The following is a 144,179-nucleotide window of genomic DNA, read 5'->3' as shown; positions in this document are numbered from 1 at the left end:
GACCAAGCTTTGCTTGGCTGTAAGAAATTGTACATGAAAATTGCAATATTGCATCTAGGTGCATTTAGAGTTTATACACATTTTAATTGTTAATTGAATATTTCAGCTAATTTGATATTGTATTTATTGTACTTTATTTTGTAATCAACAAATGAACATAATATATTCTTGAATGCATCTACCTTTATATGCACTATGATAAATGTAAGAATTACTTTAATAATGCAATTATTATGATATTTCTGTTTAGGAAATTTAGCAATTGTTTTATTTTAAAGACCAAATACTAAGGATGAGAAAGTCATAATCTTTCTTTTCAATCCAAATCTTCTCTCAGACAAGGAGTACTTACATAGGTTTATATACGTGGCAACATCAACTTCGAGGATGACATGGGATGAGTTTGTCATAGAGAAGCATATACTAGAATTATCATTTATGTGACAGGTACAGAGTAGTAGTAGTTTAGTTTAGCAGGTGGAGGGTTGATTAAGAGATGAGATCATCCATTGTGATTTCTTCAACTTTCTTTTTTGTTCCATCAAACTTAGGTGAAAGTTGCTACATAAAAAAAAAAAAAAAAGGGTGGTACTTTGACTTCCTCTAATACTCGACGAAAAATAGTTACGTGGACCCTAGTTAGATTGCTTTCATTTTATATTTTCATAACATCAAAAATTTATATAATTGCTACAATTGATGATTAGATATGTAATATCGATGATTGTTACGTGAAATTGATGAAATAAAGGAAGTTTGAACTCCAACGTTATTGAAATTGGAGATAAAATCATAAAACAAAGGAGCAATTAGTAAATTTGAGATCGAGGAATCAGGGTATACATCCTACGCCAAGGTTAAAAGTTAAGACTCACATTTCCAAATTTACACTTTGTATTTTCAAGCATCCAAGCCAGCAATTATTGGATTCAGGCCTTCTAAAGCTAATGATACAATTGGATACAAGGCTTACATTTGCAGAAACCAAAAACATAATGAGATCCACAAAAGAATGTATAGTCCAGCTACTTTCTTAGCATGCCATGAGATGGGCACTATGATTTTGACGTACCAAATACACCATAAAATGCTGAGAATTATATTATAAAGCTAATACAATATTGATGTGTTTCGAATGTTCAAATCAGCATTCATTTCTAAAACTCATGTCCTTTTGTACATTCGTGTTCACTAGCAACAAAATTACGCTCCTAAAACAGCAGGAAAGAACGCTCATTTCTGTTCTCGAGCATCAGTATGACAAAATGACACAGACCTATACAGTACAAGTGTACTACTACCATTAGAGGATTTATGGGATAGAAAGTCGAACTCACAGAATAGCTCTGTATCAATCAGGGACTTCACGGGTTTTACAAATATACAGTAGGATCTGATCAATTCCAAATGCCACTCAATATGCTATGTATATCCCGTAGTATCTATTAACAACCTGCAGTATCTTCTGAAGAGGGCTTCCCAGATATTGCCCAAGAAAAAATTGGTAATCACTAGTCATATGGCTGTGTTTAAATTCGATACTCTCAGGTGTTAGAGCAGCCGAGATGAAATCGTCGAACCTTCATTCTTCCATCCAATCCAAGAGCAAGCACATCGAGTTCCTCTACATACCACAGTTCAGAAACGACAGCCTACAATGATTCACAAGTAAAAGAAAATAGATATAAGCAGGTCGAAATTTGATGTATGTCAGATTGTCAGATGAAAACAATGGGATTAATAATTTGTCTATTGACACCACACAAGTTCCTTCACGAAGCTAAATAGAGTTAGTTTATATACAAATATTCACACTTCAAACCTAGAAAAGGACGATAGTACGCAGGGGGTTAGGACATTCCTGTTCCATAACTAATTTGAAATAATTTGGATACGTTTCTTAGTCTAATATAATATTTTTCTATCAAAAAATTTGACCAAGCCCCATTTTTCGACAAAAAAAAAAATGCTTAAATTGAATTTCTCAATTGAAGCGTACAAAGCATGAACAATCAAGCACAAAAGTATTATGTGATGCTAGGTCAATTTGATAAATTTTGAAATTTATACGAAGGCCTTGTAACTTCAGGTAAACTGAGTTCAAATTGCTTCCACAACAAATCTGATTCTTAGAACTTTTAAAACCGATCTCATTGAAAAATCAAATGTCCCGCCTGATAGGTTTCGAAAGGTTTTCATAACAGAATATCATTTTTTGTGGGAAGCACCTTACAAAGACAATCCTGTGGCACTAAACAAAATTCAGATCTCTGGCTGACCAAGTCAACTTTCAGTCGTAGATGATTACTACCCTCGCTTATGTTATTGGTCAATATCATTCTGGATTGAAGTGAGTTCTAGTGAATTTTGCCTTCGGTTTTGAATTTTAACAGACTAGCTACAGATCTACAGAGATGCATAGAAATTCCGAACAATAAGACGTACAATCACTTACCTGAAACCCACTAATTTGATTGTTGAGGTGAGCCACCAGCCTATGAAGCAATTGAATGTTGTCTGAAGTTTTACCTGCCTCCTGCACATGACATTTAAACAATACTCAGAAAAGGCAAGAAAAGGAATATTAAATGAAGGAATAAATGCACAGAAAGACCAATATGAATATGTAAAATCATGAGAATCTATCAGTACATTGTGCCATAAACATATATGGGTGTTTATGAACTGCAATTTGAGCAGAAAAATTGAAGAGGAAGATAAACATGTGCAATTAAGGCTGAAAATTACAGAAAATACATATTAAGAGAATATTCAAGGTTTGTAGAAGCTTGATTCTCTCCCAAATACAAACTGAAACTAAACAGAAGTAAGGAGAACTCAGCAATTTTCCACTAACTGAATCCTTCCTCTAGCTGGTTTCCATTTGCTTTGCTCAAGCTAGCTCTAACACTTTGTTTGGATAGAAAGAAAAGAAGGGAAGAGAAAGGGAGGTGCGCAATTTCTCTTACTTGGGTAAAGGATAGGGAGAAGGAAGGGGAAGGAAAGGGAGGGATCCATTTTCCCTTTCTCTTTAATAAGCAGTATCCATCCAAAATTGGAGAGATTTGGAAGGAAAATTGCACTCAACTTTACCTTCCCTCCCCCTTCCCCCTTCTTTCCCTCTCCTGACTTTCCTTATTTACTATATCCAAACAAAGCATGGCTGAAGTATAATGACAACTACTAATGTCCCTGTCCCCTATACCCGATGCATTAAACTATTAAAGGGTGGCTGTTTCCCCTGTTTGCATCCTATGCAAGCTTGCTAACCAAATTTTTTTTAATGAGGATGAACTCCTCACCACAGACTGAATTCATATCATGACTCGCTTTTCTCAGGAAACTAAGGCCTGCATTTATAAGAACTGATTCTGCGCTTGGGTATTTTTTTCTTGGATCTATGATAGGAGTGCTTGTGCTTCTTAGATTTAAGAACTTGAATATTTAACTTTATCAAGCATGAAGGAAAAACGATAGGTTGATAAGGCTGAAGTTGCTATCATGTGCCTCCAAGAGACAAGATGGACAGGAGAAGGAGCTCGAGGCTTGGTTTTGGGGTATAAGGTATGGTATGTTGGGCAAGAAACGAGCCACAGAACAAGGAATGGTGGAGCCAGGAACGGAGTTGGTGTGGTTCTCGATGAGAGGTTGGCAAAAGAGGTGATCGAGGTCTATCGGAAGAACGATAGGTTGATAAGGCTGAAGTTGCTATGTGGCAAGGAGATTGTGAATGTTATCAGTGCTTATGCTCCCCAAGTGGGTTTAGATGCAGAAGAGAAACGACAATTTTGGGAGGACCTAGACGAGGTGGTGCAGGGTGTCCACCACTCAGAGAAGTTATATATTGGAGGGGATCTAAATGGGCACGTTGGGGCGAGCCGAGATGGCTATGAGAGTGTCCATGGAGGCTTTGGGTATGGGCAGAGGGACGCCGGTGGTGAAGCTATTATGGATTTTGCCCAATCATATGATTTAATTTTGGCTAATACTTGGTTTAAGAAGAGGGATTCACACTTGATAACTTTTCGGAATGGAGCAAATGCAACTCAAATAGACTTCCTGCTCACAAGGAGCATAGATAGACAAAGTTGCATAAACTGTAAGGTTATCCCAGGGGAGAGTGTGGTCACCCAACACCGGCTATTGGTAATGACTATTCGTCTGAAAGAGAAGGCGAAGAAAAAAGTTAGACAAGAAGAACCAAGGATAAGATGGTGGACCCTAAGGGATGCAAAAGCTAAGGTTTTTACAGAAAAGGTAATTGAAGAAGCGGATTGGGATGGAGAGGTGGATCCGGACATGACCTGGTTACGAATGAAGAACTGTTTCCTAAGAGTGGCCAAAGAGGTCTTAGGGGAAGTAAGGGGAAGAACTTCGGTACAGAGAGATACTTCGTGGTGGAATGAAGAGGTGAAAGCAGTAATTAAGCAAAAAAGGGAATGCTATCAAGCCTTAGGAAAATGTAGGAGTGATGAAACCTTTGCAGCGTATAAGGAGGCTAAGAGTAAGGCAAAGGCAGCTGTTCGCCAAGCAAAAGAAAAGGCATATCAGGAGGTTTATGAAAAGCTTGATTCCAAGGAGGGAGAAAGGATCATTTATAAGATGGCAAAGAGAAGACAAGAGGCAAGGAAGGATATTGGCATGGTGAAGTGTGTCAAAGATAAGAACCAAATGGTCCTAGTGCAAGAGGAGGGCATCAAGGACAGGTGGAAGGGGTACTTCGATGAATTATTTAATGGAAGTAATGGAGTTGTGATAGGAGATACCTCTATGAGTGATGAAGAAATCAACATGGAGTATGTGCGAAGGATTAGGAGAGTAGAGGTGGAGATTGCACTGAGGAAGATGAAACCTAAGAAGGCGGTTGGCCCTGATGGGGTACCGATAGAGGTGTGGAGGTGTTTGGGTAAGATTGGTATTGATTGGTTAACAAACCTTTTCAACAAGATATGGACGGCTACAAGGATCCCACAAGATTGGAGGAAGAGCACCTTGGTCCCGGTTTATAAAAACAAAGGAGACGCTCAAGATTGTTCTAACTATCGAGGAATTAAGCTTATGAGCCATACTATGAAGTTGTGGGAAAGGGTGATTGAACAAAGGTTGAGGGCATGCACAAGCATTTCAGATAACCAATTTGGTTTTATGCCTGGGAGATCTACTATGGAGGCAATCCATTTGATAAGACAAATGATGGAGTTTTATAGGGTAAAGAAGAAAGATCTTCATATGGTCTTTATTGATTTAGAGAAGGCATATGACAAGGTGCCAAGAGAGATACTTTGGTGGGCAATGTTGAAGAAAGGTATCCCACGAAGGTATGTAGACCTAGTTAAGGATATGTATCGGGATGTGTCAACAAATGTGAGGACATGCGGAGGGTTGACAAAAGATTTCCCTATTACAATCGGATTGCATCAAGGGTCTGCATTAAGCCCTTTTCTTTTTGCAACGGTTCTAGACGAATTAACTAGACCAATTCAAGATGAGGTTCCATGGTGTATGCTGTTCGCAGATGATATCGTTTTGGTGGATGAGACTAAGGATGGGGTTAATGTCAAGTTGGAGCAATGGAGGCAAAGGTTGGAATCTAGAGGGTTTAAGCTAAGTCGGAGTAAGACTGAATATTTGGTATGTCGTTTTGGCACTCAGAGGGGGACAAGCAATGAAGTGGTGAGTTTGGATGGAAAGGATTTGACCATGAGTGAATGTTTTAAGTACCTAGGGTCGATCATCCAGAAGAATGGTGACATTGATCAAGACGTGACCCACAGGATTAAGTCAGGGTGGCTTAAATGGAGAGCGGCCACGGGAGTGCTATGCGACCGCAGCATTCCCTTAAAGTTGAAGGGAAAATTCTACAGGACTGCCATAAGACCAGTGTTGCTCTATGGTACAGAATGTTGGGCTTCTAAGAAAGAGCATATTAAAAAGATGGAGGTTACGGAAATGCGCATGTTAAGGTGGATGTGTGGAAACACTTTAAGAGATAGAATCAGAAATGAGGTTATTCGCAAGAAAGTAGGTGTGGCGGGCATTGTAGATAAATTAAGGGAAAATCGTCTGCGTTGGTTTGGACATGTAAGACGGAGACCCGAGGGTGCACCGGTGCGAAGAGTGGAAGAGTGGGACCATGGAGGGATTAAACGAGGAAGAGGGAGACCAAAGATGACTTGGTTGGAAGGAGTGAGGAAGGATATGAAGTGCATGGATTTACGTGAGGATGAAGTTTTGGATCGTAAGGGATGGAGGAGAAAGATTTATGTTGATGACTACACGGAATAATCAAATTTGGTTCATGTTAGCCGACCCCACTTTTGGGATTAAGGCTTTGATTGATTGATTGATTGATTGAAGCATGAAGGAAAAAACAGATTATGTAACTCCAGAAGTAAGTTAGTTAGACAGTATAGGCATCCCTCGTGTGTCAACTTCAGATAACTAACACCACTAGTAAGCTCAGAATACCAAGATTTTCACAGAATCGCATGGAGCTCAATTTTAAAGAATCAGGGACCACATTGTAGTATTGTAATCTGGCCGCTATAATAGTCACATCAAAATTTCGGTTAAGTGTAAAGAAATACATATAGGTTCTGTAAATGGATTAGGTTGATTAAGCTTAAAAAGGATTCCTAACCCATGTCATTGGGCTCCTCGCTATTTTAGAAAGTGACAATGGTTACAAAATGATCTAGATTAGAAATATAGAATTAAGATACTTTAATATTTGCTCATAAATCTTCCTTAGCAAGTTAGAAGATATGGAGTATCACTTATCATGTGGAATAATATCTCTATTATATAGGCCAACTCTTGAGGTGTTTGGTGTCCACCTATTATACATATGTATTCTTCAATATATTCAATGCTAATATAATATGAGTTCTTGTGTATTTTTTTTCGAAATGTGAAGTAAGCTTCATGTGCATTTAGATCTAGTTTAATCAATCTAATCCCATCACCAAAAACAAAAAGAAAAAAAAATATTGTTAAGTAATTTTTCTTCAGCATTTTCCACAGCAGTTGCTCATTCAAAAAAGTGTCTGCATGCTATGTTGGAAACCTAGAGGACCACTGTAACCCACATTTTGCTTTTACATTTTAGAACCAATTGGAACTCAAAACTACAGGCTACTAATGTACTAGAAGGCTAGAAGCAGAATACATAGATTTTCCCTTAATTGGCTACCCACTAATAAACCCAGTTCAAAAGGTTGACCCAAGTAACTTGAATACAACGGTTACTCTCCTTAGCTTGTGGGTGGGTGCACAGCAGGTACCAAATAAGGATCTATAATCCTGAAATTGGTGGAAAGTATTAGGGGAAAAGAAGTGGTGATCTCATCATGCACACACATTAAACACAACAGTTCAAGAGACTCACATTTCCATCCTACCCACCCCTTCATTCCTTTCACCTCAACCTTGAAAAGTACCAGCTTCGGCAACAAACCCCAAACTCAGGCTAAACAGGATGGAAGAAGCATATTCTCACAGAAAGTAAAGCAAATTAAATTGGAAAAAAAAAAAATCGCCATAATAAGAAAGTGAGCATGCAACACTTGATACTAAGTTACTAACCTTGTCTAGAATTCTTGGAGGACCCAATAGCCTTGCAAATGAAGTATGAAGTATAGCATCATCATACTGCAGCAAGTTAGACAAGATGCATGCTTAGTTGATGAATTGTGAAGCAAGCACTTGGAGTTCCATCATATAAATGACAAAATTGAACAAGAAGATGGAAAATGACCGGAATAACAACATCAAGCCATAATTGGATAACTATTGAAGGTAGCCATATAAGAGAGGTAGAGTTATTGATAGAGCCATATAGTTCATTGCATATTCATATTATCATGCATCCGTGTGGCATTCACAGGAGACGACCACATGAATATATGATGCTATTATTCCTCACTATCAGCTTTTTTTTTCAGTTACCATACCATGAACTGATGGACACCATAATATGTACTTTAAACTTGCAAAATATTGGCCTGTGTGGATTTTCATATTTAAATGGAAAATTTCATGAACCAAAAGCCAATCTGTGGGGGCTTAGAAACATCTTCATACATCCAAGGCCAAAAATAAGACCTAAAATTTGAAAATATTATCATAGTTGTATTGCCTGTATATGTAAATATGCAACGTTTTGGAATTCTCTTACAAGCTGCTTTTCCGGTGCACGTGGAAGGGCTGTCCTCAGCTTAGCGCGTACAGTAGTGGGATCAGTACCAGAAGTTACCTATACAAAAAAGAGTTATTGATGTTAAGAATAAGATTTATCAAAAGCCTCATACAGACTACATACATTGGAGGCTGGTCCACAATGCCACGGATCTATCATCTTTTCTCTTAAAATTGTTTTTAGTTTGCTAGAATCACTAAGCTTATTAGTAGTAACTAGTAAGACTAGAGTGAGAAACAGGCAAAGCGCAAAGGGATTCAAGGTCTTAATTGTGTATATGGTCACAATTATAATCAGAGTGTCCTAAGACAATTAAGCAATTCCAACATCATCTGAACTGTCAAATCGCTTATTAGTCATTTCCCAAAAGACTCTTATATATTTAATTTAAGGAACAATCTCGGAAATTGCAGCCCATGCACAGAATTCAGCTGAATAACAGAAGATAACAGCAATAACAGATTTTGGCTTACAAAACATTAAGAGAAGCACTAATCGCATGACACTTATTCTAGGTTTAATATCATGGTACTGAATTTCTATTGCCAGCAGACAATTGCTGTTGGATGGTAAGAGATGTAATGAACGAATTTTCTGGCTTAATATTCTGATTTAATAATGCAACAATAAAGATGAAAGCTTTAAGATTGATTGATAATGATGAAAGGATTACAAAAGATAGGTTAATAGCTTAAGGCCATTAATCTCCAATAGTGAGTTTAGCTCACAACTCTCCAACAATGGCTTTAGGCGATGATTCTCTAAGGTTTCCCTCAATACAAATTTCTGCCAACTTTCTCATTATCCCTCTTCCCTTTTTATAATTACATTCTCCCTCTCCCTAGGATGATTCTAGACTAATTTCTTTCGTCTCATGTGCACAGGTGGCATCTCTTACTGCATTGCCTATTTACCCTTCTCATGTACTACATTTGATCACTATTAACAAACTAAACAACCCATAATACCCTTCCCTTAAGACAGTTCATTACAAAAGAACTATGAAAGCATTTACTCAAGCAAAAACAACCACTACTCATCACAAAAGTAAATTTCATGACATTGTTTCCCATTCATGGACAAAAAGTTTCTCAAGTTCTTAGCAAGCTTTGTGGTCTACAACGCGTGTGTTTGAAACTAAAATGAAACACTTCCAACCCTTCAAGATTTAGAAACTTCTGCTAGTTCCGCATCAAAGTTCCATAAATTGAGAAAAAAAGTGGTTCAACAAAAACTTCACTAAACAAGCACCATAAAGGGAAGCACAAATTTCATATATTATCCATGTATTTCCAGAAAGTCGGAAGAGTTATTAACGGCACCTGCCAACACCCGAGAAGAACACCATTTGAAGTCAAAACCACCCGATCTAGAACGATTTTCAATGGGCAAAGCGATTCAGCAACATTTTTAACTGCCTTTGCTTCGGCTTCAACCTAATGTATAGATACAATGTTACTTGCCAAGAAAAGCTACAAGTTACAACTGCAGAGAATAAACAGAATTTAAAAAATGATTAATAAAGCCTTACTTCATCATGAGTAGCAGGAACAGGTTGAATATGATGCGACGCGTGGAACATACTAAAGTGGTACAAGCTTGAATTCTGAAACCAGATTGCTATTCAAAGCATAAATGAGGAACATGGAACAATATATAGAAACAAACAAGAAAGAGTCAGACTGTCAGGTGTACTCTACGTCATGTATACATCGTAAGACAAAAAAGCAAAAGGTTGAATGTTCAAGCCTGTATGAACCAAAGTTACCAAACAATATGAACATTAAGAAATTCATTAGAAAAGGGCAATTTATGTTTACAGAATAAAAGCTGCCTAAGTTCTACTCAATAATTGAACTACTCAATGACAGTAGATATGATTTGTTAAAGTTTCAAACAAACAGATGTCAAATACAGCAAATGACAGAATTGTTACCTTTGTCAAAGTAAGGTGAAAACACCAGTTTTACAGCATTTCTGCAAAAGGTAACGCCGGAATAAATAATATGAACATCACAGTTTGAAAAGAGAAAGAAAACACTGCACAATGAAATTAACTTACGATATGGGAATTGAATAATCAGTACTCAAATACAAAACGTTTGCTCGTACAGGAGGATTAGCTGCCTGCAAACAGCATCAAGTCAATGGTATGCATGCCAAGAAAGGAAGAGCTCAAGATCCTTTCCTATTAATAAGAACGGCAGAACATCCTAAATATTTCACCTTGGGATTAGGTATTACAGCACCATCTTTTACGCTAAACAAATCAGAAATTGACAATGACTGGGAAGTTTCTCCATTTTTAAGGAAAGCTGGCCCATTTTCATCCAAATTCCTTGCCATTTTCTCATATAATCTCGCTCTCTTCTCCATGTTTGAAATTGGAACACCTATAAACAAGAATCAGTGTTAGTACCACTCTCAAAATAATCATACATAGCAAATGTCCCATCCATGATTGGACTCCTTCATTCCCAAAATCCCTATGACCCTATAAAAGCATCACATCTAGAAATATCTGTTGACTTTGAACTATGGATTTTCATCTCTGATCCATAAACATATGTATAGGAGCTTTATGTAGGTTGGTTATAATATTATGTATATGATTATTGTTGGAGAGTTAGATATTGTGAGAAAACGATAGTGGATAAAAAGCTTATTCAAAACTAAAAGATATTAGGGGAAACAATGATAAAGAACGTAGTAGGGATCACGAGGAGAGAGAAAAAATTAAACATGTAGAGACCGAAGAGGAGAGAAATATAATTAAAAATATAAGTAGAAATTTTCCAATTTTCGATAGTGTCACTTACAAAAAACGGTTGCTTTAGAAAAGTGTTTAAAAAACACACACACACACACCTATGGAGTATTAAGAAAAATTTTAGAATAAAGTGTTATTTTGAAAATATACATTAAGTTTAAACCAACAATCAAATTATTGACACTTATTTTTACATATCCATAATAAAATGTGGTCAAGATTAGTAGATAGATGTATAGTGCAAAAAGCTACAAAATTGTATGTATTGATGAATGAGAAAGTAATTAAAACAGCTCTATAGTCCTTAAAAGTGTAAATTTTTTCATAATGTTTGTCTAAGAGAGGATTAGTTGTGCACACACAATTTGAAAATTAGAATGAGAAGTTGACCTGGTGAAGATAATGATGAGCACTAAAAATTTATGTTTGTGTACTTATGGCGGTATGGCCCGTGCCTTTGTGGATATGGGCACATCTTACAACCTTGTAACATGACTAACGTAATAAAATTGGGATTGGAACTCACACAATAAGGTGACTAAAACAGTTCACCCAACCCCCAAAGCTATACCAATTACCAAGTGAAGAAAAGTTGGGAATTGGAGAGACAAGCTAGATCAATGTCGTCCCTATGGACAGCTTCAGCTAATTTATGCTAGTAGGACAGCATTGATGCTCCACTTCAACTCCTTGTTCAAATTAGTCCACTCCTAGTCTCATCACAGTTCCAACCGAGTACTTATCTATCCTTCGAGTACAGTTGGAGCTTGGAAGAATGACAAAGGAGAAACGCTCCTTACTCTAAGGATTCAAAGGAGAAAGGACTACTATTGTGGATAAAATTTTGGTAGTTTTGGGGTGTATCTAGATAGCATGTGTTTGATTCCTTATCATAATTTTGCTACCTAATTTATATCTAGTTTATGGTAATTAGGTTCTTATGTTTAGCTTAAGCTCCAAGTCATAAACACTACAGCTGTAAAAACTCCCCGCATGGTATCTAGTCAGTCAACATTATATTTCTAGAATTTATCAAGTACAAAACATGCATCCTTAAAGAAGCACGGAGAGACAGTGAATAGATGGGCAATTGGGGCATGAATACCATCACGAACTATAAGATGAAGGAAACTTTGGGAAAAGCGGAAATTTATGTAGTGGAGCTAAAATGATGAGATTGCTGTAGTATACTAAAAGATGGCTGTAACTCACAGCATACTTCCCTTCGCCTTAATTCGGGAACTTGTGTGGAAGATAAAAACAGACCAGACCAGATGCTTTACCTTAAACTAATCACCCAAGATTCAAATCAGACAAAAAAATTTAGATTAGACAAAATTTCAGACCGGACAAAACTAGACCATATTTTTATAACTTTTTGACTAAAACCTTATAGCAGCAAAGGAGAAGAGAACAAAGCCACCTCAGCAGATTTCAAAGATAGAGGTGGCAAATTAAGTAAATTGAGACAATCCATTAGGCTCGTGGCTTCAAAAGACACCGGCATGACATTCATTTTCGGATCCAAATTTTCCACCTCAAATGCAATATAAAACCGTACAAATTTTGGAATTAATTTAAAAGAAGTGTTAAATAAAAAGGTTCACCCATATACTTTCTCTTCTATTAAGCATACCAAATATAACTGATATATTACATTGTGTATCTCAAATATGATATAACCTTGTGATTGTGCAACATAATTACTAATTCTTGAATCTCCCCCAAGTACCCGAAACTCTACACATGGTTGTTAGTTCAAATAGGAACACCATCACACACCAATTCATCAGCCTTTATAGGCTGCCCATTTTCTGTCCTGCAAGGTTCATGAAAACACGAAAATCCAACTACCTAACTTATTTCCGTGAGTGTAGTTCTATTGTACTCTTTGATCTCATTATAATTGTCTCAAAATCATCATTTCTAGGTAGTTCACCTGGATTTCTTTCCTAATTAATAAGTAACAATCTTTTTCCTAATTACAATTACTAACTCCGATTTTTTTAGTTGTAACTTTGGAAATAATATCTCACATATACTACCCCAAAGTTGCAACCAATAAAAATCGGAGGTAGTACAACTCATTATAGAAAAGTTTGAGTTAAATGCAACCTTAGCACCATGATTACATATAACTAACAATCTTTTTCCTAGTTTATTGTACTCTTGCAATTCAACAAGGTTACATCCACGCCTCACCGTCTCGGCAAAAGTTTGAGTTAAATGCAACCTTAGCACCATGATTACAGAAACCCAGTTCATAAATCATAATAGCATCACCTATGAATCGAATTTCACATAACAATCTCACAAATTTCCAAAACATAACCACTCACTATCATCAATTGCATACCACCAAAAGAAATGCAAAACCCAGAAATCAAAATCACCATAAACTCACACCCATCTTCCCAATTCCATATATAACGCCGATGATCACAAAATCAAACTACCCCAGATCAAAAAAATTGACACATAATCATATATTAATATTATACATAAAATTATCAATAATGATGATAAAGATTATACCTGAAGAAGAAGAAGATAATGATGATGTAGAAGTATGAAGTGAGGGATTCTTGAGGATCATCTTGAATGCACAAAAGAAGAGGAAAATACAGAAAACCCAGATCAAAATGACGCGTTTTGGGAACATGCAACAATTACTAGACCTTGCCATTACCCAATTTAGGCGTTAGCCAAGATCATTGAAGTGCATAAATTTCGGTTTTTCTTCTTCTTTGAATTTGTGGACATGGGTTTATTTAGCTATTCTGTTCAGTCTTCCTACAGTGTGTTTCACACTCAATTGCTCAAGTTGTGAGAATGTTTGTTTCAACTTTTAACATTCAACGTTCAAGTTTTTCTTTGTTGGTCCATAATCTATTCGTGACGTGCCCGTCGGGTAATTTTGGGGTCAAATTCGTGTATGTGGTATGTTCATATGTTGGATAGTTTAGTTAATTAGCGGCTTTAGCGCAATATTTAAGATCATTATTTAACTATATCAATTTTTAAAAAAAAAATATTATTAATACAAAGAATACATTTTTAGGCGTGACATATGTTACGATGACGTTGATAATGATAAGTGGATAAGGAGAGAAATATTTTGTAATGCAAATATACGATCCTTTCCAATTGGAACAAGTTTAAGTATTACTCTATTAGTCTAAGTTCGAGTATTCGACGCTATGGTACTAAAGTAACTCATTAGTAATAGGATTTGGAATCAGAATCGTATTTACCATTAGCGATTAATGGGTGACTATAGTAATATGGATATAGTTTTCTTGTCTCATCTACTCATTGCAACCATTTATATATTGGACAAATCATAATTGAAACCATATTAAAAAGGTGCAATGAACAATATAAGTATATAACGAAGAAATGTAGATGCCAACTAATTTTATTTCTTAAAAATACACTAAGGTTAAGGGAGTCTTCTTTTAAGAGTTTAACAATGAATTCTACCTTAGGATTTCAATATGAGTTTCAATATTAAAGGTTTTGTATTCTCATCAAAAGTGGCCATAAAATTTAGACAGGTAAAGATAATATCTAAATAAGTGAGTGAATAATGACATCCCATTAAAGGTCATCATCAATTACCTCGCCAAATCTATTCATAAAAAAAGAAAAACTACGTGGCCAAATTCATTTGAATTAGTAGATACAAAGTATAGTTAAATTTGTGTTACTTTCTTCGCATCCCTTCCCTTATTTACCAACCCTTGAACCCTTGAATTCATTTGAAAAGGAATTCATTCTAACTTTTGCACTATTTATATACACTATTTTGACCAATGTTTATGCTTTATAGACAAAATTGAATATAGTCAGGTGTGTAACTTACTATTAGATTCATTTTAATGTATATTTTTCAAATATCAAATTGTTATACTCCAATATATACTTATTGTTAATTAGAGATACTATTATTAGTCATATTAACGCATTGACAAATGTACAGTTAAAATGGAGCTCTTATTTAAAAAACAAAGGGAGTACTCACATTTTACTACGGAGTAATTCCTCCATTTCTTTTTAGTTGAGACGTTTTGAATTTTTCACGTTTGCGAATGCAAAATTTCAACCATTATATCTTTAATTACTAATAAGCAGAATTATGATATTTTGAAAATATATTGTAACGAATAATCTAACAAAATTTTACAATTAGTTAGCCATCGGAGAGGGGTTCCTCGAAACAACCCCGAGGGCAGTTTACGTTCTTCCTCTTACAGGTCCTCCAATGACGCTGCCGATGACTCCAATTGTGCAACCCGAGATCCCAGCAAGCAGCTCGAGGCCTCAACAGTGCAATCAATGATTCAAATATTTTCACCAAAGTATACTCGAAACAACTATATTTTTCAATACGTATTAAGCACAAAATATAGTTAAAGAAAAAGTATATGAATAATGTTAAATTCAAAACGTGTCAATCAAAAAAATGAAAGGCTAAGCGCCTAAAGAGGGCATACTAATTAGTAATAGTTGTACAAGTGTATACAACGTGAGAGGCTAGAGTGTCGTACAAAGACATAGACGCTGAACTGGGTCCAAATTTAGAAATGGTCCGAAAGTTGAATCTTCACTTGCCGACGACTTAGTTGGACCATAGGCCCACTTTCTGCGTTGCAACTATTTTAGGTCCATAGACTATAATACTCACACCTATCATTGTTTTTATGTTAAGACTATTCTACATGTACTTTTGAAAGTGAACTACCCTTTACTTGTCTAGGGAGGAGGGGGAAAATTCAATATTTTTAACAACGCGTTTGGTATGTGAGAATGAAGTTTATTTAGGGATCAAAATATGAGGAGAGTGATTACTAATAAAGGATTTTCAAGAATATCGATATTCTCGATCTTATATAATACATTGATACTTTGTATATGTGCTCAAATCATGAAATTTTCATCTAAATTATTCTTATTAACTCATTATTTATCTTTTTGTTTATAGAAAATCCGTCTTTTTTATTCAATTTTTGTTCGAGTGGATGAAATGAGAGGAGCTAACATTCATTTGCTTCATTATCTCTTGTATCATGTCTTATAAGTTTTAACACAAATTTCTATGTAATTTAAATTAGTTTACTCCGTAATAGGTTATGGATGAGTACTAGTCATTCAAGTTTAATAATTAGAACTTATTAAATCTAATTAGAAATTTTCAAATTTTCTATTATTAATTGTAACCTAAACTTGGGTAGTCCTAGCTAATAACTCTAATTAGAATTTATTTTTTTTCCCTAAATCAAATATTTTTTTACCTATCCCAATACCGATTAAAATTAAATTGATTTTATACATTTTCACCTGATAAAAAAAAAAGGTATTGTTTTACTCACACTCATTTTCTATGCCAATTTAACTAACAATTTCTAAATCAAAATTTGAGAGATTTAAGTGCTAAATATAATTAACAAGAATAAAGCCAATAATGATTACGATATGTCCAATTAACTGTTGGAAGTTCTTGATATAATGCTAGAGTGTTAGGAAAAAATAAGAGAGAGAGAGAGAGAAAAACAATGGAAGGGGAAAAGTCCCACATTGATTGGGGAGGAAGGTTTTTCCTTGTTTTTATAATGTAGTGCTTTAGCACTACTTAGTTGAGTAAGTTGGAGGTGTGTGTTACTCCACACACACACACGCGCGCGCGCGCGCCGAGCCGAGCCGAGCCGGGCCGGGTCGGGTCGGGCTCGGGCCTCGGGACTTGGGGTCTTGGGGAATGCGATGCGCGGGCGTGGGTCCTTGTTATCTTTTTGGAGAAATTTTATTTCCTTTTTCTTGTTAACAGAATATTCCAAGTATCCGTTTTTGACTGTTGGGATTTTCTGACTGTTGTGGGAATTAATCAGCCATTAATCCCTTGATTTTAGCTGATTAATTCACTCCCTTGTTTCTTGCCTCGTTTGTTGACTGACTAGATTAATCTGGTCATCTTCTTGGCCAGGTTCTTCCCACCTTTTATGCTTCCCGTTTTTCCTCTTCACCCTATAAATATTCAGTGGTTTTCTCAGCCAAAAGAAAACACACAATCAGTCTTCTCTCTTCTCTAAAATTATTTAAACACATGTTCTTCCTGTTCTGTTTTCTGGGCAAGTATTCTGAGTTCCAGTCGGGTTTGTGAGTGCACATAAACTCCGGCGCCGTGCTTATCCTGGAGGGCGACCGCAATTGTCTACTGCACCGGGAGGTAGCGCGGAATCGTCTTTTAGGTCAGTGGTTCTCCACGACGCGGCTATTGTCAGTTTGGTTCACGCATCAAGAGATAAGTTATTTCTGTTTATTGCTTATTAGTATAACAATCTAAAAGACGATCATGGCTTCCAAATTCCTTGTTCCTGATATGTCTAAACTAGAACCTCTTGATGGAAAGAATTATAAACGTTGGGCTGTTAGGATGTGTTTTTATTTGGAGCAGATTGATGTTGCATATGTTCTTGATGATATTGTTGAACCTGTTGATAAAGATGATTTGTCTGAATATGAGATTAAGTTTTTTAAGGATGATAGAACTTGTAAGGGCATGTTGTTGCATTATATGTCGAATAGTCTGTTGGATATTTATATGGGTTTTCATCATGCTAAGGATATTTGGGATGCTTTAGAGAAAAAATATGGAACTGATGATGCTGGTACTAAACGTTATTGTGTTAGTAAGTGGTTAAGTTTTCAAGTTGTTGATGATAAGCCTATTATTGATCAGATTCATGCCTATGAGATTGTTTGTATTAATATGGCTGCTGAAGGTCTGTCTATTTGTGATACTACCCTTGCTATTGTTCTGATTGAGAAACTCCCTCCCTCTTGGAAGGATTTTCGTAACCAACTCATGCACAAAAAGAAAGACCTAACCTTAGAGGAACTTGCTGCCCACCTCAAAATTGAGGAGGAAAACCGTATCAAAGACAAAGCCCCTTCTGTTTTCCCTTCCTCTTCTTCTGCCAAAGCCAACCTTGTTGAACCCAAATCAAACAACCAGTCCAAAGCCAAAAACAGTAACCTTAAGCCTAATGGGAAAATTCAGAAGTACAAGTTTAAGGGGATCTGTTATGAGTGTGGTATGACTGGTCACAGGGCTAGAGATTGCAGGGTCAAGAAGAAGAATGGGCAAAGTCAAGCAAACCTTATTGAAGATTCTGACGTTATTGTTGCTGTTGTTTTAGAAGCTAACTTTACAGGGAATGCTGCTGAGTGGATTGTTGACACTGGAGCTACCAGACACATCTGCGCCAACAAGGACATGTTCACTACCTATGACAAGGTTGAAGGTGAAAATGTCTTCATGGGCAACTCAGCCTCTGCATCTATCCAAGGCAAAGGGAAGATCGTTCTCACTCTCACTTCTGGAAAATTGCTTACTCTCACTAATGTTTTGCATGTTCCAGAAATGCGCAGGAATTTAATTTCTGGCAGTTTGCTCATGAAAGCTGGACTGAAGCTCTCCTTTGATTCTGATAGATTAGTTCTTACTCGCAATGGGGAATTTGTGGGGAAGGGCTTTTGTAATGGGGGGCTTTTTACTCTTGATGTTAAAATTGACACTATGAATAAGAATGCTAGTACTTCTTCTGCTTATATTGCTGAGTCTATTGATTTATGGCATGCTAGATTAGGCCACGTTAATTTTGATTCTGTTAAAAGGCTTAAACACTTAAATTTGATTCCAAGTTTTTCTAAAACTGATTTTTCGAAATGTCAAGTTTGTGTTGAAGCCAAATTTACTAAAAAGCCATTTAAATCAGTAGATAGACAGACTGAAGTACTGGAACTTGTTCATAGTGACTTAGGTGATTTTAATAATCACGAAAGTAGAGGGGGTAAAAAGTATTATATTACTTTTGTTGATGATTGTTCACGCTTTTGCATGGTTTATCTTCTCAGGTCTAAGGACGAAGCTGAGGAAATGTTCCTCAAATATAAAGCTGAGGTAGAAAACCAGTTAGACAAAAAGATCAAGAGAGTTAGGAGTGACAGGGGTGGTGAGTACAGCCCTGACACTCTTAAGGCATTTTGTGAGCAACTTGGCATTGTTCATGAGACGACGGCTCCCTATTCACCCGAACAAAACGGTATAGCTGAAAGGAAAAATAGAACTTTAAAGAATATGATGAATTCTATGCTTATTAGTTCTGGGCTTCCTAATAACATGTGGGGGGAGGCTATTCTTTCTGCTTGTCATGTTTTGAACAGGGTTCCTCACAAGAAGCTTGACAAGACTCCATACGAAATATGGAAAGGTCGAGCGCCAAACCTGAAATACTTGAAAGTGTGGGGGTGCCTAGCAAAAGTAGGCATACCTAGTTTCAAGAGGGATAAAATTGGTCCCAAAACTGTTGATGCTATTTTTATTGGCTATGCTTATCAAAGTGCAGCTTATCGTTTCTTTGTTAAAGGTGCTAACAACTCTTATGCAGGTGGTCATATCATTGAAGCAAGAGATGCTGAGTTCTTTGAGAACATTTTTCCTTTGAAAATGTCTCCTTCTAATGATAGTGAATTGCATGCTAGTAGTTCTGTTAGTTTACCTATTGCTAATGCTCCTATTACTAACGATGATTCTGTTTTGGAGCCAAGGAGAAGCAAAAGGGCAAGAAAGGAAAATAGTTTTGGTCCTGATTTTATTACTTCTTATTTATCTGAATCTTCCTTAATTGATGATGATTTTGTGCATATTTTTGTTTTGGAAGATGATCCAAGAACCTATGATGAGGCAATGAGGTCAGTTGATGCTGTTTTTTGGAAAGAAGCAATTGATAGTGAATTACAATCAATTCTCAATAATAACACTTGGGAATTGGTTGAACTTCCTAGAGGTTGTAAGCCCATTACTTGTAAATGGATCTTTCGGAAAAAATTAAAGGCCGATGGATCCATAGACAAGTATAAGGCAAGGATAGTGGTAAGGGGTTTTACTCAAAAGTTTGGCATTGATTATTTTGATACTTACTCCCCTGTTACTAAAATTGCAACCATTAGGACTTTAATTGCTCTTGCTTGCATTTTTGGTCTTGTTGTTCATCAAATGGATGTCAAAACTGCTTTTTTGAATGGTGACTTGGATGAGGAGATTTACATGGTCCAACCTGAAGGGTTCGTTGTTCCAGGACAAGAGGAGAAGGTTTGTAAGTTAGTCAAGGCATTGTATGGGCTTAAACAAGCTCCAAAGCAATGGCATGACAAATTCGATAAGACTATGACTGGTAATGGTTTTCATGTTAATGAAGGTGACTCTTGTGTTTATTTTAAGCATGATAGTCATGGTTGTGTAATTATTTGTCTTTATGTGGATGATATGTTGATTTTTGGGACTGACTTGGATCGTGTAAATGAGACAAAACAGTTTTTGAGTTCGAACTTTGAAATGAAAGACATGGGTGAGGCAGATGTGATTTTGGGAGTAAAAATCAAAAGGACTCCAAATGGCATCTGTCTTAATCAGTCACACTATGTTGAAAAAATTCTTAAAAAGTTTGACTCATTTAATGTCGATCCAGTTAAGACTCCCTATGACCCAAGTTTCCACTTAAAGAAAAATAATGGTAATCCAGTTAATCAGTCTGAATATGCTAGAATTATTGGTAGTGTTATGTTTCTTATGAACTACACTAGACCTGACATTGCTTATTCTGTTAGTAGGTTGAGCAGGTACACTCATAATCCAAGCAGTGATCATTGGATTGCTCTAAGGAGGTTGCTTAGGTACCTTAAGGGTACTATGGATTGGGGTTTGCACTACTCCAAATTTCCTGGAGTTTTGGAGGGTTTTTGTGATGCCAACTGGGTATCCGATAATGATGAAGTTAACTCCACTAGTGGCTATGTCTTCACCCTTGGGGGTGGAGCCGTATCCTGGAAATCTTGTAAGCAATCTTGTACTGCTATGTCTACTATGGAATCTGAGTTTATTGCTCTTGAATTGGCAGGTCATGAGGCAGAATGGTTGAGGAACATGCTTGCAGATATTCCACTGTGGGGGAAGCCAGCTCCTTCAGTTGCACTTCATTGTGATTCGCAAGCTGCTATTGCTGTTGCACACAACCATGCCTATAATGGGAAGAAGAGACACATCCGTCTGAGGCATAAAGCCGTCAGAAATTTGTTGTCTGAAGGGGTGATATCACTGGACTATGTAAAGTCCGAAAAGAACATTGCGGATCCGTTAACTAAAGGCCTATGTAAAAAACTAGTTTTGGAAACATCGGAAGAGATGGGGCTAAAGCCCGTTGTATGAATTGTGAAATAATGAACTCCTACTCACTATGAGTTCAAAGGGGAACGTTATGTAATAATTCGGAAGCACATTCTTATATTATTTGTCCATCTCTAGATGTTTGTTTTGTGCTTAGCTACATATGAGAAAGAGGATGAGCATACGGCTCTTAATGAACCCATATCCATATTTTTGGAGGTGTGTTGTAGCTCACACTTGATGGAGTTCACCTACTTAGGTGTGGAAGTGTGGCCGCTTCCTATGAGTATTTCGTGGGCTTATACTCTAGAGCACCTATGAGCATCCAGGCTGGACGTATGGCCAGTATAATGCGTCACCTTTATTCGCGGAATTTCAGAATATTATACATGTTCAATTGTGTGGCTCAAAGTGACGGGTCCCTAACTCCCTATTGAGTTCAAGACGAAGGTCACTTGGTAGGTGAGGGATCATAGCTTGATGTCCACTATGTGTTAATTCAAGTCGCGAGACATTGACACTTATGCAATTGTTTTGTTTTGCCCAGAATTCATTTTTTTTTCTTTCATTCTTTTCATATCTTCGAACCTGTGGGGGATTGTTGGAAGTTCTTGATATAATGCTAGAGTGTTAGGAAAAAATAAGAGAGAGAGAGAGAGAAAAACAATGGAAGGGGAAAAGTCCCACATTGATTGGGGAGGAAGGTTTTTCCTTGTTTTTATAATGTAGTGCTTTAGCACTACTTAGTTGAGTAAGTTGGAGGTGTGTGTTACTCCACACACACACACGCGCGCGCGCGCGCCGAGCCGAGCCGGGTCGGGTCGGGTCGGGTCGGGCTCGGGCCTCGGGACTTGGGGTCTTGGGGAATGCGATGCGCGGGCGTGGGTCCTTGTTATCTTTTTGGAGAAATTTTATTTCCTTTTTCTTGTTAACAGAATATTCCAAGTATCCGTTTTTGACTGTTGGGATTTTCTGACTGTTGTGGGAATTAATCAGCCATTAATCCCTTGATTTTAGCTGATTAATTCACTCCCTTGTTTCTTGCCTCGTTTGTTGACTGACTAGATTAATCTGGTCATCTTCTTGGCCAGGTTCTTCCCACCTTTTATGCTTCCCGTTTTTCCTCTTCACCCTATAAATATTCAGTGGTTTTCTCAGCCAAAAGAAAACACACAATCAGTCTTCTCTCTTCTCTAAAATTATTTAAACACATGTTCTTCCTGTTCTGTTTTCTGGGCAAGTATTCTGAGTTCCAGTCGGGTTTGTGAGTGCACATAAACTCCGGCGCCGTGCTTATCCTGGAGGGCGACCGCAATTGTCTACTGCACCGGGAGGTAGCGCGGAATCGTCTTTTAGGTCAGTGGTTCTCCACGACGCGGCTATTGTCAGTTTGGTTCACGCATCAAGAGATAAGTTATTTCTGTTTATTGCTTATTAGTATAACATTAACAACCAACAACAACAATTTGCATAAAATCAATTATAAAACACACGACAATTTGCGTAGTGATTAACGATAACCAACAAATCAAGGAATAATCTAAGGGTGGGTCAATGATTAATCACTATTAATTAATTACGACGTACAAATTTGTATGTTATAATAACATCTTAAGAATCAACAAAAATGTCTTTTTTCCCAAAAACTAATCAGCCAAATGTGGACGTGAACAAGCAATGATTTGAGTAGCAAAAACAAAGTCCCACTTAAACACAATTAGCTGTAGTACTTATGTTGTGATTTTATTAAATTAAATATTAATCCACGCTCAAATCCTAATAAAAAGGTTCTCAAAAGTTTGGACAAATTAAATTAAAGTTGATTAATCACTAATTAACATAACATCTTAATTCAACAATTAAGTGTATGTACAGTGTAAAGTTGTAAACTGACTGACCTCCATAATTGGGTCAACAAAGAGCGTCAGCTTAAGTGGGTCCAATTATCCAATTTGTTTAGTTAGTGCTACTCCATGATGCATGATCGATCCGATATATTGTTGTGTTACTTCACTTACTTGTGTATGTTGGAAGATGCTTCATGTTTTTGGAATTTGGATATGTATTTTGGGTCTTATTTTACTCGCAACGTTTTGACTTATCAAATGATGATATACTTCATAGTTTATAATACCTCCGTTAATTATTACACATAATAATTAACAGATGTAGTATTATTTTATCAATATACCGTTATTTCACCATTATAAAGTTGTATACATTGAACAATAATGCATGCGTGATGTATCATTTTAAAGTTATGTTATAAAGATACCATAGTAAAACACTAAAACTAAACTTCTTAGCAGTTATGAAAGTTACTAAACATTAACTCGTAAAAGCAAAGTAATTACACATCAGTGATCATGCATGCATCCATAAATATAGATCGACTATGATCGATTTATAATTTGCAATCGCACAAACTATGACTATGCTAGACACTTTTTTTTATTTATGTTTATTTTTTATTATTATTTTTTTTTTTGACAAATGCTAGACACTTTAGATAGAGGAAGTTAAGTCTAAACTACAACGATAATAGAGATCGAGGGAAATTGAACCTAGATTCTTATTTATGTCAAAAGATAAAAGTGTAAAATTTGTGTAACAAACATAGACTAGCTATATATATATATCTCACCAAATAAGCTAAGGGCTGTCTCGCATAATTATATATACTAGCTAGCTCCATTAATTAAACTAGACCTTTATTTTCTCATTGTTAAGTCTAAACTAGTGTGTTGCCTGATCGTTTTCATCGGGTTAATGCTTTAAAACATAACCATAGTTAAAAAAAAAAAATAATAATAATAATAAAAAAAAAAAAAGATTTAAAGAGAATTATTTTTCATTGTATTGGAATAGCTGAGAATATTCCTCTTAATTTATTTACTTTTCCAAGTTACATGACTATTTATTTTTGTTAATATTTTTGTCCTTAAAAAATACAAGTATATTAATTTATGTGTGTATAGTGACGATAACGAAATACTAAAGGCGGCTAAGATGGTAACGAGTGTGATCTTATGTCTTTAATTTGGCTCAATTTGAGTCGACAAAAGAGGATTTACGTGGCACGTAAATATTTTTAGGAACGCGATTTAATATATAAGTATATATTCTGCTTACAACATCCAATTGACCAGATTAGTAAAAAAAAAAATTAAAAAAAAAAAAAAGAATCTCTAGTGACAATTTGGTAAAAAAAAACTTACTCCGGTGATTATTTGATAAAAAAAAAAAAAAAAAAAAAGTGAATAAATAAATAAAATACTTACCATATGCAACAGTTTGATAGAAACAATAAACTCGGCCGACAATGACGAAAATTGCTATTTTTTCTAAAAAATACTTTAATAATACCCCTATTTTATTTTATTTTTTGTGTTTTTTAATTAATTTTTCCAATAAAATTTTGCTAAATTCCGATACTAAATTTATTTTCAACCCACTTTTTTTTTTTATAAAAAAAAATATATTTATAAGGTGTAGGAAAATTAAGTTAAAATTAATATTAAAAAAATTTTATTCTTCAAATCGTAATTTCCTTAAAAATGGTTGGAAAATTAGGTGGAAAAGTTATTTTTATTTTAGAAAAAACCATGGAAAACAAACTAAATTAAGCATTTACGAGTAAGGGCCTGTTCATATTTACTGAACTGAACTGAGCTGAATTGAACTGAACTGAACTGAACTGATTGGAGCTGAACTGAACTGATTGGAACTGAACTGAACTAAATTGAACTGAACTAAGCTGAAATGAATATTTTATGAGAGAGGGAAATTAAGACCTGAATTGAACTAATTGGAGCTGAACTGAACTGAACTGATTGGAGTTAAACTGAACTGAACTGAAAATAAGTAAATATGAACAGGCCCTAAGTTGTCGGAAATTTATGTGTATATACAATGGGTTAATTGTCACCTGAGATCATTTTTTTAAACCAAATTATCGTCATTAAGGATCTATATTATTTATAATTTACTAATCTGGTCAATTGGTCTGCTTACCTCGACGTACATCACCAAATGATTATTCATACTATATGACATTTTTCTACATGGTGTCATGGTGATTAATGCTTATTGTACACTTGTACTACGTAAATTATTGGTGGAGTCCACCGTACATGTCAATATGTCATGATAATAGATTAATAGTATTTCACAACAAAACAATATTGGACATTAAAGTTTACAATGCACTCGTATCATGCAATTTTTCTATCACATACCCAAACCCCAAACCCCAAACCCTTATAAATTTTGACATCAGAACCTCTATTAATTTTATTTTGGTTGCATCACTTCATTTTCATCGTTGGACAATATGTAGTATGATATACTTGTATATGATACAACCATTTCAAATTTGGAAATTTTAGTGCTAAAACCCTTCTCCAATCAGTCTTCTCTTTTAAAACTTATTAAATTGTGTCACTGCGATAGGTTGCAAAGTTACAACTACAATGAGTCAAAAGGAAGTTAACTTAGACTTATCAAATTGCTACCAGTTCAATTAATAAATTAACCAAATTAAAAGTGTTTTTGTTTAATATAATTTTACCCCTTGATCAATAACACTCCACCAAATTGGAAAACAACAACCTTTTAAATTAATTTGTGTTTCAATTCAGATATCTATTATAAACCTAGCCGCATGTGTTATGATATTATTTCTTTTTTAAGGAAAATGTTACTCCATAGGTAGACATTTTATAAATCAAATTTTCGCTAAATAAGTACAAGACTATGCGGGAACGAAACCATACAGATAAATTTTAAGTAACCGCTAGTATTCCATCTTGCCACAAGGTGGGCTACCGTGTTACCTATCCTTTGAACATGAGAATAAATAAAGTATTAAAAAACTTAAATAACATGCTAATATCATCATGTTAACCTAAGCGACCTCTAGGACTGTTGTTGATTGCACCATACACTAAAGAAAAATCACCTTCCGGCCATATATACCTGCTTCACACCTAGATGCCTAGCAATCCAGTATATTCATAATTCAATAGGCTAGGTCAAATGAAATAAATCAAAGAATTAATAGAAGGATTAAAGAATAATTGTACAAACCTTAAATTAGCATCTAAAATCTCATGAGAATAAACTTTACAACATCCAAAATTTGCCAAAATGGGGATGCCGACCTAGTTTGTTGAGTTGAGTGTAAAGAAAGTGAGTGAATGACCCAAATGAATAAGATGGTTTTTAGGGTCGGGCCGGGTAAGTCTTGTCAAATTGTAAGGTACCATTTTTAGGATACAAAGGATGGACCACATTTTTGTATCCTTATCAAATTACTTGCATGTGCAATTTGTGTACGATAGAGACCACTTTCTATTCCACAATTATGGTTTTGTCACCCTTTTTTTACTACATGCTAACCTAATAAACACCATACATACATGTTATTAATGTATATTGCTCTCAATATGAAAATGAACCCTTCATCTTTACAAAAACATGTCTACAATTTCACATATGGGTTGTTTGATTGGATATCTCGCTTACAGTATCAGAATCTTAATTTGTGTGGTACCTTTAATTTCGTTTTTTGTTGAAATATATTTGTAGCTATTCATTATGATTTTTTCATTTGTATTGATTGTTTTAGTTACACGGCAGTGAACCAAAAAATTATTTGGCTAATACACAATTTTATACATGGAGATCAATTACATGAACTTATGTGATTGTAAATGAGATCCGATCTCAATTTTTGATACTAGCTAAAATTGCAAGTAATCATGCTTGCTTGGATCTACAATTGACTTGTTACTTTGTTAGTAGACAAAGGTTAGCATGGAATCACAAAGAATTAATATAGGAAAGGTAAATATTAGATGAATTCCCATTGTTATATACTTGTGTTCCTAAGAAAAAGTAGTGTCTAAAGTCCCCAAAAAACAGGAAGCAAAAGTAATGTCTAAATTTCCAACTATTGGGTTAGTTGTCCTTATTTCTCATGATGATGTTCTCCTTATTGAATGCTATTTTTGAAAACTTAATTTAACAGAAATTACATACGAAAAACATTTATCGGAAACTAATGATTAAAAAAGCATGACAACTAGCTCTAGAGTAGGAAGTTAAATAAAAATGTTTCATGATTCATCATTATAAATTATGATCTTCCCTAAATTAAGGTTGTTAAAAATACTGATTAAATAGTGTGAATGTCCAAAAAAAAAAATTAATAATCTTATACAAAGATTTTTTTAAATATCAAATGCGGAAAATTACACAAATTATAGGTGTGTTAGATTTTTCCATTATAAAGATCTTCCAACTAGTAAAGCAAGCTAAGTTAGGTGTCCCAATGGCCAATGATAAAATGTCATTCCAAATTTCCAACTAATGGTGTAATATATATAGCTCACTTTTTGTGCAACATGAACACAATATAAAGGTTGTTAATTATAAGATTTGGAAAGGTGTCAAACTAAAAGTGAAAAAAGTGCTAAATATTGTTTTAAAAATATTTTTTTAAAATAAATAAATCATACTCCCTCCATTAAGATTTTATAATCCTAAATATGTTGTATTATGGATGTAGGATTTTTTTTTTTTTTTTTTTTTTTTGAAAACAAGATTTACATTATTTTAGAATGCCCAGGAAAAAGAATGTCTTCGTTTGCACCAAAAAAAAAAGGGGGCTTTGCCTTCGTTTGCACCAAAAAAAAAAAAGAATGCCCTAGAAAAACTTTCACTTTTCCTATCGAAATAATTGTGATGGGCTTTCCTAAAATACTTCCATTAGGGTTGAGTGGTAAAAATGTAAGTACCAGCATGACTGAACAACACAAAAATTAAAATTAAAAAAAAAATTATAATTTGTCATATCGATCCTTTAATAAGTATGACTATTAAATTGCTTCCTGATATAATACGTAATTTTAAGCCGTATTGAGTCATTCACTTATAACAATTGACAATGGAATTTATAATTATAATATTTTGTATCAATCCATCCTTTGATTGATATGACAATTACTTTCCATTATAAGCTGTAGTTTTAAGCCGTATTAAGTCATTCATTTAGGGCCTGTTCACATTAGCTGAACTGAACTGAAATAATTGGAGCTGAATTGAACTGAAGTGAACTGAGCTGAACTAAATATTTTATGAGAGAGGAAAATTAGGAGCTGAACTGAACTGAACTGATTGGAGCGGAGCTGAACTGAACTGAAATTATGTAAAATATGAACAGGCCCTTACAATAATTGACAAGGGTCAACAAGGATTTATTTTGTTTCTATTTTAGGCTTTATATTATAAAATTGCTTACTGTATTTGAGTCCACAAGTTAAGCTAGAGGTGGAGATAAATGTAGTAATCCAAATAAGTAAGCACCTCACAATTGATCATATCATAAAATAAAATTCCAAAGACAACCCATTAGTTCATGTTTTCAAGATTATAAAAGAGACTCTCCAACCAATCAAAAGGACTTTTTTTTTCTGGAATCTTATCAATTTCATCATTACATATTTGTGCGTTACTTTTTAAGGGTAGTGCTATATATATATATATATATATACACGATATTCTCTCAAAATTGTACAATGGAATTTTCATTATTCTACATCATATTTATGCTAAGAAAAAATTGAACGTACGTACACTTTTCTAGGGGTGTCAAAAACTCACCCGACCCGAAAGGTTCATCTAAAATCGAACTGTTTTCGAACTGGTTTAACCTGCGAATTTTTTATCCGAATTCGATCTGGAGTCAACCCGAAGTTAACTCATAACCGACTTCACCTGGTAATATATGGTCCAAACCCAACTTGGAATCGACTCATAGTTAATCCGAAACTATTAAGACCCGATAATTCAAGATCCGAATTCGATCTAATCCGAAACAAAATCTACCCGAAACCATTTTGACCCTAAAAGTATCTCTTTTTACCTAATCTATGTATTACCCGACCTCTATTTACCCGACTTGAAACATCCTTTGACCCAACTTAACCCGACCCAAAACTACTCATGAGTAATTTTTACCCGACCCTTTTAATTAACTTAATCCAAAATTTTTCATGACCATCCTCTCCAACCATTTTAAGTTGTGGGGTTCAAGCTTAGTTATAATTAGGAAAAGTGAGACATACACTATCACATTTACTTATATATCCTTTGCATTCGTCTAACTAAGCTAACAAACTATAATTACATCCAAGAGCCCATGATTTCACACATCTAAATATTCTACATTTCTACAACATTGCAAACTAAAAGCTCATGGATGACCAAAAATGGAGTGGAAATAAATTGATATATTGTTAATATAAGGAAAACTGTGCCGCAAAGAAATGGCAATGTTGAATGGAGTCAACATATTAGGGACAATACAAATGTACAAATTGTCATTGATTGATATTAGTGCATGGATTAGGGACGGTACAATGATCATTGATTGATATATTTAGACAATTAGTCTATGATTTTGCACTCTAAAGTCAAACAATCCAATATTATCATTATACCATGAAATATACTTCCTAAAATGTATAAAATTTGAAGTTTATGACATTAAATATGTATATATGTTATATTAATGTGATTAGGTGTATTATATTCACGATTTTGATGAATCTGAATTTATCTGAATTTATTTCAACTTAATTGAACTTATCTGAATTTATTTCAACTTAATTGAACTTATCTGAATTTATTTCAACATATGTTACATATATGGATTTATCTGAATGTATCTGAAATAATCTGAATTTAATTATTTGAATTTATCTTAACTAATCTTAATATATCAAAACTTATCTAAACTTATATGATATTATCTGAACTTATTACACAAAGTCTTATATGTGGCTGGTCACATCGTGTGGCTGAGGTTACTTTATTAGTGTAATCGCGGTTACTTGATCAGTGTTAAAGGGGTTACTTGATCAGTGTTAAAGAGGTTACTTGATCAGTGTTAAAGGGGTTACTTCGTCAGTGCTATAGGGTTACTCAGTGTTATAGGGGTTACTAAGTTTGTATTACAGGGGTTACTTGGTCAGTTCATTTTATATGGGTTCCTTTTTTTTTAAATAAGTGGTTACTTGGTGTGGCTGGCCACACACAAGACGGGCTGCTAAACTTATAGTCTTGTAATAAGAGAAAATAATAAGGCGAGTTGAACCCTTATCTGAACGGACTCTAACATATTAGGGCTTATTTAGCTTATTTTAGTTATAATTTATTTGAATTTGGATATTAGACAGTGTACTGTGTTTATTTCATCTGATTGTCACTAATCTTATCTTATTGCCATATTGGCCTAGTTTAGGGTTTGCATTGCATAAAGTTGTAAGAAAATTACAAGGTATGGTCCAAATTGAGAATTTTATAATATAAAGTGTAGTTAGTGGAAATATAATTAATTGTTAATATGAGTAAGAAATAATAAAATATTTTTGTTAGTAGGATTAATGAGGAGAAGTAATAAAATATTCGTAGTAACGTGTCCTTACTAAATAAGATGTTAGAATTATTATGAAACCAACGTAAAATAAATATGTGTTGCGATTATTACAAAATGGAGGGGTATAACTTCATTAACAATAACAAAATCAAACGTTACTAAAATATGAAAAATCTTGTATTCTTAATCACGAGTTAGTTGCTAATATACAATAGACAATCTTGATACTTCTAATAATCGAGTAGCCAATGAATTGGCGATGATAAATAGCCACAAAGACGATGATAAACCAAAACGTAAGGAAACATTTTATAATATGTGATAATCACCTGATCAAGGAGATAAATAATCATTTTAATTTCTTTAATAACTTGAGTTGTCAATCTTATATCAATTCTTATAAGCCAATACAAAAACTTAAACGAAACCCAAAAAATGATCTGAACTATATATGAATAAAATCTCCAACAACAAAAATGACATGACTATTCTAATATAGCTAAAAGCCGAGTTGAACCGAGATTGACCCGAATTCAAATTATTCGACCCAAAAGAATGAGCTAACTATCGAAGTAACGAGATTCAATTTTTTGCCGGAAATGAATTGATTTGAACCGAGATCTAATCGAATACGAAATGACCCGACCCAAAGTTAAATAAATCCATTTTAACCCAAATAAACCCGATAAAATCCGGACCCGAGTTCTTCTGAACTCGGTATGACTCGACCCGAATTTGATTTGGGCCAAGTTTGATTTGTATCCGACCATGCTTGAACTCAACTTTAACCCGAATCTGAATAAGCTCAACCTGATTTGATTTGGTTTGTTAAGTTAAAATGACCCATCATTACCCGATCCAAACATCCCGACCCGTCGTGGGTCAACCCAAACTCCATCTGGGTACCCGATTTGACACCTCTACACTTTTCTGTACTGTATTAATATCCTTTAACCCTTTTTAAATGTTTTTACGTGATCAAGTTTCAATTCGTGCCAACTAAGAGTCAAAGAGATTAGTATTATACTATTACAAGTAAAAATTAAAGATTCCTTCATGAACATTCAATTGTTGTCACTGATACTATTCTTTCTTGAAAAGTAAGTCCTATAAGTTTTGTGATCAAATTATATAATTTTGACCATTATTTTTTCAATATATCATAGTATTAATTTTAAATTTCGTATCTACAATGAACATATTCTAATAATCTAAAATTATAATTATAGTTAATAAAAAAAGTTATAACTATAATTATAGTTAATAAAAAAATATATAATTTTAATTATAGTTTAAATGCCTTAGATTAATTATAGTTAATCTAAAATTATATTATTCTAATAAAAAAATAGATTTATTATCTTTAAAGTATATTGCGATATTCCTTAAAAAAAGCAAGTATATGTATTGCGATATTATTATATACTATATTTGTCGTTTAATCTAAAATTTTCAAGTATGGAAAATATTGTTAAAAGATCATTTCAACCAAAAGGTTAAACTGATGATTGAGGTTTACGAATATGTTGTATACATTATCATATGTTTTGTTCATTAGTATTACACATAATCTACTCTGATCCGTACGTAATATGGCTTAGAAATGAATCTCATGCATGTAATAGTACGTATTTAAGACATTGATTCGCACATGTGAAAGAAGTAAGGGGTAGGAAGAAAATTCAAGCCAAATTAATACTACGTAGATGAAGTTGTTTGGTTAGATCTATTAAGCCATTGTAAGCTTAATACGTAGATCCTTTTTTGTGCTTGAAAATTATCCAACAATACCCTTTAGGTGCATTATGTTATGTTTGCCTTGAAGATTGTTTCAAGCAAGGTGTAATTATGTCTTCCATTATTGGTTCTAAGCTTATAGCTTTCACTCTCTCTGATCTTAAGGGTATCATTTATTTGTAACGCTTCCCTTTATGATTTTGTTAGCTATGAATACTATACTCGATCTTTAAATATCAATAAAAGCATGCTAAATTATAATAATTCTTTGTAAGTTAAGGGATTACAAAAATGCGTAGTATATAGAATTTTTCAGCACAAAATGTCCGGAATGAAACCAGGGGTTTACAAATAAATTTTACGTTCAAAATTATTTTCAACTTCACTACGGAGTAATATTCACGATCTTCTAAAACTATTACGCAAAATAACATTAAAAACGATGCATAGTTGGTCACTTTTTACACTAGAGGACGCCAAAAAAATCTAGCTAGTGTCTTTGAGACGAAGGTTGTTACCATTATTAGACCACCCATGAAAACGAACTACCAAACAATATGTAGGTGTTGCCTTCAATTAGTCAACCTCGAGTCTTATCAGATCTACTTCCTAATCCAACGAGTACAGTATAAATGGTCCTAACTTTAATATATTTTGACACGTAAAACTTTCATAAAATGATGTTCAAAAGATTTTTGTAAATTTTGTGATAAAATCCAACTATCTTTTGACCAATTATAACTCCTTTAACCAAACACGACCAATCATGTTAGTAGTATTACATACCCAACGAAATCTTAAAACTTAAGAATTTTTCGAGTTGTAATGCCGTAAAAGTGGCAAACATATCAAGAATTTAAAAAAAAGTTAGTTTTACAGCTTTACAACTACACAATTAATCAATAATATTATGCAAAAGCAAAATTAATCATACGATGGTGCTTAATAGCTAATTAAGAAGTGTTTTAAGTATGAAACAAAAAGCCTCAAACTAAAGTTTCATCTTGTTAAGTGATGCAACAGGCCTCACCAAAAAGCAAAAATCATATTGCCCACCACAATATAAGTTGAGAATTTAAGATACTACCTCCGTTAATTGTTATGTGCAACTTTGGGGTATTATTTGTGAGACATAAAATATTCCAAAGTTTCACATAACATTTAACAGAAGAAGTACATCATAATTTAGGAATTATATAAGTACGTCTCTTTACAATTTTATTTTTTTTTAAAAAAAAACCCTCTTAATTAGACCTTATTAATTATTATTATTGATGATTCTTAATAAGTTCAAGTCAATTAATCAGGTTTGGTCCACATGTTAATAAAGGACTAACCATGTCTTACATTTTATATGCTTAATAATTAGATACATGGTCCCCTAGGCCCTAGGTCATTAAGTTAGCTTAAGTGTAATCCGATCCGAGCTAGAGTGGCAAACTAAAATAAGTGATACGTGCAACAGTGTTACGCAGTTGTCAATGATAGCTCGTTTATTATTTTGGATAATGAATTTTGGAGTACAATAATAATTTTATACATTACTTTTAATATTTATAGCACATCGATTTCTAATAAACCTAATCAATCCGTATTAATATTACAATTCATCGTTATAAAAGTTTATTAGCAAAATGAATACATTGACATGGACTAGGCCCTAGGGCATTACTCGGACCAAGAACTAATTTATACAAAGTACTTCAATTCCTCCGTTAAATATTAATTGTAATTTGCAACAAAGGGGTATTATTTGTAAGACATAAAATATTTCTTCTTTACGATTAATAATTAACCGAGAAATTATATATTGAGTATTAGCTAATACACCTTTTGAGAAACGAACCTTTATAACCTAACCAAGTAAAGTTACTATTAATTAAGTTATATTTAGAGATTTAAAATAATAATGAAGTACTCCGTATATTCTTAACTTAGGGTTATTTTTTTTAAATAATAATAATAATAATAATAATAATAATAATAATAATAATAATAATAATTCTAAGTCTCTTTCTTTTACATTCCAATATACTACAGTATATAATATATATCTTGTAAATTTTATCATCATTATGCAAACCGCTAAATTTTGATTTAAATATAACAAATTTCTGGTTATAAAGTATTTGCCTTAGCTAAGTTAGCTTGAGTGTTTTGCCTACTTCTGCATCATCTGCAGATTAGAATTTCAACGTCAAAAATTAGAGTATGTTCATATTTACTGAACTGAGTTGAACTAAACTGATTGGAGCAACTGAACTGAACTGAAATGATTGGAGCTTAACTGAAATGATATTTTATGAGAGAGGCAAATTAGGAGCTGAAATGATTAGAGCTAAAGTGAACTGAACTGAAATTGAGTAAATGTGAATATGCCTTTATGCTGACTGGTTGATAGTTGATTTTTCACATAACATTTATTTTTATATATTTTTTTATTAATAATTAGCTCCGCAGGTCAACACTTGAGAGTTGAGGGGAGATAAGGTATCCCTCTACTCCCAAACATTTTCTAGTTAGCGGAGTTTGAACTCGTGACTCATGACCTTTCACAATGTGAATATTCTTGAAGTAAGAGAATGCCCTACTCCTAAGCTTTCCTTGATTAAAGTACTAATAAAAATTTATTTAAAAGTAAATTTCAGTTTAGTAACACAATATTGGAATATGATATTGGAAATTTACTAAACTGAAATTTAATTCAATCATTAATGATATAAAGTAGTGACCACTATTAGTTTTTCATTTCAATTCAGTTCAGTCCAGTTCAGTTTCTAATTTCTTTCTCTTATAAACAATTCATTTTAGCTCGGTTCACTTCAATTTCAATCAGTTCAGCTCATTTGTTTTCCGTACGTAAATCGGAACATGCCCCAAGTACCTATAAGGCTATAACTAAGTTAATGGTTAGGAGATTATCACCTTTGATGTAAATATTATTCTTGATCCCTTTCTCAAGAAGACTGTGTACAAAAAGTAGTATTTACGTATACCGGTAAACGTAAATAAAGAATATGTTAAAAGGGTAGTGTTCAAATAAACTCCAAATTGAACTATATTATTGTACTTGACTTGAATTTATATACTTGGTATTCATTAAAAATCATAACTTCCTTTTAACAAAATCAACTTCTAAATAGGAATGATCACTGGGCCAGATGATTAAACTAGCTCAATTTGATTTAATGTTACCAACTTTGAGCTTGAGCTTGAGCTTGCCTAAGCTAGCTTGATCTTTAATAATAATGTTCTATTTAAACTTAGCTTAATAAGAATTATTTTTGCTCAAACTGAATTCTAAGCTAGATCGATTCAATAATAAAACAAGTTGAAATTGCACAATAAAATTATGTTGTTACTTGGCTTAATTAATTAACTGTATTGTTATTATTCAACTTGGCAAGTTGTGTTAAAGATTCTCATTTCATTTAGGTTTTTGGGTAATGTAAGATTCTTCTAAGAATAGGTATTTTTCTTTACCAAACAAGAGTTGTATATAAAAATTGAGATAGAATTTGATTTAATTGATAGTCGAACCATAGTTTAAACGCAAACCAACTTATCAATAAAAAATGAACCAAGATCAAACTATATTTTGACCAGACCAACTCAAAATTGGTTATTAGACGTACGTTTTGCTCATGTCCATTGATTTTTACGTCTAATAACTTCTTTCACACGTACTTCATAATACCAAAAAATAACTATGTTAGTAATGTCACATAAACGCTATACTATTTAATTATTATACATGCAGAAAATTCCGAAAAATTATTACTCCGTATATAAACTCTCTCGTAAAATTGTAATACTATAGTTTGAGACTTTGAGTACATAACATCACTTATATGCATCACTTACATCAAGCTCAAGGACACCAAAAAACTACAACCTACATGTGGACTCTACATAACATAAATGAGCACACCCTATAATTGGTGAAGGACATGAAGACAACTATATTTTTATCATTTAGCATTTGTTTTAACATTATTATTTCTCAAAAATTATCATACAAGATAAAATAATTCAAACCCACAATACATGTGTTATTTTTTTATATTTCCAAAAGAAAATAAATAATAAAAATTTATGAGTTGGCTTTCTATCTGCATCAGATAGATTTCAAACCCAATAATGCAATTTTTCTCTGTAAAGGATAACACTCAAGTTGCCAACTTCATACAAAAACAATAAAGTGAAATTGTAATAGTGTTACATTGTTATGAAATATATAGAAATTAGAGGATTAAGAGAAGAAGGTAATAAGAGAAGTATTACTACTTTTATGTATTACTCTTGGTAATATTTTTGTGCATCATACAAGTGAAATTACATGGCTATTTATAGTAGTAAGAACCACTATTACATTGTGGGCTATAACCTTAGAGGGTGGCAATTAGGGTTGGCTACTACATTAAATGCAATGAAGAATTGGAGTGTGGACATTCACACCTTGACTAATTTAATTAACTCTTAACACTCCCCCTTGAATGTCCATACAGAATAGGGTATATGTTGCCTCGTTAAAACCTTGCTAGGTAAAACCCTTTAGGATAAAAGCCATAGCTAAGGGAAAAGAGTACAACAATACATTACTATATGCTTTAGTGTACTGCCTCATTAAAAACCTTGTCAGGAAAAACCCATTGGGATAAAAACCTGATCGAAGGGAAAAAAGAGTGCAGTGCATATAATGCTCCCCCTGATTTTAACATAGTTTATGAAGACGACGCATCCCAATCTTGTGGACCAACCGCTCAACACTCTTCGAAGGTAGGGACTTTGTAAACAAGTCTGCAAGATTATCAGATGATTGGATCTGTTGGACATTTATCTTCCCTTCCTTCTGCAAATCGTGTGTAAAGAACAGTTTTGGGGATATATGTTTAGTCCTATCACCTTTAATATATCCTTCAGTTACTTGTGCGATACATGCAGTATTATCTTCGTAAATGATGGTTGGACTTTCAGTTACTTCTTTCATCCCACATTCTTCTTGGATATTGCCGATCATTGACCTTAGCCATACACACTCACGTCCTGCTTCATAAAGGGCAATCAACTCAGCATGATTTGATGATGTCGCAGTTAAGGTTTGCTTTGTTGATTTCCAAGAAATTGCAGTTCCACCATAGGTGAACAGATATCCAGTTTGTGACTTGGCGTTTTGTGGGTCTGATAGATATCCAGCATCTGCATATCCGATGAGGGTGACATCTTGCCTTGATTGATAAAACAAACCAAGATCTTTAGTTCCTCGTAGATATCGTAGTAAGTGTCTTACTCCTTTCCAGTGTCTCTTCGTTGGTGCGTTGCTAAACCTGGCTAACAAATTTACAGAAAAAGCTATGTCTGGTCTAGTATTGTTAGCTAGATACATTAGAGCCCCAATTGCACTTAGATATGGTACTTCAGGACCAAGGACATCCTCGTTTTCCTCTCGAGGTCTAAATGGATCATATTTCATAGTCAAAGATCGAACAATCATCGGGGTGTTTGTTGGGGTCGCTTTGTCCATGAAAAAACGTTTTAACACTCTTTCGGTGTAGTTAGACTGATGGACGAAAATACCATTATTTAAGTGCTCAATTTGCAATCCAAGGCAAAATTTAGTTTGTCCAAGGTCTTTCATCTCAAATTCTTTCATCAAGTATTTTGCAGTTCTTTCAAGTTCATTTGGGGTTCCAATGATATTCAAGTCATCGACATAAACTGCAACAATTGCAAACCCTGATTGTGATCTCTTAATGAAAACACAAGGAATGATTTGATTATTCTTGAACCCTTCTTTCATAAGGTATTCACTAAGACGATTATACCACATCCTCCCAGACTGTTTCAATCCATAAAGTGACCTTTTCAATTTTATGGAAAGTAAATGTCTAGGCTTGTGGTTTTCTGGTAATTTTAGTCCATCTGGGACTTTCATATAAATATCTGTATCGAGTGACCCATATAAATATGCGGTTACTACATCCATTAATCGCATCTTTAGTCCTTCTGAGACTGTCAAGCTTACCAGAAATCTTAACGTAGTTGCATCAACTACGGGAGAATATGTCTCCTCATAATCAATCCCTGGAATTTGAGAAAAACCTTGGGCTACAAGTCTTGCCTTGTATCTAACAATTTCATTTTTCTCATTTCGTTTTCTCACAAATACCCACTTGTATCCAACTGGCTTTACACCTTCTGGTGTAAGGGTTATTTTTCCAAACACTTCTCGTTTTTCGAGTGACTTTAACTCTGTCTGCATTGCCTCTTTCCATTTTGGCCAATCATGCCTGCAACGACATTCTTCCACTGTTCTTGGTTCACTATCATTTTCGTCAGATGCCATTTCAATTGCAATGGAATATGCAAATATTTAATTTACGATAACATCATTTCTATTCCAATAATTCCTGGTAGAAACAAAATTTATTGAAGTTTCATTGTTATCGATGTTATGGTCATCTTGTTCATCCCCTTTCGGATTATCATCTTTTTCTCTATTCTTATCTGTACTTTGTCTTTCTTGACCTTCTGTAAGGGGAATATTGTTGATCTCATCAGGTCTTTTTAATTTTCTTGGTTTAGAGTCTTTTGAACCAAGTGGTCTTCCACGCTTTCGGCGTGCTAGAGATTCATTTTCAGTGATCTTATCACCAGATGGAATTTCAATTCGTGCAGGGGCATTTTCAGCTGGTATATGTGATTTTGTCACTTTCTTTGCATCTATAAATGCATCAGGCAGCTGATTTGCAATGCTTTGTAAATGAACAATTTTCTGAACTTCTTGTTCACACATATTTGTTCGTGGATCAAACATTGACAATTGTGTTGCATTCCAAATGATTTCTATTTCTTTCTTTCGTGGGTCCACTTTCTCTCCCCCTAAGGCTGGGAATACTGTCTCATTGAAATGACAGTCGGCAAATCTGGCCGTAAATAAATCACCGGTCATTGGTTCAAGATATTTAATTATGGAGGGTGATTCAAACCCAACATAAATTCCCAGCCTTCTTTGTGGACCCATCTTTGTTCGTTGGGGTGGAGCAATAGGAACATACACCGCACAACCAAAAATTTTTAGATGTGAGATATTAGGTTCTCGACCAAAAACTAATTGTAATGGTGAGAACTTATGATAAGCAGTTGGTCTCAACCTAATTAGAGTTGCCGCATGTATTATGGCATGACCCCAAGCAGATGAAGGCAATTTTGATCTCATCAATAATGGCCTTGCAATCAATTGTAGTCTCTTAATTAATGACTCAGCAAGTCCATTTTGTGTATGAACATGAGCTACAGGATGTTCTACAACAATTCCAATCGACATACAATAATCATTAAATGTTTGGGATGTAAATTCCCCTGCATTGTCAAGCCTTATTCTTTTTATTGTATGGTCTGGAAATTGTGCTCTTAGTTTAATAATTTGAGCAAGGAGTTTTGCAAAAGCAACATTTCTACTGGATAAGAGACTTACATGTGACCATCGAGTTGAGGCATCAATTAATACCATAAAATATCGGAATGGTCCACATGCAGGATTAATTGGTCCACAAATGTCTCCTTGAATCCTCTCTAAAAATGTTGGAGATTCAGTAGCAATTTTGTTCATAGATGGCCTTATTATTAATTTGCCAAGTGAACATGCAGAGCATGTTAATTCATCTGATCGAGGGATTTTAACATTCCTAATTGAATGTCCTACTGAATTTGCTATAATCTTGTGCATCATTCCTGTACCAGGATGACCCAAACGATCATGCCATAAATTTAGCAGATTCTTATTATCTAACTTCTGGTTAGATATCGAATTTATTTCAACTGGTCGTATATCTATATGATATAACCCTGAAGAATATGCTGGCAATTTCTCATACACATGTTTCTTGCCATGTTTTTCTGCCGTGAGGCATAAATATTCCTTTTGATCCACTATCATTGTTTCTAAATGAAAACCATTTTGACGCACATCTTTAAAACTTATAAGATTTCTTCGAGATTTACTCGAATATAAAGCGTCAATAATGATTAATTTTGTTCCATTTGGGAGTATTATGCAAGCTTTTCCAGAACCTTCTATTAGCTTGGCTGACCCAGAAATGGTATTAACATTTGCTTGAAATAATTTTAACTTTAAAAAATATTTTCTATCCTTCAGAATAGTGTGTGTTGTTCCACTATCCAAAAGGCATTGAAATTTGGAACCAACTTCGGGCAGATCCATATCTTCATAAAATAATAAGTATAAGATTAGTTTAAGATAATTTAACTGGACTTACTTTATTAATGATGAAAAATTAAGAGTACATAACTTGAACATGAAAAAAAAAAACATACAAGAAAAGTACATAATGAAAACATAATACATATCATAGTAATTGATGAATTATCTAAACATGATTATTCTCTCCAAAGATAAATTCACCACCAGCTTCACCATTGTCTATGTGGAAATCAGACACATCAAGGCTAATTCCAGGGACATTTTCTTCATTAACATAATTTGTTTCGGCATGTTTTTCTTTCCCTTTAATGGAAGCCTGGTATAGTTCTACCAGATGTTTGGCCGTACGACAAGTACGTCCCCAATGTCCAGTCATGCCACATCTATAACATGTGTCTTTTCCTTTTGTGGTGGCTTGATTTTTGTTTCCTTGTTGATGCCCCCTTTGAGTGTTGTTTCTAGGGGGAAATTGGCCTCTACCACGGCCATAACCACGTCCACGGCCACGTCCGCGGAAATTTCCACGACCTCTGCCACGATTATTATATTTTCCACGTCCACCTCTATGAGCAACATTTGTCTCGGGTGGATTTGAGCTTTCTACAGCATTTGTTTCATTGAATGCTTGAGACCCAGTTGGTCTTAGGTTGTGATTCTTCAACAGAAGATCATTATTCTTTTCAGCAACCAATAATGTAGAAATAAGCTCAGAATATTTTGCAAAGCCTCTTTCACGGTATTGCTGTTGCAATACAATGTTGTTAGCATGGAATGTAGAGAGTGTTTTCTCTATCATTTGTACTTCAGTGACTGGTTGATCACAATATCTCAATATTGATACGATTTTATATAATGATGAATTATAATCACTGACAGATTTAAAGTCCTGAAATCTCAGGTTTGTCCACTCAAATTGTGCTGAAGGAAGGAGTACCCTTTTATGGTGGTCATATCTTCCTTTCAAGCTATCCCATAGTTCTCTGGGATTTTCCACCATTAAATACTCAGTTTTCAAACTGTTATGTAAATGATGCCTTAAGAGAACTATAGCTTTTGCTTTCTCTTGATCAGTTGGAACTTTAACTTGAGCAGGGGCATCTTTTTCGTTTCCTGGGATGGTAATTTCTTTGATTGTATGTTCCAATCCCTGAGCCTTCAAATTCATTTGGGCATCAACTGTCCATTCAAGATAATTATGTCCAGACAAGTCTAATACGTCAAATTGTCTTTTCATCAAGTCTCCCATTTTAACTACAATCAAATAGGTAATTATTATTAAGCCAATTAAGCAAGTGATAATTAAAGTAATCAAATTGTAATCATAATAATAATCCATTTAAAACATATTTGCTTCTCCCCCTTGGGTTATTATTATGATTTACATAAAGTTAAGCTAAAATTAAACATGATAATTACGTTAGTTAAACAATGACAACAACAATAATAACAATAACAATGATAATAATAACAATAACAATAAATACTACTACTATTACTACATCACCGACAACGACAACAACAACAACAATAATAATAATAATAATAATAATAATAATAATATTAATGACATACATTAATGATAAGACAAAAGAAACATTTATTATAACAAAATGCACTTATAATCTACCTAGAAGACAAAAAAAAACTTGAAGTACTACGGAGATTACATGCATGAATTCCCTTTGTCGAAAAACCGAGCGCTACTTATGTAAAATGATGAAAATCATCATTGCCATTAATAAAACTACTAGGGCCATAATTAAAACTAAATATAGTTTTAATTTCCTTAAATCTTCTTCAAAGGTAAAGGGGTGTGGTGGTTGTCGGTTGTCGACGGGGAACATGGTGTGTGACCGGTGTAGATGGAGGAAGAAGAAGAGGAGATAATTTGGGTAAAGTTTAAGGAGGGGATAAGGTTTGTATGGTGAAATAAGGGGGTGTAATCCGCCTTTTATAGGGGGGTAAATTATCCGTTTCAGCTTTACACTACTGTAAAAGTATCATACAATGTTCTAGTAGACTGGTAAAATAATCGTAATCAAACTATTAATATTTACAAACGTAAATAAGTATCACACTGGGATGCAAGCCGTAGTGGTCCGAGAACCCTAATCTATTCATGAGGTCAAGGGTTCGAAAACTGAAAGAAACATAAAAGTGTGTAATCTAAAAAATTAAATAAATATAAAGGCTGCATCATTTTTTTTTCATTTTAGTAATTATGCACAAGTAAGTAAGTATAAACATGATTTGTGTGACCATGAAATTTACTCTATTAACATGCATACAACAAATATTTCCACATGCAAAAGTAATTATATATTACTTTCTATAACCATGCATGAGAGTTACCAAACTAAGTATCATAAATAAGGTATGTATTGATATCCTCATTTTTAATCAACATGGCTAATAATGTGGAGTAATTTTGTGGAGAAATATATTGTGAGTTTCTGGTATAGAGGATCCCATATGGGCAACTATAGAGCATACTCCTCAAAATATATTTTGTGAAGGAAATTGAATCTTTGTAAAAATTGGATAATCGGTATAAGTATACCTGATTGAAGATGGTGCTGATAACGTGTTATGAAATATATAGAAATTAGAGGATTAAGAGAAGAAGGTAATAAGAGAAGTATTACTACTTTTATGTATTACTCTTGGTAATATTTTTGTGCATCATACAAGTGAAATTACATGGCTATTTATAGTAGTAAGAACCACTATTACATTGTGGGCTATAACCTTAGAGGGTGGCAATTAGGGTTGGCTACTACATTAAATGCAATGAAGAATTGGAGTGTGGACATTCACACCTTGACTAATTTAATTAACTCTTAACATACATAACTTTATCTTATTTTACTATTTGATATTTTAAGGGAGCTTTAGATTATGTTAACATAAAATGCAGTAGTATTTTACCAGAGTGACCCCAACCCAATCATTCAGTGAGCCCATCAATACATGGCCCACAAAATTGATGGTATAGATAGATCAATGTATAATGGGCCCATTATGGGCCCACCAAAGTAGGGTCATTTATAAACCCACCATTGATATCTAATTGTGCCAGCAAAACCCAAATCATAAAATATTCAATTTTTTATTTTTCAAAAAATAACCAAAAAGTAAATTTCTTTTCCTTTTTTTAACCATTTTTTAATAATTTATATTTTTAAAAAAGGTGAAGGAATTAATAAAAGGGGTGAAAGAATGATCCACCTGTTTGTCAGTGACAATGTACATTGGTTTAGGCAATGACCAGCAAGCTGGGTCTCACCACCTGAGCAATACCTGGAACTGATAAGGTTGTGGGCCCCACCTTTTCTCTCTTTTTTTACCTTTTTTTCTCTCTCATTTTCATCATAGACTAGCTGTAATTGTAAACGTGTGATTCATTTTAACTGTAAATTCACTAAATATCACACATGATTTTTAGAGCATGCAGTAATTTTTGACAACGATAAGTTACTGTTCATGATTTGTTTTACCTTAATAATACTCCCTATAAGGGGGTTCATAATGGGGCAAGTTTCTCTTCTCTGATCTACTGAGCTATCCATTGCGTGTACCGTACATTCAAGACTATACAAGATTATACATAAGTATATTTTAAAGAGAATACAAGACTCATAACATTTATATTTGTTCGAGTCTCACTGAATGCATAAATTTTTTACCAGAAGACTCACTCATCTTAAGCTAGGTGTGTAATAATCCCGAGTCAAATTCTGATGTAGCAGAAGTTAAAATCTGGTGAATTGAGTGGGGCAAACTAAAAAAAAACATTCATATTTGTTCAAAAGGATCGGAGGTTGTTAATACACAACTTTTTGTAGACTATTGGTCAAACTTTTTTTTATCAACCAATATGTATAGGAAGAATTGTAGACTTGGTACAACTTTACAATGTATCAAAACTACTTTTTATTCTAAACTTGTACATCTTCATAAATGTATTAATGTAGACGGTGGAATTAATAGGAAAGGTTATTATCATACTACGGAAAAGTTTAAATTTTGAATTATTAAATGTAGAAAGTGACATGCTTTGTAATATTTTAGAATACAAAAAATTAACGCTCATTGTGTTTCTTCTTAGAAGTAACATTTTTGTTTGGTAATTTAAAAAAACTTATAAATTGAAATATGCTAGTTAATGCATTAATGTCTAAAACTAACAAAGTAACATGTACTAGTACATTTATGATAATTATTTTCGATCAACCAAATAAAGAATTCAACAATAGTAATGTAACGCAACGTAAAAAGCTAGTTAAATGATAGGATAACATAGAACAATATATGATACTTTAAGTCAAATAATTGATACGTAAATACGCAATACTAAATTCTTTTTTGGAGCAAGAAAGGGGTACTTTGGGGACTGTAAATTTATTGATAAATTTAAGGGTTCTTGAATTGGAATTAGCTCTATTCAGCAAATGGAATACTAACCCTAGCTTGGAAAGAGGCATAATTGGAGATATGTCATCTTCATCAAATTAATAAAAAGCCAAAAATTACAAAATTTTCCTTTAGAAAGAATTGCACAAACAATGATGACTATTTTGGTTATGGAGGGACCAAAAGGAAAAAAAAATTAAAAATAAAACATAAATTAAGGGGAGATAGATGATTAATTTTTCCCTTGGGCAAAATATAAAAATTATAATTTAATTACTAAAAAAAATTAAAGCATAATCACTCACAACCAAGGGAAAAAAAATAAAAATTAAAAGGCCAAATGTAAAATATTGTGCCTTCTTATCAAACCCTAATTAAACCTCTCATCATATTAATCACACTTAAAAAAAATAAAAAATCAAAACCTCAAATTAATTTCAAAAAAAAAAAAACAAAAAAAAAACAAAAATCATACCTCACGTGTGCTACACATCAAATTAATAGCTACACAAATTCTTCTTCTTCCCGGCGATGGTTGTTGTTGTATGGATACGATGGTGCTTGAAATGTAGTAGTAGTGATAATAAAGTGGTAGTGACTAAAAATGTTGATATACTTAGAGCTGTTTATCATCACAAAAAAAAATAAAAAAAAAATAGTATGGTCCCTTAATTCTCAAGAATGATGACTATGACTGGTTGTATCGTGTCGGTCGTCGCCATGATGGGAGTGGGACCCGCTCGCTTGTGAGTCGGAGATCCCTCCTCCTCCTTGTACGTTCCGATAAGGGTTAAGTCCGGTGAGCAGACCCAGATGATGAGCTTGCTCACCAGGACTCATATTATTATGACCACTTCCATCACCACCACTGTTATTATTATTACCGGCCCCCGAACCCATTTGGGGGCCCAGTTGTTGACTAGGCAATAGTGCCATAGGAGTAGCAAAATTCATGAAATGTAACCCACTTGGAACACTCCCTCTATATAACCCTGCACTATTATTCACTGATGGAATTGTCCATATTGGATCACCACTCATTACAGCTGCTGCTGCTGCGGCACCTTGATTACCACCATTTGTTACCATCCAAAAATTCGGTATTTGACCATACCCTCCTGCCCCAGCCGCTGCCGCCGCTCCGTATTCGCCTTCTAACCTCCTCTTTCTACCTCCCCCGCCTTCGTCGGACGCCTCCGAAAGATCAAGCTGATTATTGTTATTATTATTACTATTATTCTGACTGTTGTTGTTATTACTGCTTGGACTACCAGCGTTGTTGTTGTTATGATGTGGATGGTGATGGCTCGAACTCGTAGTAGTCGTACATTCCTGCTTAGCTTGGAGCAATCCCGGATTTAAGTTCAAAGTAGCGGTTTGAAAATTGAGGAGTGCGGAGGAGGGTGACGTGTCGGAAGATAAACCAATGCCGGCAAAAAAGTTACGGCGAGAAGCCGAAGCCGCGGTTGTGAAATTGGGGCTGAAGTAAGATGATGAGGATCGAAGTTGCGAAGGTACGGAAAGAGAGGACCCAGAACTTCGGAGGGAAATGTTAAGAGAAGTAAAATTGGCGGGGATAGTACCAGTACCAGTAGCAGCAATAACAGCTGGTTCAGCTTGTTGTAGAAGCCATTCGATTGTTTCGCCATCAGATTTATGCCCTAGCTCCCTCGTAAGCTGAAAAACCCGGGCAGCGCAAAGCGCTGGCATCCGGATTCTACGGCCCCGCCCGTCTACTTTCGTGTGACGATCCTTGGTGGAGGTTCGTTTCGGGGCCGCTTTTTTAGAGTTCGGCCCCGAAGACGATTCCCCACCTCCAACAGGGGGCTGGGCCTGGGGAGGCCCAGCTGAAGTAGACGGGCCGGGGCCTGAACCACCCGAGGGAGATATGGCTAAAGAAGGGTTAAATGGGGTTGAACTCGAACACGCTTCTTCCTCCTTCTTTTCTAATAACTGGAACGGGAAATTTGGCCGGTGGTGGTTGTGGAATTCGTGATGATGGTGGTGTTGATGCGGATGATGATGATCTCCATCCATTATATTTTTTTTCTTTTGTTGATGTATAAATGAAGATAAGTAGTAGTAATACTACTGATTATCTCCAACTTCACACACACTTTTTTTTTTTTTTTGGTGGTAATACCCTAATAAGAAGAGAAGGGGTTATAGTATAATTCCTATACAAATGGTGGGACTAATGGGATCTCTTAGATTATAAATATAAAAAATATTATATTTATTCATATATCTATATCTTTCTCTTTCTATGTCATAATACAAGTGGTTTTGTTTGAGAATTGGAGGTGATGAGTGAGTGAGGTAAGGTAGGAGGGAATTGAAGAAGAATTGAAGAGATAGAAAGAGAGAGAGAGAGAGAAAGAGGAGATAAGGAAGGGAGGAAGCTTTAAGGAGCAAAGATAATGAGTGGGAATTATGGAGGGTGAGCTTTAAAAAGCAAAAATTTTTAGAAAGGAAATTGCTTTATTTGTTGTTGGGTATGGAGTTATATAATTCCCTTCAATTAATTCAATTTCTATTAAATCAATTTTTTGAAAAAAATAACTTACCTTACTGTATATCAATAAAATCGAACAAATTACCTGAATTGGCCCGTACTCGTGTTGAGAAATTCATGAAAATATATTTCCGGATAAAATATAATGACTTCAAGACAGTAAGAATGAATGAGACCAATCATAGAATTTTATTTTATTAATATGAAATTTTATTTTATTTTTTACAAAATTAAATTTTTTTTAAAAAAAATTTCCTGAAATTGAAAAAAAATGAAATAGAGAGGGGGTGGTAATCAGGGAGGTATCCTTTAAATTGTGGTTGGACAGGCCCTTTGGTTCAGAATCCACGTGAGGTGCTCTTTTTATCATTCAATCCATAAAGACAATGGTGGCCGGGTAAGGGAAGGGTAATGGGCCCCATTTCCCAAGTCAAGTAATTTAATTTTTCAAATTTATTAAAAATATATTTTTATAAATAAATAAATTTGGAAAGATTATTAGGTGGGCCCAATCTCCATTCAAGTAATCATTTCAATCTACCTTTGGCCCTTTCTCCTTTGTTCTGCACTTCTGCACCTTTGTTAGGGTAGGACCTTTTGTGAATTGTGTGATTCCTCTCTTTCTCTCTCTAGAAATCAACTTTCTCTCTCTAGACCCCCTCCAATTTTCTGGGCCTTTATTGGGCCTCCACTCTCAGGTGATTTTAAGGGAAGTTGCCCATATTTTTTGGGATACTCTAGTTTAGATTTGCTTACTCTTATTAAGTCTTAAGCTATACCCTACTTAATTGATTGATTATTAGCAAAAACAAAAACCTAACATTACATTAGATGGATGTTAACCTTTCACTAATTCTCTTCTTCTTCAAAAAAAGTTATCATTTTGGCCTTTCTTATTGATCAACTAAAGGACATGACTAGCTTGATTGCTAGTACTAATTGTGATTCTCTTTTTGTACCTTTTTTCTTGGGATACTTTAACTATGCTTTGACTATAGATTACAACTTTTTTATTTTTTTGTTTTTAAGAGAGAGGGTGGGGGTGGTTAGGTTGTATTAATCTCCCTAGATTAAGCTTTGATGTTCATTAATCATTATTATTGGTTGGTGTCGTACATACACGTCATGCTATATATGTACGCCGACCACTGTCAAAGCCTAGGCCAACTATTCTCAATCTTTCTCGGAGTTCTCTGTCAATTATCTATACTATTATTAGGTAATTGACAAGAGGCGAAGTATAAATAGTCACTACACGTAATTTACTGTTTAATCTCTCATTAACGAAATTCAACATTTTTTTATTAATTAATTGTGGGTCATGTCGTCATGTCCATGTATTAGCTTAGTTCTCCTACAACATGGGAATTATAAGATTACTAAGGAGAAAACAAATTAGTATATGTATAGTACAAGGTTAGTATTTAAAATTTGTATTAATTATATGACTTATATCATTGTCAAATAAAAGGACAAATATAGTAAAAATTATATTATATTAAATTAAATCCCAAAAATTAAAAATGAAAAAGAAAGGTGGGCATGAGAATGAGAAATAAAGTGGAGTGGTCATAGATGACAGCAAAGACAATAGTATAAATTGCATGTTGGATCAAGTGAAAAGGTGATTAAATTCATCTGAAAACTTTGCCAGGTTTCAACTGTTTACTCCCACATGCTAAATATTATTTATACTCCGTTCAATACAAAAATTAATCCTACATACCAACAATATATACAGTAGTATGTACTCCAGATAATTATTAATAATAGTATACTATAATAATTAATAACCCAAAGTTTTAGGTGATGAAATGAGAAAAAGGGTTAGTTTGTAGATTATGCAAGTAGTATATTTTAGATTATTATAATTTTTATAAAATACATACTTGTATAATATATACCGGCATCCAGGTATAAATATTTAAGGGAGGATCTTAAATTAGTTAAAACTTGGGTATATTATTATGCATGGTTTTTGTTTGCAGATAGATGAGATATTCCTTAAGTAGGGCCGTTTTTTTTTTAACATGCATGGCGGCTGGCCCCCTTAATCTGACCACCTCAACCGTCGTAGCTACTTCAACCTTTGCCTACTAAGAGTCTAAGACATGCATTTTTTTTTAATTGAAATTTCTAATGTTCATAAACAAAAATGTTACAATCAATAATGTTTATTTCACATTTTATGATTGAATTTTCTAATATACCACTAGTACTACAATGTATGTATGAATTAAGTACATATTAAATCACATTTATAGTATAGAGAATATGTTTAAAAGTACAAGGATTTGAGCGTGGTTCATTCAGATCACAAGTTTTCCAATAGACTACCTTATTACGGAGTACTGTGTACATTGCAACCGATACAACTAATATAGGATTGAATTTGTCTTACTTCTTATATTGGTTTAGCTAACAATCAATTACTTATACTTGCATGATATTTTTATAAAAATAAAAATAAATTTAAAATTTTAAGTTGATAATATATTGATGAATAAGGAGGGAAAGAGGGAGCACAAATCAATCAAGAACAACTTTATTGAGTAGGAGGAGGTGGGGTGAATTGCTTTTTGTAGTGTCTAGAATGGATTGAAATAATTTAATTATTTGCAGTACAGATGGGTATCCCATGGGATCCAATAAGTGCACTTTTGTACCAGAAAGAAAGCATAACAATGTAAATTTATAAAATAAAATAAAAAAAAGTTAATGGTAGATTTCATCATATTTATAATTTAGTTAACTTGGTTCATCATGATCATGCATACTCTAGGGAGGCCAAAAGGGGCCAGCCTACTTGTTATATATTTGCACGGTGTAATTTTTTATTTTTTTGAAGATTTTAAGGTTTATATTTCTTTGATGTGCTACTTTACCTCTCTTGTCCTTTTGCACTAACTTCTATCTACTCATACAGGAATTAATACTCACTTGCATGCATAATTAACTTGTTAATCTTGTTAGGAATGAAACACCAAACCCTACTTCAGTACTTCTGATCTCCCACCCTTTGAATTGAAGAAAATGAGTTGTAAATTCAATTACATATAAAGTATTATACTATCAAGACATAATTAACTATTGAAACTATCTACGGTATAAGCTCGTAGTTGATTAAACATTAAAAACGTATGCACATATATATACAAGTAAACATTACAAAAATTGAACCGCTAATTGAAATGACATAATCAGTAGAGGCCATGATAATATAATTAAAAAGTAGGATGTATGGTAAAATTTGTCAAATGATTTTATAACACCCTCTATATATATATATATATATATATATATATATATATATATATATATATATATATATATATATATATATATAAATAAAAACTAAATTAAACAAATCATATGAAAACAAAATGCGTACATAAGTCCAATTTGAGTGAAACCGTCAATCACTATTACTTCTAGCTAGTTTGAATTGCCCTAATATGATGTTCATTGTTCAATTATGATTCTTGATATATGATGAATACTTCCTTACCTTTAATTGTATGATAGTGACATTATGTGTCTTTATTCTAAGCATATACTTCGTATTAATCATCTAATACAATTATCTATAAATCTTGATTGCACTTTTTTTTTTTTTTTTTTTTTTAATTATTGTATATCCTAATTAGTGTCTTATTATTGTATCAATCCATTAAATCCAAAAATTAAAATTAAAAAAGAAGAATAGCCGTAAGTCTTTCATACATTAATGTGAGGTGACAAACTACAAAAATTAAATGGTGCGACTTGTCATCTATGGTACCACAAACATTAAGCCTGTAGATATATTGAAAAAATAATATACTAGTAACTTTTTCATTTTGTTGAAATGTCTTACTTGGTGAAAGAATTAAACATCCCTTTAAAAATTGGGACCATTTAGGGTAACAGGCCCAAATAAATAGGGCACTATCACTTTCAACACTGAATTTTTCTGATATTTTTCTAACCATGACTTGTGTGAATTGTAACTTCTCTTAGCCTCAAATAATTCTCCTTCTGCCTTGCCCTCTTAATTCCTCGTGTGTTTATCAGAGCTACTTCTGTCAATTGAAAGCATATTTCATAATCCCTAACTTACTATGAACTGCATATATGATATAGTACTTGCAAATTTTTTTTTACCGTAAATATTAGAGAATCTGTTGTGTCGGTGTGTGAGCTTCGCTTGATTTATATAATTCGAATTTATTTATTATTGTGTTGTAACAGATGTAAGAATGATAAATTATTTATGAGAGTATAGCTTGAATTGTATTGATGATCTTGGCTAATATTTATAGCCTACATAAGATAACCTACACAATATAAACTCTATCATATAAAATCTATCTTAGAATATCACTAAGATATATTATTATCCTAAATATAATATCATAAGATATATATGGAAAATATATCACAATAATATATTTTCCTATATTCCTAACACCCTCCCGCAATCGTAACGGCAGTAACACGAACGTTATGATTGGAAATTCGCACTTTGTTGAAGTCGATCAAGTTGCACCTCTCTATTGATGTCACCTTCAATTTTTTTTTATTTATAAAAAAAACGAACTTTTGCTACCACAGCCCTTTGCTGGTGTCCATGGTCTTTTGTCACGGCCCTTTGCTGGTGTCCGTGATCTTCTTTGCCACGGCCCTTTGCTGGTGTCCGTAATCTTCTTTGCCACGACCCTAACAAAGAAAGATTAAAAAAAAAAAAATAACATTAGAAACAAACATTAATGTATGTAGCTTATTATAATTATATTATTAGCTACGCATGCATGCATGTAAGAGGTTAAGAATTTGATTCGTATGACTTTTAAGTCTCCTTAAACCAAAAAATAATTTAATTACATACTCACCGAAATCGGATGTCAAGGTACGTGGTCCATAACGTTGAATACTCTCACATATATAAGATTGGTATAATAATGGTATGAAAATCAAATGTCTCCTAAATGTAAACTTAAACTCGTCAACTCTATGTTAATGAGGTTACACACTTAATAAGGTATCACCAAAATTAACAACATTTGTAGGCATTAGCTGCAAAAATGTTGATGCAGTCTGGGATCTAATTATTTGTAGGCCCTAATAAAATGGTGGCCTTTGTGCTCCAGATTATAAAACATAGAACATGGTTGTTGTTGACATGTTTGGAACTGTGTTTACAGCATATATGATATTTTTTGAGTAAGATGGGTTAACCACATTTGTTTATTTCAAGGGTACGTAAGAACGAGTGGATCGGATTGGAATTATAGTAACCTACAGATTTGTCCTCTTCATCTGAATATAAGGGCTCGTTATTATGTATTAGGGTATATATGATTATATATTATTGTTTGGTTTAAATCATTTTCATTTGATCTGGTTTGATGTTCGGGTCTAATTAAACTTAAAGCTTAATATTAGTTGAGATCTTGTTTGATTTGTTTCAATGAATGATTATAGTTATTTTCATTAGGTTGGCGACCATGGATCACATCATCATCAGAAGTGTACATATTGTATATAACTTAATTAGATTACGTTCTCATTAACTGAAAGAAACTTACTTTGGCCCCAACTAAACATAGACAACACATTATGGAGACATTTGTGATGCTCTTTGCTTAGCTGCTTAGCGAATCCCCTTGCTTTTATGAAAATTTAGTGTTACATGTCATGCAATTGGCCAAACGATTGACAAGATAACAACTATTGTGATTAGTTTATTAATGTTGCCATTTTGATATGGAATGCATCCATTTAAATGAATTAACATGTAAGTTCCGTTAAATACTTATTAATCATGTTGTCATTATTTATCAACTAGAAGAGACATTTTTTAAGATTAAAGGGAATTAATAATTAGTCTTTTTCATCCATGCTTAAGGTTGGAAATATGAGAATTTATGTTGACATTAAAAATTCATTTGCTGTCTAATGATGAGTTACCCCATAGAGCAAATTAACATCATGTTGCAACATTTTTCACCTCATGCATTCGATATACTCCGTATTTTTAAAAAGTTAACATGATTCTATTTTGAAGTAAGAATCTTCATCAGACAACAACAAATGTTATAATATACTACCTCTGTTACAGGTTATGTACAACGATTTGACATAAAACAGAGAGGGAAAATGTCTAACCGTTGTACATAACCTATAACGGAGGTAGTAGATAGAAAAAAACACATTTGAACAAGAATTATACATTGTTTTACTAGTACAGAGTATAACTTAGGTCCTGTTTTTTTTAGTTGCTCTGCTCTGCTAAAATTTGCTTAACTTTGCTCTGCTCTGCAGTGTGTGGAAGCTCTACCTGTTCTGCTGAAATCTGCCTTGTTTGATCTATCCTGTCCAAAAGCTCAAAAAAAACAAAATTGTAGTCTTATTTTTTCTAAGCACATTAAGCTACAATGAAGTAGGATAATAAATCAAACTTATCATAAATGAACCGAATTGAACTAAACTGAAATTACGTCGAAATGAAAAACGTTGAATTTTCCACAAGTAGAAAAATACGTGTGATGTATAGTTGTATGAAAGAGAGTGTAGTGATACAAAAAAAAAAAGACGGGTGAGTGAGTGAGTATCCTAAAGCAGTAGGACTGAAACCCACGTGAGTGGTAACATTCTTGACTTATTGGCCAGTAATGGGTGTGGGCCCCACTTTTTAAGAGGAGGATAAGCTATTGATGGGCCCCCACTCCCCAACTCCTTACTGGCAATCTGGCATACTGCTACCTTTTAAGAAACCACAGTGATAGAGAATGAATTTTAGAGGACTCATTTTTTTCTATTTTTTATTTTTTATTTCTTTTATGAATGCGACGGCTTACCTCACTGAATTTCCCAATCAAAATTATTTGTACTTCCTCCCGTTTCTTTTTTTGATTTACACTTTGATTGATACAAAATTTTAGATAATTTAATTGACTTAATATAAAAAGATGTGAATCTATGAGTGAAATAATCCGTAATTAATATGTGAAAAAAATACTTAATATAAAAATAGTTGAATAACATAGTATATTATTGAAAAATATAAAATGTTATCGAGATCTGAGTATGAGAGAAAAAGAAATCCGTGGCACAAAAAATTCATAGCGAGTATGAGTGGGATCATGAGAAGTCTAATATCACAAAGATGTACTCCAAATTTGTTAAAAAGTTAATACTTTTTTAAAAAATCATTATATTTTATAAGTGTAACACTTTAAAATATGGAGGATTTGAAAATTTTGAACTGTCAATTTAAAATTATTTTTTGTGACCCGCTAACATAACCCGGCCCAGATTTTCATTGGGGGTCCAATTGGTGAGTGTGTGTCGTTTTCATTAGCGGGGTTGGCTTGGTCTCTTTCTTGTTTTTTCTACTTTCTATTTGATGACAACTCCTCTTGGGTGTTTTGGTACTTGGGAGGCAGCATCTCCTCTTGTTTCTCAGATCCAGATTTGTATTCGGGTTTGCGTGTCATACATTGGGTCACATTTATGCTACCGGCTTATGAATATACTCGAAATTTTGAGCTTGTCCAGATTAATCTCCGTGATTAACCTTTATGTTTATCTTCTCTCACAGGTTAATACATTTGTTTTTGTGTTTCTTTATAAGAAAAGTTTTTATTACTTTAAAAATACAAGAAAATTACTAAATTGTGAGAGGAGATATGTTTGTAGGTTCATCTCAGAGATAAACTTGGATTTTCTCCAAATCTAATATATATTTTTTTAAAAATTCAAACAAACCGTGCATCGCACGGGCTTCATCTAGTATTTGTCAATTTTGAGTATTATAAGTAAATACACTCTATCCTTCACTTAAAAATTGGAACATTTGAAATTTTGCACTATTACACTTCTTTTTACTTATTTTGTGATTTGTTATACTATACTCAATTGTTTACACACACTTATTTCTACTGTGTTTTAAATAAATAAGAACAAATCTAATACGAGTACCAAATAAGTAGGTAAATTAAGAAAAATAAATAAAAGAAAAATTAAAAAATATTGTTAAAGTAAATCATATAAATAATATAAAATTCAATATAAAAAAATACTCAATCAAATACAATATTTGTTACAGTGTTACAAGGACTATGTTAATTTCAACTCTTATTTTTGGGAGCTACAAATACAAATACAAACTAAATACAATTGAGAAATAAGAACGTATAAAGCAAGTTTGGAGAATTGTTAACAACCGTCATGCTTATTTCTAAAATCTTTATTGCTCATGCTAAATACTTATCCTACGCCCCATCCTGCTCGACGCTACTCGGGCTGAAACTCTTATGGCCTTCGCGAGCAGCTTTGCGCAGACAAACTTTTGTCAAAAGGGCACAGCTAGAAAGTTGGCAATGGAAAATCCATACTTGCAAGGAACTCTAATTAGGTTAACAATATTACTCCTGAATTTAAACCAGGAATCCTTTTAGACACTTCGAAGGATTGGAATGTAAATTTCTTTATTCATCCGCAAACTCTCACCTGGGATGTTGAAAAAGTACAATAGTGGGTTCATTCCATAGACGCTTCCACAATCCTTGCTATGGAATATCCTGCTATACATGAGGCTGACTTTTGGCGAATTATTCGATCAAGACGAGCAATAATGCTTATACAATCGTTTACTCCTCAAAATTTTAGTCCTTGTTGGAAAATCCTATGTGTAGACACCCATTTGTGTCTCCCCAAAACCAAACCCAGTGATGAGTACCTTTCACGTCGAATCATAATCGAATGAAGTGAAAGTGTGGAAAGTTTAGTGTTGCGGATAGTTTTAATTTCTTTTCTCTTCTCTCTGTTCTTGAAAACTTATTTTAAGAAAACAACCAATCCAGTTTGGTTGGTCCATGATATGGGTCCAATAGTGGTGTAGTTGGATGGGGCTTGACAAGAGCTTTCCAACGATATATTATAAGCCCAATTCCGATGAGTATTGAGAAAGTTATGGCCAATTTACTAAACTGGGCCCGTTTTGAGCCTTATATGCGGCCCAATGATCTAGGGGAGGGCCTAATATGATTTATCATTCCTAATGCAATTAGGAATGGTTTTAGTCTTCTAGATTCTTCTAGAAGGTTCTTTTCATTCCTAATTCAATTAGCATTGATAAATTGACTTTTGTTGACTTTTCAGAGTTTTAATTAAAATCAAAGAGCATTTTTGAGGAAAAATACGATTTTATCCGCCTGTACGGCAATTTTTATCTGATTTTAAGAAAATGCGTGGATTTCCAGATCAGCGCCAAACGCCAGCTGTAGCGCCTGGCGCTAGCATTGGCGCCTGGCGCCAATAGCCAGCGTTGGCGCTAATTAGTTTTTACGTGCGCCAGAACTCTGTTTTGATATTTTATCTTTTTGGCTGATTTTCTTTATAAATAACGTGCTAAAAACTCCGTTTTCATTAACCAATTTTCACCTACAATCATCAATTCTCTCTCATTCTCTTCAATAATTATCTACCAACTCTCATCAAGATTCTCTTGATTACTCTTTCTCTCTTTTCTAAACTAGCCTTTTCTCAAATACAAAATTCCGCATTCATTAGATCTAGAAACACCTAGCCATATTCGAAGTTGCCTTCGCCCTAGACGTGAAAGGTTTAATTTCTGAGGGTTATCTCTATTTCAATTATTTAATTTAATTGTTTTGTTTATTATTTTCCTTGAAGTTACTAACATGTGTATTTTGTTATTAGAAAGAGGTACGAGGCATCAAAGTAAGTACTTTAATGGTTTTCTATTAAAAAAAAAGTACTTTAATGGTTTTTATTAATGTTATGATATAGAGTTCATTCTTAGGTTGTTATTTTGATTCTTAGTTGTAGGGAATAATTTCAAGCGTTAACCCCCTAGTTTGAACCCCACTGTGATCATACACTAAAGTACGGTGGCGTCCAAAAGGGAAGAAGATAGAACAAAAGAGTCGCAAACAAGTTTTTTAGGAACTTGTAACCCGTTCACGAGGTGAAGGTTACACCCCTTAACGATCCAAGAGATCGTCAACTCTATAAGGTCTTGAACCAAATAGGGTTCGGGGATGAAGGTACAAACCGGGCCCAGTTTAGGAATGATAAATCTATATTAGGCCCTCCTCTAGATCATTGGGCCGCATATAAGGCTCAAACCGGGCCCAGATTAGTAAATTGGCCATAACTTCCTCAATATTCATCGGAATTGGGCTTATTATATATCGTTGGAAAGCTCTTGTCAAGCCCCATCCAACTACACTACTATTGGACCCATATCATGGACCAACCAAACTGGATTGACTGTTTTCTTAAAATAAGTTTTCAAAAACAAATAGAAGAGAAAAGAAATTAAAACGATTCGCAACACTAAACTTTCCACACTTTCACTTCATTCGATTATGATTCGACGCGAAAGGTACTCATCACTGGGTTTGGTTTTTGGGAGACGCAAATGGGTGTATACACTAGTATCATGTCTAGGGTAAATTTAATACTAAATATGATCGTTATGATGCCTTTTATGTTCTTCCTAATATTTATGATTGTTAGTATCATGTTAGGGTTAAAACTTTGATTTTTAATGTTTAGTGACATGCTAGGGTTTGTTATTAATCTTGTTAGTATCATGCCTAGGATCTTGCTATTATTATGCTTTAACATGATTACAATTATTTTAATTATTATTATTATAATGATGATTATTATTATTATTGATTATTATTATATATTATGTTGCTTGATATTTATTCTTATTGCTTGATCACACCTTTTATGCATGTTTAAAGGGAATTGGTACTTGTAATCACGCTTAATAAGATAATTAATAATCTTGTTAGGGTTAATTTGATTATAATTCAAGTGATCGCCAATAATAGTTTATTTGTACATTAATATTCAACCAACATAGATAAACAGGTTTAGGGTTAATCCTATTGATTGTATGTTAATCAGAAAGCGCACATGAATACGATCTGAATAAAGTAGAGGCTTATTATTAGGGCAGGTTCAATCTCTTTTAGGTTGGATTTGTACCTTCATCCCCGAACCCTATTTGGTTCAAGACCTTATGGAGTTGACGATCTCTTGGATCGTTAAGGGGTGTAACCTTCACCTCGTGAACGGTTTACAAGTTCCTAAAAAACTTGTTGGCGACTCTTTTGCTCTATCTTCTTTCCCTTTGGACGCCACCGTACTTTAGTGTATGATCACAGTGGGTTCAAGCTAGGGGGTTAACGCTTGAAATATTCCCTACACTATGGTCCCTTCATTTACAGCCAAAGTGGAACTATTCTTATGGAAGTTATTCCATAACGATTTAATGGTAAAAGGTGAACTTCATTGCAGGATGGTTCTACTATAGGATGTGTCATGTGATCTTTGTATTACGCAATTATAAGATTTTTACTATCTTTTTAGGGATTGCAATATTGCAAGAGAAACATGGAAAGGTCGTTGTTTGAGCATCCACTCAGAAGTACATAGACACCTTTCTTACTCAGATTGGATCCAAGATTATATCCGACTTTTCAATAGTCGGGACGGGATTTTGAGCCCCAAAATTAGCACCTTCATTGGTACGCTTTGGGTGTTCACTCCCGATACATACGTATGCCTATTACAACACCAATTGAATATTAAATTTTGGATATCCTACACTCATACTATCTTTATGGATGAGGAAGTTGGTTTGGAGACTTCTCCCTCTTATACTATTCAAGTTGGTTTACCCCTGCCTAGGTTTAATGTAGCCCATTTAGGGAAAAATCATACAGGCTGGAACTTGGTTAAGATTTAGATCGACGAATAGTAATTCGAAGATACAAGATGAACTGGAATGGCTGGGTTGATGTCTCGATAATATAGATCCTCTAAATGCGAGGATTATTGATTTATTGGTGGGAGTAATTTTGGGTTTTGCACTTCACCTCTTCATTCAGAAGCCTTACCTTGTTTGTATGGCTTATAATGGGCTTCGAATGCTAACATTCAATTGCTTGTACTGTAATATTTACGGATTCTTATAATCTAGCCACTCTTCTGCGAGGCCGAACGATGGTCATGGGGATATTCGTTATCATTGGTTGGTGCAGTAGATACAACTTTTAGGGTCCATTTTTCAGCACTGCATTATTTACAGGACAAATAGAGAGTATGTTTACAGGGCTCACCAAATTGCAAGCTAAGAGACGGTATCGTCCATTTAATTTGCTTTAGAAGTCATTTTTTTTATTATTTTATTATTATTTTTTTATAGTAGAAGTAATGTGTATTAGTGTTGTTTAATTCTTGTTAACCTTTGTCAAAAAATAAAAAATACAAAAAAGAAATAAGACCTTATTAATGTCCAGGGAGTAAAGTTAGTATAAAACGAATTATATCCACATATGTTTCAATGATAGTGTCACAGTCTATGTCCAATTAAGTTTCTATCACATTATTTTTGGATTGAAATTTATGTCACTATGTCTGTTTAAACTTCAATGAAATTAATTAATAATTCAAGAGACATTTCATAGTTAAACAGTGCGAATAACATCAATTTAAGAGTGCTTTGAAAATTCGAACCTTAATGACAAAAAAAGAAATTGACAAATCTATATTACATTATTACCTCTCTTAAAAATAATAATAAATAATTAATATAAAAACACCAAAAACAAGACAAATCTATTGTTGGTCGCTAGAGGAGATTTTTGGTGTCTTGAATTTTAATGAGAAGAAAGGAACGTTGCCTAGAGAAGTTATTAAATGATGATTATATAAACATGAAAAGTTCACATGAGTGAAGAACTATCATCATCGATACGGTTCGAACAACACTAATAATAGATTCATGGACAAAATACATGTTGATGTATCATACTTCATATTTTTGTGAAGGGAATTGTAGATGTCAAGTTGTTGTTTATTCATTTACAACCCTTTGAAATTCGAATTATTATTATATGAATAAACAACCTCTTGAACTTCGAATTATTATTATGTTATAGTAATAATGCTGATGTACAACTCTATTAACCTTTTATCTATAGTTCCTTTCTTGTTGTAAGTTATAAACAAATAAATAAATAAATAATTAAATAAATAAAAAGGTTGATGCTATAGGACTGCATGTAATTAAGAAATTATTTTGTAAAAGAAAGGATTGATAATATGAATTGAAGCATTAGTTTAACTCACTACATTAAATAAATTCAATACATTTATGTTTTTTGTCATAAATTCTTTAGTGAGTATTTGAGTAAGGAAGGATTGGAGCTTTAGTCGGATTCAAATTCAATGTTGCAGGATAAGTCGATCATAAGTACTCTCAAGTTAAATGGAAGTGTGTTGCCAAATGCCGCTCTATATTGATTAGTTTATACATTTGCACTACACAATACTGCTTTTTCAAATGGAAAACTTGTTGCCAAATACCGCTCTAAATTGATTACTCCCTCCGTTTTTAAATACCTGCTTTATTTCTATTTTTTACACTATTCATTTGTCTTACTTTTATTAATGTTTGTGATTTATACATAATAAAAAATACAGTCTTGTGGATACTTGTTAGAATCACCTCAATGAATAGATTATTAATTTTCAATTGTTACAATTTATACTTATTGATAATTAAAAATATTAGTGATCAAAGATTAACATCGACATGCGTGTCCAAGAGAAATGGAGCAAGTATTTAAAATTGGAGGTAGTAATTTATTTGCGCTAAACAATTCCACTTTTTGGATCGGATTAGAAAGCTCGTTGCTATATACCGCTATAAAATTGTTTTCAAAAAAAAAAAAAAAAAAATACCGCTATAAATTGATTGCCTTATTTGTATTTAACCATATTAGTTAGAAGGCAAAAAAAAAAAAAAAAACAAAGAAAAAAAAAAAACAAACACGTAATTAATTCAATTTAACGACTTATAAAAGATCGCACAATGTGTTACATAATTAACCCAAGAAAATCCCTTCAATATCGAAGTTAGTTGGTGGAATGGTGGATAATCAATGTAAAAGGTATACGTGTTTACCCTAACAAAGTGATCATTCATACATGAAACTATAAAATGAAGGTATTTACATAGGCCATTATTGGAGTATGTAGCATAGTATGTGTTAAATATCTTTTTTTATTGAGCTTGTTTTTGGTGACCGTAAGATAATTGATTCACGATATTATCAATTACAACTTAAGAATACATTAATATAGATTTTAATTCCTTTAATGAATCGCACTTAATTGGAATTGCACTACTATTTATATTTATAAAATTGAATTTGAATTAAATATACTAGTACAAGATTTTGTTTAATTATAAATTATAATTGAAAATTATTTTATTCTTTTTTTTTTTTTTTTTTGAAAATTATTTTATTCTTGATTAGTTTCAACTTGAATTGAGCTTTATTTGCTCTTCATATGTTCATTTAGGGGTTTTGGGTAGCTAAATATTAATACACCAATAACTTTTCTGTGTGTCTAATCACACCGTGACACCGTGTGATAGGGGTTATTTGTATGAGTTTCTTATTTAGAATTACTTATTTAGAGATTACTTGTAGTGGTTACTTACTCAGGAGAGGGGTTACTTGCAGGAGTAACTTACTCAGTCGGTTAACGAGTTTTCTGTGTGAGAGTATCCCATGGTTGATTGAGTAACCCATGAATAAGTAACCCTTAACCATAACCCTTAACCGTAAGTATTGCCTACAAATAACCGCTAATCATAAAAGTAACCTCTGCCACATATAAATTTTTTTTGTTAATACACTCATCTATCACTCGGAACGAGTTGAATATTTGGGTGTATTATAGACAGAATAGAAAACAACTTTGATGGAATACAGGGTGATTCAAAAGAAGTGGGCATACGCGTAAATAGTAATAGTGGCAAATGTGACATAAGTCATTTTCGTTGCCTTTTCTTTCCAATAAAACTTAGCCTTGAGATTTTGAGAATCAAAATTGCACCATCAAGATTAGAGACCACGTCAGAGTATCTTATCCTAACAACACCCATTGTTTTCCAATCAAAGTGCTCCATGTAGATCTCTTAAACAATGTAGGATAGACAGGATACATCTATATCCTAACTGCTACCAACACTAACACTTTCCCGTTCCGTTTCTAAAAAACGTGCAACATTTTAATCAACACCGTTGTCAATATACAACTACGTATATAATTAACAAAATTAATAAAAGTCAATATTATAAAACCATAATGAAACAACTTTTACAACATGCATGCCCCCCCCCCTTTTTTAATACTGTATTACCCATGTTAATGTTCGAGAGTAGAAGAGGAAGATAAGATAACTCCTTCTTCGATCTAAACATATAGCAAGGCGAATTTTCCACCATCTTTACTTGTCGACTAAACATACTTGGTTATACTACTCGTAAGTCGTAACATACAATATGTGTTGGACATAAAATTTAGTTGATCATATGACCAAGCGGGTCCGAAATCAGGCTAAAAGCGGGCCATTTAGGTCATATTTGGTGGTGGATATTTCCAAAAATGTTGGTTTACACCTTTGTGTTCCATCTGGTAGATTGTGATAAATTATGGGAATACTATTGAAGGTATTGATGTGCTCCAACATAATTTTGTAAATAAGTCTCTTGTCTATGCTCCAAGTAAGCGAACATGATCTCAAACAAGTGTTTTTATCCAAATACTTAATTTCTACAATTGGCATGCATAAAGGCTGTTGAAGAGAAAAATTGACCACTTTATATATGCACATATGGTAATGGTCAAAATAAGAACATAATATTTCATAATCCGTATTTTTTATGTCACTAAGTTAATGATATTATTTATCATTAAAATTAAGCAGCTCATTGCTTTTTCGATAGATGATTGAAAAATTAAATGGCTCTTTGCTAAGAATAGTTACTGAAAATTACCGTCCGCGGCACAAGACCAAACCTAGTTCATTATATTTTTGAGTGTAGTTCAAGTACTATTTCGAATCATTCATGTTTAACTTAGGTTGAATTTCAAATGACCTAGTCTATCTTTAAGAGTATGATTGGTTGATTAACGCCATACTCCAATCAAAGCAATCCTTTCAATTAACCTCAAATTGCTTAAAATAACTTTTATTTAAGGCAAAAGGGGTTTATATCTAGGCACATTATTGCAACCATGGGATAACTAGAGATTAAAGCACTAACAAAGAAACAAAAATCAAGTGATAAATCTCATGATAGTAGGGCATGAAAGAAAACAACACTAGATAGAGTTAGGTAAGAAACTAAGAATACTACAAAAACAATGATAATTTGTGGAAATCTCTTTTTGATTAGCATCCCAATTAAGATTAGACTAAGAAAGAAGATAATATAAAATAAAAATAAAAAATTAAAAAAAGAGCAAAAGAAATGAGTTGGTTAAGACCAAAAAGTAGTGAACAAGAAGAAAAGTTGTCAAAGTTAAGTATAATTATTTAGAAATGAAAATCCTTTAAGCGCACTATCACTAGTAAGACTTTAAAAGATGAAGATCTTGTGTTTCTCTTTTTGGGGAAATTACGCTTCATTCCAGATTGAGACCCTAGAAAGTGACTTCTCTCTTTAAATTGAATGTTATTATAATTATTAATTATTTCAATTATTTTATTAATTATTAATAATCTTGGTGGAACATCTGGATATACTTGCGGGAAAAATCATTACTTTTTTTTTTTTTTTTTTTTTTTTTGAGGCCGGGAAAAATCATTACTAGGCAACCTATAAATGGTTGTTCAACTTGCACCAAAAAACTAAATTAATGAATGCGATGTTTATTTTGCTAAAAAAATTATGAAGGAAAGTAGAAGAGAATTAACTTAATCGAGTATATGTCAAGAATATGTCATGTATGATCGAGTGAGCCTTATAATGTTAAGAAAAAACCTATTTAATAATCGAACGCTTGAGTTAATATGAAGTATGAGGTAAACAAAGGATTAAATTTATTATGATTCAAGACCTCAAAAATTAGGTTATTGTTGAGTGTTTGTAAGAATTGACAATGTAATATGTTTTATAGGGATGATTTAGGTGGGTTGTCTTGAGATTTAGTCAAAGATTGACATTAGGGTATTTTAGTGTTTCCACCAAGGACAATATGACAAATTTACCTTATGCAAATCCTATTTACAATACCATATCTTCTATTTTTACTCAATTAAGTTACGTTGTTATTTTTTCGTATTACAATCTCATTATCTTAGAGCACGATCAATGGATGACCAAATTAAAACGCTTAGGTCATAAATATATAGCTCAAGATAATATAGGATTCTCAAGCTTGGGGTTTTGCAAAGGATCTTGACTTTTGCTTTAATAAGGTAGCAGCACACATATAGTTTATTGACCTCTAACACTTGCTTAGTTAAGAATGCCAAGCATCACTTTACGTTTATTCTCATATCAAAAGAGGTGCAATTGTGGCATACATGTTGCAATGGTGATGTTAGGGAGCAAGGTGAAATCAAGGAACTGAGGATCGCCTGAGTATGGCGTAGGAAAGATGGTCATATATTGCTCAAGCCTTAATTTAAGTCGTAGAATGCTGAAAATAATACTTTCTCCGTTACAAATTACTTGCAACAAAGGGGTATTTTTTGTGAGACATAAAATATTCCTTTGTTACGAGTAATATGCGACGGAGGGAGTAATTTGATAAGGTAGCACAAATACAAGATGAAGGATTGAAGGGCATTTTAGTTGCATTGTGTATGCAATTATATTTTCTTCAGGGGAAATGTTAGGTTGGAAGAGAAAGGCATCAAATTGTGCTTACGTATTAGAAGCAAGTTTAGTACTTCATTTTACGAGGTAAACATTATATGACTTTAACACATGGAAAATGTAAAAACACAAATTCTTTGTTATTTGTTATTGTCTCTATTGCCTATTTGTCCTATCAATTGAGTATGATGCAGTGATGCTTGCCACCTTTGGACATTGGTCACCTGGTATCGGATCGTCAAGAAGAATTCCGGCTTAAAATTCTTAGTTATTTCCGAGTACACAAAGAGCTAAGCATACCCAAGGAAAAAAAATCATACTATTCATCTGGTTTGAATGAGCAGCAGAATAGGCCCAAATGAGCAACTTATACAACAGGTAAACTTTTCAAGTCATTCTTCATTCTCATCCATTCTTCTCGATGGCAATGGAGTCTGTTTCATGGCAAATTCTACAGACTGTTTTGGTCCAAACTTGTGGGTGAAATCGTTTGTTTACTTCAAGTGAAGCATATATATGTTCAATACTCAAATTTAAGTTATAATTTGCTTACTTTTTTAAGTTCAAAACTTAAAATTACACCATCAGCCTAGTTCATATAAGTACACTCAAATATCTCACCAAATGAACATCGATTTCGTGGTTACCGTGTTACCTGGAGAGTAGAATAGATAGCTATAGAGCACTTAAAAAATAATATCACAAGCTTTAATCTCACAAGTCGGGTGATTAGAGAGCTAGAGAACTATCACCTACACGGCTAGACCTGCGCTCCAATAATCGCCACGCCAAAAAGAACACACCATTCTTGCACTCATCGTCATCATATCCTTTTTCATTCATGAAGTATGCTGAATAGCCTGTATGCAGAGACATACAGACATACAGTTCAGTCCTGCTAGCACAGTTACAAAGACATCTAAGGAAATTACCAAAAAAAATAAAAGAGCACAGAAAAAATATATCAGCATCAGAAGCTTGCATATATATTATCGAGATAGCAGACAAGACTAGTAACCCCGATATGTTACTGTAGAAGGCGGATACCTATTTAAATTAAGCAGAGCTAACACTGAAATAAAAGCCACAATTTGTCATTTCCCAACCTATTAATTCATCATTATCATCCCAACTAATAACCCACTTTACAAAAAAAGCTATAGTAATCCGAAAAGCAAAGCAAAGCAAAATCTGCAATAGCATCTTCAAATCGAAGGCCCATCCACCACCAGCTACATTTATTATTCTTCATCCTCGTCATCATCTTGCTCATCATCGTCGTCATCAGAGCCTTCTTTACCCTATCACATTTAAGAAAAAAAGTCAATTTCACAACATTGTCTAGATTTTCACAGTATGCATTATATTATTGATTGTACCCTGCTGTGTAATTCTTTACCCTTCACCCTCTAAAGCCAAGAACACTTAGCATATTAATGTCTATCCATCGCAGTATATACACACACGGAGAGAGAGGGGAGTGGGGGAGGCAGCCCTGTATAAGTGAGACAAAAGCTTTGTAGGTGTGATTCCAATATTAGGCTTTTGAGATAGAATTCGATCACGGTGGTCAAGGGTTCTATATCTGAAACCAGAGTACACACTCCACAATAGTACAAATTCAACCCTTTTCAGTTTACGACTGGGTTAGAACTTACGAAGTAGAAGGTATATTTAAGTGATTAGTGTGAGAGGAAGGTGAAAGATGGTTAAAGTGGATAGAGTACATAAATGACAAGGGTTGACAGTAATCAACTAATCATGGAGATGTTGACTTGTATTAAGGGGATTCTTATGTCTTGGTAAATAAATAAGTGAGAAACTAATTTGGGGTAAATCAATCAGTGAGAAACAATTTAGGGATTTAGAGTAAAATAATCAGTGAGACAATTTAGGAATTTAAGGTAAATTATTTTTTGAGAGGAAGGTGGAAGATGGTTACGGTGAATCGAGCACAAACATTATAGGGTTGACAGTATAATCAGGGAGTTCCGGAGTTGTCGACTTGTTATTAAGGGGATTCTTATTTCTTGGTAAATTAATCATTAAGAAAGAATTAAGGAATTCAAGGTATTTATTTGTCTTCTTCTCTTTTATCCCTTTCCTATTGACAATAGTCACCAAACATGTACATTGGTGAATCTAATTTGTCAACAAAATATTAGTCCCCTGATTCATCACCCAAATTTCTTGCTTCTAAATGATGTAACTAAACATAGAATGCACAGCCAAAAGTAACATAATTAACAACTCATGGCATGTAAGCTCTGGAATAATAAATGACAAAACCACACTATGTTTGGTTTGATTATGGAATAGAGGATTTTTTTTCCTTTTATTTGATTTGATTTGATACCTAAATATACTGGTATGAGCCAAACACCCCCCCCCCAAGGTTTCTAAAGAGGTATGGGTTGAAAAAATTATAAAATAAAATTAAGTATGGGTTTGAAACTCTTAAAATCACCACACAATTTATGGTATGAGTTTAAACCATTCTAAACCCATACTTCTTCATACCTAAATCCTATGAACCAAACACCCTCTCAATGAATGATAATAAAGAAGATAGCTTTGGCTGGGTCAAGTACGATATGGAATGTGAACAATTTTGGGTCTAGGAGTAAGATAGGCGCGCTTTGGGTGCGCTTCTTTGACGTGAGGCATACAATATAAAACAAGTTAAAAAATCTGTCTATGTGCGCCTCAGGTGCACCTCATGCGCCTCGCCTAAAGCAAAAAAGGTGTTCTACCCTAATTGCCTAGAGTCTAAGCGGCTAGGCACGCCATTTTATACACTGAATATTGTACACCTTATCACGCTCATGCAACCATCATAAGCTATATTTCTACAGCTGAGCAAGAATTCAATGAAGAAGATGAATAAAATTAAATGTCATAAATTTACCTCTTCGTCATCATCTTCAGCCTCAAAATCTTCTTCATCAGCCTCCTATAGTATAAATCAAATCGCACATTTTAAGTCATGATATGTACAAACATCATCAAATTTAGCCTAAAAATAACAAAACTAAAACATAATGAAGGTTAAAATATTACATTGTTGAAGTACGTGAGAGGGTTAGGCCATAGGTCCTCCTTGATGATTTCAGCGACCTGCATATGTACCATCTAACTATCATAAGTTGCCAGTTCCAAAAGAGAGAAGCTACTGATATATTTCAATTATTCTGGGCAAACTGATAAAAAAAGGCCACCAAAATAACCCCGTTACCTCGTCATGGATGTCATCATCAGTTTGCTGAGTTTCACTGAACCAGCTGAAGAAGCTGCAAAGGTATGAAAAAAAATCAAAGTGAACTTTTAAAAACATAGTTTCATCAAGGCCAATTTAGTGATCATACACTGATACACCCAAGACTAAACAGTTATTATAAAGCACCAAAAGGAGTGTGAATCCCTCCCAACTAAATAGCCAAGGAAGCATCAAACTAGACCCATCAATCAAAACACAATCAAGTTCAAATAGGGGTATAGAAAATTAATATTGCCTCATGAAGAATGGGGATCAAACCATAAAAAGATCAGCTTATTGAGCCGAGCCAAGCCAAGCCAAGCAGACTGCTTGAGTGACTTGGGTAGACCACTTCTCAAAGCAAAAAATTCCTCCTTGACCTTAATCCACCATCTTGATCATAAATGTTTCATCAATGGGATTTTTCCATTTACCAAGTCAAGACTCTATCATTGCACTTAAGACCATCCACACAGTCACACAGATGCTTAGACACATAGACATCACTTAAGAGACTAATCCCCCAAACCACGTCTACCACTCTTAATGGCTCAACCAGTAACAATCTAAGAAAACCAGAAAGCTGGAGTAGTAAAGCCACAAGTGTCCTGCTCAACAGAAAAAACAGGCAGAATACAACTAAAAGGCTAGTTTAAGAGTACAGCTGAAGGTCATATAACGAAAATCTACCTTTCCTCAATATGGGCTCTTTTGTTCCCTTTCTTGTCATTGTCTACACCATTTGGGATTCCCTGCACACATTTTTCACAACAAAGTTAATTATCAAGTCAGAGGCATACTAAGCAGTGAAGCGCCTTTAGAAGAAAGATGAAAAAAGGACATTACCATGCCTTCTTTCCACTTAATGGAAGTTGCAGTCACTTTAGTAGTCCCTTCATCAAGAAATGTGAATGTTTTGGTAAGCTTTGTATCTTCAAAATAAGGATTGGGGCTGAAATTCTGGATGCAACACAGAAGATATTACAGATGTTAGTTACTTTCCATAAGAGATGAGATTTATGGATATAATCTAGAAGTCAGACATTATGCAATCAACGCCACATTTAATACATGATTCACAAGTACTTACAAAGGTGATGGAGTATCCTGATTTCACATCTTTAGAATCTTCTACATCGATAGAAGTTAGATGCTTGAAAACCTATCAGCAGAATGAAGTTAATTGAAATGAACAACTCTACAAAATTTCTAAAAAGAAACTGAGATCCTTAAGAGACCTCAATGATCCTCATCTTTTTATTTGCCTTTGAAGTATCTAAACATGTTAAAATTTCCAGAAAGTTATATGATAATAGGTACCTTGTGATCTTCTTCAGTCACTAGCTCACTTAGAGCTGGATGACTAAGAAACTGCACCAGCATATAAAATAAGTTAGCATTAGATATAAATTATAAAGTAATGATTAGAAAGGGTTTTTTCAAGGCAAAATTCTGGAAATTATACAAAAAATAAATAAATTAGAGGTCTAAAAAAGACTTTAAAAGGTAGAGTACTTACAGCAGTCAACCAAAAGTCTGGAATGGACTTTATGATTTCATTTCTCTTATCATAAACTGGCTTTCGAACCTCATTGTACCTCTTCTCCACTTCTAATACTTCATCACTAGCTTTCTCATTGATCTGGAAAAATAAATACAAGCATCTTTCTTTATAAGGTTTCCATAACACCACTCATATCAATCAATAACATCAAAAACGACAATTTTTTTTTAACTGTTGCTGGCGTAGGCCACGTGATGGCTAATGCTCACATATGACCAAATTGTTATTGTGAGTTAATAAATGCATATTCAATCATGTAGATTTCTCTACTCACGCTTTAGTAACATTAATTTAGCAGTATACTCTGCAAACTAACTATGTAGCACTTGTTCAAATCTTACTATCTGAGATTCTGAGGAAAGTATGTGAGGAATTAGCTTCTTGTTTTGAGACCATATTGATGGAATACATATCTCTGAAAAGACCACAGTATTCGCTGCTGCTCCGAGATCACAGCCAAAAGTTTTAAATTTACCAACTACAAAGCACCAGTTCAGAATATAGAACCTCAATTGGTGGGTGCTTAGAAAGGTAGCGTGTAGCCTACCTCACTAGTCAGTGATCTACACTAAAATGGGATTCTTTCACTGTTACACATCGGAACAATGATCGAAGACATCGAAACAGAACATTTTCCTATAAGTTAAAAGAGCATTAAAAAGACATATATCTATTATTACAAAACCGAATAAAAAGGATACAAAAGTATAAATATATTGACCCCTCCAGCTTGACACATTTATGACTCTTTGGAATATCATAGTATCCCAATAACTCAAATATTAATCATGAACATAAAATAAATGAATGCATGCTTCCATGAAACAAAGATAACAATTCAGAATATTAATTCATGGTCATCCTACTCATATAGTCCCCCAATCCAACCCAATTCAAATTCACTAACTAATTAATCAATCATAATCAATTAATCAATTGATTCACAAATTTTCTTAAAAAATAAATAAATCAATCAAAATTCCAACCCTGTCACGAATCGAATCATTTCCTATGTGTATAAATTCAAATCCCACATAAACATCATTAAACAAATTGTCCTGTTTAAGCAAACAAAACGATTATACAGATAATAAGTAGTTAATTTGCGCACAAATTCCACATAAATCAAGCCAATTAAACTTCCAAACAATTCACATGCACACAAAAATCAGCTAATCATAAATACCCATCAACAGAAAACAAAACCCCATCAAAATTCCAAGCAAAAACCAGAACAAAAACACATATTTAAACAAAAATGACATAATTAATTAATTACACAAAACCCACATCAAAAACCCCTCATAAACCCTTAAAAAAAAAAAAACCAAATTAGGGACATAAAAATCGAACCTTTTCAAGATCATCTTGAATTTCCTGAAGCTTTTCAATGGAAAGTACAAGTTCGCTGTCGATCTGTTCAGCATTCTCCTCATCATTCTTGTCAGTAGCCTTCAATTTCTTCCCTTTGTCGGCCACCATTTTTTGTTGTTGATGCTGCAGCTGCTCACTTTCTCTCTCCTTCGAAAAACCCTAAAACTGGAAATCCTAAAACCCTAAAAACGGTTTATGCAGAGGCCCCCTCTTCAAAGAAAAGAACAGAACAGAGGAGAGAGAAACTGGGCAACAAAGTTAGAAATTAGGGTTTTTGTGCTCTGTTTAGCTTGAACCCTACCTAATGAAAAACTGACACGTGGTTAATCAAGGTTGTTTTTGTCATTTTGAAATGTTTTGGAGGTGATTTTGGGTAATTAAAAAAGAGTTTAGTTGCTAAAAAATTTTAGCCGTTGGGTGATTTATGGAAATTATTTGACAAATTTTTTATTTTTTTTTTTTTAAGACCACCACAGGAAACTTAATTTATTAAATCAAGGTCCGTGTAAGCTTTTCCTCAAAGAGTTCGTACAAATAAATTCATCACTAGAACCCGTATCCCACCTAGCGGTTAGATGAGCAACCGTGTAATTCTTATTAATGCCTACACCCCTTTAGACAAAATTACCTACACCCCCTCAACTAAATAACCATAGCCTTGTTTTTAAAAAAAATAAAAAAATAAATTAAAAATAACCATATAGCCTTTACCCCCACAGCCCCACTAAAAGATAAATTACAACCCACCCCCCCCCCCACTAATCGCACAGTAATTACCCACTAACCATGGTAACTTCAATTAACCACCCGTACGGCCTTACCCTACATATATATACATACAAAAAAAAAAAAAAACTATGTCAAATCATTTTCTCTTTCTACAACATTCTTTTTCATCAATTTTCTACACTTTCTCTCTCATCAAAACCAAAAAATCCGATTCGAATAATATCACTCTAAAATTACTCCAACTTACTTCAAAATACTTTAAATGTCTGACATTCGCGAAGAAATTCTTCAATTGCAACAACATTCCAAGAAAGAGTAAGTATTTTGTTCACAATTTTGTTATGTAAAAAAAAATACAATTTTGTGTATAAACCTTAGCTTTTCAATTTTTATTTGATATTATATGTTCTGAAACATAATATGCTATTATTACAGTTACTTTTATGCAAAAATGATTAAAATCTACTATGTTTTGTGCTATTTTTGAAAATTTTAGTTAATTTTATTATAGAATTTACAAATTTTGTATTACACATGTAAAAATCATAAGGAATTATGAAATTGTTCACCAATGAAAATTAAGTATAGAGTATAATTGTCCTAATTTTCTAAATTAGTTGAGTTTTCGTAGATTTACTGAGATTTAAATTAGTTTATATTGAAAATGACTTTTCGGTATATGTTCATTTTCATGTTGATAAATGTTCATTATGATGTTAGTATGTGATCATTTACATTCGTACCTTAGATCTACTATAGGGTTTAGTCTTGAGATAAGATTACTCTAGTTTTGTTTATGATCATTCGCATAATGATGAATGTTTACTAGTATTTAAACAAATGTTATTTAAATTTAAATAGTTACATATTCATTGTCATATTGAATATATATATATATATATATATATATATATATATATATATATATATATATATATATATATATATATATATATATATATATATATATATAATAGTTACATATTCATTCTCATTCTTGGTATTTCACTACTAGAAAATCCGTCCTTTTTAGACGCTTTTCAAGCTATTTTTCGACGCTAAAAAGCGTCGAAAATATATTTCTTGACGCTTCAAAAAAGCGTCGAATATACGTGAGTCGAGAAAACTGGACGTCATAAAAAAGCGTCGCAAATCTCGACGCTATAAGACGTCCAAATTTTTATACGAAGCGTCGAAATTTGCAGTTTTGGCGCACTTTCTCAAGTTATCGACACTTTTTTTTGTCTAAAACTTTAAATTTGGCGACGCTTTATTGTGTCCATATTCTTATATATTAGATGTTTAATATTTTGGCGACGCTTATTTCTATCTATATTCTCATTGTTTGTGACTTTTTTTGTCAGGAATCTTTACAAATATCTAGAATATAATTACCTAAAAAATTATTTCACACTAAAAATTTACTACTATGCTAGTATTAACAATATATACACAACAAAATTAAGCCAATTTTTTTTATTGCATATAAATATAGTACATGTACAATATCTCATTGTAATGAATTTTCTATTAGGTAGTACAAGAAATATAATTCCAACCTATACTTCATTCATGACTAGTACATAGTGGTAAAAATCTGCTCATTTCTTCACAAAAAAAAACATCAATCGATCTCCAATTAGCTGCTCCTTAATATGCTTGCAAGGGGCGTAAAACAAAGTTCATATTGTTTCGAATCATTGTTGGCCTTGAATTCACAGCACACCTTTTGATGTTTGTAGATCCTTCGGTAGGAACTAAGTGATTTAGTGTGGACTAGGAAGACAAACAACAACATCATCATGGACCAACAGCATCAGCAACAATATTGTGGAGCAACAACACAAGGTGGAGCGACAACAGTGTGATCAGCATCCTGCAACAACAACATCAATCTTTCTACAATTTATTGTTCTAATTTGGTGCTATAGGTGTTAAGAAGGAACAAGGATATTGAGAAATATCGATGAGAAATATAGTTGAATAGTGGAGATGCATTACCAAGACAATACATGGGATATTCCACTCAGATATCCCCACACAACCAATTATATCTCACACTCATCGGCTCAAATTGAGTCTTTAACTCATTAGTATGCAGAACGCAACTCTAGAAGATAAAATACCGGGAAAAAAGAGCTAGATAGCCAAAATGATAACATGTACAACTTTTAAATAGTTACAGCACAATATTACTAAAATTACTATATGCAAAATATCACATTTTCAGCAAACTCAAATGAATAACATCAAGGCTAAGCCTAGTACTTAAAACTTGTTTGATAAATTCACTACTATCATGCCTATAAAAGAAGAAGCCTTTATAGTTGACAGTTGCACATTAATAGAAAAAAAAAATTAAAAACCAAAGGTCTAAACAACAAATTACATGTTATCTTATCAGGAAGGATCCCCCTCTTGAATCATTAGGCAAATATCTATGTTAGAAATCAACCTTGAACTGAAGAAGCACCAAAAGTGATGGTATTGGGAGCATCACATCAGTTTTGAGTAGTAATTTAGTCATTTGAACTGAAGATAGAAATTAAAATAGTAATACAAATATGCATTAATACTATAAGGCAATAACAAGCCACCCTCTTGTTTCAGAATAAGGGTATTCAAGCATAAGAAACTAGCAATTAAACTCTGATGATAGAAATTTAAATAGTAATAGAAATACCAATTACTAAAAGAAACGACACCAAGTACTATAAGGCAATAACTAGAAGCCACCCTCTTTTTTTTAGAATAAGGGTATTCAAGCATAAGAAACTAGCAAAAGCAAAACACAACCACAAATTAATAAAAACTCAGAGCAATAGGAACATATGAGTGGAAACAATTGGACCAAACAAGCATTCAAAACAAGCTACATAGCTAACAAAAGCAATGCACATCAATATCACCAAAATTATTAAGCTGAGTATTTTAGAATATAACATTAAATCTGAATAATTTTGCAATATTTAAAAGAGAGAGAGAGAGAGAGAACTAACATCAACTCATCAAGAACTCTTCATACCAAGAAAAATGAGTTTATCTCAGCTAAGTTGAGAATGCACCAATTGTGGTATGACTGTTTATCAATATAAGTTTATTGTGTTATGATTAGGATAGCTAGTTTACTTTTAAGAGCATAATTAACTTAAGAAGTTCAAATCAAATATTAGTAGAAAAGAGAATTGGAGTTCGCATAGAAAAAAAAAATTAACCATGGAGGATTTCTTAACTAACAAAATATAGTTAAAAGAGATTCCAGTTGTATATGAGATTAAGAATGTAGCTTGTAGATTCTATAAGCACCTAAAATCGATATATACAATCTTGTCAGTATAAGCTTGCAAAGTATAACTTGTAGATTCTATACGCACTCAAAATTTTAAATAAAATTCACATATTAGAATAGCATTTATACTAGTGCCTAGAAAGAAATATACTTCGTATTTATATAGGAGAATCCTAATCAATCTTAAGAAATAGGACACAATCAAATAAATGAAAAAAAAAACAACTTGTCAAGAAACACGCTAAATCAAACTCATTTTACAACAACCGAATGACAAATCCTAAACAAATTAATTCACTACACCATAACAAAACATGGAAGAAGGATCAGACAAACAAAAAAATTAGAGGGAAGGACAAACTCAAATAAAAACATGATGACCAAATTATTAAGTATTATTGTTTCATGTTTGTCCCAAATATTAACACTACTTTGCAACTAATTAAACGCTAGATTCCTAAAACTGCAAAGTAAGGAATTAGGAAACTGGGGAAATTGACACACTATAAAGCACATCTACATGATATATATTACACATAAAATTAATAATAATTGGCAACAGTATCACGCTAACAGAAATCACAAATAAATCCCCTGAATTAGTCAATTCAAATTTCATGCACAATTCTTCATATGTCAACTTAAATTTTATGCAAGAAAACCCTTAAATTTGTCAATTCGTATAGCTGAAAAAATCGAATTACAAAAATTTTCACAATTCAGATAAATTGGAGACAAGTTGTTGATTTGATTATTATAATAGAAATTTACAGAAAAACTTACAGATTAATGGTGTTGCAATGAGAACAGCTTCTGCTTCTTCGTCTGCGATTTTAAAGATTCAGGTATGCATTAGATTAAACAAGGAACGAATAGCGAATTACCCTCCTCTATCACATTTTTTTAATTGAGCAGCCACATATATATTATACGATTTATACCCCAACATAAAGAACTGCAACGAAGGCTATCAAAATACCAAATTAATTAATTACACCATAAAACAAATCAAAACGTGTAAAAAAAGAGTAAACAACCGAAAATTGAAGACCCAAAATAATTGTATTGTCGATTAACTTCAATTATGCTTGAAAAACGAGATCTAGAAAAGAAAAAATTGAACCTGCGATAAATACCTGACTAGAGAATTTCTGATCTTGTGAGGACAGAAAATGGAAGAAAAAAAAGAAATTTGAGTAATTTAATGGACATATAATGGGAGCAAAGACTGGAATTTCAGTAATTTAGTAAGAAGATGAGATTGTTTCAAAAAAAAGGGAGAGAGAAGATGAGACTATGAGAGGGTGGCGGTTGAAAATGAAGCTTGAAAGAAGATAACCCTAACATGCTAACTACAATACTATCACGTGCAGGGCAAGTGACTATAAATGCTGCTCGACGCGGAAAATTGACGAGAAAGTCAAAGGACGCTTAAAGCGTCGACAAAACACGGAAAACTTAATTTATCTATGACGGTCATTCTCAGCGTCGAGGACAATGCGTCGAGAATATAAGCATTTTGTAGTAGTGTTTTACTGCCGTTTATGCTAGTCCGGATCCGACCAAAAGAACTGATCTTTGAAGAGAATTAAAAGACTTTGCGGCTACTCATAATAAACCTTGGATGTTAGCCGGGGATTTTAATGATACTCGTTTTAGTCACGAGAGAAGCTCTAGTTGTCCTGAAACCTCGAGGCGTGCGGCTAGATTTAATGAATGGGTTGAAGATATGGGCCTCTAGAAATTGAATTCAGTGGCCCTAGTCACACGTGGGCAAGGGGAAATTCTGTTGATACTCGTACCAGTGCCAGACTTGACAGGGCATTATGTAATGGTGAGTGGAGTCTAAGGTTCGCAAATGCAGCAGCGAAAAATCTTCCAGCAGTCCAATCTGACCATTGTCCCCTATTGATTTCCCCGAATGGCTTTGATCCTATTTCCTCTATTAATAAGCCATTCAAGTTCCAGGAAGCTTGGCTTACTCATGAGCAGTTTCGGCCTTTTCTTGAGGAGAAGTGGGATAAGTCGGGGCCTCTTATTCCACAATTAAAAAGAGTAGCTTCGGATTTGCAGGAATGGAATAAAAACGTGTTCCATAATATTTTTAAGAAGAAACGAAATCTGCTAGCTCGAATTTCAGGGGTGCAAAAAAGTTTGGCAGAGCAAAAATCTCGTGACTTAATAAAACTTGAAGCCAAATTGCGTAAGGAGCTTGATGAGGTACTCGAGCAAGAAGAATTACTTTGGTACCAAAAATCGAGGGTGGAATGGATTAGAGATGGGGATCGTAACACATCCTACTTCCATCTTAACACTATTGCAAGGAGATGGAGAAATAATATTACTGCTATTAAGGAGCATGCGAATGGAGATTGACTTTATGAGAAGGAACAAATTCAAGATAATATTGTTTCTTATTTTAAAAATCTGTTTGCTGAAGAAGAATATCCCGTACACCTCCCTATGCTTACGGATATTTTTCCTGAGTTCACAAATAGAGATTGGGACATGCTCTCGCGGCCGTTTGCTAGATGTGAGGTAGAAAAAGTGGTTTTCGAGATGGGTGCTATGAAGGCTCCGGGACCGGATGGTTTTCAAGCTCTATTTTTTCAAAAACATTGGGACCTAGTGGCAGAAAATGTGTATAAGGTCGTTTTGGATGCTTTGAATGGAAAGGGCCTATCGGAAAATTTGAATGATACCTTCATTGTTCTTATCCCTAAAGTTGATACTCCGGAGTTGGCTAATCAATTTCGCCCTATTAGTCTTTGTAATGTGGCATACAAAATTATTACGAAGAATATAGTGAACCGAATCAAACCAATGATGCCTCATCTCACTTCTTGCACACAAACTAGTTTTGTTCCCAGAAGACAAATAACGGACAATATTGTCATTGTTCAAGAGGTCATACATACTATGCGGAATAAGCTAAGTGGAAAAGGTTTAATGCCTATTAAAATCGACTTCGAGAAAGCTTATGGTCGATTGAAGTGGGATTTTATCCGTGATACTTTGTATGAAATCCGGTCCCCCCCTCTTATTACTGAGCTTATTATGGAGTGTATTACCACCTCTTCTATGCAAGTCTTATGGAATGGTGAGCCAACAAGTTCCTTCAAACCGGAAAGAGGAATTCGTCAAGGTAATCCTCTCTCACCTTACATTTTTGTGTTATGTATGGAACGGTTAAATCAATTGATTGAAGAATCTATCATTGGGAATTTTTGGAAGCCGATTTATGCAAGTAGAAATGGCCCAAAATTATCAAATTTGTGTTTTGCTGACGACATCATTCTCTTTGCTGAAGCCTCTTTCGATCAAGCTGTCATAATACAAGAGGTATTAGCTCGGTTTTGCAGTGCCTCGGGACAAAAGGTTAGCTACCCCAAGTCCCGAGTATATTTTTCAAAGAATATGGATTCTGATGAAATTGTTGGTATTTGTCACGCGTTAGGCATCGATGAAACACTTGACTTGGGTACTTATTTGGGGATGCCGACCCTTACAAGTAGAGTGACTAGAGACACTTTCTCTTATTTATGTGAAAAGATTGATCGGAGGCTTGCGGGATGGAAATCGAAGTATGTTTCTCTAGCAGGGCGTATTACTTTGGCCAAAACAACTCTAACTACTATGAGTTCTTACGCTATGCAAACGGCTAAGATACCTCGTACTATTTGTGATGATATTGATAAGCGAACTAGAAGGTTCATTTGGGGAGGAGATGAAGAAAAAAGAAGAATTCACTTACTCTCTTGGGAAGTTTTGCAACAGCCGAAAGATCAAGGTGGCCTTGCTATTCGATCTGCAAGACAAATAAATGCTGCTTTTTTGACAAAATTGGGATGGAGAGTCTTAACTGGGCCTAATGCTCTTTGGTCTCGTGTCTTAAGGGCGAAGTACTGCAAAGGTCGATGTGATATCGACATGTTTGAACCTAAATCAAACATGTCGAATGTTTGGAGAGGAATCTCTGAAAATGCAAAATTTATTTCCCAAGGTTTAAGGGTGGCAGTAAACAATGGAGCTACAACATTATTCTTGGATCATAATTGGGTAATTGCTGGTCCTCTCCGTGCTGCTGCTATTAGTAATATACCTGATCAAATTGATGGTGCTATCGTTGAGGAGCTCTGGGATGAGGAAAGTGGCTGGAAGTGGGAGGTCTTCGCTGACCTGCTACCAACAGACATACTCCAATTGATTGAAGCACATGCGCTTAGAAAAGATCCAAGTATGGGTGCTTTGATGTATTGGGGTGGCTCGAATCATGGCAAATTCTCTATCAAATCTGCTATGGAAATTATCAGAAAAGATGACAATTTGGCTAATGACAACACTTGGAATCTGATCTGGAAATTGAAGGCTCAGCAACTCGCAAAGGTCTTTCTTTGGCTTGTTATGCACGACCGTATTATGACTAATGCAAATAGGTTCAAAAGAAGCATTACTAATGACCCTTGGTGCAAGACTTGCAGCACACATGAGGAGACAACCTTACATGCTGTGCGTGACTGTAAGGCTGCAAGGGAGGTTTGGAGGCAGGTGGGTGGTCCTGCCCATTCACCATCATTTTTTCAAGGCAATTTGAGGCAATGGATTGCAACTAATATCAGAGTTCAGAGTAGGAATGATCTTTCTCCGGAGATTTGGCCAACTTACTTCACTATTACTATTTGGTGGATTTGGCGTTGCACTACAAGAAAATAACCTTTTCGTAGCGATTATTTTAACCTTTAGTATCGATTGTAATTGCAACAAAAAACTTTCCCAACGAATGCTCATTCGATACAATATCCCCCGTTGCCTTAGCCTTTAGTAGTGGTTTTCAATATCGCTGGGGTTGGTCTCAATAATCGATATGAAAAACTACATCCAATCGTGGTGATTATTGTAGCGATTACAATCGCTATAAATGTTTAACTCATTTTCTTCAAAAAAAAAAACATGCATATGATCTTTACAAGATTCGAACATGCAACCTCAAACTCTTATATTAAATGTTTCACCAATAAGCTATGACATATTTTATGTACTCTTTGTCATAACAATATTTATATATCTAGTGTTGAAAAGACTTTTCGTATCGATTTTTAGGATTTAGTGGCGATTGTAAATGATACGATTTCTCAAAATTATATAAATGTGTAAAAATAGTGTGGATATGTATTATTATGTTTTCCGTATCGATTTTATATGGGAAAACCATGGTGATTGTAAAAATCATACGACATCCTTAGTTATTTCACAAACATACTTGCATATTGTAGCGAATGTATAATCGCTACGAAAAGTGATTTTTCTTGTAATGTTGGAGAAACAATGTGGTTTTTGATAGTACTTAGGAAATCCCTTTTGATATCAATCAATTTTTGCTCGCCAGATTTGAGGAGGTTTGGAGAATCTTGGGGGATGATGCTACTAATGTGCAAAGGCCTGTGGCTGCAAGAAGGGAGGCATATATCAAATGATTAGCTCCACCATCAGGCTGGCTAGCCTTAAACACTGATGGGGCTGCCAAGGGAGCTTTGGGGCCTGCAGGTGGAGGGGGTTTAATTCGGGATAGCACAGGGTAGCTCCTCCATGGTTTCTCTATAAAGATAGGAGCTTGCAATACTTTTATGGCTGAACTAAATGCTGTTGAATATGACTTACAGTTAGCAAAAAGGATGAGGGCTGCTAAAATACAAGTCCAAATGGACAGTTAGAGTGTTCTGGCAGCTTTAAACAATGAAGAGGTTCATCGAGGACAGGGTTTTCACATCATTCAGAGTTGCAAGAAGCTAATTGAAGAAGGTAATTAGCAAGTGCAACTTATTCACATCTACAGAGAAGCAAACAGAGCTGCGGATTGGCTAGCAAATCAAGGTGTCGTCCAAAACAACAAAATAGAGTTGATTCAATTCCCTTATATCGAGTTAGGACGTATCTTGCATGAAGACATTGTAGGAGTGGCTTTGCCACGTTTTATTTCTGTTTAGTCTTTTTTATTTCCCCGGGCTTGGCCCCTCATGAGCAGCAAAAAAAAAATTAAAATAAAAAATATATATATAAAAAAATTCAAAATGATAAAACATATGGAGTATTCTTTAAAATATGGAGTACCATCTTTTGTTTATCAATAAGAGAAACTTAGAATTACCTATAAGGTAGTGACAATTGTTCAGTGATCGTCAATGACCCGACTCGAAAAAGTGTGGGTTTGGGCAATGCCAAAGATGATTTAGGGTTTTTTTGTTCACCTTATTTTTGCTTATATGAACTTATTTGATTTAGTCTGATATAATATGAACTTATGTGATCTGGTCTGGTCTGGTCTGATCTGATATGATATGATTTGACCAAACTTTGACTTTTAATGTACGATAGTCAGTAAGGAAACAATATATCATGTGTGGTGTTGTTAGATTTGTAATAATGTGTATTTTGTTTGAAACACGTAATAATGTGTATTTTTATTAATATGTAATTTCATAATTTTTTTTATTACAATATTAGAGATATTTAGCGATAAAAACCGCATATAAAACAATAATATGATTTGTACTTATTTTTTCTGATCTGATCTGACCTGACCTGAAAATATTTAATCTGATCTGAATTTATTTTTCTGAAATAAGTACGAGTAAAAATAAGTTGAATTAAACAAGTTTTTTGAGAGAAAACAAGTGTTATTAAGTTCAAAACCCAACAAAAAAAAAAAAGAAGGCCTGAATTGTCCGCTTTAATGGTTTAACCCAAGAAGCCTGACACTATTTTGCCATTTTGGACACAAGATTGTATGCATGGGCCTGGCCCAACCCGATTTCTGATCACCTCTACGTTAGGCCATAATTATACGGACTTTATAAAAAGACGGATGAACCCATATGTGATATGTCCTTTCATTCTCCCTATTTCCCAATTCTCCATTGAAGCGCACTCCACGTAGGCGACCTCTGATATTTCTATCCTCCATTAAAGCAGCTTCTGAGGTAAGGTGTTTCTTTTTGTATTTTCATCGAATATCAATTTCACAATCTAGGTTTTGTTGTTGATTCAATTTAATTGTCACTATTGTTGATTTAGGGTTTGGATTATTGAACTATTGGTTCTAATTACTAAGGTTATGAAAGATTATAACAAGCGATTTTTGTTGCTAGCTTAATTTGATAATTGAATCAAATGCCCCTAAGATTACGAACCTAATTTGGTTGACAAGATTTCTTTAATGTTAGAATTGAACTATGAAATTGGAACCTAATTTGGTAATTGAATCAAATTTGGTTGATAAGATTTCTTTAATGTTAGAATGTAACTGAAATTGGAACTATGTGTTTAGTGTTTTTGTATGATTGATTAATTTATCTGATACGTATTGTTAAAAAATAAATAATTATACTTGTGCAGATGAATGAATTTGAACGTCACTATGGTTGTCCAGCGCATTATTGTGAGTCAATCGTTTTAAGGAGTTTTGTAATTTTATAATACACTTTCCTATTTTTTGCGTTTACTCGTGTATTTTGGTTTGGTTTGATCAGTCTTGGACTCAAAACCACGTCGAAATGCTGCTTCTTCCAAGAACTTACATGGCAAAGGTGAGGCGGAGGCATTTAATCTTTAAACTTACTGTATTCCTATTGATGTTGATAATTGATTTTAATCATAGAGGAGGATCGGAAACGGAAACTAATACTGCAACCCCTTGGTGCCGACAAAAGGGCTAAAGCTGGTTCTTTAGAGATGCTTTGTTCTGATGCTGCCTTGTCTGATGAATCAGAATCACCTTCTAAAGGCAAAGGTGAGCTAGCTTACAGAGGTGATTTAATTACGATTATATGTTTTATGTTTCCTGCATCATTGATTCTTGCTGATAAATGCCATATTATATTAGATTGATCCTTATTGAATAATTAATTTTACTTTTGGATATCGAGTACTATAGACACACCTTTTATTAGCACACAGGTAATTGTTATTCATTTTGATTTTTATGGGAAAATAAATGCATGCAAATTATTGACGAGGAACTATCTTATAATGCTTTTGGTCAAGTTTATTGTTGTTGATACTCCGTAATATGTGCTTACACTTTGTGATGCATCATGTTCTACAATCTGACTGACATTTTTGTTACAATTAGAGTTAGCTTGACTTTGGATTTGTGATCTTTATACCCAACTTATTCACCTTAGCTTATCTTCACAGGATCTTCTACTTCTGGCATGGAAGAGGTACGTCTGAAGTTGTGTTTGTATTTGGTTCATCTTTTGGTAAATCCAACCTCTAATGTTATGTCCCCCCCCCCAGGCCAAGTCATATTTGGCCTCCCTCAACTAATTCTAACATCCCCTTCAACACACACACACATATTAAATGTTTAAGCTAGTCATACATCCTCGCTATCGTCAATTGTGTTAACTGAACTCAACAGCCTTCTTAGGATTATACATTTAATTTGTGTAGTTTGATCATTTTGATGACGCCAAGCTTAAAAGGTTTTTAGTTTGAGATGAGTTCTGTTTTTGTTCAAACGTGATAAATAAAGTAAAACTTAGTCCAGCCATGTTTGAGTTCGGTTCGGTATGTTGCTATCTCTAGGTAGATGTTCCTCATATTTTTACTTGTGGGAGCCTTCTCAGAATGACATTTAATTTATGTACTTTGATCAATATGCCTACGCAGGTTTTTGAAGTAGTGCTCAAGTGTTGATTCTCCTTCACTACAAATTCTTTTATTGCTTACATTAATATATCTACTTGCTAATAAAGGTTTCTGCTCTTTTGCTGCATGATGTTAAATTTTGCAAATCCAGAGCTATCTGTCCCCGATAATAGATTCTGATGAGGAAAGCGATCGATCATCGGAAAATGAAAGTGTCTCTGATTTACAATTGGTTGTGGATCATCTTGGTTGGAGCTGTGAGTGTTTAATTTTTATTTCTATTTTTTTGGACAAAGGTTTTGGAAGCTTCTTTACTTTGAAATTGCATATTGGTATATTTTAATTTCTAATTCTTGAGGATTCTTTATGAGTTTCTACACTGTAATGAAATATAGTCTTGAAGATGTTTTTATTGATTTTATGTCTTACAATTTGTTTGGATTGAATGAAATGGAGGGAAAAGAAGGGAAGGGAAATGGGGGGATTGATTATCTTTCATTTGGATAACAAATGAGGAAGGAAAGGATTTGGAGGGGAGAGAAATGGAAGTATAAAAATATAAGAAATTAATCTCTCCAACAATGGAGAGATTTGGAAAGAAAACTCATCTTTCTTCCCTCCCCTTCTTTTCTTTCCCATTTCTTTATCCAAACACACCATTAAAGTTGGTTAGTTGGGTTATGTGGTATAATGATATTTGTTGGTGAATTGGTGTACTTGGGAAAGTTAAGAACTCTGTACTATTTTCTTCTCATTAGGAACTTGGTAGTTGGGACTAGTATTTCTTTTAAAAAAATTATATGAGCTTTAACTGACCACAGTTTTGTAGGTCCGTCACTACATAATAATTTTTTTATGTATAGTTATTTAATACTTTGTCATCAAACTGTATAGTTCTGTCTTTATGACTAGCAGACTAGTCTCAACATAAGATAGTCATTGGTCCTTGTTACACTGTTTGGTTACTAATGCAAATACAAAATCATGCTACTCTTGTTTAAGCCGTGTGTGTTTTTTATTTAAAATTTATGTTTTTAAGAAAAACCATTCTAGTAAACTACTTAACATATGTCAAACTTGTTGCCATAATTGGCTTGTCTTTCTAATGCCATCTAAGTTTTGTTCAGTGTTCATTGAGTTACAATTTGTAACCTACTAGATTTATTTTTATCAGTACTTTTTGAAGATTATCATAGTGTACTTCTACTAATAGGTGTTGTAGTGGAGAAAAAAAAATAGTCATGTGTACAAGATTTGACCACAAAAAATCGAACGTTCCCCTTTAACAAAAGGATGTTTTTGTTAATTTTTACGCCATTTGTATGAATGTATGATGAGTTCATGGATTAACTCTCGGATCATTTGCGGTTGTAGTACACTGAAAACCTATACAATGTGTTGCAAAGTGGGATAAATTTAATACTATTTTAATGCCAATTATGGTTACTTGATAATACTGAATTAATCTTTATATACAGGCCTATGGCTAGGTAAGCTTAACCTGTTGTTGTTATGTCACCTTGGTTGTCATGTAGGCTCTATATTGACCTAATTTTTTTTTTTTTTTTCATGTCACAGATATGGGTCCTGAAAAATGTACTCGTGAACCACAGGTTTGAGTTCATGCCTGTTATATGTATTATTATGTTTGAATATTTTTGATGATTTTGATAGCAACGTTATGCCAAAATGGTCCATGTGCTGTGTGTTCATATGTGATGCTCAGACTTGTCATTTGACCGAGCCGTACCAATGTTGAAACCACCCTAGTGAAGATAAAAGATTCTCAAACTTGGGAGTCAGCAAACCCACACCTGTCTTACGTGATCTTTGTTTCCCTAACCAAAGATAATTCATAATTCCAGACACTTGAAAACCTACAAATTTTCAATCTGAAATTTGAATGACAGATCAGACTTGTATGGATTCCAAACGCAACTTTAAGGTTTCCTTGCTGGAGGGAGTACCGAAGTAGAGCTTTCCCTGGTTCTCATTGTCAATTGGTTCTTGGTCTGGGGTTGGCTTAGGCCTTAGAGTTGTGGAGAGATGCATGTAAGGAAAGAGACGAGTTATGCAGGTATTTGATGTGATGGGTAGTTTGGAGGTTTGTAACCTTTTAGTGGTAAAAAGTTGATTTTCAAATTCAATCTTTCCCCTCCTTTTCCGTTCCTCTAATGGCGGTGAGGAGGTTTGTAACCCTTTAGTGGTAAGAAGTTAACCTTTTAGTGGTGATATCTCTAATATCTTCCAGGAGTGTACGTGTTTTGGGGAAATGGGGGTTATGGATGAGTTCTGGTTGCAAGTACTCATTCAGTGATTTGGTTGGAAAAAAAGTTGTCAGGATTTGCAATATTAAGGTGTCTTGTACATTTTGTGGTAAGAGTAGTGCATCTAGCCTTTACTAAAAAAAAAAAAAAAAAAAAAAAAACTTTGCTCTAGTGCATCTAGTGCCCTTCTGTTCTTATCCGACCTAATACTGCAAAAATTGCTCGACTGGGCATTGAATATCTTCTATTTTTATTCTACACAGCTAATTTGATTTTCACATTTGACCCCAGTTTTTTTTTTTTTTTCCCTTGCATCCGATCATCATTTTTGTGTGAGTTTCATATATGCTAATTTCCCCATATGTAGATATGTCGGATATACGTGGAAGGCGAGTCTTGGGAGGAGTCTGACTATATCAAGTTGCTGAAAGAAATTGGCTGGTAAAACATCTTATTTTAAAGTTTAGATGGCTTTCTATTATTCCAGTTGCTTCATTGTGTACTTGTGTTAACATGATTTATGACAGTGACCATCGTTTCCTTGTTTGCTCTCGTGAGAATCCTTCCTGTGTATTCTTTGCCAAACTAACCACGTCAGAGGCTGCCAAACTAAAAGGTCTGTTTTTTCCATGTTAAACCAAACCCATCACAAAAGGTTGAAAATGACTGCAAAAAAAAATAAAAAATAAAAAAATATATATATATATATATATAAATATATATATTATTCTCATGTGCTAGTTCACCTTTGTTTTTTCAGGTCACAAGAAAGTCTTACATGTGTATATGTATCGAAGTCTGTTTTCTCCATGCTAAACCAAACCCATCACAAAAGGTTGAAAATGACTGCAAAAAAAAAAAAAAAAAAAAAAAAAGGGGGAGATGATATTATTCTCATGAGCTAGTTCACCTTTGTTTTTTCAGGTCACAAGAAAGTCTTTCAAGTGTTTATGTATGGAAGCTCCATATTGAAAGATTTCCGTTTTTGATCTGGTTTGGAGTAGAGCATGTTTAGAGTTTAGTACTGTACTATATTAGTTTGGGATAAAAAGACTGCAATAACTATATTAATAACTAATCTGTATTGATATTAATCCCAAATATTGGTGTTGCTTCCCTTTATTGTTTGGTTTCAATCATGGGTCAAGTATCCCAAATTCCCAACTGTGCTAACAAAAAAGGGGAAGTTAAGCTGGTTCTTTGTATTTACCACCACCCATAAAAAAAGTTATTAAGTTTAAAAATGATGTACTATTGAAAACTCTTGATATCATAATTTTACGTAAATGATTTTATAAAACATAGTGAGCCATAACTATCTATTTACTGTATTTACAAAAATGTGCCCTTGTCACATTTGGTTGGCTCGAAAAGACCAGGTGCGATACTGCAAGCTGCTTTATATCAAAGTTTTGTGAACGAGTGCCGATGGTAGAAAGGACATGATGGTAGAATCTGCTTGGAGCATTTTGTATGTGTATATGATATTAACTTCCTAGAATTGTAGATTGTCTAGCTAGTCTTGTTTTGAAACCAAAGGGAGAAACCTCAAAGTCAACAATCAGTCATGTTATGGATGGATGTGTGAGTAGCTTTGTGAGGGTAGTAAAGGAGCGTGTTATTGCTCTCTTACGCATGAAGTTTAGACCTAGCAATCTTAATTAACCTATACTCGATGACTTGACTTGTGACCCAAAAATGCCTCTAAACTCAATCTACTTGCCCCGAAGTGGAATTGACCCTATACCTGTAATTGACTTGAGTTTGACCTAATGACTACTTGAAGTGACTTAACCCGAAATCGACTAGATATCCGAAGTGATCTGGCATGAAATTTATTCATTGCTTGAAGTGACCGACCTGATTTTAACTCCACAAGAACATTTCACAATTCCTGCACTTGTCATAAGCTATGCTAGGGTTGAAAATGGTGTCATTAAACCTCATATTAGCAGCTCTTGGGGATGTTAGTTGCAGTAAATGCGCTTAATCCACATGCTCCTCCCATTCTTGCAGCCAGAATAAGAACAAGAAGAATCACCCATATTAACTTCAGGAGAAAATAAAAAGAAAAAAAATCAGAGGGAAGTGTTGAGGTTGAATAGTGCCGCAAGCTAGTTTATATATAGCCATATAGGGTGGCAAAATACCTGTTTTGGTGGAAATTGGTGCTTCCTTTTTAAAATTATGAGGGAAGGAGGATATTCTAGACTTTTCACTCACTTAATAACTTAACCAAATGTATTTAGAACGTTATAAATTAACATTTAATTGGCAGACTAATCATGGCAATTAAGAAGTCAAAACCTTGGGTGTACATTTTGAAAATGGATTTTTAAAAAATGATATCAATGAGAAAAGTTAATACCAGAGGTGTACCAATGATAATTTTTATAAATTATATAAGAATTAATTTGGATGATGTATTGTTGATTAATTTGTTGATTTCATTGGTTGTACAGAGTTATCACAAATTTAAAATGTTAATCACGTAAAGTGAAAGAGGATACAAAATAAATCTCTTGATTATGAGCATATGGGGTTATGTGACTTTATTTATCACAGATTCATAGCTTCTACAGGAGTATTGCTGAAATTTTGTAACAAAAATTAAATTAGCTTCCAAGTGATGGTCTCTTTTCAAGAAATAGTTAGACAAGAAAGAAAAACATTCAAAGCGTAATCTAAAACTAATTATTATGAAGTATAATGGAATTGTGAGTCAAAAGTAAGTTGACCTGTATGGTGTGATGGATATGTTTTATTTATTTTATTGCTATATCATGTTAATGTATTAGTCCTATAAGTGCATATGTAATTAAAAGCACATGAAGTCACCAAAATAAAGTGTTACATTGCAAGTGTGTTTCTCTTATCAGTATACACTATACACTATACACTATACTTGAATATAGAAATGAATAGGGGAAGACACTATACATGCGCCCGAACGTGATATCCAGGTTAAAGTTGCGGATACGCATCCCTCATCTTGAATTCCAGGTTTAACCTTGACTCTTAGTTTGTCCAATATCAAACACCAATTCATTAGGCTCTGCTGATATCTCCAACAAATCACTCATTGACATGTGGTGAACTATAATGTGAGCATCTAGTTGATCTTCCACATTCAATAACTCACGAGCAAATGTTATTTGACGAATGTCCAAGGTCTTATCAAATTAAAGCTAGCTGCAAACGATAAGAATAAGAATCTATTAGTGTGATGATAGGATTGTGTATGAGTGTAGTATGAATGAAAAAGCAAATATAAGAACTACCTGTAGGCTCCATATCTGGCTGCATTGCATCTCATTGATCACCACCAATTGGGATGGAATTCCACTTACATTGCCCGCACGACTTTTGCGTCTATTAGTAGCAAATACCAAGTCGATTGTATTATTAGCTTCTGAATATTCCAGCGCCCCTGCTTTGCCCTGTGTTGAACGATGAATCCTATGACAAGAAAAATGTAATATTAAGATGTTAGCAAACTGAAATTACTGTTTGTTGCTAATAATTAACAATTTCACATGTGGATTGCTAAACACCACCGTCCAAAATGATCACCACCGCCAATATTTGGTAAGTGGACAACCATGCCCTTACTATTTAACCACCTATTTTTCCTCCTCGACAACCACCACCCCTTCCGACCGGCGACAACCACCACTACCTTGACCGATGATCCACCATATCCCCTCAATGACAAGCCACCACCTTCCCTCGCCGGCGGGCAGGTGGTGTTTTTTTTTATTTCCGTCAATCGCGGTAACCGGAGCCCGAAACCGGTTATCGGGAATGGTAACCGGTTTTGGGCTTCAGTTACCGTGCTTGGTAAACGGTTTTGGGCTCCGGTTACCGTGCATGGTAAATGGTTATACCACAGTAACCGGAGCCCAAAACCGGTTACCGTGTCCGGTAACCGGATACCAAAACCGACCGGAGCCCAAAACCGATTACCTCGGTAATCGGTTTTGGGCTCCGATTACCACGATTGTCGGAAATTAAAAAAAACCACCACCTTCCTGTCGGCAAGGGAACGTGGTGGGTCGTTATCGAGGAGAATGTGGTGGGTCCCTGGTCACGATGGTGGTCGTCGCCGATTAGGGTGGTGGTGTCAAGGTGTTAGTGATTAGTGGCAAGAAGGAAGATAGTGGTGAAAAACTAAGGGCATGGTTGTCCATTCACATTATATGTCGGCGATTTTGATCATTTTTGTTGACGGTATTTAACACCCCCTTTAACATTCTATTATTACTTTAGTAGAAGAAAGTCTCTGTCACTGATATTCAATGACACTCCCTCAATCTCAAGCAATATCCGGTGATCTGGTGGAATGCCTGATGCAATTTCAATTTTGGCTTTTAAAATCTTTCCAGCACTGCAGGCACCAACTGACAAGCACCAAGGCATAGCATTTCGTATGCTGCTGTCCTTTGGGCCGTCATTTCCTGCTGATACACAACTCAGTACATTAGATTTCAAAGCTTCTAAAGTATTTACACCTAATTCGTCCTCTGAGAAATCTTCAAAGTTGGGTACGACTCCAAAAGAACACGATAGAACACGTATTCTATCACTGATTGCTTCCTTAAAAGCCAAACCTAGGAGATATCCATTAGGGGAACACAAATAAGAATCACATCCAAAGGCATATAAGTGTAGATCTACTCCAGGAGAAACACTCCCAATATGACCCTCGCAAACATCAAAAAAGTCTACATCACGACTTTTTTGACTAATGATGGACGCACACACAAATCCATGCACGTTCATTGTTGCATTGTCATAGCAAGAATGAATTACTTTCATCTTCGGCAACCTGTTATGTTAGTATAAAAGGAATTTATTACCTTTACCAAATAAGAAGAACTCTTATTATTATAATTAGCATATATAAATGTAACAATAATTGAACGATCAATGGTTTGATTACAAACTACAACTGTACAGGCATAAAATCAGATTGAAATGATTTTAGATAGGAGGTTAAAAAATCATCATGAACAGCAATTGAGAAAATTGAAGTACATGATTTATTGTGTACTAAAGATATGACCCGATCCAAAATTAACAATTACTTAAAATGACCTGATCCAAAATTAACAATTTGACCCGATCCAAAATTAACAATTACTCCAAATGACCTAACCGATTTAGGGCTTAATTACTTCTCCCAAATAAACCCTTATCGAAGTTAACCTAAATTAAATAGTATAGTATTTCCCTAAAAAAAAACAGTATAGTATACTCTTAGCTTCTTCTTTTAAGTATTAAGTTAATTTTTTCCCCACTATTCACTTTATTTACTCCCTCCGTGTTTTTTTTAAAGTGTTACACTTCCCATTTCCGGTCGTATATTTTTAAGTGTTACACTTCCTTTTTAAGAAAAAAACTACATTTAAATATTATATCTCTCTAAGTGATTAGTAACTACTAAAATATTTAAAAAGCTCTCTAGAAAATGGCGACTGATATGGCGATTAAGAAAACGCAAGAAGAGAACGATCAATTGGATCGATCCAATAAGAAACCAAAACGCAAAATCACCCAGTTTATCTTTAATAATGATGCTGCTCTACCAGAGAACCAAAATTCTTCTATGGAGGTGGATGTGTTTCCGCGAAATGAACAGTCAGGCCCTGCCATTAAACAATTGACAGGACTCCAAGCCCCCACTCCATTAGAGAAAACCAATCCATCATTCAGTGATATGATACGAGGAAGGTCCAATCCCCATTCTCTAGACACTCAATTGGTCAATCTGAAGGATGAGGATGATGATGAAATCTCAGATGATGAATTGGCCCCTGAAGAAATTTTGAATGATGATCGATGTCCAGTTATTAGTCTCTCAAAGGAGGAGAAAAAGAGATTGAGGGATCCTTGGAAAACGGCTATAATCATTAAGATGTTTAGTGGGAAGATTGGCTATATGGGATTAATGCGAAGGCTGAAAAAGAAATGGAATATCAAGGGTGAATTGAGTTTAACAGACATAGGTTGTAGTTACTATATTGTCAGATTCACGAATAAGGCAGACTGCAATTATGTTCTTACTCAAGGTCCTTGGCTACTTGATGATAATTACTTAACTATTCGTAAATGGATTCCGAATTTTGTCCCGGATGAAGCTCCAATCAAGGTTCTAACGGCTTGGGTGAGAATTCCAAATCTCCCGGTTGAATACTTTGATATCAATTTCCTTAATAAAATTGTTTCAAAGATTGGGAAAGTTTTGAGGGTGGATAGAACCACTGCACAAGCAGAAAGGGGACAATTCACTCGTATTAGTGTGGAGATTGATTTGACTAAGCCCCTTCTTTCTAAGTTCTGGCTGAAAGGAAGAATCTGGAGAGTCCAATATGAAGGTATTCGTATGGTCTGTTTCAAATGTGGTAAACTCGATCATGTTGAAGATGATTGCAAACCACAAGATGTTGCTTCGGACAATTCAGAGTTAAGAATTGAAGAAAATCCCTTGTATAATCATGCTGCAAGGCCTGAGGAGACTGAAGACTTTGGATCCTGGATGTTGGTCAAGAAGCCTGCAAGAAAGTATGTTCTTCGATAGAACAAAAATGCTGCTGCTACAGAGAAGACTGACCATGGTGGAGTCAAAGAGGTAGTCAACAAAGCTTCGATGGATGGTCAAACAAGATGTAATAAGGGCAATTTGGTAATTGAGAAAGTCAATGGAGATACTCATAGGATTGGGTCGAGATTTTCTATCCTAGAAAATCAAACGGAAGAAGAGGTTGAGATTTCTAAGGAGTACAATAAGGAAATAATTAATCTTGGTGAATCTTCACAAGATAATTATGGGAAAAATAAAGATGTATTCAGAATTGGGGGTGGATCAACATATAATACGAAAGATAAGGAGAAAATATTTTTGAAAAAAAAAAACTCCTTCCAAGAATACCAGCCAACGACCCAATGTAGCAAAAAATATGCAAGATAATTCCCAGAATATTAGCTCAAAATCTACCAATAAGGTAGTTACTCCTCTTAAGGAGATCGATGGGAATATTTTACATAATTTGACTCAATCTCAAGCTGTCAGTTCGAAAGAAAAAGAATAAAGTTTATTTGACCTCCAAGCCAGCATTCGAGCAATTACACAAGCTACCCCCATGCAAGAAAGAGTTAGTGATAAGTCAGACCAAGAAATAAACAGCCAGAACCTTGACATCACTCATGTTTCAGCAACTATGCCCGATAGAGCTACACCTCCCACCAGAGAAGACCTTGTGCTTGGGAAAGACCATGGACAAGCCATATCTCTTGATAGTGAGCCCCCTGATCCATGTGCTAGAAGTCAGGGTGGAATCATGGATGCCTCCGGTTTCAAACCCGCCGGAATTAGTCATGATGACAGGACCTCCTGTTGAAGTTATGTGTATTTTACGCCTTATAAGCCAAGCATACATGACAGAACTCCCATCTATACCTGTCTCTATGTCTGATTGCTACCTAAATTTAGCCCCGAATAGTCTGCCTATCACTTGTCTTGTATGGAACGTACAAGGTGTTGGAAATCGAAATTTCATCTCAACTCTCAAAGACTTGGTTCGAAATCATTAGCCAAACATCCTAGTTTTGGTTGAAACCCATATGAGTGGAATTCAAGCGGAAAAAATCTCTTCAATTCTTGGCTATCAAGGTTACACTAGAGTCAATGCCATGGGCTTTAGTGGAGGTATATGGGTATATTGGAGACCAGATGTTGTCACAGTGGACCCAATTCATAAACATAACCAGTACATTACCATGAATGTTACTCGGACTGGAGTTACTCCTTGGTATTTCACAGCTGTCTATGCGAGCCCCGACCCTTAAAAAAGACATGATCTTTGCCATGAGTTGAAAAATTTCACACAAACACATAACAAGCCATGGCTTATTGCGGGAGACTTCAATGATACTAGATTTCCCTCTGAACGTAACACCTCATGTAGGGAGACTACAAGGCGATCTGCATTGTTCAATAATTGGGTTGACGAGATGGATTTTACTGAAGTTGAATTTACAGGGGCTTCTCATACTTGGGCTAGAGGTTTGACTGAAGCTACAAGGAGGAGTGCGAGACTTGACAGGGCTTTATGCAATGATTTATGGGCTACTAGATTTTATCAAGAAATGATGAAACATCTCCCTGCTGTTCACTCAGACCACTGTCCAATTTTCATCTCTCCTAATGGGTTTGTTACAATGTAAGCCCTTCATAGACCTTTTCGATTCCAGGCCGCGTGGCTCTCCCATGAGAATTTTAAAAATTCTGTTGCAGAGAAGTGGGATGATAAGGGTGTGCGCTTATGCCTTCTCTCAAGAATCTCTCCTCGGATTTGCAATGCTGGAACAGAGATGTTTTCGGAAATGTCTTCAAGCAAAAGCGCACTCTTCTTGCTCGAATTGCAGGGGTAAAGAAAAAATTGGCTGAGCGCGTGGATCGAGGACTCATCAAATTAGAAGCGAGGCTTAGAAGGGAACTGGATGAAGTCTTGAGTCGTGAAGAAACTTTATGGTACCAGAAATCAAGAATCACTTGGTTGAAAGATGGTGATCGTAATACCTCATTTTTCCATCTAAGTACTATAATTCGAAGATTGAAAAATAAAATCACTTCTCTCAAGAATGATAATGGAGTTGTGCTTACTGACAAATTGGACATCCAAAATCATATAGCCCAATACTATTTGAATCTGGTCACTGAAGAGGGTGGTTCGAGTGTATTTGACGTGCCTCATGACATTTTTCCAGAATTATTGAATCATGATTGGGAAAGCTTGGTGAGACTGTATTCAAAGCTTGAAATTGAAGATGTAATTAAAGAAATGGGTGCTCTAAAAGCACCGGGTCCGGATGGTTTTCAAGCCCTTTTTTATCAGAAGAATTGGGAGATTGTAGCCGACACTGTATACAATACCATCATGCCAATTCTGGAGGGTAAGGGTATGCCGGAAAATTTAAATGAGACACTCATCACTCTCATTCCTAAGATTGAAAATCCGAAACTTGCCTCACAATTTAGACCTATTGGTCTATGCAATGTAGCCTACAAAGTGATTACTAAGGTTATTGTTAACCGTTTGAAGCCAGTTCTTCCTCGTCTTATCTCAAATACACAAGCTAGTTTTGTTCCTGGGCGTCAAATTATCGATAATATTGTTATAATGCAAGAGGTGATACACACTATGAGACGAAAGCAAGGAGCTAAAGGTTATATGGCCATCAAAATTGACTTTGAAAAGGCATGTAATCGTTTGAGATGGTCATTTATTCGAGATACGATGGTGGATATGAATCCCTCCAAAAGCTTCACTCCAAGTCGAGGTATCCGGCAAGGGGATCCCTTATCCCCTTATTTGTTTGTGATGTACATGGAGCGATTCTATCAAGTGATTGAGGAATTAATTGCTAATTGGTGGAAGCCGATACGTGCTAGTCGTGATGGTCCGATGCTTTCAAATTTATTTTTTGCGGATGATGTCATACTCTTTGTTGAAGCTAATGTCGACCAAGCGCAAATAGTGCAGTGCTGCATCGAGAGGTTTTGTCGAGCTTCTGGGCAAAAACTTAGCCTAGCAAAATCGCGTGTGTACTTCTCTGCCAATGTAAGGCCCGAGCAGCAAAGTGAGATAAGTGCAGCCCTTCATATGGAAGCCACGGATGACCTCGACATGTATTTGGGTATGCCTACCCTTACAAGTCGTGTCACTAAAGATACCTTCCAACATCTTTGTGAAAAAATTGACAGGAGACTTGTAGGAAGGAAAACTAAATACCTTTCTATGGCGGGAAGGTTAACTCTTGCAAAGTCCACAATTTCTACTTTGGCTCTTTACTCGATGCAATCTGGCAAAATTCCAAGAACAATTTGTGAAGAAATTGATAAAAAAAACCCGAAGGTTTATATGGGGAGGGAATGAGGAAAAACGTGGGATCCATCTCCTTTCTTGGGAGGTTTTGCAACGACCAAAAGAAAAAGGAGGAGTAGGGATTTTCTCGGCAAAACAGGCTAATGCGGCATTCCTCACCAAATTGGGTTGGAGAATGTTATCGGAGCCAAACGCTCTTTGGTCTCGAGTGTTAAGAGCAAAATATTGCAAAGGCAGATGCGATATTGACATGTTCGAACCTAAAGCGGGAATGTCAAATGTTTGGAGTGTCATTACGGAGAATGCAAGAGTCTTGAATGAAGGGGTTAGAACCGCAATTGGCCTGGTAATGGCACAAAGACCCTCTTTTGGGATCACAAATGGGCGACAGATACTCCTCTTAGTAATCTTGATACAACACCAGTACCGATGGAGTTGGAAGGGGCTACGGTGGAGGAAATGTGGGAAGAGGGTGTAGTAGGGTGGAGATGGAATATTTTCGCCCCTTTTCTTGATCAGAATACCCTTAAAAAAATTCAGAGTTATGAGGTGAGACCGGATCCTAGCTTGGGTGATTTACTCTACTGGAAAGAGGGAGACAAGGGAAAGTTCACCAAAAAGTCGGTCATTAGCATCATGAAACATCACACTGATGTTTTAGATGAGGAGTGTTGGGATGTAATTTGGTCAGCCCCTATTCAGCAACGAATAAGAGCTTTTTTATGGATGGCCTGCCATGACCGAATACTAAGTAATCTCAATTGATACAAGCGCAAGATTACAGATTCATCGAAGTGCTACATATGCGGGGCGACTGAGGAAACAACGCTACATATCTTGAGAGATTGTCCTGCAGCAAGAGTAGTATGGCGGAAGACGACTAATGAAGAAACAATGAGCAAATTCTGTCAAGGCAGCCTAAAGGAGTGGATTACCGAAAATGCTAGGGAAATTGATCAAATTAATGATAATCCTTGGGCTACTTATTTTTGTGTTTGTGTGTGGTGGATTTGGAGGTGGAGGAATTGCTATGTGTTCAATAGATGTGATGAGATGCAAATGGACTTTGTAGCTTTCCTTCAAGTAAGATACGACGAGGCTCAAAGAGCGATTTGGGATGCTACAGGAGATATCAATGCACTCAAGAAATATAGAATCCCAGCCAACATCACTTGGCACGCCCCACCTTATGGCTGGTATGTGATGAATTGTGACGGAGTAGCAAAAGGCAACCCAGGTCTGGCGGGGGGTGGAGCAATTATTAGGGATTATGCAGGTAATTTGGTCAATGCTTTCGCTTCCAATTTTGGTTACTGCTATGCTTTTCGAGCAGAGGTCCTTGCTCTCACTAGGGGCCTTGAAATAGCTTGTAACTTACAGATTGGAAAGGTGGAAATCCAAATGGACAATGCAGCTTGTGTTCAAGCCATTCGAAAGAAATATGTGGTGAGGGGAGAATATATGCAAGATATCATTTTCTGCCAGAAGCTTATAGAGGATGATAGATGGGAAGTTAAAATCAAACATGTGTATCGTGAAGGCAATCGAGCGGCGGATTGGTTGGCCAACCACGGAGTAATTCAGGACTCTCAATTAGTATTCTTTAATGATGCTCCGACGGAGCTTGGTCGTATTTTAGAAAAGGATATTAGGGGCGTGGCTATGCCTCGTCTAATTCCTCCCTAGCTAGTTGAGTAGTTGGTTTTTGTTTTTTCGTTTTGCTGCTTTCTTTTTCTTGTTTTGTTTCTTTTCTTTTTCTTGTTTTGTTTCTTTTCTTTCCTTGGTCTTTGTAACCTCATTTGGATCAAATATATATATATATATATATATATATATATATATATATATATATATATATATATATATATATATATATATATATATATATATATATATATTACATCTTTCTCATCTCATAATCCCCACCCAAACCCACTATTACTTTTTTATTATATCTTTCCTCTTACATTCATTACTTTTCAATAAATTATTAACCCCACTATCTTTCTTTCACAATTTTTTAATACTCCAACTACCCCATTTACCTCTTATTTTATTTAAGTCAATTAAATTGCCTAAAACTATGTGCTGGTCAAACTGTAACATTTAAAAAAAAACACGGAGGGAGTAGTTTGAATTTTGACCAATTCAATGATAGTGATCACAATACAGTACGTCTTGTGTAAATAGGTGTCAATTTGGATAACCGGATGGAGTTTGGGTCGGGTCTATTCGGGTCGGGTCTGTTCGGGTCAAAATTATTATTTTATCTCGGATCAGATCGAGTCAAATTCGGGTCATGGTCTGTCGAGTCGGGGTCGGATATGGGTCGGGTCAACTCCAGATCGGTTCATGTTTGGTTCGGATAAATTCGAATCGGGTTCAAAACGGGTTTAACCGGGTTAATTTTGGGTCGGATGAATTTGGGTCGGGATGATTTCAGTTTGGATAGATGATTTCAGTTCGGTTAAGTTCGATTCGGATGATAAGGTTGATCCTATGATTCATTAATTGGTCAATTTCGATTCAAATCCTTTTTGTGTTTGGCTGAATATTAATCGAGATTACCCAATACATATCTCAATAAGGTTATTTTTAAACTAGAGTTATTATTGAGTTCTTACCTTATTCTTGGGTCAATATCAAGTCATTCATGTAATACCCCGTATTTTCATACGTATTTTCTAATTAATTAATTATGAATTATTTTATAAAAAGGATATTTTAGTAAATTCATTAATAGGAGCCAAATAATATTTGAATTTTGACGCCAAATATAAGTATTTAATCATTTAAATAATTAATTATTTTCGGATTTCTAAATTAATAATATAGGTTTAATTATCTTTTCTAAGGTCGGTCCATATTTTATTATACTAACTATTTCAAGAGAAAAATAAATAAAAATAATTGTGAAACGTGATTTGATCATGTTTTGAAGAGTGATTGTTATCACTGTAGTTTGTTAATTATTATATTTTAAATTAACCTCTAATTATCTTCTTCACTATCTCATTTTGTTCCTATCTTTCTTCTCCCAACCACATGTATATCCATTTAAATTTTCTTATCTTTTAACCCAACTATTAATTTAGACTTAATTTGATTCAAGTACCTTAACAACCCCAAAAACTTATCACATTTTCTAGTAATCATATCACACCTTAAGCTCTATCCTTTCTACACCCTCAACACTATAAATAGAACCCTAATTCTTCCCATTTATTCACACCAATTCTCTACTTTTCTTCTCCTCTTTTTACACAAATCATCCCGTTTATCTTTGAAGCCAATTTTCGGGCACTTCTGGTCAGTTTTTGGGTATTGGCGTTTCACAGAAGATTTCTCCTCTCGAAAAATTCTTGAGGTTAGGCTCAAGAATCACCCAATTCAGAGTTAAATCGAAGGAGTTATAGCTTCTGCAAGTTCTGCCTATTATTTCCAACGCAAATCCAATTCTTCTCTTTTCCTTGGTTTCTTATCTTTTCTTATTCTCTTCACTTATTCAATTATTATTATTATTATTATTATTATTATTATTATTATTATTATTATTATTATTATTATTATTATTATTATTATTATTATTATTATTATTATTATTATTATTATTATTATTATTATATTGTTATTGTTATTGTTATTATTATTATTATTATTATTATTATTATTATTATTATTATTATTATTATTATTATTATTATTATTATTATTATTATTATTATTATTAAATAAATATCATGAGTAGTTTTAATTATATTTTGAAAGGTTCATGTACATATAGTTGGGGGATTTTAATTATTTGTGATTATTTGTTAACCTTATATTGATTAAGGTTATATTTATTTGTAGGGTGTGTTCAATCAAGGTTCTTGAGGTTCTTGTTGTGTGGTTTTTCTAGCAAGGATCAAGGTACGTTTAGGTGGCTAGATACCTTTGAAAGTAACTGGTTTGAAGGTATTTATTTTAATATAAGTATTTGAATGATTGATTTTTTTTTTATCATGTTTTAAATGGTTTGGATTACTTATTGTGTTTGAGTAATATTGGGACTATTGGATATTAAAATGATTCATTGAACCATTAAATGCTTTATAAGCATGTTAGTAATCCCACTATGCGGATTTGGTTTATTGATAAGGCCTTGGATTTTGTATGACCGGGTCTTTCCTCAAGAATAACCTTGTAATATAAGGAGACTAGCTTGGGGGTGTGCACACTTGGGTGAGGAATTGGATTAAAAGGAATTGGTTTTATTAACTATTATTTTGAATATTGAATCATTGGAATCGGTTTTGGAATAATGAGTTTTTAATTTATTGGATTAATTATTGGAATTGGTTTTAAAAGAATGATTGCAAATAATTTGAGTTTACACTATCTTGCACTTTTCGTACTTAGCATATTTTGCTAATCTGTTTTCCTTTTTGTTTTGGTTCGCCCTGTTTACCATTTTGGTAAGCCGTCCTGATTTCAGGTGTGAAGTTGTTCGTGCGCATACTAGATTCGGGATTGGGATCACATAGTTAGGAATTAATTTTATTTATGTATAGACAAGTTTTTATTGGTTTATTTTGAAACAGTTATTATGGTTATTCATATTATAGATAAAAGTTAGTTATTTTTCCCTGCAATTTGAGTAATTTATAAAGCCTTACGTTTTCACGTGGCGGTCGAGTATCATTTTGAGATTTGGGGGTGTTACAATTCATGTATCATTTTTTGATCGAGTTGAAAGTAGAGGTTTTAATGTTCAAGTATTACAAATTATTTGTAGCAAATTTTAGATGAGACGAATATAAAGCTTAGAAAGTAATTTTATATAATTGGTATGTACATAAAGAAAATAGTTAACTTATTAATAATTAGTAAATATTGTAGTATAATAACTTGAATAAAAAGGTCAATAATTAATTATGGTCGGGTTTAATTCAGATCGGGTAAAAGTCAAATCGAGTTAAACTCCGGTCGGGTTAATAACAATTCGGGTCAAAACAAATCGGATTAGATCGAGTTGAGCTCGGGTCGGGTCAAATCGGTTCGGTTTGAGTTCAGGTCAGGTCAAATCGGATTCGGGTTGAGTTCAGGTCGGATCAAATCGGTGCCGGGTTAAGTTCAAATTGGGTCAAGTTCGGATTCGGGTTATGTTGAGGTTCCAGATCAGGTTTGGGTCTTGAATTTCTCGGATCAATCAGATTGGTTACAGTTCGAAACGGATAATTTTTTTCGGGTCGGTTCGTTTTTGACACCTCTACTTGTGTATATAGTAATGTTGAAAATGTCTAATGAATATATTATTAATATTCAATTGTTATATTTTATACTTATTGATAATTATAATACACATGTTATTGGTCAAATTTCTACATCGACATAGACGAAGATTGACCTGATCCGAATTGACCCGTTAATTGAACCCGAAGACTGACCCGACCCTAAATGACTTGTTTGGAACTCAACCCAACCCGAAGTGTTGACCTGATACCTGACCCGACCCAAATTACCATTGACCCGAAACCCGAATTGACCCAACCCGATCCGACCCCGACCCGAACTTGACCCAACTCGAACTGATGCGAATCGTACCTGACTTGAACGACCCGTTTGTCAGGTCTAATTAGAATCTTATTAGAAAACATTATTAAAAGTTATAAACCATCTTATAGAATGTTTTATCAAGTTCCTTGGACTTTAGTTATAAATCTATTGAAAGAGATTAAGAGGGATGAAATAATTGAAAGTAAAATCTATAAGACCATGATTTTCTTCCACGAAAAGGAAAAGAAAAGAAAAGAAAAGAAAAACAAAATTCTTCTTCCTGATAGGGCTAAAACTCATGTCATGTTCCTTAAAAAACAATACTCATATGCCATATCTTAGGTATTACCAAAAGAAATTGTTAAAAGATCAATTCAACTAAAAGCTTAAGATCATGATTGAGGCCCACGAATATGTTTCATATTTTATGAGAAATATAATAACAATAATTTTGTCAATGTCCTTATTAGCTATTTTAAGAAATATATATATATATATATGATACGTGCCCACTTATTTTTGCTTATAGTGTATAGTCTTAACACTCTAGTAACATAACAATTGTGTAGAGATCAATCAGATCATAACTAAATAAATTGACTCTAAATAATAGTCTATCATAATTAGCCGTCATCATTCAAATTATTTTTATTTACTGTAATTATTATCACTTTTATATAGTGAGTAATATATTCTTTTAAGTTAAATACATCATTATTATTAAGAAAAAAAAAAAAACAAAATTCAATTTTAAATTATTGAGTTAGAAACTATTATTTGAAATATAAAACAACCTAATATAAATATACAAATATAATTTATTGATGAAAAGAAAAAATATTGCAGGGATAATGATTAATTACCTATATAATGCAGAAAATTCATTTGGATTGGGTTTGAACGGTTTGATTGTACGCCCAAAATCAACTAGTCCAACTTTGACCCCATTGCCATTTACACCAAATTGTTTTGGTAAATGAATATCCAAAAAATCCAGTGAATGACAAGTATGTTGCTCTGATAAGAAAAAATAGAAAAGTGATTGTCAGTAAAATCATGTTAAAAAATTACGAAAAACAAATTAATACGAGTGTATAAAGTGTATCAAAATTGAAAACTTTGATACCGAAATGATTGGCTTCTTCCATGGTCTTCCTCATCACAACCTTACATTTTAACAGAGAAGATAGTTAGTCAAGCCAATTTTACTGAACGATAATTTACTACTAGCTATGCATAAATGCATATTTCATTTTGCTAATCTGTTTTCCTTTTTTTTTTTTTTTTTTTTTTTTTGAATGGAAATCAAAGCAGACTAAAAAAAAGGTCTACCATAATTTTAGATATGTATTTTGTTTATTATAGGTTAAATATTTTTCAAGAAAACTAGGCTTCTGATCAAGGGGGCCTAGTGCTCTACTACGGCTGTGAATCAAGGTTTTTCTGTCATATTAACCCAATAACATATATATAGTAGGTTTTCATGGTATGAGGTATGAGTTTGATTAAGATGCGTACAATGGCTCCTGAAAATTACGGAGTACCTCATATGTTGCTCCTTGTTCGTGTTCAACTCTCTCTAGTGCTACTAACATCTGCATGATACCAAAAAGCATGCGATATCTCAAACAATCTCCTTTAAAACAAAGAATATATCAAACAATCAATTTCACAATACAACATGTGAAATCATTATCATAGAATCGGTGCAATACCTCTGCAATCCCATCCAAGCTGTACTTCCTTAATGTATCGTGATGCATAAAAGAACAAGCAATACTAGGATCATACGGCCCACTAGACCGCAAGAGTACACCACCTGGGCTGCCTAAAGAACTTGAAGATTTATTAGCTGGAGTTTGGCCAAAGAACTGACTTTCCAAACTAATATTGAGTCCATCAGCATGCGGAATAGCTCCATATAGATCATGTCGTAAAATATCAAGCTTTGAAGCCTTGGGACTGAAATACTTGGCTTCTGATCTTAAAGTAAAAGCCTCCACCCTCTTCCCCATCAAAGCCTTATACATTTAAGGAGAAAATAGATAATCAAACCATCTTAACAAATAAAATTTACTACAACATCACGTAATTTATTGATGAATAACTAACATATATACATACCATGAAAAAATCAGGAATGGGAGCCTATGTAACAATCTATCTGCATCAACATATAGCGCAATCCGCTCCTCACTTTCAGAAAACTGCGCATTATCAATTGTAAGCATCTTCAGAATGTATAATACCAAGTATATAAGACCATGAATGAGTATGTAGACCTTAACCCGACAACACGCTATAGTCACGAAAATCTTTTATTGTAAAGGTGTTGATGGAGTACTAGTTCAATACAGTCAATAGTCTCAATACTACAAATGCTTAAAATTCTCGTAATCCGACTATACTTCAACAGGTCTCTCGACAGTGTGATCCTTCCTAAATTTACAATGACATTGTCTAATTAAGTGATCCCTCATAATTCTATCCTTAAGTGTACAAAATAGTTGGATCATTACATTTTAACAATGAAACAAGTTACAAAACCTTTTCAACCTAATGGGAATTTTTTTGGGATTGGGTTTATTAATTGTAACTTACATGGTACTTGACCAACTTAATTGTACGTCTATTTGATTTATGTAATTATTATTCATGTGAGGAAGTGACAAATATAAACCATACCTAGTATGAGAAAATGAGCGATGAATATATATAGCAATGAGTCGTTACCATCTAAGCGCTAAAGGAGCTTGAGAGCGAAACTCACACAATGCAATGATAAAGAGCCTCGACAAGCTATGATAAACCATCTTATATATGTATACCCAGTACTATTCAAATCCAGTATATTACTTTTAATCTATACACTATTCAGATTATGAGGAAAAAGTAGAAAGAAGGGTAAATGTCAATATATATATACTAAAAAGAGCTACGTGTCAACTAAAAAAAGGGTCTACCATACTTTTAGATATGTTTTTGTTACTATATTAAAGCAGACTAGATCAGCATGAATGTAACAAAATAACAATTTTGGAAAGTAAATGTCAATATATATATATACATTGTTTAAAAATAAGTAAATGTCAATTTTAATATGAATCTAACATCTCAATTGATAATTTCTTCTTTATAAATTACTCATAGTGAACAAAAAAGTTAAAACATAGTAAAAAAAATTCAAAACATCATGTCAAATGAAGATATCATAACAATATTTTATGACCTTTACTTCTCCAGTATCCGTCACATGTCATGCCAGATTTTCTTAATTTCATGTAAATATGTAAGAACACAAAATCATTTTGAAATGGAGATAGCATGATTTTTATATTTAAATATATTTTTTTTTTGCATTAAAAAAGTTTGATATGAGTAATTTGTTTGAGATGAGGTAAAATATAAACTTATTTTTTTTTTTAGTTAGTGATAAAAAAACAATTTTTATTTCTATTTTGATGGTAAATTGTAGAGCTAATATTTTTTGTGGGGGTAAATTAAAATACAATAATGTAAGTTTTTAAATGGTAGGAAATATATATATACACACACACTCACAATTTGTAGTCTAATTTACCCCCACTAAATTCTATGGGAGTTTTTTTAAATTGGGGTAAATTTAAGCTTCTCATAGTGAGAAACAAAAATTGTCTCACAATGACATTTTCGTAAATAAATTAACAACATTTTCATTATTGTGGACTCCATAAATTACATGTGAAAAACAATTTTTGTTTCTTTCTATGAGAGACTGGGGCAAGCCCTTTTAATTGTGTTGTTTTTTTATCCATCGCTGAAAAAATTAATCTTACCTCCTCTTAAACAAATTACTCATCCCAAAACTTTTTATAGGGGTAAATTAATTAGTTCTATGGGGACAAAATGTATAGTGCTTTGTTGTCATCATCATAAAAACGCATAGATCCTATATGGGCAGAAATTCTTCAAACAATTTTTTTTAATGGTAAAAAAAAATTGAAAAAAAAAGAAGAATTTTTACCAAAAGATGGAAAATTCATAATATAAATTTACAAAAATATAGAAAATATAAATTCCTGTCCAAATAAAATAAGATAGGAAATAAGATAAAAACCAACAATTTTTTTTTTTTAAAAAAAGAGATATGAAAAACATTTTTTTTAAAAAAAAGAAAATAAAAACAAAGAATCCATGGATATATGAGAAGGAGAAGAGGAAGATGGGAATATGTTGGTGGTCTGAATGTCTAGTGCGGCGAAGAATCGAGATGAAAAACCAAGCTTGAAGTTTGAAAACTCTCAAAATGAAAAACCCAGTTTCATTCACCCATTTTAACATATTTTTTTTTTTGAATAAACCCATTTTAACATTTGATTATTGGACAAAATTTTATTTTTGAAGAATAAAATTTAATGCAATCGTTAATAGAGTAGTAAGAATAAACACTATGTTTTGGGGAAAAAAACCATTGTTGATGGAGTTAGTATGGATTACATGTAAATCATTATATCAGTGCCTAATGAAGGGGAATACTTTTGCTCAATCAAGAAGTGAATTGAATGAAGATATGACCTAAAAAATTCACCTTTAAGTGGGAAGACATTGTTACATTTGGACCTGTAAAAAAAAAACTATGTTAATCTAAAATATTTTTTAGAACAAAAACAAATTAAAACTCAAAATTTATACCTGAATTTGTTTACCAGACTTTGAATATCAAGGTGTAAGAATAAGGCGGCGGAGTGGAAAATGGTCGACCAGTACAGAGACACAGCTCACATATATAGTAGAGGACGGTATGCCTAGTATGCTACAGTACTGTATCTATTTTTTTTTTTTTTTTTGTTTCTTTCTGATTTCAAAATGGAGTATGTACTGTATTATTATTTTCCCTCACTTTTCAAAAATGGTCTATGAGAGTATGAACTTAAGCTTGTTCAGACATTTTTTATAAAACGCAAAATTTGGCTTATATATTACGGAGTGGAATTTTATGTACATACATACGAGTAGGGGTGTTCACGGTGCGGTTTAGATCCTAAACCACACCAAACCACAAAATTGTGGTTTGTATTTTTTTTTCAAACCGCACTTCTAACCAAACTGTACCCAAATGCGGTTTGATGCGGTGCACGGTTTAACCAATTTGTTTAAAAATATAAATTTTATTTTTTAAAAACAAAGCTTTTGTTTAATTTGTAATTATTAATTTATAATTCAAATATTAAATTCTTTTTTAACCTTCAATTAGCTAATAGTAAAAATTAGCTCATACATTTTAGCTCTTTTATATTTTTAATAAAAATATAATATAAAAACCGCAAATAACATTAGAGTGCAGTTTGTGGTGTGGTTTGGTCTAAATTTTTTTGGACATCGCACCATTAATCATTTTTAAAATCGCACCGCAATTTTCAAACCGCAAACCACACTTTATACAACCCTACATACAAGTACATTATGTGAAGGATATGTATTACAAGAAAGACAACAATGAATAATTCACAAGGTTTTTTTTTTTATTTTTTAATTTTTATTTTTTTTATTTTATTCCAAAGTTTTTTTTTTTGAAAGATATTCCAAAGAATTGATACTCGTTCCGTATTTTATTATTTGCTAGCTTCATTTACACTTATTTTCTCTATTCATTTGACCTACATAGTTTGATTAATATTTGTAATTTATATATAGTAAAAAAAATAGTAGATATTTGTTAGAATCATTTCAATAAATAGATTATTAATTTTAAACTGTTATAATTTATACTTATTGATATTTAAAGATATTACTAATTACAAATTTATATCGGAATATGTGTAATGAAAAATAAAGCAAGTAAAAAGGAGTACGTGTCATCCTGCTCGCTTGAGCAGTTGAGCGTTCTTTCAAAAAAAAAAAAAAAAAAAGGAGCACATGTCAAGAGAAACATTTTAGTTAAGGGTCAAATCTGATTAACTGAACTGGACTGAACTGATTATTTTATGAGAGAAGCAAATTAAGATATAAATTGAACTGAAAATAGGCTGAAGAGAACAGAGCCTAAGTAAAAAGAAATAGTGAAGTTTTTTATTTTAATTTTTTTTACAACCAATAGAGTTAAAAATGATAATTTACTTTAAAACTTAGTGGTTAAGCAGCGCCAACAGTTAGATTTATGACGTAAGTTAACTTTTCTAATGTAATTTTGGGAGCATAACCTTCTTTAGCAGAATAGCAGTTGGCCAAAATGATGATACGTTTTACTAATATGGTTATTTTGGGAGATTTGGAGTTTATCTGAATTATCTTCCCTTGATTTTGTGCGTGTTGTCGAAAAAAAAATGGTTATTTTGGAGTTTGTGCTTCAGGGAGAATTTGAGATTTTGAGGCGTGTGTCTCTCTATTCGTCTTCACGTGTTTGTGTTGTAATTTGTCAATGTAAAAAAGTAATTCTCTAACTCCTCGAAATTTATAGTTCATGTTTGTGTTTTATTACGGTACTTAAGAAATGATAAGAAAGTGAATGAAATACATTAAGTGAAAAAAGTAAAATTATAGATAAAAGTTGAAGAAGCAAAGTGAAAAAAAAGTACTGTGAAAAATTCAAAAGTAATTTAGAAAATTTAAAGAAAAATGATCGCTTGTAATTAGAGCTGGCAAAAGCTGACCCGACTCGACAATCGACCCGAACCCAACCCAAAATAAATGGGTTTTTATTATAATTTTAAACCCGTTAATGTAATTGGGTCAATCCGAACCCGGCTTGAAAATAAGCGGGTCAGGTTCAGGTTGAGAATCCCAACCCGAAAATAACCCGCCTTACCCGTTTAATTAATTTAGGTCAAATACAGGTTGGGTCAACCTAATCATGACCTGTTTAACCCATTAGCAAATTCATTTTTCTGGGCCAAGCCCAATGCAATACATAGTCATATAAATATAATCTAACCCCTAAATGAAATTGATTCTACATTTTTACAGTCTCTCTACTCTTTAATCCTTACTAGACTCACTCTCTCTCCTGATCTCCTTTATGGTGGCTCACTCAATGTCACTTTAAGTATAAATTGTAATACTAAATTTATACAAAGTAGCACTCCCTCCGTTTTTAAATACTTGCCCCATTTTCCATTTGCGACCGTTTTTAAATACTTGCTCATTTTTTTATTTAGAAAGTTTTTACAATATTTAAATTTCTCTCACCTAGTGGACCCAGCATTCACTCTTCTCCAATTTTCTCCACTACTATTGTTTTTTTTTTTTTTTTTTTTTTTTTTTTTTTTTTTTTTTACATTTTTTTAATTTTCTAACAACCCCACTATCTCCATATTTTATTCATTTCTCCAATTTCTCCTAAAAATCCGCGCATGAAAAAATGGAGCAAGTATTTAAAAACGAAGGGAGTACAAGTATTAGATTGTGATTGTAAATACGTATTAAATGATTTGATTTTTTAAGAATATTAACGGTTACAGTGTGTTATAAATAACTTTATAAAAATTCAGGTTAAATGGGTCAGGTTCAGGTCAATCCGTTTATAAACATGTTGGGTCGGGTTAGAATTTTTGACTCGTTTATAAAAATTTAGGAGTTGAATTTAGGGTTCGGGGTGTTGGGAATTTCATTCCAAGTCCCACATGAAAAAAATAGCAAGGGAATGAGCTATTTATAAAGTGGTACCCAATACACTAGTACAAGGCCTTTTGGGAAGGAGCTCAAAAACAAAACCGTGCGTGCTTGACCCAAAGCGGACAATATTGTACTAGTGTGTGAATGAGCATGGTTCGGCGGCCCAACAAATGGTATAAAGCTAGGTTGGCTCGATCCGGGGTGGGTGGCTGCCGTGTACTATGTGGGGGGTGTTCCTCGTGTGTCCTCGAAGTTTGGTGATTTGTGCCCTTTGTGTCGAAAGTCCTCTTGATGGTGTTCAAGTTGGTGGGACCAGGGGATGTCCTGTAACCGATGGGGTTGCCCTGTAACTCGTGGTTGGAGCGAGTGGGCATGGTTCGGTGGGCATGGTCTGATGGTTTGCGGTGAACCTGTAACCGGTGGGGTTGCCCTGTAACTCATGGTTGGAGCGAGTGGGCATGGTCCGGTGGTTTGCGAACCATGGTAGCTGATCGGGTTTATCGTTCGAGGGAAGGCCATGACTGATGATGTGGTCCTTGGTCTGAGGGAAGGATTGTTGGGAATTTCATTCCAAGTCCCACATGGAAGAAATAGCAAGGGAATTGAAGGAGTTATTTATAAAGTGGTACTCAATACACTAGTATTGATTCTGGTCCGGTCCTTAAAAATTAATAATTCAAGTCCTTGTCCATTCAGATCCGATATTAGACCGGTGTACAACCTTAAGAGGGGGTGGGGGAAATCGGCCTGGTGAAGTTGTTGTTACTTCAGTAGTGAAGCTCTAATGTAGTACAACTACAAACTCTATGGCCCATTTGCACAAAAAAAAAAAAAAAAAAAAAAAAAAACAAACTCTATGGCCCATATATAACCAATAGAAGTATAATGTAACCTCTCTTTCCGAATTCTTATCTTCCACCACTTCTATACATACTCTGATCACTTTCACCTGTAAGGCTGTAACTATAACTGTTAGGATTAGTGTGGAGATGCATCAATATATGGAGGCATAAGGAAGAATTAAAGAGGAAGTTTTTTGAAGGAAGTTCGACCGAACATAGTTCAAGCAACTCTGAAGTTCGGTCGAACCTTGGGGCAGAGAGTTGAGGAAAAATTGCAAATTTGGAGGAGTGACCGAACCAAAGGGGGTTCGACCGAACCACCTCAAGTTCGGCCGAACAGAGGGTAGGTTCGGCCGAACCCCTTGCTGTTCTGTTTCGACGGCTCGATTTCAGCCCGTGCTTCTTGTTTAATTGTTAGCCCTTGGATTGTCGTTTATTACCTAGACTATATATATTCTTTGTTTTGCTTCTTCCTCAAGTATTCACAATCTTTAAACACTAATAGAGGGTTTATGAGAGGTTGAGTGAGGAGCATTGGAATTATATACAATTCATGCTTGTAATCTTGATTCATTCATCATCAATACTACTCCATAGTGAAAGGTGGGTTTTTTCTCCCGGTTCTCGGGTTTTCCCACGGTAACTTTGTCTCCCTTTTATTTGCTTTGATTTCTTCATGGTTGTTCTTAGTTTTTGTGCTTGCATGTTCTTCTTTGTAGTGGATTGATTGAAATTAGTTTGAGCCCTTAATCCTTTCAATTGGTATCAGAGCCAGGTTTGAATCTTTGGTGTTTTAGTGATTTTGGGTTGTGTTGAACTTGAATTTGTGATTGAGCTACAAAGTTTGAGTCTTTAGGTATTCAAAGATTGAATCTTGGGTGTCAAGTTGCATTCTTTGTTGTTGAAAACCTATTGTGAACTTTGTGTGATTGATTTGCAATGGAGGAAGGCAAGTTAAAAATTGAGAAGTTTGATGGGAAAGACTTTGGGTTTTGGAAGATGCAAATGGAGGACTATTTGTATCAAAAGAACCTATTTTTGCCTCTTTCTAGTAAACCATCGGGTATGAAGGAAGAAGAGTGGAAAATATTGGATAGACAAGCTCTTGGAGTGATTAGGTTGACATTGGCAAAGAGTGTTGCTTACAATGTCAAAGATGTGACAACGACGGTCGGTGTGATCAAAGCATTGACAAATATGTATGAGAAACCATCGGCTATGAACAAGGTGTTCTTGATGCGTCGTTTGTTTGAAATTGAGATGAATGATGGTGGTTCCGCCCCGGAACACATAAATGAATTCAATTCGATAATTTCTCAACTAGCTTCGGTTGAGATCAAATTTGATGATGAGGTGAAGGCCTTGATTTTGTTGTCATCGTTGCCTAGGAGCTAGGATACCGTTGTAGCCGCCATTAGCAACTCCTCCGGGAATACGAAGTTGAAATGTGATGATGTGAGGGACTTAATCTTGAGTGAGAGCTTGAGAAGGAAGAACTCGGGTGAGTCATCGGGTGGTGCATATTCTAGTGAAGGTAGGGGACGTGGAAGACAACAAAGAGGTGCTCAAAAGGGAAGATCGAAGTCTAGAGGGAGGAGTAAGTCGAAAGGGAAGGTGAACATTGTGTGTTGGGGTTGTGGTGTGAAGGGACATACTAAGAGGGATTGTCCTAATCCCAAGAAGAAGGGTGGTTCAAACCACAAGAACCACGATGATGCTAGTTCATCGGTTAGCTTGGCATCAAGTGATGAACTTGGTGATGCATTGATCTTGAGCGTTGATAGTCCCATTGAGTCTTGGATCCTTGATTCGGGAGCTTCATTTCATTCTTCTCCATGTAAGGAGATTTTTCAAAACTTCAAGAGTGGTAAGTTTGGAAAGGTGTACCTTGCGGATGATGAACCGTTGGATATTGTGGGGAAGGGAGATGTTATGATCAAGACTTCAAGTGGGAGCTCATGGAAGCTTGAAGATGTTAGGTACATACCTAAGCTAAGGAAAAATTTGATTTCGGTGGGTCAACTAGACTTAAGCGGTTTTAGAACCATGTTTGGTGAAGGTACTTGGAAAGTGTCAAAGGGAGCTATGGTGGTGGCTCGGGGCACGAAGACCGGCACATTGTACACTACCTTAGGGTGTAAAAGCATGATTGCTACAACCGCAAATGATGAGACTAAGCTTTGGCATACTCGGCTTGGTCACATGAGTGAGAAAGGGATGAAATTGCTAGCTTCAAAAGGTAAGTTGTCGGGGTTGAAATCAATCGACATGCAATTTTGTGAGACATGTGTTTTTGGGAAGCAAAAGAAGGTGTCCTTCACAAAAACCAAACGGTCCTTGAAGAAGGAGAAGCTAGAACTTGTGCACACGGATGTTTGGGGCCCATACCCCATCAAGTCCCTTGGTGGTTCTCACTATTTTGTCACTTTCATTGATGATTCAACCCGGAAAGTATGGGTGTATTTCATGAAGCACAAGTCGGAAGTGAATGAGAAGTTCAAGACTTGGAAGGCGGAGGTTGAAAATGTTTCGGGCAAGAAGATTAAGGCAATCAAGTCCGACAATGGAGGAGAGTATGAGTTAGAAGCTTACAAAAACATTTGTAAGGAGCATGGCATTGTTTTGGAGAGGACCATTCCCGGTAAACCTCGCCAAAACGGGGTAGCGGAGCGGATGAATAGGACTTTACTTGAGAGGGCAAGGTGTATGAGGTTGTTTGCGGGCCTCCCAAAGTGTTTTTGGGCGGATGCCGTTAGTACCGCGGCTTACTTGATAAACCGTGGACCTTCGGTGCCCTTGGATTTCAAGATACCGGAGGAGAAGTGGAGTGGTAAGGAGGTGTCCTACACTCACTTGAAGACCTTTGGTTGTGTGGCCTATTTGCAATCCGAGAAAAGAGATAAGCTAGACCCAAAAGCCATCAAATGTTACTTCATCGGGTATGGATGTGAGAAATACGGTTATAGATTGTGGGATCCTAAGAATCGAAAGATTGTTAGGCATTGTGACATCACTTTTGATGAGAGTTCCTTGTATAAGGACAACTTTGGTGGAAAATCCGTGGAAAGAGAATCAATAGGAGATGAGTGAAAATATGTTGAGCTAGATGGTGAAGTTAAAAGTGGCAAGGAGGTTGAACAAGTAGAAGTTGAGGTGCCAATTCAACAAGCATCTCCTCAACATGGTGCTCATGTCCCGGTGGATTCGGATTCTAGTGATTCGGATGATGATGATCATTTCGAGACGGATGAACGAGTAGTTATGGGTGAGCCCGTTGTGGTTCAAGGAGAGATTTCTACACCACCTACGGTAAGAAGATCATCAAGACCAATCAAGCCACCAAATCGATATTCTCCATCCTTGCATTATTTGTTGTTGACGGATTCCGGTGAACCGGAATGTTATCAAGAGGCAATGGGCATGGGTGACTCGTTGAAGTGGGAGCAAGCAATGGAAGATGAGATGTCTTCATTGGAGAAAAACAACACTTGGGTGTTGGTTGAATTGCCTAAGGGCAAGAGAGCACTTCTGTGCAAGTGGATATTTCGAAAGAAAGAAGAACCGGATGGTACAATTCGGTACAAGGAAAGACTTGTGGTGAAAGGTTTTTCACAAAAGGAGGGCATTGATTATCATGAGATCTTTGCTCCGGTTGTGAAGTTGACCACTATAAGAATCTTGTTGGCTATAGTGGTTTCGGAGAACTTATTTCTTGAGCAAATGGATGTAAAAACCGCGTTTTTACATGGTGATTTGGAGGAGGAAATCTACATGAAGCAACCGGAAGGGTTTCAAGTTCCGGGTCAAGAGAACTTGGTGTGCAAACTCAAACGGAGTCTATATGGGTTGAAACAAGCTCCGAGACAATGGTACAAGAAGTTTGACAATTTCATGCTAGGCAATGGTTTCGTGAGAGCGGAAGGTGATCATTGTTGCTACTTTCAAAGGTATGACAATGGCTATATCTATTTACTTTTGTATGTTAATGATATGTTGATTGCGGGAACTAGTATGCAAATTGTCAATGACTTGAAAAAGAAGCTGTCTAGAAGATTTGAGATGAAAGACTTGGGTGAGGCCAAGCAAATACTTGGCATGAGAATTTCTAGAGATAGCTCAACGGGTGTGTTGAAGTTATCTCAAGAGGAGTATGTCAAGAAGGTACTAAAAAGATTTAACATGATGGATGCTAAGCCTCGAAGCTCACCTCTTTCAAGTGAGCTCAAGTTGACTAAGGAGGATTGCCCAAAGACAAGGGAAGAGAAGGACAAAATGGCCATTGTTCCTTATGCTTCGGCCGTTGGTAGCATGATGTATGCTATGATTTGCACGAGGCCCGATATTGCTCACGCAGTGGGAGTTGTTAGTAGGTTCATGTCAAATCCGGGTGAGAGACATTGGGAAGCCGTGAAGTGGCTATTGAGGTATTTGTTGGGTACTTCAAGTATGGCTCTTTGCTTTGGAAGAAATGAAGTTGTCTTGGAAGATTTTGTTGATGCCGATTTTGGTGGATGTTTTGATTCAAGCAAAAGCACTTCGGGGTATGTGTACACTATTGGTGGTACGGCCATTAGTTGGATGAGCAAGCTCCAAAAGTGTGTCTCTATGTCTACGACGGAAGCCGAGTATGTGGCTATGTCGGAAGCGGGAAAAGAGATGGAATGGTTGAAGGGTTTTCTTGAAGAAATGGGCATGAAACAAGATGTTTGTGCGTTGTATAGTGATAGCCAAAGTGCGGTTCAATTGGCTAAGAATCCTATGTTTCATTATCGCACTAAACACATCAAGAGACGCTATCACTACACTAGGAGTTTGGTGAAGGATGGCACGATGTGTTTGAGGAAGATTGCCGGTTCAAAGAATCCGGCGGATATGCTCACTAAGGTGGTTTCTAGTGACAAATTGAGGTTGTGTAGGACCTCAATTGGACTCCATCATTAACTTGATGGAGTGTTGCGCTATGGTGAAAAATTGTTTTGATGAATGTGTTGAGTGCTCTTGAGGAAGGAGTGTATATATGGATGTCTATGGTGTATGCATTATTGATCCTATCTCCAAGTGGGAGATTGTTAGGATTAGTGTGGAGATGCATCAATATATGGAGGCATAAGGAAGAATTAAAGAGGAAGTTTTTTGAAGGAAGTTCGACCGAACATAGTTCAAGCAACTCTGAAGTTCGGTCGAACCTTGGGGCAGAGAGTTGAGGAAAAATTGCAAATTTGGAGGAGTGACCGAACCAAAGGGGGTTCGACCGAACCACCTCAAGTTCGGCCGAACAGAGGGTAGGTTCGGCCGAACCCCTTGCTGTTCTGTTTTGACGGCTCGATTTCAGCCCGTGCTTCTTGTTTAATTGTTAGCCCTTGGATTGTCGTTTATTACCTAGACTATATATATTCTTTGTTTTGCTTCTTCCTCAAGTATTCACAATCTTTAAACACTAATAGAGGGTTTATGAGAGGTTGAGTGAGGAGCATTGGAATTATATACAATTCATGCTTGTAATCTTGATTCATTCATCATCAATACTACTCCATAGTGCAAGGTGGGTTTTTTCTCCCGGTTCTCGGGTTTTCCCACGGTAACTTTGTCTCCCTTTTATTTGCTTTGATTTCTTCATGGTTGTTCTTAGTTTTTGTGCTTGCATGTTCTTCTTTGTAGTGGGTTGATTGAAATTAGTTTGAGCCCTTAATCCTTTCAATAACAACTTATTACTCTATGAACTTGTTTATAATAAGGTCCATATATATATATACTAGTATATATCTATGATCATCTCATGAACCAACCTTTTTCGAAATCAACCAGTGATTGGAGTACACGTAAAATAAATAGCCCCTCCGCCCTCAATTTTAGTTGCTATCATATATAGTATCATGGTTTTCAAAGCAAGGCACACTCGTAAAGAATACTACTAGTAAGTACGAGAGTAATAGTGCAAACAGTCAAATTATATCAATTATTGTGAAATAGAGGTAGTATAAAGAGAATCGAGAATCACAATGGATACCATATGGCTCAACATAGCACAATTCCATCACTCAAACTAGTTATGAAGGCATGAATATTAGGATGGTTGATCTGAATTGTTAAAATCATCAAATTGTTTTAGCCAAGAATGATTCAATTATCGTGGTACCTCTATGGTGTGGTCCATATATAATATATATAGAGCCTTTGATTATATATAGACCTAAAGATTATATATTGGTGTGTTGCCATTATGTAGATCAGTTGGCCCCTTCACAACATTCCTGGTTGTTTATGTCTTGAATATCTCTTCATTTAAGTAGTTATCTTTAAGCAAATTAAGACCAAACGTTGGTAAAGTATAATATAACAAGGTAAAGCATATGTCTCTACTTTGGAGAGAAAAGATGTAAGACAAATCACTATCTATTGAACATAAAACAATGAAGACTCTTTATTCTATTTGCGAGTATTATTGAGTGTTATCTATTTTTGTTGGTTTTTATTAGTTTCTATTAGACCGATTTTCATTTTTCTTCTCCGTTTATATATTTTGAGATATTTTTGAATTTACAATATATACCCTTCAAAAATCTAAAAAGTATAAACCTAATCTCATTTCAGGTATATTGAGATATTTGTAAAAAATAACAAAAGAACGTGAATTTCAATATCTTCTGAACCAACCAAAAGAAAAAAGTTTGTCAATTATTGTGACGGAGAAGGTATCCTACGTTTCTTTCAAACTTTTTAAGAAAAACATTTTACCGTTTAATTTTCCACATAAACAACTTCACTACTGAAAACACAATTACTGATAACAGTGACATACTTCATTAGTGAAACTAGTGTATTACAAACTTTGGCCCATATATAAACAATGTAACGTAACTTCACTATCCTAATTCTTATCTTCCACCACTCCTATAGTTCTATACATACTATGATCACTTTCACCTGTAACTATAACAACTTATTACTCTATGAACTTGTTTATAATAAGGTCCATATATATAATCATCACTTGAACCAACCTGTTTCGAAATCAACCAGTGATTAGAGTACACGTACAATATACAACCCGCGCTTGATTTTAGTTGCTATCATACGTGGCTTTCAAAGCAAGGCACACCCTTAAAGAATACGAGTATAATTGAACGATAATATATATTCACATTAAAAAAACATATATAAAGAGTAGTAGATAAGAGACTTTGAGATATGTTTTTAGTATACTTAAATATATATCTGGCTGCTATAGCATTGTGGGTCGTTTTAGGGACATTCTTTAGCAGCTATTATGACTAGTACTTTAGTTGTATCCTCCCACCCCAACCCCCACTCCCACCCTCTTCATTCCTTCTCTTGTAATTAATTAAGGCTCATCTCTTACCTATCCTCACTTATCCCCACTTAGAATTGGCAAAGGAATAAGTGTCGAACGCCTTCATTATTATTGTTTGCTAACAATATTGCTCATGAGGGCATGTTTATACTTCATACAAACATGTATTTGACATTTCAAACTTTTTTTTTTCATGGGTTAATAATGTACTCTTTTAGCAGGGGCGAAGCTAGGAATAAAAAATTATCAGGGTCAAGGTTATTACTTTATTACATGTATCACAAAATTTCCAGAGGTGGGTATGAAAAAAAATTGAACACTGAAAATTGGGGCCGGGGCCCCTGCTAAAACCATATGACTTCGCCATGTCTTTTAGCTTAGTAGTCTAATAATGATACCTCAGTACCTCCGCCCATATTTAGTTGTTATATTGCTAGTTTAAATTATACTAGCAGGTAAATTAATAACCGTACTACTAAGATCTAAAGACTCTTCACCTCCACCCACCTAAGCCTACCAAAAGGAAGAATAAAAATTCTACTAGTAGAACGTGTGAGAAATGAGTACAATAATCGGTAAAATAAAGTGACAACACAAGAAAAAGCCAATAAAACAATTTTGGCAAAGAACCAATGTAGTGTGGCAATGTGGTTAGGCAAATGTGCATCTAGAATAATAGGTCCATCAATTTATAAAAAATCATGAAAGAAAAAAAATAATCCGGGTTCCCATTATTTGTCCCATTAAATGTTCTAACTTTGGTTAACAAGAAAGCAAAGAATAAAGCTCTTGTTCATCATTGCTATAAAGATATTAGAAATGCATATCATATATCATTCTCATAGTAATTTTGGTAGGTCTAATACATGATTTCATACCTCTAATTCAATAATAACAATATCTTATCTTACCATATCACTAAAGTAAAAAATAATGTACTACTAATCATCATAACAATGCCATACATTGACATAATTGTACGAAAATCATACTAAAGTAACCATATTTTTATAGATATTGGCATACACCAATAACAATATGGTACAATCGATGTCGATTCATGGTTGATGGTAGTTTCTTACAACATCGACGGCTTTGTGACTCGTACACCCTAGGAACATTCCACCCGAATTTGAGTTTCTTTGCATTTTTTTCCTTTCTAGGGTGATGTTCTTATGACTTCTTTGTCGATGGATGGTGTTTCTGTGATCATCGTCGAGGTCAGAAAAGGAAGAGAAGTTATCAGCCGCGCTAGCAGTAACCACGCTCCATTCGATGCTCCTTTCACTAGGTGCATAATAAGGGGTTGATGTTTGACTACCGGGGACACCGGAAAGATTTCCAATCTCGAAAAGATCGGAGCTTGCATCACTACACATATCTTCATCATCTTCGGTCTTTACACTAGGACTAGTTGTTTTCTTTGCTAATGAGATGGTGAATGGAGTAGTAGGAGAGTTTGGGATCGCGTCCCATGATAGGATCGAAAGCTTTCTCTCGAGGTTGTGTTCGATTTCTTGCTTGCCTAGTTGGTGAATCCCAAACACATCTATTGTTTTCTTAGGTTGATCTAAGTGAAAAGAAGCCGTGTCTATGATAGGGAATGCAAAGTGTTCTTGATGATGAGAAGACCGGCTTTTTCGATACCCATTCTCATTCCCTTGGTATGACTTAGGAGAAGATTGAGGTTTTTGATGAGAAGTAGTGTTTGTAGTATAAACGGATTTCTTGTCAAAACAAGAACCTTTACATTGAAAACCGGAGAAAAGTTTCTTAGGCAATAACAACCCAATTTGGGTGTTAAAACTTCCTTCGGATTTAAGACTTGGAGTTGGTGACTTAAAGCTACTAGTACTACTAATATTACTCCTTGATGATTTTGTTCCTTCTAACAAATCATCTCCTTTCTCTCTTCTATGATGCCTATGCCTATTGATCCCGCCACCACGACCTCCACCCTTTCTTGATACAACGACATGACTCCTACCGCCTTTTTCATCATCATCAATATTTTTATTAAAGTATCTCTCGGCTCCAAAAACATCCGATTCACCACTTCTTTGAGCTCGAGAAATGTTCCTCCCCACGATCACTGCTCGTGGGGTGGAAACTTCTCGAGCAGGAGAGGGACTATTATTAATAGATTCCGCTAGACTCCTAACAAAGTCCCTCTCGGCTGTATCAAGGTACGAGGAGAATGATACATCTCGAGGGTAGGTTACACCACCCTCGTTACCCTTGAAATTAGGTGAGAAAATCGCGGTTGCCATAGATTAAAAAAAAAAAATATATAGTAATTGAGATTTTGTGAGTGAAGATGAGAAGGTGAAGAGATAATTTAAAGCAAAATGAAGTTGTATGTTAGGCCCTTAGCAATAACTTAGTGCAAGGGTTGTATATAAATAGAGAGAATTACAAGTAAAATTAATAAATGGATGGTAAAGTTACAAAATAAGTGGGGTCAATATGCTTGAAGCTTGAATGACAGTTTATCACCTTTTCCTTACCTCCAGATGAAATGCCTCCAAGATCTATCTTTGTCTTTCACTATAAAATTTCCCCCATAAAGGACACAATCTTCTATAGCTGCTCTACCAAACTTTTCTTTTCTTTTTTCTTTTTTTTTTTTTTTTTTTGATATCCTTTTTTAAAAATTGGTTTCCACTGTTTTTTTCTTTAAACTAAGTACACAACTTCTCTGTTTGAAAAAAAAAAAAAACCTAAGTACACAACTTTATTAGACTTTTTTATGTTTCATTTCTGATTTTTCTTGATTTAGTTAGTCAATAATGTGTTGAAAATACTTTTTCAGATCATTTGTAGAACATAAAGCTAGGTGAATTTTAGGAAAAAAATATAAAGCAATTAAGAACATAATTAAGTGTTGTGTATAGGATCAAGATCATCCGATCCTGCTGTTGTATTAGGTAGGATTTATAATCTTTCTAAGAACTGATTATGCATGAAAGAATGTATATATAATTGTCTTGATTAGAGGTTTGATAAACTATTGACACTTTTCATTCACATTGTGTCAACTTGTTTTAGTCTAAAATCATTGATCAATTGTTAAATTGCGGTTTAAATAAAATACACAAGTACTTTAGAATCGACATGCTGGTTAGTAATTGAATTTAGGTAATCTCAAATTCATAAGGCTATAAAGTAATTGAATAATTTGAGTCACCCCTTAAACTAAAATGTAATAAACTCTCTATTTTTATCGCGACTCACACATGACTTTGCATAAGTTTCGAATATTAACTCCCAACATGATTAAATTGTCCTTACTCCTTATGGCCACAAGATATGAACACGGTATGTATACAACACATGATCGAATTGTCCTTATACACATAATAGATTATATGTGCTATTCCTAACTTTACGAGTTTCCCTATCAGAAAATATAATGGATAATATAACGACCCACCATGTCCAAGGCTAGTGACAAAGAGAAAGAGTTCATGACTAAAAGGAAGCTAGTCATTTGTGATACTGCAAAAAAGAAAGATGAAAACTTAGATACTAAAAAAAGAATAACACTGTTTAACTAACATTATAATATATGCTTTAGTAACATTATTATTATGATAACAGTAGAAAATATAATTTAATGCACTTGTTGAACAGGAGATATAATTTGACAAGGGGGGACATCATAGGTTATATAACAAGTGGTTAGCAAAAAAAGTAGAATATTAGCCATTCATATCTAAAAATAGGGTCCCTTTTTCACAAGTAAATGACTTTGTTCGCCATAAATAAGGAATTTAAATGGGGTGATTGAGACGCTCGAATATGACATTGATTTTGAGAGTTTATCGAAGTTGTTTTTCCACAAAATATTTGCTGTTTGAAATTATAAAGTGGCCAACATATAGCATATAATCTTAGTTGTTGATTGGTTAACTGTCTTTTAATATGTAACTTTTTTTAAAAAATGTTGTAGATCCATCTAATCTTAACTATAGATTAGATCTTACACAGTATTATATGGATTCTTTCAAATATTTAACATGTCTAATGTGAATCTTTTTATTTAGGGCTATCTCAAAATGTTTGGTCGTTAGGGAATATTTTACGTGTCTAATATTGAACCTTGAATTTTTTATTTGACACAAACGTGCTTTATAGTGTAACATCTACATGTCTATTTTCTTTGGCTTTTAAGATATATGTCTTGAAATATTGTAGTAAACAATAATGACATTTAGATGCTTCCTTCCCTAAGTTCTATAGGATCAAATGAGGATGCAATTGATGGACCATTAACGTTTAGGAGGCTAGTAATTTTAATCATCAAGCTCAAATATGGTGTAATCAGAAGCTTTGGGGTGTTTCTTTCATCAGATTTTCGAACGATATAGCACCACAATCATCAGCCATATCATGGTCATCGAATGAGTAACGTTTAGATCAAAAGTTGGTGAAACAGGGCCAAAAGAAGCCTAAGAGCATGTTTAATTAAAGAATGTATCAACAAAATAATTGACCAAAAATTAATTATTTGGAACTACAGAACTCTCACTAGTAAAGTACAAACAAAACTATCACAAAAAAATACAAAAAGTACTCCGTACAATATACTTCTTAGATGACAAAACAGATAAAACATAGCTGCTTGGCATCTGTATACATCAGAAAACTGAAAAACACTAAGCAAAGTTGTTCACTTGCAGATGCAGTGCACTTGCAGATACGCGTACTGTGCATCTGCAAGGAGTGCAAGAAACCTCGACAAAAGGATGTTGTGAATGCTTGCTGCACATTGAGGACCTTGCTTCTATATCCATACTCAAGTGAACAAAAAATTACTCGAAAATTGTGGTTGCCTGGCCTGTATCAGCAACTGTACTAAAATTGTTTCTACTTACAGACTTAAGTTACACAGAAGTGGAATTGTTTTCACCAGCGACCCAGTATTGCTTGACAGCAAACAACACCTTTTCAGTGAGGAGAGGACCATCTTCATGATCCACCATTTTGGTGTTCCATCTCATGCCAGCTGCTATTCTCTTCGCCTTCATAAGTACATCTACTTCATCTCGGAATATCACTGCCCCTTCAGGCCGTAGGATGCGATCCATTTCTAGTAGGATATCTTCTGCATTACATCTGCAATGATTTACAACAGATTTAACAATGAATTACATGATTTAGCCGAAGGATCATTAGCTGTATAGCGCAAACTCAATAGTCGATAGGCCTAGTTTGTGACCAAAAACCTCACTAAGGGGTGCAACACATCTTGGAGTGTAATTTGCTTAAGAGTTGCATAAGATATATACTGTCTATTCAGATTATATTTCACAGTTCTAATATGGTGGACTAATGACACAGGCTTAAACAGAGGAGTTGAAAATTTTTATAAGAAGTTATTGAGTGATTGTTAGATAGCTTTTTTATTAGGCATGAACATTTTCAACAACAAACAATAAAGACAGGCTACCTTTATTTGTAATGAATGTAACGAAAAGAACGAATGATGAAATGTTTCTTACTTATTCTTGTACAAGCTAAAAAGACGATTTGCATGTATCAGGTCATAAGTCCTGGGGTATGTAGAGAAGGCTTCACACCTGCAGACACATACAGAACGAAACATTCAAGCTATTAACACGAAAAAAAAAATTAAAATCTCAAGCAGTTAATTGATGGAAATTGGTGGGAAGAAAGAATAGTACGCTAAGATGACATGAAACAGCGCAACCAAATCTTTTGACACAAACTTTGCACACAGGCATTGCTAAGTCCTGACATAACAGAAAGCAGAAGTTTACATAAGGCTTACCAGTCATGATATATTCCTATCAGACCTCGCTCATAAATAACACCCAAAGTATCCTTCTCTGCAATCGTGGGCATAATATTCATAACCCACAAACTAGGGGAATCAAGTGCTGCAGCAAAACTTCCTAGACCAGCATTCATATCCATGATGTTGCGGTACCTTCCTGTATCAATCAGTTTGTTCACCCTTTTATAGTAATCGACGTGTTTTGACCAAAGTTTGATATCATCCTGAAATGTTACAGCTGTGACTCCAGGAACAGAACCACTCTCTATTCTGTAAGGAATAGCATTAAGTCTGTCTGGAAACTGTTTCCATTCTCCGCCAGAAACTTCATCAGGAGAACTTGTTTCAGGGTACGGAGTTATGCATGTCTCCATCTTTTTATACCTGTTATGCACAAGGCAAACGACAATTCTAAGTACTGCAATTTAAGAGGTAGAGCAAAACTTCTGATTATGTTACTCTGACTCTTCATTTCACTTAAATACTTATGTCACATCCTGAACACTTTCAAGATGAAGTGGAGTGTAGTAATTTGCCAATTCATTTTGAACTAATAACATGGACATATCTATGCCTGACATAAGTACACGACTACAAAAGTCCAACTAACATGGCTAGCTATTGGTCTGTCATAGGTTCATTTTGTCGAAAAATCTACCAAAAAAACAGCAAAGAAGAACAGAATGCATAGAAATCTACCAGACATCAGTGCCGTATTGTGGATCACACATAGTAGCACGAGAAACTCGTTCCCTGCAATTCTCTCTTTTTCTCCAAATAGCAATTTCACCTTTCTGAGATTTTTTCTCCCAGCACAGAAGCTCAGCAATCTCTTCAATTTTCCTTTGTTCTTCTTGAAGCTCCTCCTTGGGACGCTGCCATGCTACATGATTGTTTTCCCAGTTGATGGGTGGACCTGAGAGTATCCAGTAGCCCCCGGGTCTAAGGACTCTATCAACTTCCATCATGTAAAGTCCACCTACAGAGTATCACTTCCTTAATAACTTGTAATATTAGACAAACTAAGCAACAATTCATTCATTCTGTTTTCTTTGGCAGCTTGGGGGTTCAGGCCTTTATTCGGGTTTGAAAAATCAGTGTTAGTACAACAATTGACAAAATCCACTTACCATTTGCACCCCACGGAATCAAACACCTTGAGCAGTGAGCCATATCGAATGATCTAGGGGGATACGCGAGCTTTATAGTTCCCAAAACACCAATAATAGCAGGAACTCCTCTTTCTAGAGCAAATTGAACTTGTGCCTCATGTGAGTCTCTAGGTGCAATTGACATAGCTAGAACATTTTTCTTGAACATATATGCTCCCCAACTTGCAACCTAGCTAAAAATTTGTCAATTACTCTTATAAAACACGTAATCATCAAAATTGCTTATAACCCTGCATAACACATTAACACTCCCTCCGTCCCATATTAATCTATAGCGTACTAGCTTAGTATAGACTATTACAAAACGGAGGGAGTATAATATATAGTTACACAAAAAAAATCGAATAACACGAATCAGACTTACCCCACAGCCAGTATCCAGAGCAGTTCTAATCATCCCATTATCCAAAGGAATGACAGAGGCTAAATCATTAATATAAGCATCAGCACCTTGAGGGAACTGCGTTCCTCCACCAGGGAACCTAAACAAATCACCCTCATACTGTATCCAATTCTGGACCGCCTTCTCTACTGTCAAACTCTTGTAAGGCGCATTTGCATAAGGTACATAATCACGACTCTTGGGCCAAGCAAAGGGGGTGACATACCCCTTAGGTGCAGGTATCAGACAATCCAACTTCTCCTCCTGTGGAGGACAATGTCTCTCCCTATAGTTCATATTCTCTCGAGGAAAGGTCATTGCTCGCGCCTGGTCATGACAGGGTGTGTAATCGATGAAATGATCAGGACATGGTTTAAATTTCTTGACTTCATTAAGTTCACCTCCATGATGTGTCTCATAGCTTAGATCAGTAAGGATACTGCAGTCTGTCTGCTGTGTGATCTGTACCGCGATTCGATCACCCTTGCCGAAGCCACTGCGCTGCCATGAACCCAATAGATAGAAAAAACAACACAATCCAAACACAATGAAAACTGATAAAGGGCTTCTGGCTTTATTGTCTCCCGAGTTTCCTTTTGTCCCCATTTTTTAACCTACATTAAAATTAACAATTTTACGTGGTTCACTAATATTGTGTAATGTGTTAGCTACGCCCACGAGCATATGTTAATCATACAAAAAGGCGAAATTACATTACCCATGTAACTCAAGGTATACCATCAACAATCAAAACAACATAAGCAAAATTCAACAATTATAAAAAAAATCATTTTGATGATTCTCAAATCATACAAGACATTAGTATTAATTTAAATTTTAGATGCTAATTATCCCTTTATGCCGATCTAGGAAACAAAATCATCTGGATTATTAATCCCACAAATTGTGTTACATAATAAAATAAGATCAATAACTACTACACAAAAAAACAATTCAGAATTAAAAATGTTACACCTTCGAAAAATAAAATTACAAATTTAACTCACAATAGAATTTTGCGACTGGTGATTGTGAAAAAATTCTTGCTGTTTTTCGATTCAACGAAATCATAGTCGCATGATCATGATTATGATCTAACTTTTTCTTTTTTTTCTTTTTCTTTTTTTTTTTTTTTGAGAAATGATCTAACTTTTTCTTTTACAATGCAATAATTCGTTTAATTTGTGATATTAATTAATTTTTCTATTTATAGAAAATAAATGAAAAACATATAGGTTTTTTTTTTTTTTTAATGTTCTGCTGTAACAAGTTAAAAAACTACTGTATTGATGTATTTCCAACAAAAATAATGTAAAAAATGAAATCAAGGTATATTATTTATTGTTTGGTGTATGTAAAGACACAAAAGATAAGACTAAAGGTAACAAAACTTACGTAATTCTGGTAAAACCCAACTGTACACACTATTTTTCCATTGGGCATCCTAAATTGCTATCTATAGTTAATCTACCAAAAATGCCTCTCTCTAGCAAGCTCATAAACATTTCTCTCTTATTTCTTTAAACCTCTTTTTAAAAACTTTTTTCTCTCATATTCTCCCTCAAATTTGCTAACGCTACCCACCTGTAATAAATCCGTCTCAAAATCAAACTTTACATAAAAATTAGCTATGGACCCAGGGGCCGCAGAACAATTGACAATAAAATCAAAATATGATCCCTTAAAGTTGTGGAGTACGGGTTCATGGAATGGGACCGAAATGTTATGCCAAGAACGACCTATATATTTAGGGTCTCCAACCATATGGTCCGACCGTTTTTATCCTCATGGTTCAGATTCATCTACATTTATCCTTCTATTTTGCATAATCTTGCTTATTATTACCCTTACTTCCTTCATCCTTAAACCTATTGGTTTGCCAGCCATGGCCAAAATGTTTGTAAGATTCACTTCCCTTTATTATGTCCTCATAAAAAATATTTTTGATATGATATATTTTATTTCAGCACATGATATAATTTGGATATTGTTTTATGAATTAAACAACAATATTTTAAAAAAAAAATAGAGAGTATAAATGCTTGTAATTTTTTATAGGAATATGATGCCCCAGAAATGAATATGATCTGTAGCATCGCCCAGACCAATAACTAGCTTACTAAAAATAAGAGATAAACATCAAGTATATTATTCCAAACTTTACGACCAAGAATATGTAATAAAATTAGAATAATTGATAGTCAATGTGATTCATGTATTTTAAATCTTTTAAGTATAATTTTATCATTAAACATATAGTAAAAGTTTAATTTCCTAACATGAATCTTTTTTGTTTATGTTATGTGCAGGGTGGATTCTTTATTATTGGACTATTATACTCAAAAAATGCCCTTGGTTTTCAAACATTAGTCCCCCCAACAGTTTACTACTTCATGAACAGTTTCTCACAAATAGGGTTCATATTTTACACATTCATATTTGGCGTGGAACTTAATTTGTTAGCATTAATAAAAAAAGTAAGAAAGAAGGCTATAATCATATGTTTTTCAGGCTATTTTACATCATTAGCATTTGGTTATTCCGGATTAAAAGCCCTAAATATAAAGGAAGATGAAGCCGGTTATTTAAGGCAAATGATCCTTCATGCTCAAACCTTCTTCATGGTTACTTGTAGTCATGTTAACGACCTTGGCATAAGCAACTCGGAAATCGGTCGTTTAGCTTGTGCTATATCTTTAGTCATCGATGTCTATGGAATGGTCTCGACTTTCATGATTTTCAATGTTTATATAGCTTTCAAAGGTGGACATTTTGTGCTACCTTTTTATGTTATCGCGGTCTATCTCTTTATGATGTTCATTTGTAGGCCGTTAATCTTGGTCATTATTAGTTACACCCCTGAGGGACGTCGTATGAAGGACTCACATTTCTTGGCAATCATCGTGATCATTCTCGTACTAACAATTCTTAGCTTGCTAGTTGGTCAGCCCATGATAGTATTCTTATTCGCGGTTTTCCTACCAGAAGAGCCACTTACCTCGATTTTAAACGAACGATTAGATCTCATGAACTCTAGTGTCTTTTTGCCGGTCTTTTGTGCTATGCATGGATTTATAGCGGATTTTAATCACCTTGGCAAAAAATCTTTGATAATAGAGTGCATTGTCATCTTGAGTATCAGTGGCAAGTTCCTAGGAACTTTTATATCTTCAAGGATTTTCGGTGTCCCTTTTTGGAGCGCCGTTTCCCTTGGCTTCATCTTATGTTCCGGCGGTTTCCTTGACATTGCAATGCTCGGCATATTTCGTCATTCCGGGGTAAGTCATGCTATCTTCACTATATAATCCACATTATGAGATTATGCTAATAAATTAGGCCATGTTCACTTCAACTCGAAAAATCCAATTTCAGTATAAATCAAATTCAATTTGTAAAAACTCTGTTTTCATCAGTTCATAGTTGATTTTATGTGACAAAAACACGAGTAAATTAGCATAAATCAAATGTTAAGAATCGATCAATTCAAAATCAAGCAAAATGTGCTAGTAAAGTAGTAAAATGTTGCATTTTATAACATCCAGCTAGTGTACTCTGTACTAATTTAATTAAATTTTCATGTGTACAATTGTAACATTTTTCGATTTGTGCGTGTCATTGAAACTGCAGGTTATGGAACCAGAACACTACACCGTAATCGGGATACATATTTTGTTCTGTACATGTGCATTTCTGCCTCTTGTAAAGTTTATGTACAATCCATCAAGACAATACTCGACGATCTTAAGACAAGGTGTGATTGCATCAGCTGAAACAGGCACTTTGCAAGTATTAGCATGCATTCACAAGGAAGAAAATCTACCAGGAATTCTCCGTCTCCTCGAGGCGTTTAATCCTACACACGAATCGCCTCTTCCAGTCATTGCTCTCCAACTCATTCAACTCACTGGCCGTGTCACTCAACCTATCCTTGCCCCCTTCCATGAAATTCAGTCCTCGGCTGCTTTCAGATCCAACATTGGTCGTTGCAATCGTATAATAAGCTCGTTGTTGAGCCTCGAACGCAGGACTGATGGTGCTGCTCGTCTGCAGCATTATATTTCAGTGTCTGCATATGCTACTATGCATAATGATATATGCAACCTCGCGCATGAAAAGAAAACCAGCCTTCTTATTCTACCTTTTCATGTACAATGGACTGCAGATAGAGAAGTGGAACACTTATCTGAAGCTATAAGAGATGTCAACAAGATGGTTTTCGAAAAGGCACCGTGTTCTGCAGGTAGGGGCGAATCTATGTTTCTGACTTATGGAGTCAATTTTAGAATATTTTCTCTAGGAAAATTTTAGTTATTATGTTATTAACTTATCAATCCCCTGTTTAATTTGGACTCTGCAGGCCTACTAGTCGATCGAGGAGATAAAGATGTTACCATACTCGATGTTGAGTATCGTGTTGCTATATTCTTCATAGGAGGGGCAGATGATCATGAGGCTCTCGCGTATGCCACCCTATTTGCTAGTCATCCTAGCATTAGGCTTACCGTCATATGGTTAAAATCGAAAATGTCAGAGAGTAACACCCACAGTTTTGATGACTATGCTGTCATTCAAGAATTTCACCATAAACTGCAGGGCAATGAGAGAATGTCATTACAGGAGATAGTCGTCAGTGATGGGGCTGAGACAACGAATGCTGTCATTGCCTTTAAAAATGAAATCGATTTAGCCGTTGTAGGTAGATACCATGAGCCTGGATGTACACCCTTGTTTGGCCTTACAGATCGATGGTGCGAGTACCCGGAGTTGGGGATTTTGGGGGACATGCTAGTCACACCAGAGTTTAACTTCTCGGTTTTGGTTGTGCAAGAGGAACCTCATAAGACAACAGAAAATGATGATCTAATTGATGATTTTGTAATGTGATAATTATGCTTAATTTAATCATACATTATACTTTGTTTATTTTAGAAAATCTGATAAATGTATGAAGTGCTAACATTGAGTGTAACTAATTTTTTCCATTATGCGTGATTTCATCATACATAGTACCGTTTTTATTTAGAAAATCCGAGAGATGTATCACATTTATGATGTACTAACATTGAGTGCAACTTAAAATTTCCATCTTTGAACTTTTGAAAATATGTGTATCACATTCTTTTATTATTGCAATATTTATTTTCACAATTGTCCACTGCAATTACATGTCTATATTTCTTTTACTTTCTTTGGGAAAATGGCCAAGGGGTCACAACTTTCATTTACGCGTGACTAAACAAAAATCAGTGGCAATTACATCTTCAATAATAGTAAGACACACCCCGGCCCCACACATATATGTGCCACTTCATTAGCCTCCCTAAAAACATTTGAAAACTTGACAGCAAAACATACAATTAACAAGGGACAAAATCTCACTTATAATTACTCCTAGGTAAGACCCATCACAATCACCATCTTTCGCCTTCTTAATCATTTGCAGGTAGCATGGTCATTTTCTAAGAACAATTGACAAATGTTTTACCTAGGGTTCCTTTCTGATCACCTGCCTATGACTTCGATTGGATGATGAACACAACATTAAAAGATAATCGAGTTGCGTTCATTCCATGACCATACTAACAATAGCATCCATCTCCGCGAATTGCAGGTGTTTAATACACAAAAATTGAACCACCCCGGATCACTTATATATCCAATGCAACCCTTTCATCAGGTCATATGACTTAGATTGAGCCTAAACATTAGCTACAAATTTGTAACTCCATGTACAAAGCTACAAACTATGCATCCTCCTTGAAGCACTCGCATTGACATCCCTACATAGAAGTACATTTTTGTCGTTTCAATTATTCTTTTAGAGTTTGTTAACTATAAGAAAATATGTGTAATAAGGAAGAGAGATTTGGAATTCGGAATCAGTTGATCTTCATTGTAATCTCCAGCTTGCGTCTCACAAGGCTACTCAGTTGTGACATTGTGCGCGTCAAATTATTGATTCTTTGTGTAAATTTAACTCAGTTAACAACACCAAGCTAAGCCAGCAAAGAATTTTAAGTAATTTATTTTAGAAATATTGTTGGCCTGAAAAACCTTAGAAATCGTTGGTGCATGTCATTACTCTAAATTTAGATTCATGCATGCCAAAAAGTACAACCATTTCCAAGCATGATATTTCTTTATTTAGGAAGCTTAAACTAATTAATTATTTCTTATACCTAATATTCATCCCAATTTAATTTCATTATACAATGTATATCATCATAATTATAAGAGCTGAGCCTATTCCTTTCCTCTCTTTTAATCTTGTAAAATCTTCACAATACACTTCTAATAATCTCAAGCACATTTTCGCTCAAAATCTTTGTACATTGTGATGTGAAAAACAAAATCGAGTTACAAATTAATAAAGAAGTTAAACATGGCATCAACCTCAAATGGAATACTCAAAATGTGGAGTCAGGCTACTTGGAACAACACCGAGATGATGTGCCAAGAATGGCCTTTCTTATTAAGAACTTCGAGTGTATGGTCCAACCCATATTATCCTCAAGGTTCAGAATCATCAATATGCATATTGCTACTCGCTATAATCTTGCTTACCATTTCAACAACTTCGTTCTTGCTTAGACCTCTTGGCTTGCCAGTATTGTCTAGGATGTTTGTAAGTTACCGAATTTTCATTACAATCTAAAACATTACATACATTCCCTTTCTTAAGTTTCCTATGTTTTACAATCAAATCCAATGCAATCATCAACTAATTTTACTAATAATAGCATATAATAACCATAAATTTAAGGGAATGTTATCTATCCCACTATACATCCTATATACCTCTGTATGCTCCTAAAAATCCTCCTGTTATACATTCATGCTTTGTAACCGTTTGTAACTAGTTGTGTATCGCCTTTTCCCCCCATTTTACTATGGTAAACTAACCCTTACTATGTTTTTTTCCTTGTCCATACAGGGTGGATTTTTTGTAATTGGACTACTATGTTCCAAGAATATACTTGACTTTCAGGCATTACTCCATCCGACGGTCAATTACTTGATAAAAACCTTATCATACTTAGGTTTCGTGTTCTACTCATTCATATTAGGAGTGGAAACTAATGTAGGAGCATTACTGAAAAGAATAGACAAGGAAACAGTCATCATAAGTTTTTCTGGCTTAATCGCGTCATTGGCATTAAGCTATGCTGGAGTAAGAATGCTTAACTTTTCTGATGGAATAGAAGGAATAATCAAGGTGATTCTACTCAATGCTCAAACCTTCTTCATGGTTACATGTAACCATGTTAATGAAGTTGGCATAAGCAACTCTCAGCTCGGTCGCTTGGCTTGTGCAGCATCTTTGGTGCTTGATATCTTTGGAATGTTTCTAACTTTCCTGATGTACAGTCTTATAAACCCTGTGCTTGCCGGCGAATTCTGGCACCCAGTTATGGTTTCTGGAACCTACATTTTTATGTTTGCAGTTTGTAGGCCATTAATCATTTATATTGTTAGCTATACACCCGAAGGCGAACGTGTAAAAGACAGCCATTTCATGGTTATCCTCTTGATTGTTCTTTTATTAGCCTTCCTGAGCTTACAAGTTCATCACCCTCTCATGGTTTTCTTGTTTGGATTCTTCCTGCCTGAAGAACCACTAGCCTCGATTTTGTCCGAAAAATTAGACACCATTACTTCATGTGTTTTTTTCCCTATCTTTTGTGCTATGCATGGATTTGAAGCAGACTTCAATTCTCTCAGCTCAAACTCTCTTATAGTAGAGACTATTATGATTTTGGGCGTATGTGGTAAATTCTTGGGAACTCTTGTTCCCACCATGTTTTTCGGAGTTCATGTCAGGACCGCGATTTCCCTTTCTATCATCATGTCTTCGGCAGGTTTGCTAGATATAGTTATGCTTGGCCAATTTCAAGAACAAGGGGTGAGATACGTACTTTTTTGTTCTTAAGTTTCAGTATACTTGTATGAATTTATTATCTCTTATTTCATATCATTTGAACATGTTATTCCTGCGTTTTTTTTAAGTTGATTTATACCGAAGCTATGATTTAATACAGTGTTGGCTATTTTGAGATTACAATCTGTTGTATTTACATTATGTTTGCATAACACTGCAGATATTGAGCGCAGAACACTACACAACTTTGTCGCTACATATTCTGTTTTGCACTGGAACCTTCTTACCCCTAGTGAGATACATATATGAACCATCAACACAATATCGAACGATTATAAGACAAGGTATACTTACATCAGCTGAAACGGGCACTTTGCGCGTATTATCATGCATATATAAGGAAGAAAATCTACCCGGAATTATACGCCTTCTTCAAGCTTTCCACTCTACACAACAAAAGCCTTTACCCGTCATTGCCCTCCAACTTATTCCACTTACTGCTGGCCGCGTCTCCCTCCCTATCCTAGCGCCCCTACACGAGATCCAATCCTCATCTGCTTATCGCTCAAATCTCTCTCGGTGCAACCGCACAGTTAATGCCTTGGTGAATCTTGAACGCAAGACTAATGGTACTATTCGCCCACATCACTACATTTCAGTGTCTTCATACACGGCCATGCACAATGATATATGCAGCACTGCACATAGCCATAACGTGAGTCTACTAATCCTACCTTTCCACGCACAATGGACTAACGATATGGGTTTCCAACATGCATCTCAACCCATAAGAGACGTCAATAAGATGGTTCTAGAAAAGGCGCCATGTTCCATAGGCATGCTAATTGATCGAGGTGATCAAAATCAGACTCACCTTAGCGATGTTTATCACGTTGCTATTTTCTTCATAGGCGGGGTGGATGACCAAGAGGCTCTAGCATATGCCACTATATTCGTGAATCATCCAAATATTAGGCTCGGCATAATTAGGTTAAATTCGCTGAAGCCTTCATATAACACCTTTAATGACTATAATGCTATCCAAGATTTCCAGTGCCGGTGTAAAGATAACAATAGAGTGTCATTCGTAGAGGTAACGGTTAACGACGGTGGAGAAACTACTGATATTGTTGTAAGCATGAAAGATGAGATAGATTTAGCGGTAGTAGGCAGATACCATGAGCCTGGGTGTACTCCCTTATTCGGGCTTTTGGACCGATGGTGTGAGTATCCGGAGTTAGGGATTTTTGGAGATATGCTAGTTTCTCCGGAATTTGAATTCTCGGTTTTAGTTGTGCAAGAGCGACCTCATAAGACTAAAAAGAGTGTTGATCAAAATGATATTGAAGACGATGAGGATGATCTATGATGGTTTAAGAATCTTATGGTGCCGGCCGGAAGCAAAAGTGTGAGATAATGTCTTCTAAAGAGTAAAGTTGGTTCCTAGCCATAAACGCAATTTTCGAGGGTGTGGTAGGTGTGCCATAGTCAATTAGTTTGTACCACATTTACCTCACAAACATGAGGTAGGAAGTTTCAATCCTTAACAAGGCACACAGACACTCGCAACCCCCTCCCTATTCTCCGGGCATGATCGATACCTTATTGACAACTATAAGCGATGGGCAAAATAATGAAAATCCGACCGCAGGCTATCTAGTATGCATGTGTATAAACGCATTTTGGAAAATAGTGAATCTAGTGTTATACTAATTAAACTCTCATCAATTTTGATGCCCCCTCCCCTCTTAAAGTCGTAGTTTATCAATTTTGACATTGTTTTCACTCATATACAAGGAAAAACATTACAATGTATTGTACAAATATAACATGAAATTTAATATGAATATACATATATTCACATAATACAAATCAAATTACCAGTATCATTTTCTCAAGTAAAGAAGTTGAATGTATACCACTAATTGATTAAGAACAAAAGCATAACAAAGCATCCAAATTAGAATGAATTTTTTCCAAAAACTTCAATATCAACCCAGAAAGCATAGAATAATACCAATTTACTTGAATTTTAGGCAGATGAGAAGCATACATACCTCAAACCTTAAACTTAGTAATTTGATCAAGCGATCATGCAACAATCAACTAACACAGTCTAGCACTGGATACAACACATAGTTACGTACCTTGACCACCAACCCTGAAATCATTAAGCACGTTTTTATTCCTTCCTAGCCTTCTTCAATGTTGCAGAACTCTCGACAAACCCAACGGAAAAGCCAACGTGCACTGTGCTTATTGTAACGGAGCTGCCTGAAACAAGCTAAAGATCCATAACAATAAGCACAAAGCACACTGGCTGTAGTTAGGGAACTTGAGAGCTACAAATTTGACCTCCACAAAAATAAGATGCTTAAGTTGACTTGGTATATGCAAATAAAAAAAAAAACTCTCATACCACCGGCCACACACAAAAATAGACGACTTTCATAGACAAAGTTGAGTAACACATCAACGACGAATAGTAACCAAGTAACAAGAGTATTATAAAACAAAGCAGCCGATAATAGATATAACATGGGACATATTCCTAAAATTAGAATTTTAATACTATTAGTTGGATCAGATTTAAAAATTCATAGTACTACACCAAAGGCCCAAAGAGATGTAGTACATGTACTGATGTACATCAACTAGTACTAGTATTTGTACTACCCAATTCTATTGGATGAGAGTGCTATTGTAATCACAAGATGATATTGATCTGTTTAATATTAGGGGTTTATTAAAATCTTATTGCATCTACTACAGACTGTACAAGTTGTCCGATAATTCTTCCCCGTATATGACATCATATAACAATCATACTTAGATATATCATGTCAATTATGAAAAGTAACACAACAAATTGAAATTAACTTGGGTCATGAAATGTAAGATAATATCATACCACAAACCAATGTATGTGAAGTTTCTAGCACTACTCCTTATCCTAGACTACTCTGTAACACAATACAGAGATTATTTGCATGTTCCACCATGCTCTTCTGCAACCTTTCTGGGTTGCTAAATGCCCAAATCCCTAAGATAACTAATCACCTACAAGTTCTACCTTGCATCCCTTCAACAAGGGCAGTCCAAGGCTTAGGTGTGGCAACACTTGGGAGGCCCAAAGTGCTTCCACAGAATCAAGAAGTCGGCCTTGCAATATTCTTTGAAGGTAAGAGTCACTCGGCAAACTAATTTACAAAAAAAGAAGAGAAAAAAAAAAAAAAAAAAAAAAAAAAAAAAAAAGGTCAAATGCCTACCCCAAGGGCTTGAAATCCAATCGGCTACCCTTAAAATGGATTTCAGTAGTAGGCCCTGCTTATTAGCAAAGAAAAAAAACACTGGTATTCTCAGAAGAACAACTGGTATAAGAGTAATAAGACACCCTACCCCTTAATATTCAACCTGATTCTACTAGAGCTACACATTTTCTTATACCATGTCATCAGGACAGCTAAAAAATTAAGATTAAATAATTATGGTAATGAATAATTTTCCACTTGGGGAAAAAAAAAAGAAAAAAAAAGATGACCTACGTAGAATGGCAAATTAAAGAAGATTAACAACAGTAATACTTCGTAAATTATAGTGAAACTGTAAATAAATTTGTAACTGTGAGGAAGTTAAATACTGTTTTACACTAACTGCAGACCAATCATACGAACATCTGAACTATAATTTTCCCAGTGAATGCAATGACTGGTAATTAATGGTAAGATGCAAAACAAAACCAAAACCTGAGAAATGCAAAATCCTTCACATACAGTCATACAGGTAATATTAAAGCTACAAATTGGTATATGACACCATGACTTTTGAGTAATGGCCTCGCAATCTATTTTATTCATGATGATCGGATAGTATAACTTGGTGCACACTAAGATATGCACATGTCGTAAAATCTGGAGAAATTTGGCAGGACAACAGAATATACACTTGTATTGATAAACAAGTATTCAGAGACAGAATGAGCTCATACCATAGTACAGTTAGGGGCCTAAACCTCACTATGTAATACTAGTATGCAGAGCACTCAGCATCATCTTCCATGTGTGTGACACCATTCCAAGTTTGCCCTTGCAAATAATCATTTGCTGAAGAAGATCCAAGAGGCTCCTCCACAAAGTGCTTGAAATCACTGCGATCATGTTGCACCCTTCCACTGATCTCCAAACACAGTCCCTTGTTTAGACCTTTGTTAGAGCGCTTGTCCTTGAGAGGCTTTTCCCTAGGGCCGGGATCAATGAAAACTGGTTGCACCTGAAGGGTGGGATTTGGTTTGACTCGGCTTGCTTCTCTCTGATCAGGTGGCCTTAGAATGTTGAGTCCAGTTTCAAGTTCTGAAGTGTCATCTTGGTTTAACAATACCTAAGCAAATACATAATACAAGTCAATTGAAATTAAAGGTGTCATTTGAAAGCAATCATCTTATGCTTACTTCAAGAGAAGACACATAGCGTAAGGCTTCTTTGACCAAATTGTTCACATCTTATGTAGGTTCTCACTTTTTTCAAAAACCACATATATTCAAAAAAATCTCCTACCTTGAGGCCAAGGTAACCCCCAAGAGATCCAACCTATTCTTGTCAAAGAAACCAAATTTTGACCTAATACCAATTCCATTATCCCACATCATTTACACCACAAGAACAAGAAATCCTGATCTCAGAATTGAAAGGAGCCGTAAAGGGGTAGCTAGGTATATGTCCATCTGTCCCATAAGCTTGAGAACATAAGCCAGCAGAAATCAACCAAATTTCATCATATATTTGAAGGGAGATCAACTTACCCTACGGCCAACCAAGTCAAAAGCCACAACTACTCTCTTTCGTTTTGCTTCCTCATCTGCTTTAATCTCCTCTTGCTTCTTCCTTAAAAGTTCCTTTTCCTGCAAAAGGATATATTGTCCAATGAAAATCTGCATTCATATTCATGTAATATGAAGAGGGAGGTTATACAAGTATCTGTAGAATTTGATCATATACCTCCATGGACAGCCAGCTGTTACCCTCATCATAGTAGTCACTTTGGTCATCAATAACACTTGTGCGTGCAGCTGCATTCCGATCAAAATCAACAAGCCTCTTGGCATAAGCATTTGCAGCTACCTCAGCTTCCGTTTCAGGTACTGCAGACACCTCCAAACCAGCATATGTACTTCCTTCCTTCAGGACTAGAGCCCCACAAAAATTACAAGGCCCTTCCCCTTCCTGTTCACATACTATTTTACCGCAAGATAAGCAGTTGCTCACCAATCTATGTCGACGTGCCTGGCAAGAGCATGGTTTGCCTTGCTGATATACGATAGATCCCTTGGCAGCTTCTGCAAGTGATATAACCTTCCCACCCTTTTTCTTTCTAGAGTTATTTTGTTGCCTGTTTCCTGACTCTGCAGCCTCTATTTTTACCTTACTATTTTGGTTATTAGAAGCTGAAGCCTCTTTCTGTGCCCTGGATGGTTTCTTGGCTCCACTGGTCAAGCCTTCATCAGCACTTGGCTTGACATACGCCTGTAATTTGGAAGCAGAAGCACCAACTGCTTCAGGTGATGGCGAGTAGCCCCTTCGTCTTAAGTATTCTTGTATGACAGTTTTGCCTGCTTCCTCACCAACGATGTTCTGAAGTCATCACAAAATGAAAAACATTAAGTGAGAAGCTTAAGCATTTGCTACAACCAATCTATTTCTTTCAACATTAGAAATCCCCAGCAATCAAGAAATTAAGAATAATAATTCATTCTCTATTTTATCAGAAAATTCAGAGCTCTCTACACAATTGCTTCCATAAGCTTTCCTGACATCTGATAGCTTAGATATTTGGAAAAAACTACAATGCAGGTACAACGTAAATCAGTATATGTACAATGTTTCTAAAAGGATTGCATTCCCAGCAATCTATTTTTGGTGACCATTCAACTTCATGAGTTAAGACAATGGATTTGAGAGTTAAATTTAATTCATATGTTCCAATGCATTCTAGCCAAAACTGACAATCTCAACGCCCAAGCTCTCATACCATTCCAGACCATTAATGGTGTCCTCTCCAATGCTCAAAGAAATTCAAGCCTAAATCAACAAGTAATACAAACACACAATCTGGAATTCATGTTCCAATGCATTCTTTTCCTCAATTTTTTTTGAGAATATATCAATTTCTGATGAACTATGCAGACATACTGAAGCAATACAAACAACATATTTAAACACCCATCTCCATATTTCTGTTGTAATTTGCAAATTATAATCTATGATCATAACCTTTTTCTTAATCAACCCATGTTCAACAAAAGATCCATAGACAAGATTAGGTTTTTACAAGAAAAATTCACAAATCAAGATAAAACCATAGCATAATAACAATAAGAAATCATAAAGCTAATCAACTGTCCAATTATAGAAACACCCCATTATATTAATTAAAAAAAAAAAAAAAAAAGCTAACGAACAAAATGTTAATTTCCCGAAAATTAGACAGGGAAAAGAGTAGTGATAAAAATGGAAGAAAAAAAGGGGAGGAGAGGAGAGAGAAGATAGAATTACATCAAGGTATTCTTTGGCGTCGAGCGGAGGAGCAAATTCACAGTAAGAAACAAGGCCGGAAATCATATCAGAATCAAAGTCAAAAGGAGTGTCTACTTTTTTGCACAATTCATTCAATTCCTTCTCTAGCCATTGCCCCGGCGACTCCATTCTTCAATTTCTCTCTCCTACAACGGCGGCGATGGCGATGGCGATGGCGACGGCGACGGCGGTGGCGGGTTTCGTTGTTGATTAGCGATTTTGGTTGTTGCGCAGTTTGTGCTAGTGCTAGTGCTTGTGCTTGTGCCTGTGCCTGTGAGGAGAGATTGTATTGGCTTGTTTAAAAAATAAACTTGAGTCCCGGTCGAAGCCATGTTAGGCCGGTTAACTTTACCTTTAAAAAAAAACTAGTTTTGTGTCCGTGCAATGCCCGGGTTGTTTATTGAATTTAAAGATAAAATAATTAGTTTATTGATGTGTTTTTGTGACGATTTACTATCTAGTAGGCATATAATGACTAATACTAATATTGGTGAAATGTTCGATTTAATAGTTTAAAAAAATAAACAAATAATAAATTAAATAAGATAAATGTTCAAAGCCCGTTGGGTTGACCCGAACCCAAAACTTTGGGCAAGGGTTGAACATTTATTGACTCGTAACCTAAAGTGACCCAATCCGAAATGATTCATAACTCAACCCTAATTGACAGGTCTATGTAGTAATAAAATTCTATTAGTTGTGAAGTATATTATTTTAACCTTAGTATATATTATAAATAGATGTTTTACACTTTAAACTAATTCCTTCGCTCCAAAAAAAATATTATGACATAAAAAAAATTAATTTTTATGATAATTTTTAAGAATTATAATCTAATAATTTTTTTTTTTAAGAATTATAATCTAATAATATTATATTCAATTTGTATCTCTGAAATATTGGTCTTTTATCGAAAATAAAATTCTAAACTTTAAATTTTATCCTAAAATTTTTTTTTTTATCTTTTATTTAAATCGCTCCAACGTTGCGCGACACTTGGCGAAAAGTTGGAACGCCAAGTGTCGCAACGTCATGGCCTGGCTAAAAGTTTAGCTTTATATATTAGTTATATTATTATATGATATGATATTAGAGCAACTCCAACGGCAAGCTAATTGCCAAATTAGCCTTAGCTTGCCATGTCACCTACGATTGCAAAGTATTCTTCCTTCTAGCTTATTTATGCCACAATGGTTAAGCTAATTAGCATTTAGATTTTTCAGCTTTATTTTTTAAATAATTAGTCTTTTATTAGAGACAATTAATTTCTAAGCTAATTTGCTTGGCATTAGCTTGGTCAAGCTAATTATTAAACTACTCTCCAACAGTTTGGCTATTAGCTTGAAAATTATTAAAATTGCAAGCTAGTCGTCCCTAAAAGCAACCATTGGAGTTGCTCTTACTCCCTCCGTTTTTTTTTTTATTTGCATCACTTGCAAGTGAGCGAAGTCTTAGGAGAACGAATTAATAATGTGAGTGGATGAATAATTTATTATGGTAAAAGTAATGTGGGGACCATAAAAGTGAAAGTATGTAAGAGAGTAGTGGGGACCATGAGATTGAGAAATGATAAATTAATTTTAGTGGGGTTTAAAGGAAGAGAGAGAAATAATAAAATATAGTGTAAAGTTATTATACTTGCTCCGTTTTTATTTAGTTGACGCGTTTGATTTAAGCACATATATTAAGAAGAGAAAAGAGAGTGAGAGAGAATGAAAAAGTAAGGCCCTGTTTGATTCACCTTAATTTTGCTGAACTGAAATTATTTTTACTAAACTGAACTTATTTTTACTGAACTGAACTTAATTTTACTGAACTGAATTTAATTTTACTGAACTGAATTATTTTTACTGAACTTAAATTATTTTTACTGATTTTCTATTATAATTCTTCTTTAAGAAAACTGAATTTTACTGAACTGAACTTATTTTTACTGAATTGAAATTATTTTTACTGAACTGAAATTATTTTTACTGAACTGAACTTATTTTTACTGAACTGAAATTATTTTTACTTAATATTATTTTTTTAAGGTGAATCAAACAGGGCCTAAGTGGGGTACCTTGTAAATGCAAGGTAAAAAATTTACCCCAAAAGGAAATGTGTCAACTAAAAAAAACTTCCTAAAAAAGAATACGTGTCAACTAAAAAGAAACGGAGGTAGTATATAGAAGTGATGCAAATTATAAATAAAAAATAAAAAAAACCATAAAAGGAAAGTGATGCAAATAAAAAAAAACGAAGGGAGTATACGGTATGATAATTTTAGTTTAATAAAAATAATTTCAGTTCAATAAGAAACGGTAATTATAAAGAAGAAATATGATTGAGAATTAGCAAAAATAAATTTAGTCCAACATAAATATTTCAGTTTAGTAAAATTAATTTAAGTTCTGTAAAATAATTTCATCACAGTAAAAATAATTTCAATTCAGCAAAAATAAGGTGAAGTAAATGAGACCTTAATTGTTAATCACATTGATAGACAATTGAGGTCGAAGGGGTAAAGTTGTCATTTTCTGGTATATAGTGAAGAGTATTTGTACAAGTTACAATGTGTTTGATAATTGTGTAGGTAAATTTGTAACTGCAATAACCCTCAAAAGTAACGTCATAGGATGATGTTTCGGAAACCCAATTAGAGCATTGCAAGAATTGGATCGGCAAACTTATTCTTGTTTCTTTCTCTTCCTCCCCTTCCATGGTCATTATTAATCCCAATGGAGAAAGCGCACTGGCAGTAGCTAAGCTTGCCCTATTCTCGGGTTAGGCTAGCGGGTCGAGTCGAAATTGATCACCTATTGTTTGGATGAATTGTGCATTGGACTATGGGTAATTAATCTTGTTTGATTCCTCTTTATAGGAACGAATGGAGCTAGTGTGAATTCTAAAAATAATTATTTTGATTATTATTGTAAATTTTTACTATAATGGAAAACTTCTTTTGTTATTTTACCGTGGTAACCCTAGCTCTTGTCGGAGGTCAGACATTGCCAAGCCCTGTTCTTCAACATAAAGTCATAAACCCTTAGCTTTTTATTTCTCTATTCAAAATGCTTAGTTCACAGCACAAAATTTCACTAGCAAAATCAATTGAATTTAGATCAATTGATTTGTCTTTTATGAGGTTCTATCATAATGAAGGAAAAGTTAAAATAAAGGAAAGTGTCTTAATTATACAAAGATAAGGAGAAATTTAGTAAATTAGTTTCAAGCTCGTTAATTAGTATGCTTTAATCTATATCTATATTATTATTAAAACTCCAAGGTAAGGAGTGCTTTTTCGCCATGTGTCAAATTTTTTGTTTTAATTCGCCACATCATTTCTTTTCAACATATAAACTTGCCACATAAGCAATGCATGTTAATGATGTTTCAATTTATATCTATATCTATATCTATACTTAGTATTTAAAAACACAAACCATCATCCTCATCAAGCCACATGTTAATTTTATTTTTCACCAATGCCACATGTCACCTCATTTAACCTTTTTTTTTTTTTTTTTTTAATCCCCTTTTTCATTTTTTTTTTTTTTAAAAACACTTTAATTTAAATACATGTATGAAAAAAAATGAATGTTGTTTGCATGGTTCACTTTCCCAAACTTAATATCTTCTACAATTACATTCAGTTTTTCACCCCTTCTTCTCCTTTATGAACTATTTATTTTTATAAAATAACAAATTATATTGTATATCTATAAACAACCCGTGTATTACACGGGACAGAAGACTAGTTATTAGTAAAAAAAAAAGTTTTTCCAATTCAAAGTTTGTAACCGACAATATTTTTAATGGTTTTAATGATTGGTCTAAATGAATTATTATATCATTATTGAATTGCTCGAATTGGAGCAGTTTGTAAATTGTAATCGATGATCATTTGTCAATCAATTGAAATTCTACAACTGAATAATGAATGGGTGAGTAATTAATGAGTAATTAGTTACAAGTTCATCACTATAAATAATTAAACTCAAATTATAATCGTTGGAAACAATCACTAACTCTGGCCTCTTAGAACAAGTTTTTTAGGTGAGTATTTTGACTTCTTATTTGTATACAACCTTATTTGTCTTGACATGCAATAGGTGAATTGTTTTTTTGTATTCATGTTATTATACATTTATCAATGCAAATAAACTTTAGCCTATATTGGTTTACACTTCTTTTACAAACATATTAGTTTTAATGATTGTGTAAATATATGTATGAATTAGCTTAGCTATGGAGTATGTTATAGTCTCGGATTCCATTACCTTTTGTTTTTAACTGTACATAATATCAGTGGCGGATCTAGAATTTTCGAACTTATGAGTCACCATCAATAATTGATCACTTGTTTTAATCCAAAAATTATATATATATATATATATATATATATATATATATATATATATATATATATATTTTAAAAAAATTATATTTCACCAAAATGATTTCAATCCAAAAATCTATCTATATATTATACTAAAAGACAAGCGCCTCAATGTGAGGATGACAAATGTCACTCTCTCATTGGCTTATCTTATATGTATAAAATATATCTATATAATTACTGTTTACATATTTAAGCATAGTTATTTTTGTTAAAATTCAAACAATAAAAGCAAGTTTCTATACATGCATAAGATTTTCATGATTTCCTAACATAAATATTGATTTAATTTTTTTATAATAAATATATGGAAAATCTGTCAAAAATAACACCACCTTTGGGCGGTCTTCCCAAAATAAAACAACCTTTTGATTATTCCATAATAAAACGAACTTTGACATGCATCTGCTCAAAATAGAACAAAAAACTTGTAACCTGTTTAAAAGGTTAAGCCCGAACACGTGTCAT

General features: G+C 34.4%; 10 protein-coding genes across 15 annotated transcripts; 4 read left to right on the top strand and 6 right to left on the bottom strand.

Annotated features, from left to right (window-relative positions):
• Positions 1 to 713: 713 nt before the first annotated feature.
• Positions 714 to 13,834, bottom strand: LOC145588934 (uncharacterized). Of its 3 annotated transcripts, none has more exons than XM_081645526.1 (10): positions 13,503 to 13,834; positions 10,424 to 10,590; positions 10,260 to 10,324; positions 10,134 to 10,174; positions 9,729 to 9,817; positions 9,520 to 9,633; positions 8,190 to 8,254; positions 7,585 to 7,651; positions 2,456 to 2,536; positions 714 to 1,652 (listed from the first exon to the last, which is right to left on the bottom strand). In XM_081645526.1, exons 1-10 carry the CDS (start codon positions 13,651 to 13,653, stop codon positions 1,545 to 1,547), a joined length of 948 nt encoding a protein of 315 aa, XP_081501652.1. In that variant the 5' UTR covers positions 13,654 to 13,834; the 3' UTR covers positions 714 to 1,544. The 3 variants fall into 3 exon arrangements, with proteins under 3 accessions (XP_081501652.1, XP_081501649.1, XP_081501646.1); XM_081645523.1 differs by having other exon boundaries at positions 716 to 1,652; positions 7,585 to 7,650; positions 8,177 to 8,254; positions 10,424 to 10,592; positions 13,508 to 13,834; XM_081645520.1 differs by having other exon boundaries at positions 934 to 1,652; positions 7,585 to 7,650; positions 8,177 to 8,254.
• A 31,257-nt stretch (positions 13,835 to 45,091) lies between these two features.
• On the bottom strand, positions 45,092 to 47,485 carry LOC145601872 (transcription factor TCP14-like). The gene has a single exon (XM_081657960.1). The coding sequence runs from the start codon at positions 47,040 to 47,042 to the stop codon at positions 45,681 to 45,683; it is 1,362 nt and encodes a 453-aa protein (XP_081514086.1). The 5' UTR covers positions 47,043 to 47,485; the 3' UTR covers positions 45,092 to 45,680.
• An 18,259-nt stretch (positions 47,486 to 65,744) lies between these two features.
• LOC145601858 (NAP1-related protein 1-like) lies at positions 65,745 to 71,701 on the bottom strand. Of its 3 annotated transcripts, XR_014104456.1 has the most exons (11): positions 71,405 to 71,701; positions 70,007 to 70,129; positions 69,808 to 69,858; positions 69,578 to 69,649; positions 69,334 to 69,447; positions 69,178 to 69,239; positions 68,467 to 68,521; positions 68,292 to 68,363; positions 68,140 to 68,184; positions 66,279 to 66,532; positions 65,745 to 66,091 (listed from the first exon to the last, which is right to left on the bottom strand). XR_014104456.1 is itself a non-coding variant. In XM_081657939.1 (10 exons), exons 1-10 carry the CDS (start codon positions 71,531 to 71,533, stop codon positions 66,473 to 66,475), a joined length of 783 nt encoding a protein of 260 aa, XP_081514065.1. In that variant the 5' UTR covers positions 71,534 to 71,701; the 3' UTR covers positions 66,194 to 66,472. The 3 variants fall into 3 exon arrangements, 2 of the variants coding, with proteins under 2 accessions (XP_081514065.1, XP_081514075.1); XM_081657939.1 differs by lacking the exon at positions 65,745 to 66,091 and having other exon boundaries at positions 66,194 to 66,532; XM_081657949.1 differs by lacking the exon at positions 65,745 to 66,091 and having other exon boundaries at positions 66,194 to 66,532; positions 68,292 to 68,348; positions 71,405 to 71,698.
• A 715-nt stretch (positions 71,702 to 72,416) lies between these two features.
• On the top strand, positions 72,417 to 77,819 carry LOC145576677 (uncharacterized). Its single transcript, XM_081634400.1, has 2 exons — positions 72,417 to 72,469; positions 77,198 to 77,819. Exons 1-2 carry the CDS (start codon positions 72,417 to 72,419, stop codon positions 77,817 to 77,819), a joined length of 675 nt encoding a protein of 224 aa, XP_081490526.1.
• Positions 77,820 to 82,323: 4,504 nt separating this feature from the next.
• LOC145588925 (uncharacterized) lies at positions 82,324 to 87,475 on the top strand. Its single transcript, XM_081645514.1, has 10 exons — positions 82,324 to 82,420; positions 82,836 to 82,878; positions 82,970 to 83,026; positions 83,098 to 83,229; positions 83,637 to 83,662; positions 84,244 to 84,349; positions 85,671 to 85,705; positions 86,727 to 86,800; positions 86,887 to 86,975; positions 87,120 to 87,475. Exons 2-10 carry the CDS (start codon positions 82,836 to 82,838, stop codon positions 87,173 to 87,175), a joined length of 618 nt encoding a protein of 205 aa, XP_081501640.1. The 5' UTR covers positions 82,324 to 82,420; the 3' UTR covers positions 87,176 to 87,475.
• Positions 87,476 to 118,252: 30,777 nt separating this feature from the next.
• On the bottom strand, positions 118,253 to 119,912 carry LOC145588917 (protein PHYTOCHROME KINASE SUBSTRATE 3-like). The gene has a single exon (XM_081645507.1). The coding sequence runs from the start codon at positions 119,796 to 119,798 to the stop codon at positions 118,587 to 118,589; it is 1,212 nt and encodes a 403-aa protein (XP_081501633.1). The 5' UTR covers positions 119,799 to 119,912; the 3' UTR covers positions 118,253 to 118,586.
• Positions 119,913 to 122,057: 2,145 nt separating this feature from the next.
• Positions 122,058 to 126,048, bottom strand: LOC145588910 (putative methyltransferase PMT2). The gene is made up of 7 exons (XM_081645500.1): positions 125,890 to 126,048; positions 124,865 to 125,496; positions 124,459 to 124,669; positions 124,028 to 124,307; positions 123,323 to 123,712; positions 123,033 to 123,110; positions 122,058 to 122,646 (listed from the first exon to the last, which is right to left on the bottom strand). The coding sequence occupies exons 2-7, from the start codon at positions 125,486 to 125,488 to the stop codon at positions 122,415 to 122,417; spliced, it is 1,815 nt and encodes a 604-aa protein (XP_081501626.1). The 5' UTR covers positions 125,489 to 125,496; positions 125,890 to 126,048; the 3' UTR covers positions 122,058 to 122,414.
• Positions 126,049 to 126,512: 464 nt separating this feature from the next.
• LOC145576631 (cation/H(+) antiporter 14-like) lies at positions 126,513 to 129,766 on the top strand. Its single transcript, XM_081634359.1, has 4 exons — positions 126,513 to 126,782; positions 127,192 to 128,160; positions 128,510 to 129,122; positions 129,240 to 129,766. The coding sequence occupies exons 1-4, from the start codon at positions 126,513 to 126,515 to the stop codon at positions 129,764 to 129,766; spliced, it is 2,379 nt and encodes a 792-aa protein (XP_081490485.1).
• Positions 129,767 to 131,264: 1,498 nt separating this feature from the next.
• Positions 131,265 to 134,130, top strand: LOC145576622 (cation/H(+) antiporter 14-like). Its single transcript, XM_081634349.1, has 3 exons — positions 131,265 to 131,507; positions 131,817 to 132,785; positions 132,982 to 134,130. The coding sequence occupies exons 1-3, from the start codon at positions 131,265 to 131,267 to the stop codon at positions 134,128 to 134,130; spliced, it is 2,361 nt and encodes a 786-aa protein (XP_081490475.1).
• Positions 134,131 to 134,576: 446 nt separating this feature from the next.
• LOC145588898 (uncharacterized) lies at positions 134,577 to 139,633 on the bottom strand. 2 transcript variants are annotated; one of them, XM_081645497.1, is made up of 5 exons: positions 139,310 to 139,633; positions 137,756 to 138,388; positions 137,560 to 137,658; positions 136,750 to 137,138; positions 134,577 to 134,922 (listed from the first exon to the last, which is right to left on the bottom strand). In XM_081645497.1, the coding sequence occupies exons 1-4, from the start codon at positions 139,457 to 139,459 to the stop codon at positions 136,788 to 136,790; spliced, it is 1,233 nt and encodes a 410-aa protein (XP_081501623.1). In that variant the 5' UTR covers positions 139,460 to 139,633; the 3' UTR covers positions 134,577 to 134,922; positions 136,750 to 136,787. The 2 variants fall into 2 exon arrangements, with proteins under 2 accessions (XP_081501623.1, XP_081501618.1); XM_081645492.1 differs by having other exon boundaries at positions 134,922 to 135,045.
• Between the last annotated feature and the right edge of the window lie 4,546 nt (positions 139,634 to 144,179).

Source organism: Chenopodium album, chromosome 2, assembly GCF_948465745.1.
Source record: "Chenopodium album chromosome 2, dcCheAlbu1.1, whole genome shotgun sequence".
In the NCBI taxonomy this organism is placed as follows: Eukaryota; Viridiplantae; Streptophyta; class Magnoliopsida; order Caryophyllales; family Amaranthaceae; genus Chenopodium; species Chenopodium album.
Note: the sequence above shows the minus strand (reverse complement) of the source record. Positions and strands in the feature narration are given on the sequence as shown.

Coding starts and splice junctions, on each gene's coding strand:
- LOC145588934 (XM_081645520.1), bottom strand. CDS start 13,653: ATGGCAAGGTCTAGTAATTGTTGCATGTTCCCAAAACGCGTCATTTTG. Junction 10,591..13,502: donor ATTATCTTCTTCTTCTTCAG/GTATAATCTTTA, acceptor TCTTGTTTATAG/GTGTTCCAATTTCAAACATG. Junction 9,818..10,133: donor TTCACCTTACTTTGACAAAG/GTAACAATTCTG, acceptor TGCTTTGAATAG/CAATCTGGTTTCAGAATTCA.
- LOC145601872 (XM_081657960.1), bottom strand. CDS start 47,042: ATGGATGGAGATCATCATCATCCGCATCAACACCACCATCATCACGAA.
- LOC145601858 (XM_081657939.1), bottom strand. CDS start 71,533: ATGGTGGCCGACAAAGGGAAGAAATTGAAGGCTACTGACAAGAATGAT. Junction 69,650..69,807: donor TGACTGAAGAAGATCACAAG/GTACCTATTATC, acceptor TTCTGCTGATAG/GTTTTCAAGCATCTAACTTC. Junction 69,240..69,333: donor TTAAGTGGAAAGAAGGCATG/GTAATGTCCTTT, acceptor AAATGTGTGCAG/GGAATCCCAAATGGTGTAGA.
- LOC145576677 (XM_081634400.1), top strand. CDS start 72,417: ATGTCTGACATTCGCGAAGAAATTCTTCAATTGCAACAACATTCCAAG. Junction 72,470..77,197: donor CAACAACATTCCAAGAAAGA/GTAAGTATTTTG, acceptor AATTGAATTCAG/TGGCCCTAGTCACACGTGGG.
- LOC145588925 (XM_081645514.1), top strand. CDS start 82,836: ATGAATGAATTTGAACGTCACTATGGTTGTCCAGCGCATTATT. Junction 83,027..83,097: donor CAAGAACTTACATGGCAAAG/GTGAGGCGGAGG, acceptor TTTTAATCATAG/AGGAGGATCGGAAACGGAAA. Junction 83,230..83,636: donor ATCACCTTCTAAAGGCAAAG/GTGAGCTAGCTT, acceptor TTATCTTCACAG/GATCTTCTACTTCTGGCATG.
- LOC145588917 (XM_081645507.1), bottom strand. CDS start 119,798: ATGGCAACCGCGATTTTCTCACCTAATTTCAAGGGTAACGAGGGTGGT.
- LOC145588910 (XM_081645500.1), bottom strand. CDS start 125,488: ATGGGGACAAAAGGAAACTCGGGAGACAATAAAGCCAGAAGCCCTTTA. Junction 123,713..124,027: donor CAATACGGCACTGATGTCTG/GTAGATTTCTAT, acceptor TGTGCATAACAG/GTATAAAAAGATGGAGACAT. Junction 123,111..123,322: donor ATAGGAATATATCATGACTG/GTAAGCCTTATG, acceptor ATGTGTCTGCAG/GTGTGAAGCCTTCTCTACAT.
- LOC145576631 (XM_081634359.1), top strand. CDS start 126,513: ATGGACCCAGGGGCCGCAGAACAATTGACAATAAAATCAAAATATGAT. Junction 128,161..128,509: donor GCATATTTCGTCATTCCGGG/GTAAGTCATGCT, acceptor TTGAAACTGCAG/GTTATGGAACCAGAACACTA. Junction 129,123..129,239: donor AAAGGCACCGTGTTCTGCAG/GTAGGGGCGAAT, acceptor TGGACTCTGCAG/GCCTACTAGTCGATCGAGGA.
- LOC145576622 (XM_081634349.1), top strand. CDS start 131,265: ATGGCATCAACCTCAAATGGAATACTCAAAATGTGGAGTCAGGCTACT. Junction 131,508..131,816: donor CAGTATTGTCTAGGATGTTT/GTAAGTTACCGA, acceptor TTGTCCATACAG/GGTGGATTTTTTGTAATTGG. Junction 132,786..132,981: donor GCCAATTTCAAGAACAAGGG/GTGAGATACGTA, acceptor ATAACACTGCAG/ATATTGAGCGCAGAACACTA.
- LOC145588898 (XM_081645497.1), bottom strand. CDS start 139,459: ATGGAGTCGCCGGGGCAATGGCTAGAGAAGGAATTGAATGAATTGTGC. Junction 138,389..139,309: donor ACGCCAAAGAATACCTTGAT/GTAATTCTATCT, acceptor TGATGACTTCAG/AACATCGTTGGTGAGGAAGC. Junction 137,659..137,755: donor ACAGCTGGCTGTCCATGGAG/GTATATGATCAA, acceptor ATCCTTTTGCAG/GAAAAGGAACTTTTAAGGAA.